The sequence below is a fragment of the Acipenser ruthenus genome, chromosome 4, assembly GCF_902713425.1.
Source record: "Acipenser ruthenus chromosome 4, fAciRut3.2 maternal haplotype, whole genome shotgun sequence".
Lineage (NCBI taxonomy): Eukaryota > Metazoa > Chordata > Actinopteri > Acipenseriformes > Acipenseridae > Acipenser > Acipenser ruthenus.
The window spans coordinates 6,175,372-6,298,251 of NC_081192.1; the positions used below are offsets into that span (position 1 = coordinate 6,175,372).

General features: G+C 38.9%; 3 protein-coding genes, 1 long non-coding RNA gene and 1 pseudogene across 7 annotated transcripts; 3 read left to right on the forward strand and 2 right to left on the reverse strand.

Moving 5' to 3' along the window:
- Positions 1 to 12,612: 12,612 nt before the first annotated feature.
- On the reverse strand, positions 12,613 to 16,305 carry LOC117400705 (biotinidase-like). The gene is given in 5 exon segments (XM_059021162.1): positions 12,613 to 12,761; positions 12,794 to 12,931; positions 13,247 to 13,343; positions 13,559 to 13,897; positions 16,249 to 16,305. Coding segments are annotated over 5 exon segments (780 nt in total).
- A 750-nt stretch (positions 16,306 to 17,055) lies between these two features.
- LOC117399532 (uncharacterized) lies at positions 17,056 to 19,332 on the forward strand. Its single transcript, XR_004544100.2, has 3 exons — positions 17,056 to 17,166; positions 17,312 to 17,435; positions 18,515 to 19,332. It is a non-coding gene; the product is annotated as an uncharacterized LOC117399532 (long non-coding RNA).
- A 4,241-nt stretch (positions 19,333 to 23,573) lies between these two features.
- LOC117400710 (2-hydroxyacyl-CoA lyase 1-like) lies at positions 23,574 to 30,846 on the forward strand (annotated as a pseudogene).
- Positions 30,847 to 43,435: 12,589 nt separating this feature from the next.
- On the forward strand, positions 43,436 to 77,763 carry LOC117400158 (acetylcholinesterase collagenic tail peptide-like). 4 transcript variants are annotated; one of them, XM_033999616.3, is made up of 18 exons: positions 43,436 to 43,772; positions 44,371 to 44,584; positions 50,959 to 51,074; positions 56,116 to 56,202; positions 56,763 to 56,807; positions 58,216 to 58,242; positions 62,684 to 62,764; positions 63,647 to 63,709; positions 65,857 to 65,883; positions 66,609 to 66,653; positions 67,273 to 67,308; positions 67,766 to 67,846; positions 70,207 to 70,303; positions 72,499 to 72,638; positions 73,391 to 73,510; positions 73,780 to 73,906; positions 74,566 to 74,668; positions 76,286 to 77,763. In XM_033999616.3, the coding sequence occupies exons 2-18, from the start codon at positions 44,488 to 44,490 to the stop codon at positions 76,353 to 76,355; spliced, it is 1,362 nt and encodes a 453-aa protein (XP_033855507.2). In that variant the 5' UTR covers positions 43,436 to 43,772; positions 44,371 to 44,487; the 3' UTR covers positions 76,356 to 77,763. The 4 variants fall into 4 exon arrangements, with proteins under 4 accessions (XP_033855507.2, XP_033855510.2, XP_058877642.1 ...); XM_033999619.3 differs by having other exon boundaries at positions 44,374 to 44,584; XM_033999620.3 differs by having other exon boundaries at positions 43,437 to 43,772; positions 62,684 to 62,755.
- A 12,961-nt stretch (positions 77,764 to 90,724) lies between these two features.
- On the reverse strand, positions 90,725 to 120,293 carry LOC117400711 (pleckstrin homology domain-containing family A member 8-like). The gene is made up of 16 exons (XM_059021163.1): positions 120,146 to 120,293; positions 117,535 to 117,608; positions 116,717 to 116,875; positions 116,215 to 116,376; positions 114,891 to 114,931; positions 113,910 to 113,951; positions 113,480 to 113,535; positions 111,502 to 111,595; positions 106,386 to 106,471; positions 104,086 to 104,144; positions 102,907 to 102,959; positions 99,986 to 100,065; positions 96,672 to 96,799; positions 94,750 to 94,846; positions 93,698 to 93,749; positions 90,725 to 91,163 (listed from the first exon to the last, which is right to left on the reverse strand). Exons 1-16 carry the CDS (start codon positions 120,291 to 120,293, stop codon positions 90,725 to 90,727), a joined length of 1,770 nt encoding a protein of 589 aa, XP_058877146.1.
- Between the last annotated feature and the right edge of the window lie 2,587 nt (positions 120,294 to 122,880).

The window sequence follows — 122,880 nt, forward strand, 5'->3', positions numbered from 1 at the left end:
CTCCTTGAAATGACTCAAACCTCAGCTGGAAAGCACATTGAAATGACTCGAACCTCGGCTGGAAAGCTCATTGAAATGACTCCTTGAAATGACTCAAACCTCAGCTGGAAAGCACATTGAAATGACTCGAACCTCAGCTGGAAAGCTCATTGAAATGACTCCTTGAAATGACTCAAACCTCAGCTGGAAAGCTCATTGAAATGACTCGAACCTCGGATGGAAAGCTCATTGAAATGACTCGAACCTCGGCTGGAAAGCTCATTGAAATGACTCCTTGAAATGACTCAAACCTCAGCTGGAAAGCTCATTGAAATGACTCGAACCTCAGCTGGAAAGCTCATTGAAATGACTCGAACCTCGGCTGGAAAGCTCATTGAAATGACTCAAACCTCAGCTGGAAAGCACATTGAAATGACTCGAACCTCGGCTAGAAAGCACATTGAAATGACTCGAACCTCGGCTGGAAAGCACATTGAAATGACTCGAACCTCGGATGGAAAGCTCATTGAAATGACTCGAACCTCAGCTGGAAAGCTCATTGAAATGACTCAAACCTCGGATGGAAAGCTCATTGAAATGACTCCTTGAAATGACTCAAACCTCAGCTGGAAAGCTCATTGAAATGACTCAAACCTCGGATGGAAAGCTCATTGAAATGACTCCTTGAAATGACTCAAACCTCAGCTGGAAAGCACATTGAAATGACTCGAACCTCGGATGGAAAGCTCATTGAAATGACTCGAACCTCAGCTGGAAAGCTCATTGAAATGACTCAAACCTCGGATGGAAAGCTCATTGAAATGACTCCTTGAAATGACTCAAACCTCAGCTGGAAAGCTCATTGAAATGACTCAAACCTCGGATGGAAAGCTCATTGAAATGACTCCTTGAAATGACTCAAACCTCAGCTGGAAAGCTCATTGAAATGACTCAAACCTCGGATGGAAAGCTCATTGAAATGACTCCTTGAAATGACTCAAACCTCAGCTGGAAAGCTCATTGAAATGACTCGAACCTCGGATGGAAAGCTCATTGAAATGACTCGAACCTCAGCTGGAAAGCTCATTGAAATGACTCAAACCTCGGATGGAAAGCTCATTGAAATGACTCCTTGAAATGACTCAAACCTCAGCTGGAAAGCTCATTGAAATGACTCAAACCTCGGATGGAAAGCTCATTGAAATGACTCCTTGAAATGACTCAAACCTCAGCTGGAAAGCACATTGAAATGACTCGAACCTCAGCTGGAAAGCTCATTGAAATGACTCGAACCTCGGATGGAAAGCTCATTGAAATGACTCAAACCTCAGCTGGAAAGCTCATTGAAATGACTCGAACCTCGGATGGAAAGCTCATTGAAATGACTCGAACCTCGGCTGGAAAGCTCATTGAAATGACTCCTTGAAATGACTCAAACCTCAGCTGGAAAGCTCATTGAAATGACTCGAACCTCGGCTGGAAAGCTCATTGAAATGACTCCTTGAAATGACTCAAACCTCAGCTGGAAAGCACATTGAAATGACTCGAACCTCAGCTGGAAAGCACATTGAAATGACTCGAACCTCAGCTGGAAAGCTCATTGAAATGACTCGAACCTCGGATGGAAAGCTCATTGAAATGACTCAAACCTCAGCTGGAAAGCTCATTGAAATGACTCGAACCTCGGATGGAAAGCTCATTGAAATGACTCGAACCTCGGCTGGAAAGCTCATTGAAATGACTCCTTGAAATGACTCAAACCTCAGCTGGAAAGCACATTGAAATGACTCGAACCTCGGATGGAAAGCACATTGAAATGACTCGAACCTCAGCTGGAAAGCTCATTGAAATGACTCGAACCTCAGCTGGAAAGCTCATTGAAATGACTCCTTGAAATGACTCAATCCTCAGCTGGAAAGCACATTGAAATGACTCGAACCTCGGCTGGAAAGCACATTGAAATGACTCAAACCTCAGCTGGAAAGCACATTGAAATGACTCGAACCTCGGCTGGAAAGCTCATTGAAATGACTCGAACCTCGGCTGGAAAGCTCATTGAAATGACTCGAACCTCGGCTGGAAAGCTCATTGAAATGACTCGACCTCAACTGCTCCTCTATTTGCACCAGGATACATTTTCATTCTCACCATCAGTCTATTCAGATACTTTCTTTTCTAATATAAACTGAAGTTCAGAAATAACCTAAGGCCTTTTGAATTGCTGTGGTCGTTTGGATAAGTCACGCGAGCCATGCGTTCTCTTAACTCATTCATTATTTTTATTTCATAGCCTACACAGAAATCCATGCCAGTTCCAAAAAAAAAATCTCTTTGAATACAAAGCATCCTTCGTTGAGACGAATACTTCTTAAGGCAAGACAAAATGTTCTTCATGGTTTGTTTTGTTTTATTTTGTTTTGTAACTAGTACTCTCATTATTCTTTAAATACTAAAGCGTCTGTTTCTAGCCAAAAAATAGGCATGCAGACGCACTTGCTTTGTTGCTATGTCAAATTCTGCAGCACGATTACTGACACCATGTGGTGGAAATAGAACTAAAGCTTAGAAATGCCCTGAATATTAAACCTGAAATCCATTAATAGCTAGTCCCTTTTACTGTACTAAAGATAATTGTCACTTAACAAGCTCACTCTACATTTCAATATACCCGATTCCATGAGAGAGAAATGTAAGAGACATTTAGAATAATCTGTATCTTTTTTTTTTAATAAAATAAGTATTAACTTTATATATTATTTTTTACTTGTAAAATATTTACTATTACTGCTTTTTTCATATACAGATACAGTACAGCACACACTCGCTATAACTGTCTTCATTATAACGAACCTGGCCCCTGGCCCCCAAATAATAATAAAATGATATACGAGTAAATTGTTGGTGCTCATAATGTATAAGAGTAGAAAATACAACATGTCTAAGACTTTTGCACAGCAGTGTATGGATGTATGGATGTATGGATGTATGGATGTATGGATGTATGGATGTATGGATGTATGTAGATAGATTTAAAACACACATTGTCAACATCCGGATCTGTACGCACGGGATGCCACCTTCGCAGTGAAGTCAACTCTTTCGTCTTAATAAAAATCATGCAGGCAGTGATCTGGGGGACAGCACATGCCTTCAAACCAATGAATAATAATTAATCAGGAGATTAATATGTTCTTATATTGGTTTTATAATCATGATGGTACTGTACATAGTCATTACATCTTAAAAACAATAACAAAAAACAACACACCAAAAATAAAACAAACAAACCAACAGAAAACCTTTTGGAACAGCAGCTGTAATGAGGGAGTTCATTATTCTGAGTATACTGTTCCACCTCTTCTCTCTTTTGTAATCAGTGTGGCTATGTTTTCAGTAAACGGACAATGAAGAAATAAATGAGCAATAACCGTCTTAATTTGCTCCTGGAAAGAGGCAGGTAAATCAAATTACCATATTAATAACCATATGAACAAAACACAAATAAAGTTAATTTGCATGGGTGCTTTTAACAGTGACCACACTTAAATGATTCATCCAGACCAGTGCCCTGTATCATGGATTATTCTGGTGTTAGGCTAATTTTTGAACTATTGCATGTTTTACAATAAGGAATTACTAAACATCATCATATCATTTACCAATAGGATTCTGGGATGAAGGAACTGTTTATGGCGCAACTCTGTGCTTTTTCTTTTTTGCCCTCCTACCATTAACAACAGCTTTAGTAAGCATGCTTATTATTTTCACAGGTTTTCTCACCTAGATGTTACTTGATTAGGACAAACACGTCTGAACCTTTTTTGTAGATATAAGTTCTTTGCACAACTGATTCTTTTAGTCTTACTGGAGCCCATATTACAATATAGGGAGAATTACAAGAGCCATCTACCAACGATTAAGTAAATGCACTTAAATTGATTACACATATTTACCTTAGACAAACTGCCTCATTCCCAAAGACAGATCATGTAGGCACACAAGCCTGAAAAAATTCAGTGGAATACAGCTGCTAAACCTATGGATGGCGCAGACAACATGCCAATTTCTCAGCTCAGATAGATTGAATGCAGTTGGACACCAGCTTTTGAAATACCAGTATTAAAAAGGCACTCAGTCTATAAAGACACTGGTCCAGATGGTAAGTTGAGCTTGCAAGCCCTCTTTCTTTCAGTCAATATATATAACAAAATAAATATGTAGGAGAGGCAAGTGCAACATATAAAATAATACAGAATCAGCTCTCAAAGTAAATTAACCAATAGTTCAACAAAAAATTATCATAATATGAATGACCAACAATTTGTAGTTTTATAAAAAAAATACTATTAAATAATATACAATACAGAAGAATAAAGTAAAACAAATGCATAAATAGACTCAATGCCACGATGCCTGAAGGTTTAAATAGAAAAGGAATAGTAGATCGTGACATTACTAACTGTGCCGTAAATGACATCAAACACATTAATAGATTTTGTTTTTTAAAAAAAGTGAGAGTAGTTGCCATGGCAACAAAAGCCTAAAATTACCTCCAATGTTTATTTTCAAACACACTTGACAAAGGTATGTTTAACATACCGAAACGTTGGGAAGTTGGCAAAAACATAACATACACACACACATATATATATATATATATATATATATATATATATATATATATATAAAATAGGAAATCAGGACTTAAATGATGTGTTGCAGTAAGAATATCTCTGTTAAGAAAGGGGAACAAGACTAAAAGGCTAAAATATGCACAAGTACACAGAAATTGGACTATGGAACAATGGTCAAAGGTGCTTTGGACTGTTGATGGATGGACAACGACACCTGTGCCTTCTGCCAGTTCTGTTGTCAATTCCACACTTGTCTCGTTAACGTCGCAGTCATTTTGATCAATTTAAAAGAAATGCCGCGGCGCCAAATTGAAGTAATATGGTATATATGTATGTATGTATGTATGTATGTATATGTGTGTATATAATTATATATATACAGTGCCTTGCATAAGTATTCACCCCCCTTGGACTTTTCCACATTTTGTAGTGTTACAACCTGGAATTAAAATGGATTTAATTAGCATTTTTTGTCACTGATCTACACAAAATAGTCCATAATGTCGAAGTGGGGAAAAAAATCTATGTATTTTTCAAAATTATTTAAAAATAAAAAACTGAAAAGTCTTGATTGCATAAGTATTCACCCCCTTTGCTGTGACACCCCTAAATAAGATCTGGTGCAACCAAATGCCTTCAGAAGTCACATAATTAGTTGAATGGAGTCCACCTGTGTGCAATTAAAGTGTCACATGATCTCAGATTAAATACACCTGTTTCTGGAAGGCCCCAGAGTTTGTTAGAGAGCATATCTAAACAAACGGCATCATGAAGACCAAGCAGCTATCAAAACAAGTCCGGGATAAAGTTCTGGAGAACATCAATCAGGGTTGGGTTATAAAAAAAAATATCCCAAACTTTGAACATCCCCGGGAGCACTGTTAAATCCATTATTAAAAAAATGGAAAGAATTGAACTTTTTGGCCTTAGCGCAAAACGCTATGTGTGACGCAAAGCCAACACTGCTCATCACCCTGAGAACACCATTCCCACGGTGAAGCATGGTGGTGGCAGCATCATGTTATGGGGATGCTTTTCATCGGCAGGGACTGGGAAATCTGGGCAAGATGGATGGAGCCAAATACAGGGAAATTCTAGAGGAAAACCTGTTTCAGTCTGCAAGAGACCTGGGACTGGGGCGGAGGTTCACCTTCCAGCAGGACAATGACCGTAAACACACAGCCAAAGCTACACTGGAGTGGTTTCAAAACAAGAACCTGAATGTCTTAGAATGGCCCAGTCAAAGCCCAGACCTCAATCCGATTGAGAATCTGTGGCAAGACTTGAAAATTGCTGTTCACCAAAGGTCCCCATCCAACTTGACAGAGCTTGAGCAATTTTGCCAAGAAGAATGGGCAAAAATTGCAGGATCCAGATGTGCAAAACTGGTAGAGACTTACCCGAAAAGACTCACAGCTGTAATTGCTACCAAAGGTGCTTCTAACAAGTATTGACTCAGGGGGTTGAAAACGTATGCAACCAACAAATGTCTTTTGTTTTTGTTGAATTAACTTTCGTGTCACAATAAAAAAAAATATTTTGCACCTTCAAAGTGTTAAGTATGTTGTGTAAATCAAATGGTAAAAAGCCCAATTAAATCCATTTTAATTCCAGGTTGTAACACTACAAAATGTGGAAAAGTCCAAGGGGGGTGAATACTTATGCAAGGCACTGTATATATGTATATGTATATGTATGTGTGTATATGTATATGTATGTGTGTATATATATATATATATATATATATATATATATATATATATATATATATACATACAGTATATTAATCAAATAATCAAAATAATAAAAAGACAGCCAAACTTCTAATGTAGTTTTTATTTGACTTGAGATAGGAGTGCAATCCCACCCATCCAATCCCATACCCTATCTCTTCTTGTTCATATCATTCTTATTGTTTGGGCAACATTTCTTACATTGAAAATGTCTGTGTAAACCATTTAACAATAAGAGCTCCCTTGTATTCCAGTAGCATCTGATGAACTGAACATTACCAGTGGCTACACAATTGCCTATACAATTCAAGTATATGGATCCTAATTAATTAATTCATAAACCTGAGTGAAAGATATCAGGATTGTACTAATTCAATTTCAAATGGGCATACATGGATCTGATGTATGACAAAAGCCTAAGAAATGTTGAGATTATTCCTCCTCAGAACATTATACGAATCATGTAAGAGCCAGCAAATCCAATTCCCTGACCACAGAACTGGTGAATCCACTCTATTTATTGACATTTAAAAAATGTAAGGCACATCTAGATATGATTTGCTTCAGACCAATCTCCTCACAGATCTTCCAATGCATCATTGGAAAATATTGCTTGAAATAAAATCATAATCATTTTATTATTATTATTGGAAATATTATTCATTCAAATGCTCTACTGGATTTTAAAGATTGTAGATTCGTGATTTCAGTATTATAGTTAGAAAAGATTTTCTCAAATGTTGATGCAATCCTAATTTTTCTTCTGAATGTAGTTGTTATGTATATCCACATTTTGAGTTCATCATCTGGTTTTAAACAAAGGTACAGCTGACAATCATTGTCGTTTGACAGTGAAATCTAACACTGAAATGACAGGCAATGCGACATCGTGGCAACACATAGATTTAGTGTTTGTGAAGTTAAGGGTGAATGTAGCGCAGTGGATCAGCGTCACATTTAATGTTATGAAACAAACTCCTTCCTTGTCCCTATTTTAAAAAGCCAACTTCTGAGGTCTCAAGTACCATTAAGAAAAAACGTGATGGCCTATTCTGCTTCCACTCAGTTATTTTAAATTAATTATAAAAGCAGGCCAGTAAGTCTGTTAAAAAAATAATTTGCCATTTTACAGAGCTGCTTTTAAATTGTTTATGTTCCTACAGATTGAGGAGGTGATGTAAGTATAGGTGCAGTGCAAATAATTGCAGATGCAAAATTCAAATTGCATTGCAGCCAGGCAATTATTTTGCACTGTGCCCTATGTAAGCTTAAAAGCAATGCAAATTACTCAACATGCACAAATAATGAGCCACAATTATGATAATGAGTATCTCAATGAGTCGGTCTACTTAGCGGCCGCACTTAGGAGTACAGAGAGTATGACATTTGTGGAGCACGAAAACCAAAAAAAATGTCAAAGGAAGGGCAGCAAAGTGTGGAAGCGACATCGTGGGAGAAGTACAGTCGTGGACAAGTACAACGCAGTTAGAAGCAGAAAGGAGGAATTACATCTTTAAATTAAATCTGGAGTTGCTTTAATCAGAAAACATTGCAGCTTAAAGCTTTACAGCTGCGTGTATTTTTCTGATAACAAGCTGAAACTCGGAGCCGCTGATTCAAATCCCGCGGCGTTCTGAGACACGGGGGGAGGGGCGGAGCCCGCAGTACAAACAAACAAAAGGCAGCCAGGCTTCCCAGCGACAGCGTGTGGAAGTGACATTGTGGGAGAAGTACAGTCGTGGACAAGTACAAAGCAGTTAGAAGCAGTTTGAAAGCGGGTTGACAGCTGCAGAAGCTAAACTAAACTTTAAAAAAAAAACAAAAAAAATGGTTTTCAAGCCAGTAATCTGTGACAACTGCATGATGTGGGAAATCCGAGAAAACCCAACAGAGCTCAATCAAGTGTGTGTAAAGTGCCGCACATCCAGGACTTGCTTCAGTGATTAAGCCTGCTAGAAAAGGAGCTGGAGGAAACGAGACAGCAACAGGAGCTTCAGGAGCTGACACACCCACAATTCATGGACCCCTAGCAGACTGAAAGCCACCAGGGAGATGGAAGAGAGTCGAAACAGCTGGGTTCAAATAGGCAGAAGGAGGGAAAAAAAGAAACTTCGTCAAACACAACCACCAGAAATCAAAACATCCAACAAATCTGAGCCACTTCAACATTTAGATGACCAAAACCAACATCAAGAGAATGAAAGAAACAACATCCAGGACCCTATAAACAGTGCTGGCCAGGCAGCAAAAAGAAGGGAGGTCATGATTGTTGGGGACTCCATATTGAGAAACACAGCAAGTTCAGTTCGCAGTTTGGACCCCCTTACTACAACAGTGTGCTGCCTTCCATGAGCCTCTGTCAAGCACATCACTGAGAATGTGGACAGGCTCCTAGAACGAACAGGAGACGACCCGGTAGTAGTCATCCACATCGGTACAAACAACATTGGAAGAGACAGACCAAGATCCCTGCAAAACAAATTCAGAGAGCTAGGAAGGAAATTAAAAGACAAGACCAAAACTGTGGTATTTTCTGGGATACTGCCGGCACCTTTTATTATTATTATTATTATTATTATTATTTATTTCTTAGCAGACGCCCTTATCCAGGGCGACTTACAATTGTTACAAGATATCACATTATACATTATATCACATTATACAGATATCACATTATTTTTTACATACACTTACCCATTTATACAGTTGGGTTTTTACTGGAACAATCTAGGTAAAGTACCTTGCTCAAGGGTACAACAGCAGTGTCCCCCACTGGGGATTGAACCCACAATCCTCCGGTCAAGAGTCCAGAGCCCTAACCACTACTCCACACTGCTGCCCACCTTGCAAAGGACCATATGGACAGCTGGAAATACAAAATCAAAATGCATGGCTGAAATAGTAGTGCACACAGGAAGGCTTCACCTTTCTTGAACATTGGAGCACATTCTACAACAAGGACTATCTATATAGGTGGGACGGACTGCGCTTAAACAGAAAGGTGAAGCCTTCTGGTTTCCTTTCTTGAACATTGGAGCACATTCTACAACAAGGACTATCTATATAGGTGGGACGGACTGCACTTAAACAGAAAGGAAACCAATCAACTCGGAGAAAAGGATCCTTGAGGAGGTCCAGAAGCATCTAAACTAGAAAGGAAGGGGGGAGAAAACAAAAAAACAGAAGGGAGACCACATCTAAACAAGGGCAACAACTCAGGTAAGACAATTATTAAATGCATTTATCTTAATGCTAGAAGTCCCAGAAACAAAATGTTAGAACTTGAAGCTACTGCACTAACAAGTAACTACGATGTGATAGGTGTTACAGAAACTTGGTTGTCTGAGAGTGATGGAGACTAATATAATATTAGTGGGTACACACTGTATAGGAAAGACAGGCAGGACGGAAGAGGCGGAGGAATAGCGCTATACATCAAAAATAGTCTTGAAGCCCAGGTTTTAAATCTGGAAGAAAAAAACAACGAAGAATCAGTATGGGTCAGAATAATGGACAAAAATTCAAAGGGCATAATAATAGGAGCATGCTATAGACCGCCAAATTCAGATACCAAGCAAAATAATCTGTTGTACAATGACATTCGAAATGCGTGTAGAAAAGGAGAAGCCATACTAATGGGGGATTTCAACTTCCCCCATATAAAATGGGAAAACCCAATGGGGGGCACGGCAGACGAAATTGAAATGGTGGAAATGACAAATGACTGCTTCCTAATGCAATTTGTCAAGGCACCGACTAGAGGGGAGGCATGCCTTGATTTAGTCTTTTCAAATAATGAAGACAGAATAACTAAAACAGAGGTCAGAGAGCCATTGGCAAACTCAGACCACAACATGGTCTCATTTGAAATATTTTTTAAAACCCCAAAAGTAATGACTAAAGCTAAGGTTTACAATTTTAGAAAAGCAAACTATGAAGGTATGAAACAGAGACTAACAGAAGTAGATTGGAGTAAAATAGAGAGAACATCCACAGAAAAAGGATGGCTGTTTTTTAAAAATGTAGTACTAGAGGCGCAAAACAATTACATCCCAAAAGTAGACAAATCTAAATCTAAAACAAAATGGTTTAATAGATCAATTAAAAAAAATATTCAGCGAAAAAAGGCACTTTACAGAGCGTTTAAAAGGGACCAAAAACAAAGTACACAGAAAGAGTACTTGGAACTGCAAACACAAGTCAAAAAGGAAGTTAGAAAGGCCAAGAGAGAGATAGAAATCAATGTTGCTAAGGGGGCTAAAACCAATTCCAAAATATTTTTCCAATATTATAACAGCAAGAGAACATTCAAAGAGGAGGTTAAATGTCTAAGAGACACAAATGGCAAAATCATAGATGAAGAAAAAAAAATAGCAAATATATTAAATGATTACTTTTCACAGGTTTTTACAAAGGAGGTCACAGACAACATGCCCCACATGTCGACATGTTCCTATCCAGTTTTAAATAACTTTAGCATAACAGAGGCAGAAATGTTAAAGGGACTAGGAGCTCTTAAAATAAACAAATCCCCTGGGCCAGATGAGATCCTCCCAATAGTACTCAAAGAAATGAAAGAAGTTATTTACAAACCGTTAACCAAGATCATGCTCTTGACACAGGGGTTGTACTGACAGACTGGAGAATTGCAAACGTAATACCGATCCACAAAAAGGGAGACAAAACCGAACCAGGTAACTACAGACCAATAAGCCTGACTTCTATTATATGTAAACTTATGGAAACTATAAGAAGATCCAAAATGGAAAATTACCTATATGGTAACAATATCCTGGGAGCCAGTCAGCATGGTTTTAGGAAAGGGAGATCGTGTCTAACTAACCTGCTTGACTTTTTTGAGGATGCAACATTGAACATGGATAACTGCAAAGCATACGACATGGTTTATTTAGATTTCCAGAAAGCTTTTGACAAAGTCCTGCATAAAAGATTAATTCTCAAACTGAACGCAGCAGGGATTCATGGAAATGCATGCACATGGATTAGGGAGTGGTTAACAGGTAGAAAACAGAAAGTACTGATTAGAGGAGAAACCTCAAAATGGAGTGAGGTAACCAGTGGTGTATCACAGGGATCAGTATTAGGTCCTCTGCTATTCCTAATCTACATTAATGATTTAGATTCAGGTATAGTAAGCAAACTCGTTAAATTTGCAGACGACACAAAAATAGAAGGAGTGGCAAACACTGTTGCAGCAGCAAAGGTCATTCAAAATGATCTAAACAGCATTCAGAATTGGGCAGACACATGGCAAATGAAATTTAATAGAGAAAAGTGTAAAGTATTTAATGCAGGCAATAAAAATGTGCATTATAAATATCATATGGGAGATACTGAAATTGAAGAAGGGAACTATGAAAAAGACCTAGGAGTTTATGTTGACTCAGAAATGTCTTCATCTAGACAATGTGGGGAAGCTATAAAAAAGGCCAACAAGATGCTCGGATATATTGTGAGAAGTGTTGAATTTAAATCAAGGGAAGTAATGTTAAAACTCTACAATGCATTAGTAAGACCTCACCTAGAATATTGTGTTCAGTTCTGGTCACCTCGTTACAAAAAGGATATTGCTGCTCTAGAAAGAGTGCAAAGAAGAGCAACCAGAATTATCCCGGGTTTAAAATTATTATTATTATTATTATTTATTTCTTAGCAGACGCCCTTATCCAGGGCGACTTACAATCGTAAGCAAATACATTTCAAGTGTTACAATACAAGTAATACAATAAGAGCAAGGCATGTTGTGTGCAGACAGGTTAAAAGAATTGAATCTATTCAGTCTTGAACAAAGAAGACTACGCGGTGATCTGATTCAAACATTCAAAATCCTAAAAGGTATAGACAATGTCGAGCCAGGGGACTTCTTTGACCTGAAAAAAGAAACAAGGACCAGGGGTCACAAATGGAGATTAGATAAAGGGGCATTCAGAACAGAAAATAGGAGGCACTTTTTTACACAGAGAATTGTGAGGGTCTGGAACCAACACCCCAGTAATGTTGTTGAAGCTGACACCCTGGGATCCTTCAAGAAGCTGCTTGATGAGATTCTGGGATCAATAAGCTACTAACAACCAAACAAGCAAGATGGGCTGAATGGCCTCCTATCGTTTGTAAACTTTCTTAAGTTCTTAAGTCCTGACAGCAACCAGTGGCCTTGTGCCAATTTTGAGAAATGTGTTGCTATGAGGTAAAAGTTTGTGTTTAATTATATACATCATTGTTTTAATAACCTACAATACATTGAACTATTTTCGCACCAGTTTATGGTCCCTTTCATAAACTCTTCCATACAAAGCAGCAGTTACAAGCCCACCAGACATGCCTTTCTTACTCATGAAGTAGCTGCTTCTGTCCCAGCCCGTGCTGTTTGGAGTGGCAAGCTGCATCTCACTCACTGCGGGAAAATATAAGGGGTAGTAAAGTTACCCTGTAAATGGAGACTGCTTTCAGCCTCTGTGACCAGGGCGCACACCTCCAGGTAATAAGTACCGTGGACTGTGTGCAGCCCATTAAAAGCACCGAGGGAATAGAGCTCACTGGTAGTGTTGGCACATGGATATGTGACTCAGCAGCAGAAATAGCCGTCACATACTGTCAAAGTCACCTTGTGTTTCAACAAGAGGAACAAACGTGTAATTATCATTGTGAAGAGTTCTGTTTGTAAATCTCTCTCCCGACCTGTGAGGGCGCTAAGCAGCGAAGACAGAGTTCTTTTGATGGGCTGGACTGACAGTTCTTTCCCAGGTCGGGGAGTTGGCCAATCTGGAAGAAGACGAGTCTCTGTTGCAAGAACGTAGAAGGTAAACAATGTAGCAGCCGCTGATTGTAAGGCAGCTGCATTCGTTTTCCAAGGGGTCATGCGTGACAGCATAAAATGACTTATGACAAATGCAGTTGCAAATGACTGCTGGATCTGAATAGCAGACAGTACTGGCAGCTGATTCATCCAGGCAGTGGGGTAGAGTAGTGGTTAGGGCTCTGGACTCTTGACTGGAGGGTCGTGGGTTCAATCCCCAGTCAAGGACACTGCTGTTGTACCCTTGAGCAAGGTACTTTACCTAGATTGCTCCAGTAAAAACCCAACTGTATAAATGGGTAATTGTATGTAAAAAATAATGTGATATCTTGCAACAATTGTAAGTCGCCCTGGATAAGGACGTCTGCTAAGAAATAAATAATAATAAAGTAGACAATTTGCTTCACCTTATACTTTTCTATTAAAGTTATGCTAGGCTTGTAAAAGAGTATGTCAAAGCAAGTAAAGATGCTGAACTTCCCAGCCAATGGTGTGTCGAATGTGACATGCTCATATTCTGGTGGGGTATCGAAAGCTGCCTCAAAATACAGGTTTTGTTTGTGATACTTGGCAATCAGTGTCCCGTCATCACGGAAGACCACGTCAGTATTGAAAACGTATCTTCCATCGGGAGGACAATGCGGATCACTGCGGTTACATTCTTGCTGATCCGGCATATTTGCTACCAAGTACATTCTGTTATTTCTTGTCATACAGCTTGGTCGATGCAGAACCTACAAAGTGCTTCCTGCTGGCTGCACACACCACTGGGGTTCATGTTCAGCATGACTCTGTTCATAAACAGCAGCAATGTAATGTCCATTGTCCTCTTGTGAAAAGGCAGTATGACACTACCACAAAACAGCAATGATTACACTATGTAACACAATTTTTGTTCCTGGATAGTAAGTGTTATTTCCTAATTGCTTATGCCTCAAAAGTATAGAGAATGGCTATCATTCCCCACAAACTTTGCTTTTGTGACCAGGACAGTGATATTTTGAAATTTACCTATTTCCAATGAGAAAACGGGCGAATTTGTGTCTTTTCGTTCACATAAAGTCAGAAAAAAACAACATATGAATCCAAATTAACATGTATTTATACTAAAGTAATACAAAAATGACTACAAAAGATTTAGAAGTGAGTAGTTTTTCGAGATTTACGATTATACTGTAAATCACTTTCACGAATCAGCCCCCAAATGTAGTCTCCCATCATGTTCTCGTTATACTGTCCTTGGTAGCGGCGTTCAAAGTCCAGTATATCCTGGTGGAAGCGCTCGCCTTGCTCCTCCGACTACGCTCCCATGTTCTCCTTGAATTTATCAAGATGAGCATCAAGGATATGGACTTTGAGGGACATCCTACAGCCCATTGTGCCGTAGTTCTTCACCAGAGTCTCAACCAGCTCCACATAGTTTTCGGCCTTGTGATTGCCCAGGAAGCCCCGAACCACTGCGACAAAGCTGTTCCAAGCCGCTTTCTCCTTACTAGTGAGCTTCTTGGGGAATTCATTGCACTCCAGGATCTTCTTTATCTGTGGTCCGACGAAGACACCGGCTTTGACCTTTGCCTCAGACAGCTTAGGGAAGAAGTCTTGAAGGTACTTGAAGGCTGCCGACTCCTTATCTAGAGCTCTGACAAATTGTTTCATAAGGCCCAATTTGATGTGCAGTGGTGGCATCAGCACCTTCCAGGGGTCCACCAGTGGCTCCCACTTGACGTTGTTCCTCCCCACAGAGAACTCGGTCCGCTGTGGCCAGTCCCGCCTGTGGTAGTGCGCCTTGGTGTCCCTGTTGTCCCAAAGGCAAAGATAGCAGGGAAACTTGGTAAAACCACCTTGGAGACCCATCAGGAATGCCACCATTTTGAAGTCTCCTATGACCTTGATGCCATCTCAGAAAAATGCAGATATGTATCCACTTAGGCAGCTGGAACTAAACTGAACTGGTGGGCTTAAGGCCCCTGTATTTATACTACTATTTATATTACTGGAAAGTTCTAGAAAGTTCTAGAAGTTACTCCAAGTTTACTCAGCACTGAATCTATCTGGAATGTTCTGGAAGATAGGTAAATTTCAAAATATCACTGTCCTGGTCACAAAAGCAAAGTTTGTGGGGGGTTGTTGGCGAAGATTTAACTGGAAAGGGAGTCTATTGCTTTTTGTGCTTAGATCCTTAAATACCATGCATACTTGTACTGTAGCTAATGAATAGTATGCTAAATGATTTTTGCATAAGTAAAAATAGAAAATAACAAAATGTATACATAATAGTTCAGTATATTAAACAGTTATTTGAAGTGAATATATATATATATATATATATATATATATATATATATATATATATATATATATATATATATATATATATTCTTAATAATGTAGATGTTATGAATTATACCTTTGAAGAATGTTGGACTCAATTTATTGTTCAACTGGTTTATCACCTAACTTGCATAACATCCTTGAGTCTCTGCCAACCACCACCACCACCAATACACAAACAAAACACCATTTACAAGCAGGGCTCTGCCCTGCCACAGATTTTGCTCTTATCAGCCCCTATTTTACTGCACTTAATCCTGTACTTCAGAATACTGTAATCTGCCAAGTTTTTAACCTGTAGTACTTTGTATTTAATCACATCCTGATGTAACTATCACTATTTAATCATATCCTGATGTAACTATCACTATTACCTGCTGTATTATTGAATTGTGGTTTGTCAAACTTGTACTTTACTTGAACAAAAGTTATTGTATTTCTTGCTCTTATTGTATTACTTGTATTGTAACGCTTGAAATGTTTTTGCCTACGATTGTAAGTCGCCCTGGATAAGGGCGTCTGCTAAGAAATAAATAATAATAATAATAATAATAATGCACACCCGTTTCCAGAGTGGCATGGGTTTTGCTGAAAATACTGCAACGTTCATTGTAGTAAGCATTAATGTATTTGTTAAGAAGGGTGACACAAAGCCTGGTGTGGCTCATTGGCAGGTATTTTATGGCAGAAACAAATAAACATGGACAATTGTTTACATCAGTTCTTTGTAAAAAGTCTCCCCCACATACTTAACCTTGTAAATGCAGTTTTCCCCCCCTCTGAATGAAGTGCTGCTGTGCACTCTCCCCATTGTGAATGATCACTTCAGCATTGACATTTTATGGCTAGTGGTGATGGTACATTTAGTTCTAGTGGCATACTGGTACTTTGAAATGCAGCTCTTCTTATTTGAGGGGTTCAGGCAGTGTTGGTATTGTATGGTGAGGTACCCAGTGTGTCTCCTCTTTTATGTTTTAACGGAACCTAGGAAAAAGGAAAACAACGTGCTGTATTTTATGGAGTGAGTGTACAAACATGAGGGTTATTCTTTTAAATCTAAAACACTGCGAATAAAAATGAAAGTGGAATAAGATTTTAGATATGCAATCAAGTGTTCAAAGCTAATTATCACTAAAACACAGCCTGAAATAGTAATTTGAATTGAATGTACTATTAAATACACCAAAATGGGGAACATTATATTGGAAGCAGTAAAAAAAAAATGCCCTGGATTACCCCCCCACACACACACACACTTAAAAAATAAATCTCAATCAAATAGATAAAGCTACTTATTTAGTTATATATAATAAACACCTTAAATAATCAAATAATCCATATTAAAAGCTTTAGTAAACCTGGCTTCTTTGGCAATTTTATTCATAACAAAGTTAAAGGATAACATATACAGTATATACCTTCTTGCTTCATTCAGCTACTACAAATCCTTTTGGTTGTACTCTGCTTTCTGTCATCAACATTCAATAATTGCTAATCCAGTTATTAGTCACAATAGGGGGTTAATTTCTGTGATCATCTCATTGCAATTCAAGAGTGGGATGGCTATTGTAATGCAAGCTATAAATGATGGCTGGGGAGGACACTGAGGAAGATCATTTGTACTGACAGACCTCCGTTTTGTGTCCACATAAGCTTTTCAAACTTCAGTCAGGTAAGACACATACTGCTTCCTGATGAAATGCATGCATCTGCAGTATTAACAGGGTCGATTTGAATATGATTTAATGTGTTTTTACTTATCTTGTTAAACAATCTAAAGATGTATATTTGTGTATTCTTGTTTTGGCATCCTGTAGGATGAAGCATGCTCAGTTTGCAGTAGTCCTTGTGACTATATTACTTATTGCTTGTGTTACACCGGAGCCTGATTCAGGTGAAGAAGAATGGAAATCTCTAGGAAATCCACAGAACAGAAATCTGGTAAGTTATTTCACACTTTCATTTTGGTTAAACTCATTTTATTTTGTTAAATAATACATTTAAATTAAATAGCAGTATATTATCTTGGTGGCTAAAATATATAAATCTAATACTAATCTGGTAATTATTTCTATGATTCTACAGTTTTGTATGCTGAAAATGAATGAACATGAAATAATTTAAAAATGGATTATTCTTGTAATATGTTTCTAATACGTGACTAATCCTATTTTATGTACTACTTGCAGCTTGCATGTTTGTTTGTAGTAAATGTGATGCTTATTAAAAGGGATTTTCTTTTAGATAATGTGCAATTCACATTTGTATTTATTTTTACTGGGAACAAGCATCACAGATTAAACTTCCCTTAACTCCAGTATCAAAATACTGGTGAACCTTAACTGAAGCAACCAGGTATACGCCCGATAGACTTGTCAACATGCCACCTGAATGTCATATGCTGGGCAGTAGTTTTTTTCTTTTACAGATATTTACTGAATTTTAGTTTTTAGTAATTTTCCATTTGTATGTTTACTTCATGAACCTCCTACTGCTATACAATATAAACAGACTACTACTTAAATGCTGAACTTTACATTGTTGTGCAGTTATGTCCTTAACAGGTTAAAATGCACACAAATAAGTATTTGCTTTTAACTCATGTCCTGCATTGAAGATAAAACCTATGCACTTGGAATCCTTTAGGGAAAAGTTAGTTTTAAAAAATACACAAACAAGCTTTGAAGCTTGTATTGTGTGCGAAATACCAGAACAGCATATTAGTCTGCAATTAGACAGCGAGAATGATTCAAAGTAAGAAAAAAATAATTTATGTGTATAATTTGTTGGTGTCTTTTTATCTTTGTTGTATACTAAATATAGCATACTACACAGTTTTAGAAAAGAAAGAAAAAGCCTGTATTGTATTGAGCATCCTGGATCATGCAGAATTGTTTTTTCAGTATCTACACTTTTTCAACCAGTGTATCTGCTGTAGATGGCTTGAAACGGAGCCTTGATTGATTGTCTTACTAAACAAGACCATGATCTCGTGTTTGAACTTTCCGTTCTCTTCGCAGTTCTACAACATTCTCCAGTCCTACTTTAACGGAAGAGGCATTAACTTGGTTGGCATGGGGAGAAAAGGCAAACTGCTCGGCAATCTGGGAGGGAAAATAAGCTCCAACTATGACAGATATCGGCAGAAGCTGGAAGACAACGACAGCTTTTATGTGTGAAAATGTAACTTCATCAATTTCAAACAGTCACTAACTCAGCTGCAATTTCCGTTTTGAAAACCCTTCTTTGCATACTTTCAGGCTTGTTATTTGTAACTACCAAAATGAAAATGTGTTTTAATGTTTGTTTGATTTTTTGTTTTGTGAAAATGTGACTAAAAATATATAGGCTTTTTGACAACTGATAACTAAATATAATATATTTGAATTTGACCAATACCTATAGAATGACACAGCTGGATTTAATTCAGGTCCGGGTTTCACATTCTTCGCGCACATCATGTCATAAGAGGTAAAGTGAAAGTCTGTGTACTGAATTTATGCACTGAAGGGTTACAGCATCTGCTTTTTTTATTTTTATTTGAAGTTGTTCCAATCAAATAATGTGATTCTTTGTGAGTTCTATCAAGCTGTAGACAGAGAGTTTTCAACAATTTCACCATAAAAGGCTAAGTTGGATCTATGCCAATCGCTGTTCTCTGTCAATATATATATATTTTTGTTATCCTGTATACTACCATTAATTCTTGGCCTGACATGTAACATTAGTCAGAATGCAAAATGTTATAATAATAAAATATTTCATCATGAATTCTGACCAGATTTTTCAATGTTGGGTTCTCAATTGCTTTTCAAGATAACAACATTTAGATTACAATCTCGAGGTTCTGGGTTTCAGGTTTTGGTTTTACCTGGTGCAGGTGTGTCTAAACCCAGGTACCATGTTTGAGCCCACTGGGCAGCCAGTCCACTACCACCATTGGCTAAGGGTTAAAAATTATCCTTTTGTGCAGTGCTTTTTTAGTACACTACTTTATGGGCTGTCCTATTCAGTATTGTATTCACAAATACCTACTGCACATGCTCAGTACCATCTCTTTATGGGCTGAAACCCCACAGGAGTGGTTGCTTGTGGAAAACAATGTGGACATCCCTGCCTAAGTTGTCACTGGAGGGAGGCAAACTACAAGCTACTAGTAGAACTGAGCTACATACTAAAATATCAATATACATTTAGTATCATCTACAAAAACCTGTTAATGGTAGAAAGTCAACTTGGGACTTAGAAACATGCGTGTTTTAATTTGATATCACATCTTTATTGAGCTGTTTTACAAACAAAAAAGTCACAACGTGAAATTGGGTTCTATCACTTACTGTACTCTTTTTATATAAAGCTCAGAAGCTTCACATATTAATGAGTCTTTCATTCAATGCTGTGTGAGTGGTGAAAAGTTATGTAAATCACCTACTGTAACCCGACCAATGAGCAGTGAGAATAAGTGCAGCCTGTGATTAAGTGCAGCCTGTGTGCTGCATGTGTTGCTGGGAGTGTAAAATCCATTTTTTCTGAAATAGCAAATATTAAACAGCACTTTTTAGAGCCAAAGAAATGTCCTGGTAGCGTCTTCATTTCCACCGCTAAGACCGATATCGCCTTTCCCCACGCCCGACGGTATACTGAGAAGGAGTTTACCCCTCTGCGAGACGTGTTGCCTCCAGAACCCTGCTTCACGCTGCTTCCAGAGAAGCTCGACCTGAACTCTCTTCTGCTGCAGAGCCAGAACAGACCCTCACCAATGCAACAGCCTCCAGGCCCTCAAAACTACCGTTGTCCCGCACTGAGTCAGCGGTTTGAGCAGACCAACCAAGACCCTCACCTCTGGCTGCCCAAGTTCACCTCAAGACCCTGCTGAAACAGTTCGAGCAGCTGTTAATTGAACACAGCAAGAGCCTGCTGTCTACTACTGCTGCCCCATCACCGGCCCCTACAGCCACCACACCACCGACCCCTGCTACTGCACCGCCGCTTCGGGGACACGCCCTCTCCGGCCCTAAACTGAAGCTTCTCCCCTTCTCCGGGCAGACATTGCTGGAAGCCTTCCTGGCCCAGTTGGCGCTCACAGCCACTGAGCACGGCTGGAACTCGGTCACCAAAGCTGTCAGAGCAGCTGTCTTATCTAACCCGTCTCTCAAAGAGCCGCACTAGAGATACTACTGGATTTGGAACCTGAGGAAAGTGAGTGACTACAGAGTCATTTTAACACTTTGCGGTCCTATGGTCTGACATTGCAATTTTCCCTTTCCGGTCTAATGTCGGACCCTGTCTCTAATCGTTTTTTCTTCAGAAAAAGTCGAGAAAACGATTCAATGGCCGAGTGAGACCGAGAGTAGCCGAAAAAATAAAATAAAAAGGGGACGTATATCATGAATACAGATAGCCCCAACACCACATAGATAACACAGACATAAACAAACAAGATAGCTGTTTCTGTGTACCTTGATGATCTGCTGGTCCACGCCACTACGTTTGAAGAAGCTCTGATCCACCTACGCACTGTCTTACCACGCCTGCAAGCTGCTGGACTCGCAGCTGTGAAAGGGAGGGACACTGGGAAATTAAGTCTTTCTTTTTCACTTCAATGTGCAAGCGCCGCTTTCCTTGATTTCTGATGTAAAAAGGAAGCGCCGGAACTGGAAGACCTGCTGTGAAGTTTTGTATGCTGGGAACTGTTGTATCCGACAGGGATCTGGCAGAGGGAGAATTGAGAGTTAAAAGAGGGTGAGTTTGCGAGTGAGAGGAGAGGAATGAGAGCTATTGTTCACTAAAAGCTAAAAAAATAATAAATACAGCAGTTTCCTACTGCTATGAACTGCAACTGTTGTCTGTCTCATTATATCCTGGAAACCCTGCAGCGCAGCACTACAATATGTAAATAAATCCTGTTCACCAATTTCAACCTCTGTCTCGATCTCCTGCCTGTCACTCAGTAGTGAATGCACGCATCCACGCGGCAGACGGCTGCTCTCACAACCATTAATACCCTGTATCTTTCTAAACAAGGGATTTAGTGGCGCTCCCTAATAAAAGCTGAATCTCAAAACAATAATACTAGAGTACAGTAATTGTTACAGCTGTGTATAATGGTATTTAAAGCAGGATTCATTTATCCGCCTTTTTACATATCCGCCCTTACTCTGGTTTTAATACATCTTTTTTATTAGTGTAATGAGTGTCTTAATAAAGATTTTTAACCGCATACACGCTTGTTTGTTTTGATTACAGTACTGGTAATTGGGGGACATTTTGAATATCAGGTTATTGTGTAGCAGTTTATACTGTCCATCACTTACTGCGGGTGAATCACGTTAACACAAATGTGCCTGTTCTAAGCGGTGGTGACCCCATAAAAATAAACTTTATGGTAGCTCATAAAGAAGTAATGATCAGCCTTAAGTGGGTTCATAGTGGAATGAAATGAAACACCGGAGACAGAGTGCAGTCAAAAGCAGTTATAACTGCTATTTTTATTAATGATTATTAATGCTCTTTCAGCGCTGTCTCTTTTTCTTTTCTGAATCAATCTTAGGACGAGACGGCGACCAGTGGGGGGTAGTTTCACCCTGTATACCACTTCACCAAGATGCTTGAGGACTTCACAGGGACCCACCCATGGGCTGTAGACCCAGACGAGCTCCCCTGGGGTGGCTCTGGTCTTCCGAATCCCCAAGCACCTGCAACTCGAAGTTTCTCCCTTGGTCAGAGTGCAACTCTTGGGGGGCTCCAAACCGGGAGAAGAAACCTTCGATAAGGGCGTCTGCCACCATGCATGCCTCTTGATTTGGTAGGGTTTATGCTTGTGGCCATTTAGAAAAAGAATCCATCACCACCAGTACGTAGCATTTACCTCTGTCAGACACAGGCAGAGGGCCGAGGATGTCTACACCGACCCGTTCCATTGGCGCTTCAACCGGAAACTGCTGCAAAGGCGCACGGGACTGGATGGGAGGACCCTTGCGGGCTGCGCAGTTGTCACAACGGCGGCAGCAGTGGTCCTCCACGTCCCGTCGGCAGCGTAGTGTACAGGGAACCACTAGCTGCCATCTCTCCTCTCTTGACGCTGGTTCCAACCAGCACCGTTCAGGGCCGGATTAAGTTTAATGGGGGCCTGGGGCTGTTATCGTTTTGGGGGCTCCTCTTTGCATTTTAATTTGCTTCCCTTTACTGTTTTACTACCACCACGCTTGATTAACATTAATGCCAAATTATTCAGTCTTAGCTGATCCATATTTTACCTGATTCGATGATTGAATTAGCACCAGTTTTTAAAATGAGCATTCACCTACAGCGTTAGTTACTGGCAGTTCCAAATACAAAATGGGAAATGCAAACTGCAGACTCTTGTCGTAAAATCAAGTTTCCTGGAAATGTGTTGTCCTTAACACTTACGAATATGTACGTGTATAATAGGTTTGTAATAAATATATATGGAGTCAACAAATGTTTAGAAAATAATACAAGGACAGTACACAGCGCTTTCTTATGTAGGAAGGTATCGAGAGCGATGCGACGACTAAAGATGTTGGGTTTGTCACTGTAAGGCCATCTTGCTAAGCGTGCTATGTCGGCAGCCAACGCCCCCAGTTTCTCCCTTGGTGCCCTCTTCCTTCGCAGGAGATGGTCTTGAAGAGCGAGGTATGGTTCGCAGTTGCCGAACCGTCGCTTCAGTGCCGCTAACAGTGCCCCATATTTGGTCCTCTCCTCTGAGCTGAGGTCCAGTAAGATATCGGATGCGGCTCCTTCTAGTGACTGGGCTAGGCAGGTGGCTTTCTTGCGCTCTGTCCAGTTGTGTTCCGCAGCTGATAGCTCAAACTGCGCCAGGAAGGCCTCCAGTGAGGCTGTGCCATTGAACTGGGGTAGTTTCGGTCTCAGACATTGCAGTGAGGAGTCTGTGATACGTGGAATCTCTCTCCTTCCCGGGTTGTCTCGTGTTGAGGATGGAGGTAGTGGTTCCGCTGTAGCGGGTGGTGTCTCACTCCTCATTGAGCTGTCCCGTGCTTCAGTCCTTACCGGGGGGGTGGGCATGGGGGGTGTGGGGGGGTGGTGTTGTGCTGGGCGATGACTCAGGTGGCTCTAAGTGGATTTTTCGTGGAAGAAGGGGGCGCGTACTGTGAAACCATGGATGTGGGTTGACCTGCTTTGACCCAGGTCGAGCGAGACAAAATGCATGGCGGACGTTCATAAGCTGACAAAATAACAAACAGCCACGCCTGCGTGAAAGTTTCAATTCTGCAAGGGACAGCCATATTTGTGTTGATTGAGACACACCATAAGCCAGATTACAGCAGGGATGAAGAAACATGTGCTCTAATCAACATCTGGGCCAACAGTTCAATCCAGAGAAGCTTGGATGGAAGCGTCCATAACAAGCTGCATTGATACACGTATTGTGTACTTGTACTTTTTTTAAAAAGGTCTTCCTCTGTCTATTTGGTTTAGGTTTCACAGTTTATATCAACTGCACACTTAATTATTGTCACTAAGTTTTGTAATTTATAGAATGGCACAAAAATAACCACGCATACTATGTGCTAGATGGACAAATAAATTAATTTTTATAGATTTATATGAATCTTGAGAACTACAAATGTGCCCTTAAAGGTTTACAGAACCCCCCACAGTGTTTACAAGAAATGCATTGCGTTTGCTGTGTCTTGTGTTCTCCAGAGTGCAGCAGTTTTTTTTTTTTTTCAACATAGTCCCGATTGCTTTGATATAAAAAAAAAATCATACATAGGCAAATCAACTAGGGATTTTTTTTTTTTTTTTTTTTTTTTTTACACTTTTACTCCCGAAGGTTCACCAGGAAAAAGATGATGTTTCTTATGACCATTGCAGTGTATCCAGTTCATGCTCTCTCCTGTAACAATGCGGGCACTCTGATTGAAAAAGCGGTGTATTGTGAGAAGGAAGCATGATCAGGATGCATTACAGTCTTTACAGATGATTTTTTTTTCTCCTGGCGAACACTGCCGAGTAAATGTTCAGAAATGTATTGCCCAGTTAATGACACATGATGTGGGATAAAAAAAAAAGGTTTCTTGTAGACTTTGCTGAGTAAAAAAGCTAACTGTAATTAGCTTAATATGCATACTTTTACTCTTCAGTAATACGAACATTTCAAATAATCAGCATCTCTGAATTGCTCAACATATTCAACAGAGCTGTCTACCTGTGTACTGTATTTTAAATTACCATGTCTAAAATTCAAATGCAGTATAAAAAAAATGTTCAATGTCAAATACATGTTTGGGGTCGTTGGTGTTCCTGTAATAGAAGTTGCCATGGCAGCCCAAGCGTCTGGGATTAAGTATGCGTGAATGAGAAATGAACAGTAAACAGTGGGCATGAAAGCATGAAAATGCAGTAGACTCATCCAAAGTACGTTTAAAATACTGTTATAAATTCTAATTCCATTTTTAAAAATTCTGTCTGATTTATTACGCTTTAAATGCTCTTTCACACAAAACCGAGGAAATACTGGAACAGAATATTTAAAGCAGGTTTTGCTGTTAAAATTTAATTATGCTGTGTGTTTGTTTTGAGTGATTAAGGGTAAAACGTTTCGTTAAGTGTTATAATTAACTTGTCTTAAGCAGATACATTTTTCACATTGTCTTAAATGAGCAAATTAATTCGTTTTTATTTTTCCAAAATAGGCTTGCTATGCTGCTTCTGCTGTCGGCTATTTAACCGGAAGGTAGGTGTGTGTTTATCTATAGCAAGCTTTCACAAGACAGTATGCCAACAAATAAATCATGAGTGACATTAATAAAAAACAAAAAGTACTGTATTAATATATCAGATAACATACTAAATTACCACATAATAAGTGTGTACTCAGTACATGAAGGGTTTAACAGAAAAATGAAAACATCTACCACAAGTGTGTTGAGTACGGAAGCATGAAAAAAGACGGACCATATAGACACAGTTTTGTGCGTATCACAGGTGTTGTAAACGTGCTGTCCAGCTGCTGTAGGTGCTATGTAGAGACTGTAAGTATTTTGTCCACAGATCTGGATATGTTTAGTTTGGTACTGTGAGAATCTTTTGTTTTCAGGCCAGGAGTGTTTTGTGTGTCTGGTCCTGGTCTCATTCATGCCTTAGGAGGAATGGCAAATGCTAACATGAATGTAACCCCGTTTTAACGATGCACTATTTTCAGTCAACAGTAGCTTTAATTTGTTCTGTACTTGTAATGCGGACACATGTTTCTGGGGGAAAGATAATGACATTAAATGAACAAATGGTTACTTTTCTTTTTTAAAATCCTGGTTGGTTTGTCAGAAATGCACAGACAGAACGATCTGCTTTTCCACTTTGAAAAATAAATCTCTGTCTTCAATTGATCATAAACAGTTAAAGTCGAGTATAAACATACTGCCTTAAGTGTCAAGCACCATTCTTAATAATAGGCCATGATAATCCAAGGTCAGAAAAGGTAATGGATTTGCAAAATTAAACATGCAGTATAGCCTGCATAACATTTCAAATATGTGATTGCATATTGTTTTAAATATGTGTCGTTTCTGGCTACAGTAGCTGTATTGACACTGGGATATTCAGAAGTGCTGTGGCAGAGACATAACTGTAGAATTAGCCTCAATGGTGCTGTGCAGTTCAATCATTTTTTTAAAAAATATAGTAAAAAACGTCTGTAGGATCTACATCGTGGCCATATTAATTCCTGTCTGTTTTGTTAATGCCTGTTATTGTAAATGTATATGCATTTTATATGATATACTTTTGTGAAGTAACTTGTATTGTGTTTTGTTCTTAGACTCTATAGTAAATTCTCAGCAAGGCCCAGCAGCCTTGAAGCCATTCCATCAGTCATTGAGAAGGTATTTAAGCTGTGAAATTTATAAGCCTCATAATAACTCCTATAAGACTATAATGACTGTAACTGGTGTTACAGTCCCCATTAGCGCTAATCTTACACAACTTTACCTGTCAGGTAACGTAAGACAGTGCTACTGAGGGTCAATGATATCAGCCCGAAATGTACAGTAAGTGGTGGGTTTGAAACAGAAAGCACAGGTTCTTTATTGTATTGCATCAACATAGTTTACACACATTTGGCATTTATATTTAGAGTGATATTGGTATTATGATATGAAATGAGTAATACTGCTGTCTAGTACCCCACATCTGAGCCGGGGTTACCCTGAAACCAAACAGCCACTTTTTATCCTTCCTTCTAGGCAGTAAGAAGCAGCATTTATGGCCGTCCAGTGCACGTTACGTTGACATACCTGGGACATGGTAAACGGCAAAGTGGACAGGTCAAAAGTGAAGTAGGACATTGCTCTTGCATTTGTATTTTCTGCATGTTAATGTACCATGTAAATGTTTCACATACCATATTATTATTATTATTATTATTATTATTATTATTATTATTATTATTATTATTATTTATTTCTTAGCAGACGCCCTTATCCAGGGTGACTTACAATCGTAAGCAAATACATTTCAAGTGTTACAATACAAGTAATACAATAAGAGCAAGAAATACAATAACTTTTGTTCAAGCAAAGTACAAGTGTGACAAACCAAAATTCAATAATACAGCAGATAATAGTGATAGTTACATCAGGATATGATTAAATAGTGATAGTTACATCAGGATGTGATTAAATACAAAGTACTACAGGTTAAACACTTGGCAGATTACAGTATTCTGAAGTACAGGATTAAATGCAGTAAAATAGGGGGCAGATAAGAGCAAAATAAAGCACATTTACATGAAGGGTGATAGTGTCCCAGGATACAAACAAAGGAGTTCTACAGGTGCTCTTTGAAGAGGTGAGTCTTGAGGAGGCGCCGGAATGTGGTCAGGGACTGGGAAGTCCTGACATCTGTAGGAAGGTCATTCCACCACTGCGGAGCAAGGGTGGAGAAGGAGCGGGCTCTGGAGGCAGGGGAGCGTAGCGGAGGTAGAGCTAGTCTTCTAGTGCAGGCGGAGCGGAGAGGTCGAGTGGGGGTGTAGGGAGAGATGAGAGTCTGGAGGTAGCTGGGTGCAGTCTGGTCAAGGCATCTGTAGGCTAGTACAAGAGTCTTGAACTGGATGCGAGCGGTGATCGGGAGCCAGTGGAGCGAGCGGAGTAGTGGAGTAGCGTGAGCGAAGCGAGGCAGAGAGAACACCAGGCGGGCAGCAGAGTTCTGGATGAGCTGGAGCGGACAGGTGGCGGACGCAGGGAGGCCAGCCAGGAGGGAGTTGCAGTAGTCTAGGCAGGAGAGTACCAGGGCCTGGACCAGGAGCTGGGTAGCATAGTTGGTGAAGAAGGGTCGGATTCTTCGGATGTTGCTCAGGAGGAATCGGCAAGTGCGTGCCAGAGTGGAGATGTGCTGGGAATAAGAGAGGCAGGGGTCCAGGGTGATTCCAAGGTTCTTAGCGGAGGAAGAGGGAGAGAGTGTGGTACATTTGTATGAAATAATAGAGACCATAATGTCAATTGATAGCAACAAATCTTGATATATGTTTTAACACACTTTTTAAGCATCCAGTAAACCATATTATTTGTAGTAAACAAAAGATTAGGCCTAACGGCCTTGCCTACATTTTGTTTGCTTTGCAGAGAGGTGCCATGTTGCTTGCCACCTCCAGTGACCGTGGCAGAACCTCAGTCTGTGTCTCGAGCAGTGTCTTTAAAAACAGTCCAAGAGACCTTTCCTTATCATTGGCAAAGGTAGCCCTTAGTTCTCAAGACCTCATTATTCAAGCATTCTTCACCAACCAGTACTGCCACTGTTTGGCAATTAAAGCGGGCGTTTCGATAGAATCTGTCAAAGGTTTTGCATCACCTAGAATTTTATGAACATAACTTAGATTTTTTATTTAACACCATTTAATCAAAGAAGCTACAAAATGATATCTCAAAAGTCTACCAGAAGCCATAATAGTAGTGTGGAGTGGTAGGTAGTAGGAGTGTTTCATGTTAGATTTTGAAATGTCACATTTTTCAATTTTTGTCAGTTTTTCGTTAAGTATATGGACAACTACAAAACAGTATGCACCCATAATTCAATATAGTAACGTAATTTGGCAGGTTTCATTTGACTTTATGAAGCAAACTGTGTTAATTCTATAGGGTGTGGCAAAATGGAAAGTCTGAAAGCAGCTCTGAAATTGTTATTCAAAACATGTGTATTGTAGGTGCTGCTTATTCCCGATCTGAAACTAATATCAGTGATGTAGTTGACCTGTGTGGGCTTCCATTCTTACCGACACCAGTGGGAAAAGGGTTCTGCCAGATACCCATCCGATGTGTGTGGCTGCTGCTCGATCGAGGTTCATATTGAGTGGGGCTTTTATTTATGTCTCGGTATGCTCTGTTATATTTAACTATGACCTTTGCTGTAGTTTTAGAAGATCACAAGGGGACTCTGACTCATTTACACTGAACAGATATAATCCTAGTACCGTAGTTTAACCAGGTTGATTGAATATAAACTTGAGTAGACTTTCCATGCCCATGAAATTGAAATTGTAAATTTTGAATATCTTAGGGTAGTCTGTTAAACTAATCATACTGCAGATAAGAAGTGGTAAGTTTTAGATTCAAGAGCCAGTAACACATATTATTATAATAGCTGTGAAATGATTGGACCTTGCTTTGTTGCTTCCTTTCTTCCCGGATCACTTAATACAAGCGTCAGTACTTTATTTTAAGGAATTATGCACAACTTCAGGTAACTGAGAATGCATGTACAACATTATGAAGGTTAAAATATAATGTCTTTACCCAGGGCTCTACAGCATGCTGATGTGATTCTAATGCTTGGTGCCAGACTAAACTGGATTCTGCATTTTGGTCTCCCACCAAGATTCCATACAGGTCAGCATCACACCTTTTACAGAGTGGTCATTTCCAGACAAAGGATAGCGTTTTGGCAATTGTGGGCTAGACTGTCAAAGCTATTTATTCATATTAGCGCAGTTATTTTCAGAAAAATTACCAAACCAGAAAAACAAGTGTATATTTAAGGTTAGTGTCCTGGATTTAGCAGGTTTTTTTGTTTGTCTAGCAGGTCTAATGTTATGTATTTACATGGCTTTGATTATAAAACTAGTTTATGTAAGTAGCCTTAGGCATTCTGAGTATTTAGAAGTTATTTTGGTGACCACGCATGGTGCAGAAATCGGCTTCAAAGAAATTATTTTAACCCCAAATGCCAGTCGTATGGAAACTAAATGCACTCTGTGTGCAGTTAAGAAAAGACTGAATGAGAATAGAAGGGAGTAGTTTTTCCTGATACTATAATTGCTTACACATCATTTAAACTGTAGTTTAACTGTAGTATTCTACAGTACTTCAAAGTTGAAACATTAGTGTAAATACAAATTTGTATTGTTTTAATTAATGGCCATGTTTTCTGATGACTCAGCACATGACTGTAAACTGTGCCAGTAGACGCTGTAGGCAGGGGGGCTCATTTATCCAAGAAAGGCCTCAAACATGTTTGTTCGTCTTCTGGCATTCGGTTTCATTTACTGTTAAATCAAGAGTGTAATTGCAGTGTTTCTCATAATTACTGTGACATTAAATTTTCAAAGTGGGTTAATAAAAGAATTCAATGGAAAAAGTATTCTGTAATCCCTGGAACACAATAAGTCATTGGAAGCCATTACTGTATGTAAAGCACAAGTTCTGTTATGGATATAAGTCATGTTTTTCATACTAAGGTTGACCTTTGTGCTGAAGAGCTGGGCAATAATGTTAAACCCTGTGTTACATCTCTTTATTTTGTGCTTCTGAATATTTTATAATTCACTAAAAATAATACAGCATGGATAAGAACACGTCAATTAATTAATTTTGAAAAATGCCCTCAAAGCTGCATCTCTGAATTTACTCAATGGATTACTGTAAATATTTATTTTTATTTTTTATATTGCACTTGCATAACTGGGCGTGCTTTCCATTGGTACTAATGTAGACTGTGTCATGGCATTGCCGTAACGAAGTCTCGGATTCAACGATGAGGAACAGCATCCTGCTCAAGAAGCAGGTCACAGAGTGTAGGAGGGATGCAGCATGGCTTTTCATATGGGACCGTTGCACATATAGTGTAATAAACTGCAGCAATAGTCAGCTGTGGCATTTCTGTGTACCACGGTAAAGTGGAAAACAGTACGGTCAGGGAGAATGCTTTTCTAATAGTCCACTTGCATCTAAACACCAATACGAATTGTATTTTATAACTACTTGTTGAAGTCTGTTTTTGTCATGCTTTAGCTTTTGGGGAGCTTCAGGAAAGATCCATGGAAGTATCCTTTTGTCACAGAGTGGTGGGAGATCCTAAAAGACAAAATCTGAAGTAATGAAAGGGCATCACAGGTAATCTTTTGACTAAAATAAAGCTTTATAGCACAGCATTTCTACCACGTCATTGACATTCATCCCACACTGCAGCTGTAAATTCGAAAGTACACAGAAAGTAAGATAAACACAGAAAACGAGATGCTTTGGTGCTTAAAGTACCTTCACAAAAGAGCATGGCATAATATTGTCTGCAACCAATTTCAAATTTTATAAAAATGTGAGTATATAGTGTATTAACCTGCACTACTATGAAGCAGTTATAAAGAGAAACAAGAAACACTGTAGTCACAGAGGGTTTTGTACTCTATGTCCCCACCTACTGGCCACACATCAACATGATCCCAAGTCTGTCTGCTGCAAAACCATAAAAGGCAAAGATGATCCAAACTTATCAAAACCCTACCAAGGCCTTGTTATTGTTGGCTGCCCACTTTGCTGAGGTGATCCTGGGTTTGTGTACAAATCTAAATATGTAGAACATAGATTTTACAATAAAGTCTACCACCTTGGAAAAATTCAACTTGAGAATTTTTTGCAACTCAACAAAGTGGATTGATTGTTGTGCAATCGTGCTGTTCAGTGATGCTTTGCAGTGTTCTTCTTGTTAAAGTATCAATACTGTGAATAACTGCAGGTACAATTTACCAATAATCATTATTGTGGTCAATAACAATGGAGTCTACAGTGGTCTTGATGAGGACACATGGAAAGAGCTGGGAAAAATGGGAGAACTTCCAAAAATGTCTGACAATTCAAGGATTTGGGTAATTCACTTTTGTGTATTCTAATAATATTCTGTTCTGTACTATCTAAATATCTGGTGCATTTGGAATATATTTTAAATATAACTTTATCTGTGAGCCATATATTTATTTTATATGTTGAAAATATATGGTAAGGATATAAATATATTATTCATATATTTTACGTTTCTCATTCATAAAAAATATATTAACTATATTTCCTTTCTGTATGGGATATTTAGATAGAAAACACCAAGTAAGTGCCGGAACCTGGATGTTTAAAAAGTATTCACATTACCAATCTAACCACTAAAAATGAATTGTTATACTACTAATAGTTTGATGGGATTTAGGATTCTTGACAAGCACAGTATTTTTCAATCTAGGGAGCACCATTTTGAACTTTATAGTTGCCATTGCATTAAAAAAAGAAAAGAAAATCTACATAGTTTGATATGCTCTGGGATCATTGACTGGTTAGGATCCTTCTGTTTGAAGCTCATCTCCGGGATCATTGACTGGTTAGGATCCTTCTGTTTGGAGCTCATCTCTGGGATCATTGACTGGTTAGGATCCTTCTGTTTGGAGCTCATCTCTGGGATCATTGACTGGTTAGGATCCTTCTGTTTGGAGCTCATCTCCGGGATCATTGACTGGTTAGGATCCTTCTGTTTGGAGCTCATCTCCGGGATCATTGACTGGTTAGGATCCTTCTGTTTGGAGCTCATCTCCGGGATCATTGACTGGTTAGGATCCTTCTGTTTGGTGCTCATCTCTGGGCCCAGTTCTGCTCCCAGATTGGTCTCCGGACTCTCTAAGCATTGTCATCACACCATGATGACTTGCTCAGAGTGAAACTGAGTTATTGTCCATGCGCTCAAGATCAGAGAACACAGGAATAAAACAGAAGAAAATAATTGTGATGTCATCCTAAAAACAATGTCTTAATCAGTATTGCACTCGAATCTCTTACAGTATGTGCCTCTGCTTGCTATGCATTTCAGAATAACAACAGTACCAAAACATATAGGAGTTGTGACTGGCAGATTTGTTATCTTTTAGTATTGGATTCCCAAGGGACTCCTAACAGTGCTGTGAATCCAGTGTTAGTTGTCACCTTTCATTTACAATGGCAACACTATGATTAGAACTTGGATTGCCTGCAGAGTGTGGGGGTCTCATTACCTCAGTTAACTTAATAAATATTTGACTCCACTATCCACAGCTTAGAACAGATTGTATGTGCCTTCAGATGTGTTATTTGCTAAAATGCTCCACTTTTAGTGAACTTCAGGCATTCTGTAGGTTTGATAGGGAGGAAATCGGTGAAGCAGTTCACAATTCCACGGTAGAATTCTCTTGATGCAGTTTACAATTCCACGGTAGAATTCTCTTAATGCAGTTCACAATTCCACGATAGAATTCTCTTGATGCAATTCACAATTCCACGGCTGGAAGTGATTTAGTACATTGTACCTCGGAGAAAGTGTACATTAGACAGAACATTTTCACAGTTTCAAAAGCCCTTGCAACACTGCCAGTATTAAACTGATGTTTTCTTTAGAGACTGTGGCAAGCTGGCCTGAGCGGTGATGTCAGACCCGGAGGAAACACACACAGCACTGCGAGTGAAATGGTGAATGTGCTTGCTGGTGCCAGTTTATTGTAAAATAAAAGGTTTAAACAAAACAAAACAATCAAAATAAATGGCTCAATGGCCAAACGAACAGACAAACAAATACCATGCTGGTGCTTCCAGCACGTCGTAGCAATTGTTATTGTATTATTATTTTAAAGCTTACTCCCGAATTTCTCTCCACACTGAACACCCAACCACGGGTGAGTGAAACGTGCCTACCCAAAAATACACACAGGGGCGGGGCACTTTGGACACAGATCAGGTCGCACAGTTTATACCAGCAGATCATTAATAAATAGGTCATTATTCTGTGGAGTGTATTATTTATTTATTTATTTATTTATTTATTTATTTATTTATTTATATATTAGCAGACGCCCTTACCCAGGTCGACTTACAGTTGTATACAAAAAATACATATCAAGAATTACACTACAATTAAGAGCAAGACAATAGTAGTTGCACTATATGGAAGTGGTATTTTAAACAAATAGGTAAATAGGTAATGAACATGGCTGTTGTTTTTTTACACAAATGTTTAAAAGCATGAACTAAACAAAAAAAGAGCTAGCGATAGACCTGTGGCTACATTGTATAGAGCTAGCGGTGGACCTGTGGCTACATTGTATAGAGCTAGCGGTGGACCTGTGGCTACATTGTATAGAGCTAGCGGTGGACCTGTGGCTACATTGTATAGAGCTAGCGGTGGACCTGTGGCTACATTGTCTGTGTAGAGCTGGTCTATATTGTCTGTAGGTGGTTTGAGGCATTTCCACTTAAAATATTTGATAAGTACATTAGAAATTGCTTTTCCAACATATGTTATCAGTTTTTCCATGCTTAGAAGTTTACCAGTTAAAAAAAAAAAGCAGAAATATGAAATGTTTTTTTTAAAGCAGCCTATTACGACAGCTAGTAGGGCCTCTTCTGAATTTACAAATAGCTGTTTATTTTGTCCAGTTAGGACCCCTTTTTTCAGTACAGCTTCTAGTGGGGGACGGAAAGGATTAACCTCAAACCTGTGAATGTATTTTTGTTATTTTCAATCTGGCCTGCAGGTGTCACCGTTTGCAATGTCCTCAGAGTTGGAATACTGTATAATATAATATATATATATATATATATATATATATATATATATATATATATATATATATATATATATATATAATTATATAATTATATATAAGCAATAATAGGTTCCTAGAAATTCATTGTGCTGATAATTATTAATCTTGCGCACCTGGACCCCGTGTTGTGGCAGCTGAGGTTGATTCCATCCTCAGGTGTCCAATTATAACTGCATAATACTCAGCTTGTTGTGCCCTAAAGCTTTAGTACTTCGCAAGCACAGCTTGGTTGTTGTATATAAATAGTATGTTATATAAGCATGACCTCAACAAGGTTTTGTTGACTGAGAAATGAATATTGTGTTCCACCTCATCTGAATGTTTTTCTTTATATCCTTTATCTTTGATAATACTGTCATTAGGGTGTAGGACCACTATTGGCAACCAATACGCCAATGATCTGCCAAAGTGGCTAGTCTGGAAAGTACTACATTTGCTCTGAATTTTATATTGAATTCCAATAAACTAATCATCAGCTATAAGCCTTAGCATTTGGGGGAAAGAGATCTCCAAACTCCTAAAAGCTGTAAATTTTACAGATTCAATTTGGAACTTGATTAACTTGAGGGATTGCACAGGATTGGTTAGATGGATAATAATAATTGTCTGAGCTTTTTCCAATCAAGCGACACCTTAAAACAAGACATACTTGGTATTTATACAGTAAAAATGCTGCAAACATTATTTGTTATAATATTTGTACAGTAGAATGCTTTAATGTGATCATAACAACTAAATATTTCAGTTGAGTGACTACCTGTATAGAATTTACATTTGTGATTGCTTTGTTTCAAATGGTAATATGTTTGCTGACAAAATACATTTAAAGTACTAGTGCAAAAAAATTATCTCCCTGTATATTAAAGTAAAAACTGGTGATTTATTTTGCTGCATAAATGTCTGTATTTGTATCTGATCACATTAAATACTTTCAGGTGCACACTGTACCTGTCATGTGACTCCACTGACAACCAATTAAACATGTCTGCTGGCCATTGCGCCAAATTTGCACCTCTGATAGTGGTCACACAGGGCCCTGTCTCTGCTGAAATCTATGATGTCTACAGAGTCTTTATCTAGTACACCAATACTGTTAGATTATACTTAGGGCTTCTGTTTTTCGGGTTTTATTAATTGTATTTTTCGGTGCTTATTATAGCTATTTTCGAGTTTTATGTAAATCATTTTTTTCGGGGCTTTCGTTTTTGATATACTGTATGAAATTTGTGTTTTTGGTTACTTTCCAAAATGCTTGAGCGATTTTTTGTGTCAAAATATGTATAGTAACTCGACAGTACTTGCACACTTAAGTTGTACCTTCTTTCCTTTGCTGTCTTCCACAACGAAATCCCTATGGTCACGGGCACATTCCTCTGGATTTTTTGTGTGTAGGCATTTTTGTACATTTCACTACAATTCTGTTTTAAATCCTCCGTATTTTAACTGTAACACAGCTTTAAATCCTGCTAACAAGCCTCCATCCTGATTGTAATCTCATTTTAAATCTCGCAAGCAGAGTCTCCAATAGAAATGTAGGAATGTGCTGTCACTCAGTAGTTGGGGCGGATTTAAAGTATTTAGAACGAATCAATGATAGATACAAGTCAGGAAGGCGGGACATTGCCCAGCAGCACTGGGAAATGTATTTATTATTATTTTTGTAGTAGGTTTTACTTTTTAATGGGAAAAGGGTAAAGTCAACGTGAATAGATTAACCATTTCCACAGTTTTTCCGGTGTTTTTGGCTGTCCACCGATTCAATTTTTTTTTTGTATGGGGGGTGTTTTATCGTGTTTTATCGGTTAAAACTGAAAATCAGAAGCCCTATTATCTGTGTTTTTTGTTGTTGTTACATAACCTTTATAAATTAAAAGAGTGCCAACACTAAAACATTCCATCTGCCAAATTAAGTTGCAATTTTAAACATTTGCATTGTTGTGCCAAGTTGTGCTTAATTATTGACAGATGCTAATTGTGTGTGTTTTGCATTTTATGACTTTTCAATCATGTTGTGTTTTGTAATGACAGTGGCAGTGTGCGCTGCTGCAGCCCTTCTGGACTGTCCTTTAAACAACATGTGCATGTCTATGACTTGTAAACTAACTTAATAAATGTCTCTGAATGGCTGAGCAGCAGTAAAAATCTCCAAGGACTAGACGTTGTTTCATTTCTATGAACTTCAGTGTTTTGTAGCTCCCTAATGCGTCTTGATTTTTGTTTACCAAGCTGTAGTTAATTCCTAATTCCATAAATGATTTTGGGTTTTCAAAGATTTCAATTTAAAATACTCAGGAGTGCTGCATTCTTAATTGTATCTGCATTTGTTCTCATTCCTTGTATTTCTTCTTTAGGTGTTGTAGTAGTTGTATTTACCATTAACCCTGTACAACAGTAAGTTCAGATCCCAGCCAATTCTCAGTTATGATGCAACAACCTTCAAAAAATGATGTGTTTTACACTGTGTATCTGTTTCTGTTTTTTATGTTATCTCCAAGATTAATTGAATTACGTTCTCTTTGTACTATGTGTATCAAAGAGTTACTTCTAGCATGACAGATAATGGCCATTCATTCTTTATTATGTATGTGTGTTGTGGGGATTATATACAGTAGAGCCTAACATTCGCTTTCTCCAGTTTATGTGTATGTGTTTGGGTAAAATAAATGTATTTTTATTGACACCAATTACTGTAATTATAGAATATTACATGCACCCTCTGAAAAAGTGCAAGACTGAACAGCCTATCAAATACACTATAGTATACACCAAATACTGAATACTGTAACCTAAATTTACTGCACAGCTTGCGTCGTAGTACATGTTGGCAAGGCAGTAAAAATATGTATGTAGTCCAACTATGCCACCTGGTGGTGATGGGCACCAGGACCCAGTGTACATAAATAAAAACATTTGCACAGGTTTGTTTAATTTGTGACATAGGTTAGAGACCAACCTGCCCATAGATAGACACCAGCAATGTAATTAAAACAAAGTTTATTTAAAATTAAAAAAAAAACAATTAAAACACTTGGCAAAAAGGCCACCACCCACCAATTTGCTAGGGTGGAAAGTATCAACATAAAAAGCACCCACTACTGGGCTAGGGCGGAAAGTATCAAAATAAGAGGAAGAATATGACTGGCAGTGTAGAAGCCACGCCCAATGGACTAGCCAAGCTGTCCGCTGCTGGGTTCAGTACTTCTGGAGATGTAGCATTGGCGTGATGGCCTGGTCCAGTAGTTACCAGGGCTCCTGTACTACGCCTTCCAGGGAGAAGCAAAGAAACAAAGCAATGTAAAGACTTTAAAAACAATGGATTACTCGCCATCTCCTCATCCCCCTCTACCAAGCGGATAAAAAAATGACCATCTAAAAACCCACTCAACTAAAATGCCTCTGTAGCAGGGCGGTAGAAAGCCCTGCTGTTTAAATGTATTTGTTTATTTTTAGAACAGGTTTTCCCCCTCCGCCCCTGTGCAGATTATTGTTTTGTGTTTGTTTGTTTTATGATTTATTTGTATTTATGACAGCGAGGCGCCGTGTGTTTTATTTTATTTAGTAGCGTGGATGGGAAGCCCCATCCACAGCAGTTAGTTAATAAACTCGTGCAGATTGTGGCCGAGGGGTAATAGAATAATTACTAGCCAGTTAAACCCCTCAGCCACGATATAAAAACCTGCAGCTCGCTGCACTCCGGGTGGGTGTTAGAGCGGAGAGAGCGAGCGAGAGGAGCGAGAGAAAAACTAAACTAAAAATTAAGTATACAGTAACAGTGAAGGCTACAGCCCAGCCTTACCTGTATTGTTTAATATTTTGTGTTCGAGATTTGTTTCTGTTTGAACCTTTTATTTTGCTCTGTGAGCACAGTCTTTTTGTTAAAACGTTTTATTTATTTTTGCTTAATAAAAACGGCGCCACCGCGTCTGTTATTTTGGAACTGCATACTTGGTGTCAGTATTTTTCCCGTCCCTGCATCTGTCCTGATGTCACCGCCCAGCCATCCTGTCACACGTGGTGTCCTGCGTGGGATCACCAGCGCCTCCTGGACGCAGGCAGAAGAGGATACTGCAGTTTTTTTTTCTCGTTTTTTTTTTGTTTTTTTTTTCTAATGTGTGGAGTGAGGAAGGTTTGTGGAAAAAAGGACAGTGAGGAAGGAGGATGTGAGGAACAACAGCAACAGCAGGCACAAGAGGAGATCAGCTGGGAAGCCCTCCTCCACAGTATAAGTAAGACCTACTGTTGCTGCATCTGTGGGGAGCGGGGGCATTTCCCAGTTAATTGCCCCCTACCAGAAGACTGGGATTACAGCTGCAGGAGAGGAGTCAAGTGGTCGGTTAACTAAATGAGATCTTGTAGCTGACCCTATGGTAGAGCTTCACCTTGCCTGCCCAAACAAACTACAGTTCCCAGCAGCCTTTGCTTCCAGCAGTCCTTCACTTTCTGTGGTCCCCCTTTTCACAGCCCTGTGCTCAGGCTCAGAGAGTGTTAAAATCATGATCTTGGGCAGCTAAATGACTCAGGCTTTCTAGAGCTCCGCACCAGTTACAGGGTACGAGTGCTGCCTTTGATACTGCAGACCATTCCATTCCACTGAATCATCTTGAAAGCACAGTATGACTGTCTGGCTTTGTCCTATCCTGTTTCAAATCTTATATTTCTGATTGGTTCCAGTTTGTCTCTATTGGGGAGGTAAAATCGGCATTATCGGAAGTTGTCTGTGGTGTTCCACAGGGCTCCATTCTAGGTCCCTTGCTGTATTCATTATATATGCTATCGTTAGGTAACATTATCCACAGACACGGAGTGAACTTCCATTGCTATGCTGAAGATACCCAGCTATATATATCCGTAAAACCAGGAAATTCTTCTGCCTGGGTGTTATTAGCTACTTGCCTTACAAACATCAAGCATTGGTTGTCACAGAATTTTCTAATGTTGAATTCAGATAAAACAGAGGTTATGCTAGTGGGATCACAGAACCAACTAAAAGGAAATGTGGGTTTACATTACTCTTTACATTGGCTTCCTGTGCAGTATAGAATTGATTTTAAGATTTTGCTGTTAACTTACAAGGCCCTGAATGGATTAGCACCTAGTTATTTGCAGGAGTTACTGACCCCGTATCTTCCAAACCGCACTCTGAGATCACAGGATGAAGGGCTGCTGGTTATTCTTAGGGTCAACAAAAGCAACACGGGAGGTAGGGCTTTTTCTTGTAGCGCTCCTAAATTATGGAATGCTCTGCCTTCGTTTGTCAGGGAAGTTGTAACTTTGCTGCTTTTGTATTATGTGTATACTGTTATTTAAATTGTCTATCTGTGGCACATGTAGTGTGGCATGCTATACAAATGTATTGTGGTTTCTTTTCTACTATGTACTGTACAGTGCTTTGCGATACCTTTGTAGAAAAAGTACTATATAAATGCAATAAATAATAAAATAAATATATAAATGGCATGGAGGAAATGGTCAATTATGGGAAAAGGGTTCATTATGAAAATGTATGTGACTGTTCTTTCTTTGTCCTTTAAGAACCTGATGTTGCACCATGTGTACAGAGCCTCTCAGTCTGGACCTGTTGTTCTAGGGAAGCACTAACTAGATTATTGTGCTGTTCCATTTTAACTAGATTTTACATTTACAATGTCTACTGTTATCTTCTGTTTCGATCCAAAGGCGCGCCTAAAGGACAAGCGATTGCTGAGGTACTTTCCTGTGTCAAAGTGGGGTGCACTTTTCATAAAAACACTTTCATAAAACAATGTCACAAACTGTTTTAAAACATTATAAAGTGCAGGCAGAAATGACTGATTGATATGGTCCCTGCCTCCCTGTAAAACATAAGCAAATTGATTTTGAGCTTTTTCTGTATCGCTCAGCCAGAATCACATTTACAAAATGCAGCAGTTAAATATTTCACAATAAAAGCAAATAAAAAAAGTCATCGATAGACTGTCTCTGTGGCCTCTGTAGTCTGTTTTATGTAATGAAAGAAGAAAATATGTTCCTGAAAAACTTAATGAAATCTAACCAGTCCTATGCTGTTGATGAACCATTTCCCTAAAAAACATCTTCAGATGAAGAAACTGCTCCACACCCATACACTGCACTACTAAGTACTATATTTGTTATTTCGGGAGTGATGAAGCACAATGTTAGTTCAGGTGCTTCTCCTCGTGGTTGACAGCTGGTAAAAAGCAAGACCTCACATACAGTACAATGCCTGTGTGACAGAGAGCGAATGAATCCTAGTCAACAATCTCCCTCCCGACCTGTGAGGGCACGGTATAACAGAAACGGGGTCCCCCAAACTGGATGATTCGACAGTTCATTCCTGGATCAGTCGGAAGTCGGCCATCCAGAAAGGGGGCGGAGTCACAATACCAGAAGTCATCTCCTTGATGCGTTAGGCGATGTGTCAGTCATGGATTGGAGGATACGTGATTGCACTCGCTACCGAAGGGGGCGTGATTGAAGGTATATCAGGGGATGTGGCCAAGCAATCTATTCCTTTGTTATGGTTATGGAAAGACCTGTAAAGGGCGTACTGTTGTAAAAAGAAACCGTGAGTTTTTGGTGTTTTGTTTTGTCTCTCTTTTAAACTGTCACATTTGCCATTTATAGAAGGCTAAACTCCAGGAGCTGTAGCTAAACAGCCAGCAATTAAACCTGGATTACACTCACCATTATGCATGTATAAACCTGTAAATCACCACTTTCACTAAGAGCACTCACTCTGGACTTGTGACCCTGTTGTGTTTGTGTGTGTCTTGTTTAGTGTATTATTATTTTGGGACCTAACCCCGTGGTTTAACTGAGCAATACACATTGGTGTGTAGAGCCAGGTATTATTATTTAAGAGTTGTGAGCACACGACCCAGCCAAATAAAATAGCTGTTTTTCACTGTGAACTGTCTTGTTTCTGTTATTACTGAGCACTGCATCACCTCTACACCTGCACACTGCAAACCACTTTGCCACAGCCTGACAAAAGGGATGTTTAAAAAAACACAATGAAGTTATTTAAAACCTAATGAAACAGCTGAATTTGGATAATTACTTTCCTTAGATCAAACCCTGCATCTATTTCTCAGTGCTGCGTAATTTGGAACAGTGTGATTTGCTGGGTTATTCCACTGCTAGAGTTGAGTAAATGCAAAATGAGTTAATTCTATAGGGTGATGCAAACCTTTTGGCCAGAACTGTACGAGAGGTGGAAACGATGTGTATTAAATATCATAGTTGCCTGAAATGCTGATGTGATCCCTCCCCGTCTATACAGACGGGACAGAAATGAAATGCGACATGTCAAATACAGAAGATGCTGCGGGTTTAATTTAGTGATTTTGTTAATAATACAGTACATGGGAGGACGTTATTAGAAGGTAAGTTTCTCATGACGTTTGCCATTTGTGGTGTCAACTCAACATTTGTCTATGGGCTAACTGTTCATTGGGCTGATTTATCAAAGCTGCTTGTCCTTGCTTTAATGAAACAGTAGGAGTAGATGATGAGCAGTGTACAGCATCTACTCTTGACATCACACCTGCTGTGTCTGTTCACCTGTGAGCCCTGTGTCTCATGTCCAGGCAGATAAAAGGCAGTCAGATCTTCAGGGGACTTGACACAATGATTCAGGCTTTTTGTGACAGTTGGTGTCACCAGTGGGATGCCATTCTATGTCAGCATATGTTCAGCTTGCTTAAGAAAATACATGTTTACTTGTGCTTTTATGAGTCTAATACTGTACTGTATGTCATTATTAACAAACAAAAAAACATCACTTGCATGGAATAGTGTATGGTCGGGTTTCTTGTTTTTTAAAAAACTAACTACGTTTGGTTTAAGTTGCTTTCCCCCACCTTACTAATGAAAGCTCCCATAAGAATGAAATGTGGTTAATGGAGCTGCTTTTAGAGAGCTGTATGTGTTTCCTATAGTCTGCTAGTGGAGTGCTGCTTTTAGAGAGCTGTATGTGTTTCCTATAGTCTGCTAGTGGAGTGCTGTTTTTAGAGAGCTGTATGTGTTTCCTATAGTCTGCTAGTGGAGTGCTGCTTTTAGAGAGCTGTATGTGTTTCCTATAGTCTGCTAGTGGAGTGCTGTTTTTAGAGAGCTGTATGTGTTTCCTATAGTCTGCTAGTGGAGTGCTGCTTTTAGAGAGCTGTATGTGTTTCCTATAGTCTGCTAGTGGAGTGCTGTTTTTAGAGAGCTGTATGTGTTTCCTATAGTCTGCTAGTGGAGTGCTGCTTTTAGAGAGCTGTATGTGTTTCCTATAGTCTGCTAGTGGAGTGCTGCTTTTAGAGAGCTGTATGTGTTTCCTATAGTCTGCTAGTGGAGTGCTGCTTTTAGAGAGCTGTATGTGTTTCCTATAGTCTGCTAGTGGAGTGCTGCTTTTAGAGAGCTGTATGTGTTTCCTATAGTCTGCTAGTGGAGTGCTGCTTTTAGAGAGCTGTATGTGTTTCCTATAGTCTGCTAGTGGAGTGCTGCTTTTAGAGAGCTGTATGTGTTTCCTATAGTCTGCTAGTGGAGTGCTGTTTTTAGAGAGCTGTATGTGTTTCCTATAGTCTGCTAGTGGAGTGCTGCTTTTAGAGAGCTGTATGTGTTTCCTATAGTCTGCTAGTGGAGTGCTGTTTTTAGAGAGCTGTATGTGTTTCCTATAGTCTGCTAGTGGAGTGCTGTTTTTAGAGAGCTGTATGTGTTTCCTATAGTCTGCTAGTGGAGTGCTGTTTTTAGAGAGCTGTATGTGTTTCCTATAGTCTGCTAGTGGAGTGCTGTTTTTAGAGAGCTGTATGTGTTTCCTATAGTCTGCTAGTGGAGTGCTGTTTTTAGAGAGCTGTATGTGTTTCCTATAGTCTGCTAGTGGAGTGCTGTTTTTAGAGAGCTGTATGTGTTTCCTATAGTCTGCTAGTGGAGTGCTGTTTTTAGAGAGCTGTATGTGTTTCCTATAGTCTGCTAGTGGAGTGCTGTTTTTAGAGAGCTGTATGTGTTTCCTATAGTCTGCTAGTGGAGTGCTGCTTTTAGAGAGCTGTATGTGTTTCCTATAGTCTTCTTTTACACGACAGTTGCTTTCCTTAATATAAAACATCTTCTTTAATTAAAATGTATTATTGTGACTTCCTGAGATTCAGTTTACCCTGTGCTTGTCTTTAGATAATGCAAGCAGGAGTAAGTGAGTGTCAAGGAGACCCATGCTTTAATTGCATTGTCATTCATTCCTGGGTAAAATGGAGGTTCATAAATTCAATGTAAATGCCAGCGCTGATCAATAACTCCTGTCAGTGGAAGAATTTGTGTCCAGCCATGAGCACCGACATCTGCCCTGAGGAGGTTTCATTTGACTGTGTTTCAGAGTCTGAATTAACTGGGAGTCACAGCACAGCACTTGCTTTAACTGGCTTCGCTGAATCTGAAAGGTAAGAAAAGCTTTTATTTGTAGTTTTTACTTTGAATGCAAAGGAAATGCATTAACCTTTTTTCAGCATTAGTGTTTTCCTAGATTATATATATATATATATATATATATATATATATATATATATATATATATATGAATCAATTTTATATATTATATCAGTGTTGTTTTAAATGATTAAATTGCATGACAGCTGAAAAAAGCAGACAACAGTTTAATTATAGTTTGAAAGTGTAGCCCAATAGTACTAATCAACCATTCTATTGGATTATATAAATGTGTCTGTATCTAGAGTAGAATTGATACATGTCATTATATTTTCACTCAATAAAATTTTTATCACACAAAACCATTAAATGGTGATTCTTTTAACATTCAAACTTTTACAGTTTAATCAGATCGTTTTCCTTCACTACATAAGGTGTGGTGCAAATTCATTGCAAAGTCTTTGATCTTTTTTTGTGAATAACACAGCTGATAGTGTCAGTGTCTAATATTCGCTATGGGGGCATCTGATCTGTTGGTTGGTTTAAATATAGCCTGTCTGGTGCAAGGAAAAGATTTAATGGGAAATGGTTGGCATTCCTCTTTCCTAAAAGCAGAGGGATATTGAGAGAGAGAGAGGGGAGAGAGAGAGAGAGAGAAAAGAAGAGAGAGAGAAATCCCAGTCAGATCCAGTGTCCACGAGTTTGAATAGCTGAGTCTCTCCAAGCAGCATGGTCCTCATTGCATTTGGATTGCATTTCCAGCTCCTCTTCAGCTATGTATTATCTCAGTCCTCCTTCATGGACAACATCTTCTCATTTCCAGCAGGTAATGCAGCTCTTCCCTATTGTTCTGTTCTATGTACAGCTCGTCTGTTAGAAAAGCGCACTTGTGGTTATGTGGATTATAGTTCCTAGACTTAATATTTCGGTGCATTGTTGTCCAGGAGCTAAAGTTAGCCTGCTATGGAAACAAGTTGTAGAGGGGGAGGCATGCTTTGTTTTTTGTTTGTTTGTTTTTCTATGCATATTCTTTTCTTTACTATGTGAATGGCTTGTTTTTGTGCATGTTCATTTCTATTTCGGTATGCAGAGAGAGAGAGAGGGATCCAAATGTAAATCTGTTTCTATAAATACCGTCCCTCCCCCTTCTCCCCCCAGTGCTACAGGACTCCAGTCGGATGTTAGGAGAGTAAACATCAGCAGGCTTTGGATATGTCACTAGCAAATATTCAGATGACTTTTATAGTGCAGCACACGGAAACACCTGTAGCAGCAAACACGGACTGCAGAGGAGCAGTTAGTTATGTGTGTTTCATAGCCTTTCATAGACTGTTTCAATGCACTTTATTCATAAACAGATTGTCCCTTCGTGGTTTTAGCATTGGATATCAAAAAGAGATATACCAATCAAACTAATCCTTAGGTTATTATTTTTTTTTTGGTTTAACAAGATTGCTTTAACAAAGCTAAACAGCTTTCAATATGTTGTCTTTTATAATTTGGGGATCATTTTGACCATAGAAAAACAGTAGAAGGTGGAAACACATACACTTTTTGTCCTAGGGACAATTTTTTTCCCTAAGAGACAGAGTATCCCAATGCTACCACTGCAGGAATCATTGAAACAATGCTCTCTGTGGTGTTTCACATCTCATTGAGTTTCCAGTATATTTTTTTATGTCAAGTATGGAAAATGCCATGTACAGATTTAAATGGTGGTGGTTTACATTTTTTAAATGCACTGTATGTCTCATATTATTGCGTTTGTAGATTTGCCATCTAATTTGTCAATGGGAAATAATACTGAGACACATAAATACATAAATTGAACATTACAACCTATACGTGTGTTAACTAGAGTTTCAGTTTACAGTAGTATTTTTTACCAACCAAAAGAAAAAGTGATTTGTTTTAGAATTTCTAATGCTTTTCTAATGCCCTTCTAAGAATTTCTCATTATAATTTACAGTTAGGCCAGCAGCCACAACAAAAAAATTAATTATTTGCAAAGTCCTCATTGATTTTTTAAAAATTATTTTATTATTATTATTCAAATGTATTAATACTCTGTGATGCCACATCTAGGAGTGAACTAAAATAGGCACAGTGAAAATGGGAAGATTCAAATTTACAAGGACATAAAACACTTTAAAATGTTGCACATATACTGTATATAAGCTACCATTATTGTAAGCTTATAACTTGTACATTTGTACTAAAACAACATTTTTAAGTATGGCTGTCAAGCGAATACAAAAATTAATAAATATTAAGAGTCAACATTTTAATCTTATTTGTTCTTGGTTTTAATCACATATTTAATTGATACAATTACTGCATCCATTTCTTTCAAGTTTGCTTTATTATTATTATTATTATTATTATTATTATTATTATTATTATTATTATTATTATTATTATTATTATTATTATTATTATTTTAAAGTTCTGTTTATCACCTATAAGGTCTTACATGGTCTTGGACCTTCTTATCTTCAAGATCTGCTGACCCCATATGTCCCTGGTCGTTCCCTGAGATCGGAAAATGCTACTCTTCTGACAGTCCCTAAAATGTGTTTGAACTCTTGTCAGAGCCAGGGCATTTACTTATTTGTCAAATTCCGTCTTGGAACTTGCTCCAGATTCATATCAGGAATACTAGCACAATTTAATCTTTTAAATCCTGTTTGAAAACGAATTTGTTTGGGTCTGTTTATTTGTAGCTGGATTATATATTAGAGAAGGCTTTTTTTAAAAATGCATTTTGTAAAGCGCCCTGGAATGCTTGCATGAAGAGCACTATATAACTGAAATTTGTATTGTATAATAATAATAATAATAATAATAATAATAATAATAATAATAATAATAATAATAATAATAACTAAAAATTGTCTAAATGAAAAAAGCATTCATTGATGGTTATATTCTGTCAAAACTGACGGGTTTCATTTGTCGTTGTGTTGTTGCTAGCTTTGGTGTATTTTGAGAAATGTGTTTAGCATGCAAGTGGTGCTTCAGATGTAGCCTACGTTTGTGATACTGAAAGTTTCAATTTGACAGTAGATACGTCAGAAAGTTTTATTTTTTTTAAATGAGCTTCCCATTCACAACAAGTCCTTCACTCTGAGTACTTTGTTCCTTAATGCAATTATATGACTAACTTTCTGTGCTAATGCCGACTGCATGCGCTCCATATTATGGTGACGTAGGGAATATTACGGTATGCTAAGAGGATCAAGACAGAAGTTAACTGTGATTAATTGACAGCTCTATTTTTAAGTAAAACTTTTTTTTCCATAAAACTAAACATAAATAACTTTTATAAGGGAATAAAAACACTCCTTTTTAGTCCTGCTGACAATGCACGTCGTTTTCGAAGCTTTTGTTATGAGCAAAATACGAAGTAGTGGTGGATAGCAACTGTTAACCTTTTTCACTGCTCTTATACAGTTTGAATAAAGTTGTTTTTTTAAGGGAAACAAGTCTTATTCATTGCTCCATTACACCAGGGCCATGTATTGTTCTACAAACAAAAATAAATGTACATTCTCTTAACACACAGTATAGCCCTTTCGTGCATGAAATATTGAACATAGCTTAAAAAAGGTAGTTCTGGATACATAATAAATATGTTTTTCATTTAAATTCTTTTCATTCCCCCCCCCCCATGCTTTATATGGCGGGAGAAAGGCATACGGCTCATATGAGGCTCTCATGCATTCAGATCTTCCATATGTCCCCATATAAAGACTAGAAGAGTTTTTATATCCGTCCACATATAAGATCACCATGCATGAAAGGGATAGAGATTACACAGACCAGTAAACAAGAAGACTCCACCACCATATATTTTACATTACAACACATTTAAACAAAATGTTTGAAAACTGTGAGGCATTTCAACATACAACATACAATATACAGCCATTGCCAAAAGTTTTGCATCACCCTATAGAATGACCTAATTTTGCTTCATAAAGTTGAATGAAACCTGCTGAATAATGTTACGTTAACATATTGAATTACACACCGCTTTGTAGTTTTCCATATACTTAACGAAAAACTGACAAAAATGGAAAAATGTGACATTTCAAAATCTACGATGAAATACCGTAGGCTTCTGGTAGTCTTTTGCAATGTAATTTTGTAGTTTCTTTGATTACATGATGTTAAATAAAAGATCTAAATTATGTTCATGTAGTTTGTTTTTAAAATAATGTCCTAGGCGATGCTAAACTTTTGGCCATAGCTGTATGTATGTATGTGTATATACATATACAGTTGTAGTCAAAAGTTTACATACCCCACTGGAAATTTATAATTTCTAGAAATTTCTTGAAAACAACGAATTTTTGAAAAAAAAAATTGTAGCAAAAGTTTTGCTTTTGTGGATGAGGAAAAAGTTATAAGAAATATATATCTACAATTACTGTATTTATTTCAGCAATTTTTTTGCAAAACTCCAAAAATGTTAATTCAAAAGTATTCATACCCTTTGATGCTATGATAGTATTGTCTACAAGGTGCTAGAAATTTCAATATGATAATGCAGAACCTAATTCTAGAAAAGTCTAGAATTAGAGTAGGTGAACATTCTTAGAAAGTATAAAAGGGTTAGGATGATTGCTGATAGGATGATAGGATGATTGGTAAAAAGTAAAGAGCTGTCTGAAGACCTTAGGCAGAAAAAATATTTATTGTCATAAAGCTGGAGAAGGATACAAGAAGATTTCCAAGCATTTGAGTATCCCAATTTCGACTTTTGTTTCTATTATCAAGAAGTACAAGACTCATGGTACTGTCACAACGCTTCCTCATTCTGGAAGAAAGAAGGTTCTTTCACCAAGAACAAGTAGAAGAATTGTGACGAAGGTTAATAAAAATCTGAGACTGACTGCCAAAGATATTCAAAGTGAATTGGCTACAAGTGGGACTGGGGTTTCCATTTCAACCACAGGTCGAGTATTGCATGGTGAAGGTCTCAATGATCGCAGGCCAGGGAAAAAGCCACTCTTAGGAAAACATCACAAGGACAATCGCTTAAAGTTTGCAAAACAGAATTTGAATGATGGGTATGAGTTGTGGTCAAAGGTTTTGTGGAGTGATTAAACAAAAATTGAGCTATTTGGTCACTCTGATAGTTGTTACATTTGGAGAAAGTCTGGTGAGGCGTACAAAGAAAAGAATACCATACCTACTGTCAAGCATGGAGGTGGTAGTATCCTTCTATGGGATTGTTTTTCACAGGAATGGCACAGGAAATTTAGTTCAAATACATGGTAAAATGGATTACATAGCAGACAAAAAGATATTGGCCAATCATCTGAAACCCTCCCCTACAAAATTTAGTTTAAAGCGCAACTGGACGTTCCAACACAACAACGATCCAAAGCACACATCAAAATCTGCCTCAGAATGGATAAAGAAGAATAAAATCAAGGTTCTGGAATGGTAAAATTCCTGATCTAAATCCGATTGAGAATCTTTGGTATGAGTTGAAGAAGGCTGTGCACAAGAGAAGTCCTCGGAATTTGAATGAACTGGAACAATTTTGCGTTGAAGAATCACTAAAGAATCATGCCAAAAGTTCATTGATAAATATCCAAATTGTTTAAAAGAGGTTATTATTGCTAAAGGTGCCTCAACTAGCTATTCATTTCATTTTCCTTGTCAGGGTGTGAATACTTTTGAATTAGCATTTTTGGAGTTTTGCAAAAAAAATTGCTGAAATAAATAATTGTAGACATGTATTTCTTCTTTTCCTCATCCACAAAAGCAAAACTTTTGCTACAAAAGATTTTTCCTATAATTATTTGTTTTCGAGAAATTTCTAGAAATTATATATTTCCATTGGGGTATGTAGACTTTTGAATACAACTGTATATATGTGTAATTTATGAAGGATTTCATCTTTAACACTGTTTATACTGTACCCTTTCCAAATGATCATGAATGAAACGGTAGGACATGAACATTGGTAAGTTGACACCCAGTGGGAAGCCTTTCCTGTTTTCACATTGCAATGGTATCACAATGAAATGAATCAACATACACTGGTAATCCATTGCACTGGCATGGTACAGTAACATATCAGTACCACTGAGACTGCCATTGTATCAGTTCCACTGGGCAATATTCAGATCCAATGTGATGCCATGTGGTCTGCCAATGCTTTCTTCAATGGACTCGTATTATATTAGTCTCGTTGGCATTTACTGACTATTTAAGTATTGAATAAAAATGATCTGGCTATAACCAGGCAAAAGGACCCATACACAAAGGGGGATATATGTAGCTTTGGGCTACTTTGGAGAGCAACAGAGCTGTAAAGTGAAGCACATTTTTCATCAAACTTGGAGGGTGTTATGGTACCTCACCTGCTCTGTTAAATTCTTCATGTTGATTTTCAATGGTATACTTTTTTCAATGAGGAGTTAAATCCCGAAAAGAGAGTAACTATCCATAGAAGTAAAGCATAACAAAAGTGAACATGTGTCTAAGCATGTTGTGTTTAAGGTTAGCTGGAATGATTTAAAAACTGCATACTAACTGCACAATAAGATTAAGTTTGTATATATTACCTAGTAGTTAATTAGAAACTAGAGTCTCTGCTTGGTCTCTGCTTGGAGTTTTAGGAAGGATTTTAATTGATCAGAATCTGTTGGATACAAAGTTTCCATTGTGCCAGTCCTGTAGTAGTACAGCAGGCAGCAGCTGCTGTCACAGGATCACTGCAGGGTGTTGATTGTCAGTCACACTTTGAGCAAAATGTTTTCTTGAAAGTAATATTGAGAAACGGGAGGTATAGGTAGTTATTCTGATAACAAAAAACTTTTTTTTTATAGCACATAATAAACACTTACTAATGTTGTATATGAATGATGCAGTGTTTTTTTGAAACATTGTAAATGATTCCCCTTTCATCCCTTGTGAATTACCATTAATTAGATAGGCATGGATCAGCTTACAATGGAGATAATTCCTTGTCTTTGATTGTCCTACCTTTTTAGCCTGTACAGTAGCCTTTTCTGCAACAACATTCCCATCTCACTGGCCACACTTTTGGCTTGAGTCAAACGCTACGGAGTGAGGATTATGCTACACTTTATGAGATGACAGTACGGATAGCAGATTATTAGCAGATATGACACTTCATTTTTTTAAATGATTATTTTATTATTATTTTATTTTATCTAGCGCTCAAACCTTTGGAACATAAGAAAAGAAGTCCTGGCAATATATGTTGTCTTTTAATGCCTCCACCACCACTATCCCCTCCACCTCCTCCATTGCAGCGAGAACGCAGGAGTCAGGTGAGTAAAACTGCCACTGCTAGTCGCACAGTACTGGCAGTTATGGTTGGTTAAAATGAGAGCAGGGCACGCATGTCGTAAACATGCTTAAGTTTGGATTTTCAGGTCACCTCTCCTTTGAAAAAATGTCTTCTGTGTGTTTGGGTGTTTTTCTGCAGACAAAAGCACATATGGCAAGATAAGTTGAATAGGAATCTATGGGAATCAGGCATTTCAGGAAGTAAAGATTAATATTACTATAAATATAGTATAGTAAGGAGATTTGAAAAGCGCAGGACTCTTATTAGGATACCAACCTTTTTGCAAGGCCTTTGTCATTTTTCTGTAGATACTCCGGTGAAGTCCATTTATCCTGCCAGTCATGCAACAACAATACTTGACTTCTCTTGCAGCAGGAACAGTATTGAGAATCCACCTGAGCCTCACAGTCACTTCTCTGTACTGCATATTATACTGGGGAGCTCTTAATATCTGCTGCACAGGAGTATCTACAGTGTGGTGTCAGAATAAATGGATTTCAGAGTTAAAGTAAAGCCTGGAAAACTAAAAACAATCGTTCAAAGAAATGAGCTGGGAGTTACAAGAAGGTTGTAATGCTATTCGGAGTGGGGAGTTGTCAAGATGTAGTGGGTGGTGCAGTAGAAATGACATCACAACAGCAACAAGAACCCCCTCAAGGGTGCTTTTATTGCACACAACAAAAACAAACCCTGGACCAGCCAGCAATGGTTAGATCCAGGTTAAAATACTTTGTAATAATAAAAAAACTAAAGAAAACTACGGAACAAAACCAGCAATGGTTAAGTTCAGGCAAAGATAAATATAATATACAAGTCCCATACACTTTCAATTTACACAATATTCCTTCAGTGCAGCTGGTGCCAGGGTTATGCAGCATGGCGCAGGGGTCTGTGGCCAATCAGTTTTACATGCAAAGAGTGTAGCTCTGCACTGGGTGTCCCTTTCAGTCTTCACAGTCTGCAAAATGGTAAGGCACAAAACAGGTAGCAAAACAACAAAGGCAATACGATGTAGCTCCAAAAATTCAAGAGCGAGCTTCCCAAAACTGCTTCTCTAAATACTGCCAGGCCCTTCCTTACAATCAGCACTGCACCAAAATCTGCCCAATCGGAGCACACTGCAGTGCTGACCACGAGGAACATGCCCAGCAGAACAGCAGCTTCGGGACCTACCAAGATGGCCGACCTCCGGTCCCTGCTATGCCCGGATGTCAGCACTTCTGGTCAGGAGTGCCCCTATCTTTGAGCGCAGCACCCTCACAGGTCAGGAGGGAGATTTACATCTCTGATTCATTCTCTCTTTGTCACATATCCCACACCTCTCTTCCAAGACATGTTCCTTACCCGCATGATGTTTCACATTGTAATGGAAGGGTTGCAGCGCCAGATACCACCGAGTATCTATGCGTTTGTGCCTCTCATCATGTCTAGCCACTTGAGTGGGGCATGATCAGTGACAAGAGGTAATATCTAAGGGCATGAGTGGCCCATTTAATGGCCAGGCACTCTTTTTCAATTAATGAACATCTGCGCTCCCTGAGAGACATCTTCTGGCTTAGATACATTATTGGATGTTCTACTCCATCTCTTTCTTGGGACAGGACAGCCCCCAGACCAACATCCGAAGTGTCCGACTGGAGGATGAATTCTTTGCTGAAATCTGGGGTGATTAAAGCTGGAACCTGGCAAAGTTTCCTCTTTATTACCTCAAATGCTACCTGACAATGTCCTGTCCGCTTAACAGTATTTGGTGCATTATTTTTAGTGAGATCCACGAGAGGGTCAACGAAGGTGGAGTACTCAGGGATAAATCAGTGGTAATAACCCACTACCCCTAACAAGGATCTTACCTGGGTCTTGGTCTTGGGAAGGGTAGTGCATTCATTAGGAGTCGAGCTTGGGGCCCCTTAGAAGCTGGAGACGGGGCTGGGGTGGTCTTTGGTTCCACCTTGGGACCCGTCAATGGTGCTGGCTGGTCCGGTTGGGAAGAAGGCGACGGGGCTCAGATGGCGGTGGCATTTTCACAGGTTTCGGCCAGGCGAACCGCTTCCTCCAATGTTGTAGGCTCATGCCGTCCAACCCATTCCTGCAGCACAGGGGGAAGAATATACAAAAATTGCTCCACCACAAGTAGCTGAATAATCTGCTCCGTAGACTGCTGGGTTGGGCGCAACCATTATGCCAGCTGGCCTGCCAGGTACTGAGCGGCTACTCGAGTCTGGGTGGCTTTTATTCCCGGAACTGGCACCAAATCATCTCCCTGGAGATGTTCAGGCACTGGAGAATTGCCTGTTTTACTTGGTCATAGTCTAGGGCTGCACTGTCCTCCATCACCCGGTAGGCAGCCTGGGCTTCTCCGACCAGACAGAGGGCGAGCTGGGTAGCCCACCAATCCCGAGGCCATGTGGCTGCCAAAGCTACCCTCTCGAAAGTTACTAGGTAGGCCTCGGGATCATCCTCCTGCGTCATCCTCTGCAGTTTGGGGGGAGGGGGTACCATTGATGGTACCCCTGCTGCATCAGAAGCCGGGGTTGGCGCCGGTCCCCTCTCCCGAACCAGTGCTGCCAGTTGACTGGTACTGAACTTCCCGTGCATCCCTTCTTTTCTCTTCTTTCTCCTGGAGGAGCTTCTGCTCCGCCAGGAACGCAGCAAACTGTTGGGCATCCATTTTAGGGTCCAATCCCACGAAGACACCACGTGTCAGGATGTAGTGGGTGGTGCAATAGAAATAACATCACAACAGCTGCTTTCCAATAATAATAAAAAAACCCTCAAGGGTGTTTTATTGCACACAACAAATAAAAAAATAACAGGACTAGCCAGCAAAAATCAAAAGAAAACTCCTGAACAAAACCAGCAATGGTTAAGTTCAGGGAAAAATAATCCTGTACACTTTCAGTGCAACTGGTGCCAGGGTTATGCAGTGCTGCACAGGGGTCTGTGGCCAATCAGTTTTACATGCAAAGAGTGTAGCTCTGCACTGGGTGTCCCTTTCAGTCCTCACAGTCTGCAGAATGGTAAGGAACAAAAGCAATACTATGCGGCTCCAAAAACTAGAGAGCGAGCTTCTCCAAACTGCTCCCCTAAATACTGCCAGTCCCCTCCCTACAATCAGCACTGCACCAAAATCTGCCCAATTGGAGCACACTGCAGCGCTGACCACGAGGAACATGCCCAGCAGTACAGCAGCTTCGGGACCTACCAAGATGGCCGACCTCCGGTCCCTGCTGTGCCCAGGTGTCAGCACTTCCTGTCAGGAGCGCCCCTATCTTTGAGCGCAGCGCCCTCACAGGTCGGGAGGGAGATTTTCAGCTCCGATTTATTCTCTCCTTGTCACAGGAGTACAGTAAATGTTTTTTCAAAGACCTTGTTATAGTACTGCACATTTAAATCAGCAGGATTTCCCACCTCATCTTGATGCTAGTCTCGTAATATGTATCTGTATATTAGGGCCTTTGCTTAAAGGTTGGTGTTTGGAGATTGAAGAATTTCATTATTATTATTATTATTATTTATTTCTTAGCAGACGCCCTTATCCAGAGCGACTTACAGTTGTTACAAGATATCACATTATTTTTACATACAATTACATAATTTTTTTACCCATTTATACAGTTGGGTTTTTACTGGAGCAATCTAGGTAAAGTACCTTGCTCAAGGGTACAGCAGCAGTGTCCCCCATCTGGGATTGAACCCACGACCCTCCGGTCAAGAGCCCTAACCACTACTCCACACTGTCTGCCAAGAAATAAATAATAATATCTTGCTCGTTTGATTGTTAGTAGCTTATTGATCCCAGAATCTCAAAAGAATTATATATATAACAAAAAGCATGTTATTAAACAAACATTATACACAATGTATAAGTAATGTGATTCTATCATACCGTTTTTATCCTGCACACTTTGGGGAACCCTGTAGATATTGTAGCCATATTGTTGATGTTATACTCAATAGCCATCCACCAGTAACATAAAGATGGACAAGCACTATTTGGTTTAGTATTGTCTAAGGCACTTTCTATGCTTCACTAGCTACAAAAAATCTCTTGTTGCATAAATAGGTGACCACCACTGTGCCATATGAATTGGTGTATCACTAAATTATATTAACTTCAATGTGAAGGTGGAGGGAAATACATCCTGATGTCCCAGCCCTGCGAAGTATAAGAGCTTATTGAAATATTCTAATCAATCAAGGTCAATTCTGCAAAGTGCATTATCAATGCTAAACCACAGTAATAAACAGATGTTATTTAATCTGCAGTGGCTGTTATTCTTCAGCTTTTTAATATTTCACACTGGGGCTTTTCAAATTACTGATATATTTTTGTAAGCACAAAGTGCTGTATTATTTTGTATCTATATACTAAAACACAAGCTTTTACACATAGCTTACTATTTCTGAATTCTAAGAAAAGAGGGTTAGCATGGCACATCCTGTAAAAAAAACCCAAAAAGAAACAGACTAAAGGCTTGATTATTGATACTGACACATAATAGAGCATACATCGTAGTGGTAGATATTCTTGCTTTTGTATCCCAGAAATAGACTAAAACACATCCAAAGAATATCCATTGTATGTGTACAGCAAATGTGTTGTTTCTTGGAAAGAGACCCCATTAGAAAGGAGGTGTGCGTTTTTTGTCTGGAAAACAAGCATATGTAAGACTGAAAGAAACGTGGGGGACAATGCACCAAAATCCAACACTGGTACAATAAGATGGGCCTCGTTTTTGTGCTTAATGCTTTTAAATATATGATCAATCAAGAGTTGATAATGATGATATCAGTCTTATTTAAATAAAGTGTGCAAAGCTTTGTTCCACATACAGTCACTGGTGGTAAGGAGCTGAGTCCGCATCACACCAAGAGCCAATGCATTAGCATGGTCAGTTAAGGTGAAAACTCCTCTTTGGCTTGGATCTGTATGACTTCCTTTGAGATTTCTGTACACTACTCTACGGTATTTCTCTTTGTATCCACACTATTTTTATTGCTTGCTTCCTTTTTTTTTTTAGAATGAAGAAAAGAAAGTAGATGAAGAAAAAAATATGAATATCTGTATGCCAGGTCCTGCAGGGCCCTCTGGGCCAGCTGGACCACAGGTAGGCAGCTTGGGCTCACATCATTACATATGCAGAGTAGCAGAGAAACAGTCAATATTAATCTCAGGGTACAGTGCTTTCAATGAACTGTCACTCATTCCCTGTAGAAGACTCCCCGGAATGCTAGCCTTACTACATTTAGAAGTGCCAGAAATATCCATGTACTGTCCAAAATCCCACAGCAAATAGTTCTCAATAAAGGCAACTGTACTTTCCTCCCACTAAAACAAGTGGACCATGAATCTGTGATTTTAGACCACACTGATAAATTATTTGTTTATTTCGCAGACGCCTTTATCCAAGGCGACTAGGGTGTGTGAACTATGCACCAGCTGCAGAGTCACTTACAACTACGTCTCACTCGAAAGACGGAGCACAAGGAGGTTAAGTGACTTGCTCAGGATCACACAATGAGTCAGTGGCTGAGGTGGGATTTGAACCGGGGACTTTCTGGTTACAAGCCCTTTCTTTAACCACTGGACCACACAGCCTCCTATAAATTAGCAGAAGACAAGTTGCTCTGCCCATGGCTGTGAATTAAAGTGCTTGTGTTATTACAGGGTGTACCAGGACTTCCAGGTGTAATGGGACCAAAGGGGGAGAAAGTAAGTTCCTGTCTTGTTTGATTTTTCCTGTATTGAAATCCTTTAGTTGTGATGATTGGGAGGTTACTCATGCTGGTTCAACAGATACTGCTGCATTTCGTTATAAAACAATGTTTAATATATGCTGGTCGTTCTCACATTAAAGGAACACTTTATACCCACTGAATTTGTAATATCCCATAATATGTATCTATAATCATCATGTATTATTGATTGTTTTCTGATGGATATTTGGAATGTTTTATAAATCGCCATGCTAGTATAAAAATGGAGGCCAATATGAAGCAGTCAGTATGTTAGAGATTTGTCATTGCAAATTGTTTCAATGGGTAGAAATCATACCCTTAGTGGTCATTTTTATATTTGCCTTACTACAGAAATGCCATTTAACTCCCCAAATCTCAAAGAGCACCGAAACAGTAATACATAAAAGATACATGCCATGGGAAAACACAGATCCAAAATAAATACAATACAAATTCAGAGGGTCTGCCACCTTTCATTTCATTCACATGCAACCCACAGTCTCCTGCATATAACTTCCAAAGCCAAAGGGAGGTAAAGATGTTTTCATTACATTTTCATTTACATGCATATTCAATTAATAAACACTTTTCTAGATCAACTCTAGTTGTGGGGCTCATCCCAAACCACAGTGACTGCCTAACTCCACAGTGCTACTCTTAGATGTAGCCCTGCAATTCTGACTGTGGTTAATATGCTGCCGTGAATCTGTAGAAGATAACTACCTAAATCCATTGAGCCCTAGTGAGTTGTGAAGGTCCATTTTTGGTTTTGATCAGACAGCTTGTAAATCTACCTTATCCTCAGACACAGGGTTTACTGGGGCAGGGAATGCCATTCAGGCTGTTTGGAAAGCTACTAACCATACGGCTTAATGATTAGCATACCCGTAGGTCCTTTTACACTGGAAGTTTGTTATGGGGTTGATTCCAGGCTTTGTGATCGTTTGGAAAATTGCCTGAAAGAGGTTAGCCAATCTGAGCCTGCAACTCCCTACAGAAGTGTGAAGAGGCAGGCTTTGCCAGCATTGTCACTCAAACTTATTAAGCAGGGCTCTCAAGCTTTACTTCTAAATCTGCATATTACGTTGGAAAACACAGACAGTTTTCATAAAATTACAGGGAGTTTTCTACGCATATTTAAAAAAAAAAAACTCAATTGGCACCTGTTAGAAGGAAATTCGTTTTTGTATTTATTTAGACAGCAGAATGGCATCAATTTATAACTTTCTTTATAAACTCCTTGAAAGTGTGAGTCTGTTCCAGAAGATCAATACAAATACATTTTGATTTCTAAATACTACAACAAGGGATTATTAAAAAAAAAAAAAGTTTCTATCCACAAATGCCTAAAATAATGCTGCCTCATGGTTTTCTGTTTCTAGGGAGAAATTGGCAGACCTGGATCAAAGGTGAGTATAGGCATTCTTTATTACATTGTCTAAGTAATTGGATTTGCCTTGAATATGTGGCAGCACATTTGTTGGCATTGATGCTATGTTCTTGACTGAAGCAATAATGCATCTACTCAGCAATATGTGATTCTAAGTAATTACAACCTTGAAACAGACTACAGGGACGGTCAGTTCATCTAAACCTAAAGCATCTGGTACAGAAGGCAGGAAGAATAGAGTTCAGCCTCTTCATTCAGCATTCAAGGACGAGGTTCCATTTTAAAAATCGAAACGATGGCAGATTAAAAGGGTAGGGCCCCGTATTGTTTTATAAAATGATACTTAAATACCTTGTTATCCAGTTATGAAAAACGATCTAGTAAAATTATCAGATTTCTAAGGAATCTAGTTCTGTTTAGATAATAAAAAGGTCCCATCTTGTTAACTGAACTAACAGAAGAAACTTGATTTCTTGTTGTTTTAAATGTTGCTCCCAGCTCACTCAATTTAATCGGAATGATAAAGAGCACCATGAGTTAACCTGTAATTAAATATCTGTTCTGTCCAGCTGGTCAGTTCAATCCATTGATAACACTGGTGATACAACGAGCTGGTTTCCAGGCCTCTCAATCCTGTAAACCCCTGGAGGCCTGTGTGTTCAAATCCAATTCAGGTTCCAAGTAATGTCAGCCTAACACCCACATTTCTCAAAATCAGTCAAACTCGCTACAATTTAACAAAAAAACATCCGTCTTGCTTGAGTGAGGCCCAGAACTGAATCGCAAGGTCAGGATTGAAGAGGCTCACCTAGGTCCTGTCAGCAGCCTGCCTGATTGTAAGCAGTGCTATTGCCCCTCACTTTTCATAAGCACCAGATTCACAGTGTATGCTGCCTGCAATGTGTCCAGAGTATTCACAGCACTGCGGTTTCATTTTACTAAGTGCATGTGCAATATCATAAATCATTTATTTCCACGATTACCTCGCCGAGGTCATGAGATATTTTACAGGTCATCATTTAATTAGAAATAGCAGATGACAGGGCCCAGCCGAAATAGATGCATCTTTGTCTCTATTATATTGCGTAGACATTAGTACTGTAGTTCACAGTGTTTATGTTTTTAAAGAGAAGCTATGAAATTCACAAACAGAACTGTGGCTGAACTGTCAGAACAATGATGGCGTTCAATACAAATCTAGATTGTTAGATGATTCAGGATTTAAAGTACAGATTGCACTACTTGTCTGTGAAATGAAAACGTACCAGATATGATATTTTATTAAAATATAAAAAAGCAATATATCCTTTTTTTATATATATATACAGTGGCTCTCAAAAGTATTCACCCCCCTTGGACTTTTCCACATTTTATTGTGTTACAACATGGAATCAAAATGGATTTAATTAGGAGTTTTTGCCACTGATCAACACAAAAAAGTCCATAATGTCAAAGTGAAAAATAAAATCTACAAATTGTTCTAAATTAATTACAAATACAAAACAGAAAATAATTGCTTGCATAAGTATTCATCCCCTTGAGTCAATATTTGGTAGAGGCACCATTGGCAGCAATTACAGCCATGAGTCTATTTGGATAAGTCTCTACCAGCTTTGTACATCTGGACACTGCAATTTTTGCCCATTCTTCTTTGCAAAATTGTTCAAGCTCCATCAAGTTGGATGGGGACCTTTGGTGAACAGCAATTTTCAACTCTTTCCACATATTCTAAATTGGATTGAGGTCTGGGCTTTGACTGGTCCACTCCAGGACATTGACCATTTTGTTTTTAAGCCACTCCAGTGTGGCTTTGGCTGTATGTTTGGGGTCATTGTCCTGCTGGAAGATGAATCTTCTCCCAAGTCCCAGGTCTCTTGCAGACTTCAGCAGGTTTTCCTCTAGAATTTCCCTGTATTTGGCTCCATCCATCTTGCCCTCAATCCTGACCAGTTTCCCAGTCCCTGCCGATGAAAAGCATCCCCATAACATGATGCTGCCACCACCATGCTTCACCGTGGGGATGGTGTTCTCAGGGTGATGAGCAGTGTTGGCTTTGCGCCACACATAGTGTTTTGCGCTAAGGCCAAAAAGTTTAATTTTGGTATCATCAGACCAGAGAACCTTTTTCCACATGTTTGCTGTGTCTGCCACATGCCTTTTGGCAAAATCCAAACGGGATTTGATATGGTTTTTTTTTCAGCAATGGCTTTCTTCTCGCCACTCTTCCATAAAGCCCAGCTTTGTGGTGCGTCCGGGTTATAGTTGTCCCATGGACGGTTTCTCCCATTTCAGCTGTGGATCTCTCCAGCTCCTTCAGAGTTACCATTGGCCTCTTGGTTGCTTCTCTGACTAATGCCCTCCTTGCCTGGTCACTGAGTTTTGGTGGACGGCCTTCTCTAGACAGAGTCGCGGTTGTGCCATATTCTTTCCAATTTTTAATAATGGATTTAACGGTGCTCCAGGGGACATTCAAAGTTTGGGATATTTTTTTATAACCCAACCCTGATTGGTGCTTCTCCAGAACTTTATCCCGGACTTGTTTTGATAGCTCCTTGGTCTTCATGATGCTGTTTGTTTAGATATGCTCTCTAACAAACTCTGGGGCCTTCCAGAAACAGGTGTATTTAATCTGAGATCATGTGACACTTTAATTGCACACAGGTGGACTCCATTCAACTAATTATGTGACTTCTGAAGGCAATTGGTTACACCAGAGCTTATTTAGGGGTGTCACAGCAAAGGGGGTGAATACTTATGCAATCAAGACTTTTCAGTTTTTTATTTGTAAATAATTTTGAAAAATATTTAGACTTTTTTCCCCACTTCGGCATTATGGACTATTTTGTGTAGATTAGTGACAAAAAATCCCAATTAAATCCATTTTAATTCCAGGTTGTAACACTACAAAATGTGGAAAAGTCCAAGGGGGGTAAATACTTATGCAAGGCACTGTATATATATATATATATATATATATATATATATATATACACTGCTGTGCAAAAGTCTTAGACATGTTGCATTTTTCTACTCTGATGCATTATCAGCATCAACAATTTACTCAAAGTCTCCACTAGTATTTTCTACTATTATAACAATCTTGACTTGCATAAAGAAGAAAAAAACATTGAGTGAAATAGCTTGCATCACTCGATTTTCAAGGTGTGGTATCCGAAGCATAATCAACAAGTACAGAGAAACATCATCTGTAATTGACAAACCCAGGACTGGAAGACCCAAAAAACTGTCTAACGAGGATGAGCAATACTTGAAGATAATATCCTTAAGGAATAGAAAGAAGACAAGCATTGAATTGACAACAGAACTGGCAGAAGGCACAGGTGTCGTCCATCCATCAACAGTCCAAAGCACCTTTGACCATTGTTCCATAATCCAATTTCTGTGTTCTTGTGCATATTTTAGCTTGTTAGTCTTGTTCCCCTTTCTTAACAGAGATATTCTTACTACAACACATCCTTTAAGTCCTGATTTCAGGAGTGACCTTCGTACTGTTGATTTGATGGACAATGACACCTGTGCTCCCTTGAGAACGATATGTACAACATATCGAAATGTTGGGCAGCTGGCTCTTTGAGCTAATATATATATATATATATATATATATATATATATATATATATATATATATATATATATATATATATATTAATAGAACCTCCTCCCATAGAAATCCATGATTGGAGAAAACTGGACTGCAACTCCCATTTGAAAATCAATATCCACAGCAATATATTAAAAGTTTAACAGTGAGCAGTTTTACATCGGTGCTTACCCGTTTCGACAATTCTGTCTTCCCCAGAGCATATCAAACAAATGTGTTTGCCTCACCCTATATTCAAACATTCCCTCACTTCTCATTGATTGTACTCTAATAATCAATTATCAAATTAGCTATATATCTGCTAGAAGGAGGAATATAGTTAATCAACTACTACACAGAGAAGCATATTGGATCACAACGTTATAAACACTGGAACCGTATCGACTGAATGAGGAACTCAACCTATGTCCTTTGATTGAATGTGATGAAGCTTGTGGGTGAAAAGACTGATACAGCATATATTAAATTGCTAATTCATCCTAGTTCTGTTAACTATACAGCTTTTAAACAATATGATTTAATTGGCGATCTCTGAATAATATTTAATGTTGTATGAATCTAATTAAAAGTCTATGAAACATGTTAAGTAAGTTTCTTTGTAATTTTATTATAACAGCATTTTGGATTGTATCTTTGATTTGTAGTCTGTCACTGAAAATGATATGGTAAATATACTATCATTTGATCATTTTGCCTGAGGTTATATGGGATTATATAGGATTTTGCAACCTTCACATGGTTATTATAAGCCTGTACTTTGTCTAGTTGTTTATTAAAAAATCCCAATAATTTTTGAAGCAGCAATCCCCCCCCCCCCCCCCCCCTTCTTATGTTGCAGGGAAGAACAGGTCCACCAGGTCTCCCAGGAAAGCAAGGCCCACCAGGGTGGTCAGGACCAAATGGGCCTATGGTCAGTATAGTAAGTTCCTTTTTGTTGGATGTGTGTTTATGTTGCACACAGCCCCACTCTAACAGTTCAACAAGTGGCAAACAGCTCAACACCAATTCAGTCCTTATAAAAATGTGTGTAAAGTTCACCCAAACAGCAACACATTATAACAAGCCCCTGCTGCTCGAATTGTTACATTACGGCATACGCTGATAGCTACAGGTTTGGGACCTTTATACAAATTACCCTGAAAAACGTTATTATTCTAATCCAACACGATGGCTGAGTTTCGACACCCCCAACCTCACAGCCCCCTCCCCACAACAAAAAATAACAGTGACGTCAACTCAATCTATTACCTATAAGCTATTGTGTATAAAGACCTATATAAAAGAGCTGTATGTTTAAAAGTGGATGTCAAGTCTTTCTGTTCACCAAGCTGACATTCCTGTCTTGTAAAGCATGTTTGACCATTTCTGTTCACTGTACTGTGCCAGTAATGTGCTGCGATCTTCGTGGTTGCAGGACGGCACATAAATGCACTGAACTTACTGCTGCTCCACATTTAAAATTCCAGTAACCACAAGAGCACTAAATTGGCGTCCTCATTTTTGCTATCTCAATAAGACACACTTCTCAGTTTCATTCTGGATTGAAGTGTGCTGTGTGATGTACACAACAGAGTGATACCTTTGACATCTCATCTAGCAGAATGCTTCCCTACACATTGTGCTGGGTTAAAATCTCCCCTCATCATATTAATAATGTTTCCCACACTGACACACTGGCCTATTTTATGTCTGATCTAAGAACAGCTGCAAATAATCAATCCCAATTTATTTCCAATGTATTTATTGCATGAAAAATGAAAGGAATCCCCACGGTTGTTTAGTTTTTCTTTCTATATCACAGGGTGAAAAGGGAGATCCAGGGCTAATGGGACTGCCAGGTATAAGAGGACCAATGGGCCCCAAGGTTTGTTAGTTCAGCTGCCGAGCTATAAACACATTCAACACAATTAGAATGCAGCAGGGACAGCTGCAACGCCATTCCAGCTACACCTCTACTGTATATTCAGTACCAGATTTCACAAGACTAGTAATTGTGAACATGGCGATTTTTTGGTATAACTATTCATTAACACACAGACACATACTGCATGGAGAAAACATCATGTGTTTATAGTACGATTTGGACAGATCTGATCGTATGTCAAAAATGATGGCATGAGAGCTACATGTATCGTCTCAGCCAATCAGGTTCTGAGTAGTTAGTGAGGTCATTAACCCAAAGGTAAATGCCCTCCAATGGTAGCTTTAGTTGTAGAATCTTGGAACTCACTTTTAAGTGAGATACATTTCAATCAGCCTGGTTGATCCAGTCTAAAATATAACCTAAAAACATAGTTTAGATCATTTTTTGTTTGTAATAGCCACATAACTCCTTGCAATGGTTATTACCTGTAAATAATAACCTTTGTCTTGGGACACTTAATTGTTGATGTGGTCAGTTATCTTTCACATTAGTGTTACTGATTAGGAAGTAGGGTTGAAAACACAGCAGATTACTTTCCCTAGCTTTCTGCTTTGTTGTACATATTTCTGCAATATCTTTTTCAACATACTCGCAGTTGTATTGGTATTTGTATTAACCTGTTCCCGCCCTTCCAAACCTGTGCCTGAGGTAGGACAGATGAACCAATCAAAATGTTGACCTTTGGGAAAGGAGTCAGGAATCAATGAAATGTTTCTGATTGAACAGGTCGATGATGTGAATTCAGAAGATCCGATGCATAACTGATGTGAAACAATAATAACTGGTCAAAACTGATTTATGACCAGGGATATGTTAATAGAACTCTCAAAACAATTGTAATTAAGTTGAAAACGATATTGCAGAAATACGTACAACAAAGTAAAAAGCTAGTGAAAGTGATGTGTTGTATTTTTAAACCCTACAGCCTGTTTAAATAACTATACTTTAATGTGGTATTTCTCAATGTCATACAATTTAAAAACAGAAGTTAAATCTAGGTTCTCTTCAATAGCAACAGCATCAAGCAGACAGCTTTGTATGTGTCTAAAAAAAGACTTACAGGTACAATATGAACAAGAGTTTATTTTTATAGGAATCACATTTTACTTTAAATGATTTGGTTACAAAGAAGCTGCACAATAAAAATATATGCAGAGATTTAAACAAGACAAGCTTTTTTCTATCAGATCGATATGAATTCAGTTGAGTAGCTCTGCTCTTTTTACTTTGTCAATTGTATTAGCTTTGAAATACACTAGGCTGAGTTATATGCCTGTTTGTTAAATAGAACCACTAGTTTCTTGTGTGGTTTGAGACTGAAGCAAATGATGTTATCCAGTAATGCAACTACAGCTTGGATATGAGAACAACCAAAGCAATGTGTTTTTATGTCTCCATTTAGAATTGAAATCAAATGTGTGAAAGAGGGTTATCAAACTGAATAAAGCCAGATAACAAAGTTACTAAAGAAGATTGCTTTATCTCTTTTCATCATATACAGTGCAGCTATGGCCAAACGTTTTGCATCAGCTATAATTTCAGGATTGATATATATATATATATATATATATATATATATATATATATATATATATATACTGCTGTGCAAAAGTCTTAGACATGTTGCATTTTTCTACTCTGATGCATTGTGAGCATCAACAATTTACTCAAAGCCTCAACTAGTGTTTTCTACTATTATAACAACCTTGATATATATATGAACATAATTTAGATATTTTATTTAACATTATGTAATCAAAGAAACTGCAAAATGATATCGCAAAAGTCAACAGGAAGCCATAATAATAGTGCAGTATTTCATGTTAGATTTCGAAATGCCACATTTTTAAATTTTTGTCAGTTTATTGTTAAGTATATGGAAAACTACAAAGTGGTATGTCATTATATTATATTAACGTAACATTATTCAGCTGGTTTCATTGAACTTCATGAAGCAAAATGTGTTAATTCTACAGGGTAATGTAAAACTTTTGGCTATAGCATAGTGATCAGTTGCTAAAGTAATATAAAATGTGGTGTCATTGGCAGACACTTTTTAGATAATACATATTATTGTCCTTCTGCAGGGTCTGCCTGGATTTAAAGGAGAGAAGGTTAGTAATCATGAGTTCTCATATCTCTAAAGTTATTCTGGGGTGTATTGGCTTTCCTCCTTATGATGCTCCTTGTGCTCATGACTCCTTTCAGCAATGTCTGACCTTTGAACCTGGAAGACTTTAACCCTATAAGCTTCATCACTGGTATTGTCTTTCAGAGAGATGGGTGAGACCCATTTGACATACAGTTTATTAAAAAAGTGCTTTTAATACTCAGGTTTGGATTGCTACGTGTACCTAAGAGTCGGGACCAGGGCAAAAATACATTTGCCATTTGATGTTGTCGACTAATGTGAAGGCTTACTTAAGATGTGTTATAAGAAAAAAAAAACAACAACCATAGTTTACATTTATCGCAATGAATCACAGTGCAATAAATGTGGCTCAATGCTTGGGCATGCCAGGCCACATTTATCAAAACTATATAAATGTAAAATCTGTGATATTTAATTACAGCTGCAGTAAAATGTGGGTCTTCTTACTTCAATGCCCCAACACATTTCTTAAATTCATCTTGTAACCCTTAGTGATTGTATTAGGTTTATAACTGAAATGCCAATCTGTTTGCCGTTTTGACAGCATCCTTTATTAAAGTGAAAGGTAAATCAATCATTCTACAAAATTATTTCCTACAAAAAAAAGTTGTACAACTAGCCATGCCTGAAGATGTGCCCATGCAGAATGCTTGAGTAGGACTGGAATTCCCTCCAAATGTTTTTTAGGGATCGAGAGGAGAAAGAGGGGAATCAGGCTGGAAAGGAGAGAAGGTAAGACTGCCAACAAACACTGGGTATTTTTATAAATATTCTTTGAGTTCTGTGTCAACAGAGAATTAAACACATCTTTTCTGAAGAAAGCTCTAGGGTAAATAGAAGGAATACAATTATTTTATTGATTTGAAACTAGCAAGAAGCTACTCATAACACTAAATGAAATGTCTCTTTGCGTTTGCTCAACATGTGTCCCACAGTCAAATAAACTGATCTTGCCCACTGTCTTGCCTTTCTCTAAAATTAGCCCATTTGCTAAGAAGCCAGGGATCCAGACTTCCTAAATTATCAGCTACTTTGTATAACAGTGTTCTGCTAAGTGGTGGATTAACTATGGTAACACTGTGCCCTACATGACTTGCTTTATATCTGTACTCTACAGAGCCGATCAATCAAACTTCCAGACTAGAGGACAATCCCCTCTCAATGAGAGCCCTGCATTAGCAAGAGCCTCAACACTGTCTAGGAACCCTTCATTATGTACAACACATATACTACTACATACTGCTGGAAAGTTTGATTAAATACCACTATAAAGCAAGAATCGCACAAGTGCCATAGTTTTTAAAACCAATTCTCCCATAAGTAGTGACATGCAATATGTTTTTTCTTCTAGGGCAACATGGGTTATCCTGGTATGCTGGGACAGAAGGTCAGTACATAATTGAGAGATCTCTTTAGTACTAAACAGCAAGATAACATAAATAAAAAAATAAAATTGAGGAGCAGCTTGTTCAAGTTCTAATGATCCATTTTAAACCACACACAGGGTTTATGATGTCCTGTGACAATACAGTACAGCCCAGACCAGCAGTCGAAGACACAAAACACTGAGGCACCAACCAGTGGGACACTGGCTATCATTGTCCTTACTAAAACACTTCCTGTACCCACACGTTAGGAAACCTCTGGCCATGTTGTCAACAACTACCTGCCTGAGCACAGTTCATGGGCCTAATTGCTCATTGATTAAACCACTCTTATAGTTCAGCACCCACATATTCTAATAAAGTTATCAGACCCTTAGATAATATAACGCTTGTTGTTAAATGAATGCAGTAAAGCTGCAGTATGTGACTCTCTGCTTTGCTTCTTGTTGTTTATTAAAGGGAGAAATGGGTCCTAAGGGAGAGCCTGGGATAGTAGGTCACCGCGGTCCGACCGGAAGACCTGGAAAGAGGGGGAAACAAGTAAGAACACACTGCTGTACAGCTTTTTAATATCCCTTACAAGCATGACGTCATTAATGGAGTCCATCTTGAACGTGAATGCATGGACGTTATTTTGGTTTTGACGTGCAATCTCATTTTTGTATTTCTGTAAACAAAATATACTGTCAAGATGCTGTAGAGCCACCGGGTAGAATCTGCAAGTTCAGCACAGGAAGGGTATAGCTTGTTTTTCTGCACTTTTGTTTTGGTGTTTGAGAAGGGCATACATGCAGTATATATACTGAGGTTGCCAAACAGTAAACACTGTAATGTGATGTTGCTAAACAGCAATGCAGGGCTAATAAAGGATATCAGTATATTACAATTAATGACTTAGTAGGAACTATGGCTCAGGTATTTTGAAGTATATTCTTATAAAGGATACTGTCACAGTAGCTATAAATCATGTTGTAATTGTGAATAAGCATCTTTGTTTTTTTTTTTGTTTGTTTTTTGGGGGAAACTTACTAGAGTGTTTTACCATGCAGTCCATGTATGCATGCAGTGTTACAATTCTGCAACTCTGCAAAAATAGTAAAGCCAGATCGTGAATAGCAGCCATTGATACCCATGTAATTGATCTCCTCCTATCGGCTGATGAGTTAATATTACTGCCATCAGCATGTGACCCATACTTGACTCTTGACTACAGATATTGCTGTTTAGTTGAATGGTAAGTCTTTGAACGGTACTGTATTGTTTTTGCCTTTGCCTTTCCATTTAATTCAATGGGCTGAGATGCCAATTCATTACACCCGCTATCATGTTTGGTGAATTTTAGAAGCATCTATTTTCCTGTTCGCTTTCTGAAACAGAAGGCCATGGAAGAACGTAATAACTACAATTAATTATTTTTTCAGTGTACAATGGAAAGTGATATTGTAGCACAGCTGCACATAAATTATTCTTCAGTAGTTTTGTGTTATAGTCCTATTTTTTATTTTAGAAACCTTCTGACAAATACTCTGCCAATTAGTTTGTTAATGTGAAGTAACAAGTCTTACATAAGACACAAGTTACATAAGACACCAATTAAAGCAGTACTTGTTGGTGGTTAACAGACCCAGCCAATGATTTTCCTGCTAAACAAGACAGTTACTACATCAATGAAATGACAGGTCTATCTACTGAAAATATGGAAACATAATCCCACTCTTGAGACAGTTATATATAGTTACTTGCTGCTGGGCAGCAGAATTGCTCGCTGAACAGCATAGTAAAGAGCGAGAGTTGCTATGATAAACAAGACACTTATGGAAATTTAACTTGTCAACTGTTTGTATTCCAACATCAGTAGCTGGCAAACTAATATAATATTGTAATAATAATAATACTCTGCAGAAGGCTGAGGTAAGAAGGTATTGACAGGTGTATTTTAACATGAGCAAATTATTATTATATATTTTTTCTGGTGCACCATTTCAACCCATAGATGTTTCCAACATAAATAAAAGGTGTGCTGAATTGTGGTGCGAGGCGTGGGGCATTCTGGTCTCTCCACTGCTTTACCCCACTCAGACCAGCAAGGTAACTGGCAATATGACATTCTCAGAAGGGGAGGCTACTGTAATTTTAGTATACAATTTAATTTCACTCTTCTGACACATTAGCCTATTTCCTGTGCCCATGTCTGCTTAATGTAACACAGTACAGCCATGTTACTTATGGCACTGAGGATTTAAGCTAATTTAGTCGGGACCCTTCACTTCCTCTTCCATTTTAAGATCTAGCTTAATAATTCTGTAAATGCTTTTCAAGCACCAGTTTTAACCCATTAGATGATTATATTACCAGATTCAAATTTGATTGGTCTTAGATTTTTTTAGGATGCCCTTACTAAAATATAGTACATTTTTGCTGAAATCAGATAACAATATTCCATGATTTCTGTGCTGACACAATTGGAATCTTAAATGCCACTTTCACGGAGTTATACAGTTACATGGAAACATCCCTTTTCCACTGGTGGACTGCCTGTGCGTTGTGGCTCCTGTTTCACACACTGGCACCATGCATTGTGGGAAGGAAAACCAATGCTGAAAGCTTTTATGCTAATTTGCACTTATTTTCCATTTATTTCAGTTCAGGAATATATAAATATATACTCACTGTACCTGACACAAGACTGAGAAGTCTGCTCTCATTATCTTCTGTGAATGTCTAAAGCTGTTGCTCCAAACCCTTATTAGTGGAACAGCATGTGTGTCACACACGAGGAGTTTTTATAGATTAGTGTCTATTAAATAACACAGCCAATGCCCCCTTAAAGCTCATAAACCATGTGGTATGATGTCCTGTTGTCTCTGTTCTGACTGTCTGTCTTGTCTGCTCACCTGCAGGGAGTAAAGGGTAACACTGGTGCTTCAGGACCACTAGGCCCTATGGGTCCTCCTGGTCCTGCTGGGCACCCAGGCCCACCAGGACTTCCTGGAGCAGGTAGGTAAACAGTATATTACAGATCTGCTTGAAGGTGCTTCTATGAAGTGGGCACTGGTTACATCTGAACACCAAGTTTAAGACATTTATTTTAAGTTGTTATTATTAACATTACTGAGCATAAATAACAGAACCATGAATAAATGATTCAGCATTTAACCCTAGTCATATGAGCGACCTTGTATATATGATCTAAACATTGGCAGATCTTAATATCTTTAATTCTGCACTACCCAGCTGGGTTTTCATTATCAATTAATTATTGTATTGTTGCTTACATCATATGAATTAAATTACAATTCCAAAATCGTTACGATGTGACTACATTGCTATCTGTAGAAGTTACAGCGTTACTAGGAAGGTAAAACCAACAGAGACTGCTTCTCCTCATCGCGCTACAGCGCACCCTACCAGCCAGGCACCTTGTGAGCTCAGGCAGACACATGCAGGGCTTAAACCCTTAAACTGATTGATAGAGCAAAGGAAATCCTTACAGAGGTGTGAAACATTATGTCACTGATTAAAATGACAGTTGCCGTCAGGCTCTAGATGACATCAAGTATGGATCATTTTACCCATTAATGAATTACAAGCAAGAACTTACTAAGAAGTCAGGCACTGCCAAACTGTGAATTCACTGCTGCACCAGGATAGCTAAAAAAGCTGAAACAATTTCCACTTCTCCATGTTTACTACCTTTTTACTAGTAGTATGTTGCATGGCATGAGTGCAAATGTTATATTTCTGTTGTGAAGATTTAATGGGCTGATATTTTGACTTTCAAGTCTGGTTTCGCCGAACCCAATAAGTGTTGATCTCAGAGTAACTTACCAAAGGTAAGGTAGTCCAACGTTCTAGACTTTCCAAATTATGTTAGGAAGAAACATTTACAATCCCGTTTTAGTCATTCACCTTTAAAACTGTACAAGTTAGAGTGTAATAATAAAGTTAGAGTGTAATAATAGCCAAGCTTCTAATTCCTGCTGGGATCTGATTCCACACGCTGGTGGCTCTGTCACTGGAGAGTTTATTTGCTTTTTTCAGAACTCATTCTGGAGGGGGAGGGACTCGGAAGTTGAGGTGAAATGTAACGTTTAACAGCTGTTTATAGAAGACTTGCAGCCAAGAAGCTGTAGAAGTCCTTCCTGGCAGGCTGCTTTGGATAGGGCCAACTGATACCACCCAAACATAGCAATACAGGTGGAGAGACTATGGGCTCTATTCAGTGATCTCAACAGAAACATTGCATGCACTGTCAGATTTGTAAAACCTTGCAACACAAAGGGCTTTATTATAATTATCTAGGAATGACGATATTTAGATTAATTGAATACAATAAGGGCCCCATTTTTACCAGTATGTTTGCACTCATTTGAAAACAATATTAAAAGCTTGTATGCCAACTTGCATACTTTTATTTTTTTTATTTCACTTCAGGAATATGAGAACATATATACTCTGTCTATATATATGTACCTGTCAGACAAGTTAATTATTTATTTATTTATTTATTTTTTTTTTTTTTTGAGAATCCATTTATGTGGACTGTGGCGGAGTGTCCCGCCCCTATGTATTATTATTTGTATTTTTGTTTGCGGCGCGGATAAAAGCACCGCGTCTATTATATTTAAAAACCCCGTGAGGATGCATGGCTGATCAGCTACTGATTATTTAACTAGCTGACAGTCATGCATCCTTACCAAACGCGTGCAGACTCTGGCCGAGGGATAATAAGATAATTAACAACTAGTTAATCCCTCGGCCAGAGTATATAAACCTGCAGCTCTCTGCACTCGGGGTTGGGTGTACAGAGGAGAGTACAGGAGAGCGGAGAGAGAAAGAGCGCGAGGAGAATAAGACAGTTAAAAACAATTGCTAAAACGTGCTGGAGTATCCAGCACGACACTTACTTGTTTGTTTGTTTATTCGTTTGGCCCTCGCGCCTTTTTGTTTTGTTGTTTGTTTAAATATTTTATTTTTGTTTTGTTTATTAATAAATACGCTGAGTGCAATAGCATTCAGCTTCACCCGCCCATCCACTGTTTTGGTGTCAGTTACTTCCTGGTCCGTGACGTCATCCACCACCACTGCGAGCCAGACTGCCACAGGACACAAAAGCTTACATAGTTCCTCTTCAAAGCAGCAAATAAATTATTAAAAAAAACATATTTCTTTGCTTATTGTTTTACTCCAAGGGCATGTCAGAGTCGGACCAAAGGGTGACAGAGGATCTCAGGGACGTCCTGGTCAGTGTTTCTGCAACCCGCCAGTGAGCATGATCCACCCCCCCTATGAGGGACCCTCCCCTGGAGCCAACTACCCCAAAGTCCCAGCGGTATGTGTACGACATCCCCATCTAAACCAAGTTTAATGGAGAAAAGTCTGATCTCAGGAGAGTTCTATATCATTCTATTCTTCTCTAAAGGATAGTTTACAAGCACATTCAGACAATGGATATGTTAAATATATGTAGGGCTTCAGGGCTCCCGAGTGGCGCATCCAGTAAAAGCACTTGCGTGGAGTGCAGGATGTTCTCTATAGTCTGGATGTTTCCGGTTCGAGTCCAGGTTATTCCTTTGCTGACTGAGGACGGGAGCTCCCAGGGGGCTGCGCCCAATTGGCCGAGTGCCGTCCGGGGGGAGGGAGGGTTAGGTCGGCCAGGGTGTCCTCAGCTCACCACGCACCAGTGACCCCTGTGGTCTGGCCGGACACCTGCAGGCTTGCCTGTAAGCTGCCCAGGGCTGCGTTGTCGTCCTACGCTGTAGCTCTGGCTTTTGTTGTGGAAGACAGCAAAGGAAAGAAGGTACAATTGTAGTGTGCAAGTACTGTCGAGTTACTATACATACTGTGACAGAAAAAAACGAAAGTAACCGAAAACAATCATTTAATACAATATATAAAAAGCGAAAAAAAAAAAAAAAAACGATTTACATAAAACTCGAAAATAGCTAACTCGAAAAAACAGAAGCCCTAAATATGTGTTACATATATATTAATGTTTTTTAACAATATATTTTCAGTATTTTTCCTTTACATATGGGAGACTGTTAGCTGACACACTACCTTTTTTCTTTTTTGCTGGTTTAGATATTTGTGGTGAATAATCTAGAGGAATTGGAAAGGCTAAACACTGATAATGCGCTGGCATTCAGTAGAGATCAGCAGTCGCTTTATTTCAAGGACACCGAAAAATGGCTTCCAATTCAGGTATTTCGTGAAAATATGTCTTTATAACTGTAATAGGACATTCTATATTGTATACGACCTTTTATCTAAACTGCATGTGAACTGATTAGTATAAACAGAAGCTTGTATAAAGCATTTTATCATTAGATTTAACACTGGTGACATGTAAAGGACAAGTCTGGTTAAATTTTAAAACGTTACATTTAGAATAGCTTTGAGATGGGAGTATTCTTTCGTTGTTATTGATTATAAGTGCAATTCGAATGAACATTGGTCTCTTCTTGTTTCAGTTCTCACCCTTCCAGCGTACTGAGAACCCCCCAGATCCCGAAGGCGTCTGTGGGGATGGCTTAGTTCAGGAGCACAATGGAGAGGACTGTGATGATGGTAACAAGGCCGTTACAGATGGCTGCATCAGTAAGTTACAGGGCTCATGGTCATTACCTGCCCTGTTTATGTGATCAGTCTGATAAAGCAAATTTAACACAAATGCTCACAAACTTGTTCCATTCAAGATTTTAAGTTTCTGCCCACGTTGACAAGACCTCATTTTTCCTTACCTGTTAATTAAAGGCATCTTTACACTGCACTTGTGGTGAATTTTGCAAGCAGTTTATTTATTTATTTATTTATTTATTTTTGCTTGAGGAGTCACGTCCAATGCGACAATAATAGGGGTGGATATTGGGACTGAGGATCTGTATTGCAATATATTGCAATACTGAAGACAATATTGCGATATGTATTGTGATACATATTGAAAATCAATGCTGAATGATGCTGATATTGATTTTATTGCTACCAGAATGAGAACTGAACAGCTATTAATCAAATGTGTGTGCATATTGCAATTTTGCATATTTCAAAAACACTGAATTAGCTATTTAAAATTCTCTAAAAACATTGATTTTAAATTTTGTTTTATTTTTGTTTAATAAAGAAAGAGCGCTTTGGCGACTCACCCTGTAGTACTTTGCTTGCCTGTGTATCTATTTCCTGTCTGGTGACGTCACCGACCCACCCAGCCATCCTGTCACTGTATCGTTTGTATTATTTTGCCTGTTTTTTTTTTTCAGAATGCAAAAATGCTTATTGTGGAGATGGGTATCGATATGATGGAGTAGAAGAATGTGATGGAAAAGACTTTGGTTATCAGACATGCAAATCACATCTTCCTGGGTGGGTACATTTATTATTATTATTATTATTATTATTATTATTATTATTATTATTATTATTATTATTATTATTATTATTATTATCCTTTAGAAATATTGTAGATCAAAATAGGTGCTTCATCACAGTAACAAGTATGTACAACCTTCTGCTGATTAAAAATCTTGAATTAATTATTACATTTTTTAAGCAATGTATCTTACCTCACACAAGTTCCTAAACTTTGACCCATTGGCCACTGGTTATTTTGGCAAATAAAGACTAAACGGCGATTGCATTCTGGCCAGCTTTAATCCAAGATGGACACCTAACACCTAATTGTTTTGAAAGTGTTGTTACCTGTTTTGCTGGTCATGAAAGATGCTGAATTGAGCATTCATAAAGCCTGCCCTGGAAGGACCACACAGTTAGGACAATGAGAGATGAATTAAGTTTCCATGCATCCAGTTCATGGCCTCACTTTTGTGAAGCTGCATGCCAATAGGGCTCAATTGCCAAAATGCCTAAATTGGATAGTAGTTTTGAGATGGAAACGAATGTCCAATAACCAATCATTTATTTTGTGACCTAAGCAGGATTTGAGCTGCACGATCTACACGTCCTTTTTTACTTACAGCTGTAGAAATGTGTACAGCTATGGCCAAAAGTTTTGTATCACCCTATATAAATAACTAATCTTGCTTCATAAAGTCGAATGAAACCTGCTGAATAATGTTACATTACATATTGAATTACATACCACTTTGTAGTTTTCCATATACATGAAAAACTGGAAACAAAGTAGAAAAATGGGACATTTAGAAATCTAACCTGAAATACTGTACTACTATTATGGCTTCCGGTAGACTTGCGATATCATTTTGTAGTTTATTTGATTACATGATGAATAAAAGATCTATATTATGTATGTATGTATGTATGTATGTATGTATGTATGTATGTATGTGTGTGTGTGTATATATATATATATATTAGCTGAAAGAGCCAGCTGCCCAACGTTTCGTTATGTTGTACATTTCTTTCTCAAAGGAGCATGTGTTTGAATCAAAACATTGGAGGTATTTATAGGTGTTTGACGGCATGACAACTACTTGTTATTGTGATGATCCATGGCTAAATCAATGATTTAATCCATGATTTATTCTTACATGATGTAATAGTGTTCTATATATAGTGACATCATTTTTACTTCTATGTTTAAATCTGTATTAATTTTAATTAACATTATTTTATATAAACTTATATTTATATTATCATGCAATGCTGGCTCTGAGGATTAGCCTTGATTTGGCCTCCCCAGCGCTTCAGCATGCACAACTTTTGAATGAATTTATCACTTCACTTCTGCTGTTTGGAGGCTAGTGTTGGCGGCAAATGAAGAAAGGCAGCCACAGAAATTGATTACTTACTTATTTATTCTAAAAAAAAAACAGTAGTGAATAACCCTTTAGACAGATTCAATAGAAACGCCAGCTTCAATTGCCAAACAGCGGCAGTACTTTATTATGTATCAATCCTAAAATTTGAGATGTTGCAACACTTTTGGCCATAGCTGTAGTGTTGCAGGAATTTGACCTGGTGCTGAAGAATATAAATCTTGTTCTTTTTCTTGTTTCCTAGGTCTTATGGAGAACTTAAGTGCACCTCATACTGTTTCATTGACTCCACAAACTGCAAGTTTTTTACATGAAGGAAAAAACAGAAGTGTGGGTTGCATCCCACAGTGTCATGTACACCTGGTGCTATTACCCAATCAAAAAGACTGAGGCAATGCAAAAACAAACAAAAACAAAAACTAAACAAATTCAAACCCTCCGTTCTCTTGCTGCTGAAAGGCGTGTAGCTGATGGGATTTCTATAACCCAAATGTTCGTCCAGAAACACATAGGACCATTGCATTCTGTCTTAATAATTCAACAAAGGATTAATTATGGTTTGCTAGGTAGAACTCTGAGGCTTAGCTGAGCATGCCTGAAGATCCTTTCTTCAATAGGGATGTAACTTTCAAGGTGAAGAAGATGAAAGTGCAGTAGTTGTGATCCTTAAGAAAGACTTGTGTAGATGGAACAACATTACCTCAACTTAGAACTGTTATATAGACCATTCAGGTTTTTTGGGGACTTCAGAACATCAGTAGTCTGGGTGCTGTGTTAATAGAAAAATGTATCCTTTTACTTTAAATGTGAAGTAATATTTATCGCATCTGCATGAAGAATATTCAACCAAGGCAAACGAAGTCGGCGCCTGTTCTTGTGATATTGTACAGTAATAATGCTTTAATCAGGGAGACACATATCAATCTGTTTATCAGTTTATTGGGTGCCAAGATGATAGTTAAAAATACAAGGCTTGACTTCATGAGGGGTTAGGGACATATTCAAACATGCAAACATTCAAATTATGAGAACATTACCAAAGCTGCCAGGCATTGCTAGGGAATTCTCACCTGGAACAGCCATTTTTTTTCAGGGCTAAAATAGTTAGTCTATAACAACCATTTAGATTCAGCCAGATTATTTATCTGAAGATACTATATAATACATGTAAATATTAGCAAATTTATCAGCCATAATAACCAAAGTGCCCAATATGTGGCATAGTTAGTGAAAAGCCACCTAATCAGAGATTCGTACTAGCAGATTTGCAGATTACAATTTGTGAATGAGCTCCTGTGAAAAAAGCCCATGTAAAATCTGTGATTGTCTAATTGTGCACATTTGTATTGACTGCAACATGTACTATATTTACACAGAAGATGAAATAACATATCTAGGAATGCATATGCATATCTTTTTGACCGACATTTGATTCAACAGGATAATAGGAGCCAACAAGTATGCTTGCAATGTGCATGTGCTTCATGCATCAGGGATGGAATTTAAAATGGTTGTTTTCACTTCGTCTACCAGTAACGTGTGTAGGAAAAATAGATCATATTAATGTAAAATGACATGTACAAATGTTTTGTTTTAGTGTTTTGTAAACCGTGGTGTTATGATAGCTCTGCATGTTCATGTTATTGGCATTCAAATGCCAACAGAAATAAAATCAGTTGACATGATATCACTGTGATTTTCTATTAAAAAAAACAAACTAAAAAAACCCCAAAACTTTTTTGTTGTTATATGTAAACCCAGAGAGCTTTAAGGGTCTTCATATTTTGACATTAAAAGCTTGCATCCATTTTTTAGAATCTCCTATAACAGAATATATACTGAGGTACATTGAACTTCTGACACTTGTTTAGATTTAAGATCATCTGGCGCTCTAACCATTTTCTCAATACTAATAAACACATCAGTTCTTTAGTCTGAACTTGATTTCAGCATACTTCCCTTTAAAACAAGTAAGTGTTTTACAATTATTTTTAAAACCAGAAGTGGCCCTGCAAAAGCCAATTCAACATCAAAGTAACAATGAGATAGGAAATGGGTGAGGAAAACCTGCCTCTCCTCTCATTATTACAACACTGAAGAAGGCTACGTGTAGGGACTCTTGTGCAGTTTGGATCTGAAAAACATGGCAGACCCTTCAACCACAATTTTAAACACTCTCTCATAAACTCTAAATCAGTGATCAACATCCTTAAAGCCAATCAATATGTTCAATGTGAATTTTCAAGTTGAAACATTTGGGAAGGGATATTCACACTGTAGCGTTTATTCAGTGCGTTTTTTACACCCAACGTTTCGCTGCTATTTTTCTATTCAGACTTGCTCTTCAAGTATCACAGGCAAGATGGGGGAACGTCTGATTATATCAGTGCAGAATATCTTGTTTTTTATGATAAGCAGAACAAAAAATATCTTGATAAAGAATACAAACATAAATTATGGGAAAATATGATGAAATCAGAAAGTACGCACTATTGGTATGTTAAAATAAACACACTTGTTTTGACTGCAGGTTTTTGTTAAATGTCCGGGTGTAACCATTACATATATTCCACGCACATAGTTGAGATACCCATCCTATTATAGCTGTATGCTGTGGTTGTGAAAGAGTCGCCGGATCTGTGAGAAATAAAAAATAAATAAAAAACACATCAGAATGCATCGTAATGATTGCGTTTGGTAGTCCTGTCTGTACTTCTAGTGTTGTTTAAACAATGTTTTTGTTGCCAATAACATTGTTTGAGATTATTTGTTACCAATACAGTGGCCGATCTGAAAACATGTCACATGCTCCCTTTTTATTGGCACCCCAGGCTCAGGATGCCCATTCACGCCACACACATTTCAAAACTCCTTTGCATGGAGCGTATATCAGGCTTATGTCTTTGTGTGTGATTACGTCACCTACCAGCCCTGCTGCTGCCTCCCCCTGTGCACGCTACAATACCATCTGAAGTAAAATATAGACACCACAGAGATAGCAGGTAGTTTTGTTGGAAATAATATTAACCTTTTAACAACAGCACAGTGTTATGATATATAAAATAAAAAAAGTATGGAGTCAAAACAGATAAATGTTAAGTATAGAGACCCTGCAGAAATAGGGTGGAGGGAAATGTATTTACAGCATTGAAAAAGAACGCAACCAGGAATACACCTCTTGCACATTAAAGTGACACACTGGTTTCACTTACTTACTCTTGCTTAAAGAGCTGACAACTAAGGATAACAAATTCATTAGCAACACTGTTACAGTACTTGAATGGTTGTTCACTTAATATATATATTTTTTACTTGTTTCAGTAACAGACAATAGCTTTAGAACGATTCATGGTGCTATAAACCTATTATATTACTTTATGACACTCACTCACCCAATGCCAAGGTAAAAAAATAAAAAATAAACAAACAAAAAAACATACCAATGAGTTGCAGTAGTTTGGTGCTGACTGGGACCATGGAGTGAGGCGAAAGCAAAGAAGTGGTCTACAGCGCAGGTTCAAAATTCATTGTAGTTATGTAATAAAAATATAGATCATATAAAGTGGTTAAAAGTACAGTATATATTACAGGGGTGGCAAACGAGTTGCATACCAACATTTCCATATGGTCGAGAGCCGCAAGACACATACTGTGAACATGCGAGAGCAAGACATTTTAAATACCGATGTTGTGCAGTACTGTTGTTGTTATCTCTTGATGGACGCAAAATACACAAGAACAAGGGATAGAACATTGCTGAGCCTAAGCAGTTCTGTGTAATATTTTATTGTACTGTAGATCTTACAGAAGACATACAGACATCTGTAGACATACTTTAAATGTAACACTGTGAACGTGTGGGTTGCAGTGCATAAGTGAAAGGGTGATGCAGGTGCTCCAGACAATGACAGACACAGAATTCACGGTTCAAGCTTTTTATTTTCTTTTTCCATTCTCCTTGAATGTGTAAGTAATAAATGCTGGCTCTACCCAACTATGGGTATTGCCAGCGTATAAACCAAGGGGTTGCAGTCCCGAAATAATAATACAAAAACACAAACACACAACACAGATACAGACACGTCTCCGGACAGTGCATGCTCTAGGTGCAGGTGCAGTGCTTGATTCAATACAGGTGCAGTGAAGTCCGGGCTTATGACTGGCTTGAAGCAGCAGCTACCGGATAGGTATAGCAGCCGTCTGGCAAAGATAAACGTGCACAGTTATTGATAACAAAACACTTCACTCACTGTTTCTCCGTCCTCGTTTCCTCTCATTAACCACAACAAACGAACCGATTACGGCGTCATGCCCCCCTAAAGTACCCTCAGCCCCGCCCCCTCCGACAGCTAGTTCAATCACATCTCCTCCAATTCATGACTGAAACTTCGCTCACTGTACTAGGGCGATGCCTCCTGGTACCGTGACCCAGTCCCCTTCCTGAATGGCCGGCTTCTGACTGACCCTGGAATGAACTGCCCAACCATTCAGTATGAGGCACACAGTTCCTGTTGTACAGTGCTCTCACAGGTCGAGATGGAAATTGTTTATTCGGATTCATTCGCTCTCTGTCACATATCCCACCACTCAGAGTGGAGCCGAAGGAACACTTGGCTGAATCTACCTTGCCCATTACACCCCACTCCTGGGAAAAGTAATCCGAATTTTGGTGATCTTTCCCTGCACGGTGTGTCATGAAATACATGAAGGGTTGCACCGCCAGATTCCACCGAGTTATCCGGGCGTTGCTATCCTTCATCGTGCCTAACCATCTGAGTGGGGTGTGGTCAGTGACAAGATTGAATGAATGACCCAAGAGGTAATAGCGTAAGGTGGCCCATTTAATGGCCAGACATTCCTTTTCTATGACGGAGTAGTTGCGCTCCCGAGGGTGCATTTTCTTGCTTATATACAGAATAGGGTGCTCTACTCCGTTGACATGCTGGGACAAGACCGCCCCCAGACCAACATCTGAAGCATCGGTGTAGAGGAGGAATTCCTTATCAAAATCCGGTGTGATTAGGGTGGGGGCTTGGCAGAGTTGTTGCTTAATGGTATCAAAGCCCCCCTGACATTCTCCTGTCCATTTAATTAAATTTGGTGCGCTCTAGGGGGTTGACCACTGTGGTGTAGTCGGGGATGAATCGTCAGTAATAACCGGCCAACCGGTATATGCATCGAACTTGGTAATAGCATTCACCTTGCGGAAATCAACACAGAAGCGGTTGGTGCCGTCCTTTTTGGCGACTATCCCAATTGGACTGCACCACTCGCTCCTGGAAGGCTCAATCACCCCAAGCTCGAGCATCGCCCGTACCTCTTTGCGAACGCCACCTCGTCGACTTCCTGGGATCCGGTACGGTCTCTCTCTAACTGTGATACCTGGGGGAGAGACAATATCATATTCAATAAGACTAGTTCTGCCGAGCATGTCAGAAAAAAACATCTTTGAACTCCTCAATTAACCTGAGCAGATCTCTCTGCTGATCTGGGAGTAACTGTTCCTCCATCGGAATGTTCTGTATGTTAGGGGCCTCTATATAGGGTCCAAAATCATCCTCTACCTCGCCTGGGGCTATAAATAAGCCTTCCCTTGCCTGCCAGGGCTTTAATAAATTGACATGGTAAATTTCCCGTTCGTTGTGGCGATCGGGGTGCCGAATTTCATAATTGACTTTCCCTATAGCCCGAATCACCTCATATGGCCCCTGCCATTTAGCATATAGCTTGGATTCCGATGTGGGAAGAAGCAGCATTACCTTATCTCCTGGTCAAAAGGTCCGAATCAGTTATTATAAAGCAAAATACAATAACTGACATGATTCCACCAAAAACACCACATAAAAACACACATTTTTGTAAGGATTCTTTTTGCCAAGTTCTTCCCTTGAAGATCTGAATGGGTTTAAAAAAAAGATGATTTTTTTTTGTAATGACTGCTGCGTGTGTATTAAACTGTTGAACTTTGTGGATGACAAATGCAGTGCATTTATTTTGAAAGGGATTACAGTACCTGCTCATGATGAGACGTAAGATATAAATATTTGAAAAGTTTAAGTTACCATTATGTCAATCAATTATCTGAATACAGTGTGCCTATTTAAAGATTACTTTAGCAATAAAAAGAGTTTCCTTTACATATTATGATGGTGTATGTCAAACATCTCCGTTGTTTAATATATATTACAGTTTCATTTGTTTCATTCGCAACCATCAACAGTAGAGCAGGATCAGATTGGGATCAGAGCTCAGTTTTAAATTGAGGAATTGCATTATTTTGTTTATTCCTTTGTTCAAAACTAAAAATATTTATTTTCTCCATTTATAAAATGTTCAATGAAGCTCTGATCCCACTCTGATGTTGGTCTGAAGCAAGATCGAAATAGGATCAGATTTTGAGCTGAAACTGAGCTCAAGATAGCTCTAATCCTTGTAGTGCAACCCAATACGTCATAGGATCAAGATCAGAGTCTGGATCCAGGACTGGTTCCGTTTAGTACAACCAGCTTGAGTGTGTTACCCCGCTTATAAAACGGACACAATAATACATAGAAAACAAACAGACACGGTTAAGGTTTTCAACATTTCCAACAATAAATACAACAATAGAATACTATTTTATCCCAGCCGGGATCAAAATAATTAATTGTAGCCCTGTCCAGCTACTTACCTCAAATGCCTGAAGCTAGTTAAAACTAGAGTACACGCGGCCGAGAACGTGCTAGAGCCAAAATGGCTAAAATAACATTAAAACACGCCTAAAAACTTAGCGACTGTAAATATATACTGTATACTGCTTTTAGCGAAAATGATCGAGAAAAACAAGTAATAAGGCACAATAGAGTAGTAATATAAAACTATACTCAGGCTCTCCGTTGCGAGTTTAATATGTTCTGTATTGAGAATGTATTACTCGAACTGTAAGTAGACAAAAATAAGTTCCGCCGTGCATTAAACTATATTTATGAATGGTTGGAAAGGCTAAAATGATGCAGCATTATCTTAAAACTGCATAGTGTTGTACTATAATAATAATAATAATAATAATAATAATAATAATAATAATAATAATACTCTAAAGCACATCTCTAATATTTTCATTATTTTAGCTCTAATACTCTAAAACAGGGCCCTACACATTACAAGTCTGTGTTTTTACATACTGGTCAGCACTAGCCTCCCTATACCTGAGCGCTTATATGTATGATTATAAGGTAGCTTGAATCATTTTGGAGGGCTTGCTTATGGGCCTTAATCATTTTTTTCCTGTGCCACAGATTGTCCAGAAAATTTGTGGGCAATCAAAATAGAGAACACTATTAATAATATTAGTAACATTCTTTCGAACTTGTTACTAAAAAAAAACAAAACTTCATTTCTGTTACAACATTTTACTCCCGGGAGACACTTTCTAAACAGTGCTCCTGCCTTTTAGAAGCAGCTGCAGTTTTTTAGATGTCACCACCCCTTTCTCTGGTTTTTAGATGTCACCACCCCTTTCTCTGGTTTTTAGATGTCACCACCCCTTTCTCTGGTTTTTAGGTGTCACCACCCCTTTCTCTGGTTTTTAGATGTCACCACCCCTTTCTCTGGTTTTTAGGTGTCACCACCCCTTTCTCTGGTTTTTAGGTGTCACCACCCCTTTCTCTGGTTTTTAGGTGTCACCACCCCTTTCTCTGGTTTTTAGGTGTCACCACCCCTTTCTCTGGTTTTTAGGTGTCACCACCCCTTTCTCTGGTTTTTAGGTGTCACCACCCCTTTCTCTGGTTTTTAGGTGTCACCACCCCTTTCTCTGGTTTTTAGGTGTCACCACCCCTTTCTCTGGTTTTTAGGTGTCACCACCCCTTTCTCTGGTTTTTAGGTGTCACCACCCCTTTCTCTGGTTTTTAGGTGTCACCACCCCTTTCTCTGGTTTTTAGATGTCACCACCCCTTTCTCTGGTTTTTAGGTGTCACCACCCCTTTCTCTGGTTTTTAGGTGTCACCACCCCTTTCTCTGGTTTTTAGGTGTCACCACCCCTTTCTCTGGTTTTTAGGTGTCACCACCCCTTTCTCTGGTTTTTAGGTGTCACCACCCTGTTTCACTCGTTGAGGTATGTCTCTCTGTAGATTTGCTATCTCTTTGCACTTCTCGGACACTGTGTATTTTAAAATCGTACAAACAAACAACGAGTCATTAATACAACACCATTAATGCAGTGCTGTAGATAATTACTTACTGCACTGGTAAAGTACTCAGGCAGCTTCCCTCTAGACGCTCCCTGTATTACTGTAAAGTTCAAGAGCATGTCGTCTCCTACAACAGCTGAGTCAGAGCCATGAGCTATTCAATAAGCTCTTCGCATCCGTGACAAGCACACTTTTCTCATTATTCTAGCACACCATGTTTTATGCAAGACATCCATGAGAATCATAGTCCTCTGATTCATTTTGCAAATTTCAAAGGTGTACCACTTTATCTTTTCTATTCCACATACTTTTTCAAGTACATAATAATTACTGTAATATGTTTACCATTTTTTAGAAATCCATTGAATATGGATTCCAATGTTCCAAACAATGAGACGCTCCACTCAAATAAATATCAACCTATATAAGAACTTTTCCAGGAAATTAATTTACCATCCAAGTGTTACATATTACATTAACAAGATGTTGTTGAGAACTACAGAGCTATCAAGATGAATAATCTCTTCAGTCCATTCTTTGAGATAAGAGAGAGTAATGTATGAACACTAGCCTCCAAGATGGTGGAACACTGTAAGGCCTGAAGGCACTACAGTTTCCGTTGCCAAAGCCTCTGAAGCCATATTTCCACAGGCTCACAAAAGCATACATGTTGCCTGGGGCAGTGCTTATGAGTGGACCAAACTACTAATATCTGTCTGACAAATTAAAACACACAGCAATGAGTCGCAGTAGTTTGGCTGTTCAGATATTGTTTTGATGTGACCAGTATGTTCTTCATAATGCTAATTATTGGTTTTCCAATAAGAGCAGCCTCCGCTATGACAAGGTAACATGTATATATATTCATCATATATCCATCCAGCATCTACATTGATCCTGAGAAGCCTCAGTGACACCTCTACCGCGGCCTCCTCAGAGTCCATTTCATTAGGCAGAAGACAGTGACAAATAGGGGTTTTCACTTGCCTCCAATAGGAGGGCCACAGTGCTGGCAACAAAATGAAATGATGGAGGTGAACAGTAAAAACCTCTGTCAGCAGTCCAGCACTAATTTGCTGTGGTCTACCAATCCATTAGGAAAACAGCCTAATCACAGTAATGGCCACAAACAGCCGTAGCAAGCCAATGCTCAGCAGCGAGTGCAAGCAAAACTCCTTGGAAAAGCTGCAAGCCGACAATACTGTTCTGAAGAATAGTTGATTTTTTATTTATAGTTGTGCCTAGATTGAATACTGGCCTTATGCCATGTTTTAATAGGCTGGAGGAAGACAGTCGAATGGTGCATTTTTATTGCATATGCAATTACTAAGTCAGTCAAGCAAATGGAATCCAGCCAGTCCAGCGAATGCAGATGCTGTGTGTAAAGCAGAGCACAGTCTTAACTGCATTACCAGGGAGCACTCCTCTCACAAATTATATTAAGGGCATTTGCTAGCAAAGAAGCAGCTTTGAAAGGCTCACTTATTATTTTTTCTTCAATTACCTTAATTTTCTTTTGGCAGGCCCATATTTTATTTGGAAGGTCCAGCAAAGAAGTTTAATATGCCTATGACATTCATCATATTGAATTATAATATACTGGAGCAGGGATATATGTATATATATATATATATATATATATATATATATATATATATATATATATATATATATATATCCCAGAGTAGGGGGAGGAAAGACAAAAATTGTAGTCCTGGGGGTTTTTAGTACAGGACTGCATCCCCCAAGATGCCATGGGGTTGGAGTTGCGCCAGAAGTGGAATCACCTGGCTCTAATATAATAAGGTACACCTGCCTGGATTAAGCAAGCAGGTATAAAAGCAGGTCACAAGTGTTTGTTATATTGTGTGTTACAAGGGTTTTTCTTGAGCCGGTAAATGGCTTACCCATATATATATATATATATATATATATATATATATATATACAGACGTGCTCAAATTTGTTGGTACCCCTCCACAAAAAACGAAGAATGCACAATTTTCTCTGAAATAACTTGAAACTGACAAAAGTAATTGGCATCCACCATTGTTTATTCCATATTTAATAGAAATCAGACTTTGCTTTTGATTTTTTATTCAACATAATATTGTAAATAAGAAAACAAATGAAAATGGCATGGACAAAAATGGTGGGGCCGCTAACCTAATATTTTGTTGCACAACCTTTAGAGGCAATCCCTGCAATCAAACGTTTTCTGTAGCTCTCAATGAGACTTCTGCACCTGTTAACAGGTAGTTTGGCCCACTCTTCCTGAGCAAACTGCTCCAGCTGTCTCAGGTTTGATGGGTGCCTTCTCCAGACTGCAAGTTTCAGCTCTTTCCATAGATGTTCGATAGGATTCAGATCAGGACTCATAGAAGGCCACTTCAGAATAGTCCAATGTTTTGTTCTTATCCATTCTTGGGTGCTTTTAGCTGTGTGTTTTGGGTCATTATCCTGTTGGAGGACCCATGACCTGCGACTGAGACAGAGCTTTCTGACACTGGGCAGTACGTTTCGCTCCAGAATGCCTTGATAGTCTTGAGATATCATTGTGCCCTGCACAGATTCAAGGCACCCTGTGCCAGGCGCAGCAAAGCAGCTCCAAAACATAACCGAGCCTCCTCCATGTTTCACTGTAGGTATGGTGTTCTTTTCTTTGAAAGCTTCATTTTTTCGTCTGTGAACATAGAGCTGATGTGACTTGCCAAAAAGCTCCAGTTTTGACTCATCTGTCCAAAGGACATTCTCCCAGAAGGATTGTGGCTTGTCAATATGCATTTTAGCAAATTCCAGTCTGGCTTTTTTATGTTTTTCTTTCAAAAGTGGAGTCCTCCTGGGTCTTCTTCCACGGAGCCCACTTTCGCTCAAAAAGCGACAGATGGTGCGATCAGAAACTGACGTACCTTCACCTTGGAGTTCAGCTTGTATCTCTTTGGCAGTTATCCTTGGTTCTTTTTCTACCATTCGTACTATCCTTCTGTTCAATCTGGAGTCGATTTTCCTCTTGCGGCCGCGCCCAGGGAGGTTGGCTACAGTTCCATGGACCTTAAACTTCTTAATAATATTTGCAACTGTTGTCACAGGAACATCAAGCTGCTTGGAGATGGTCTTGTAGCCTTTACCTTTACCATGCTTGTCTATTATTTTCTTTCTGATCTCTTCAGACAACTCTCTCCTTTGCTTTCTCTGGTCCATGTTCAGTGTGGTGCACACAATGATACCAAACAGCACAGTGACTACTTTTCTCCATTTAAATAGGCTGAATGACTGATTACAAGATTGGAGACATGTGTGATACTAATTAAAGAAACTAATTAGTTTGAAATATCACTATAATCCAATTATTTATTATCTTTTCTAAGGGGTACCAACAAATGTGTCCAGGCCATTTTAGAATATCTTTGTAGAATAAGCAATAATTCATCTCTTTTCACAGCTTCTTTGCTTTATTCTATGACATACCAAAGGCATGCAAGTATACATGATAAAATAGCTTTCAATTTCATCACTTTCAGGAGGAATGAAGCATTATTTCAATGAGCTGTAAGGGTACCAACAAATTTGAGCACGTCTGTATATATATTGTGGAAAAGGGTGGTTTATTTTTGCCATGTTTGGGACCTTTCCACTGTCTGATTGTGCATAAAGAAATACTTCCACAACAAAGTAAATTGGAAAACAGGACAGTGCAAGTATGTTTATTTGTTTTCATAAACACAAAAGAAATTAAAACAAAACAAAAAGCCTAACTCTGACAAGGAGTGTTTAAATTACATTTTTCAGGTTCTAACTAAAACCAGACCGCTAAGCTCTTTACTGGTTACAAAACGCATTATATATATATATATATATATATATATATATATATATATATATATATATATATATATATATATATACTCTTTAAAGTATCACTATACCTTTGATACACCACAGGTCTACTCTTAGGCCTTAGCTTAACACAGACACATCATGTAAGCATAGGAAAAACGTTTTTAAAAATGACATTTTTTTATAAGGGAAACCATAACTGATAGCATTTGCCTGCAGCCAAACTGATTTTGTAAGCAATAATATACAGGAGAGTTTTGGCCTTGGATATATACAGTATAGTAAATATGGACTGGAGAGGAGGGCTATAGTAGAAAATGATTGACCCGAAGGAAGACTATTGGTACCGACACAGGTCTATAATGCTTGAAGCTGTAGAGGCATTTAATTTTCCACTATGGCTGAGTCTGCAGTACATATTTAATATATGAATGATGCAAGGTTGGATAGTAAATACGAATAACAGAAATAAATCACAGAAAATGTTTTTGAAGTTCATACCGCATAGTTAGCAAAGTTTTTCTCCATCTCCATCTGGTTGGCTGACTGCTGCATTATCCAGTTTATATCCTGCCCATCATATTTGTTTTCGTCGAGTTGAATTTGTTTGAATTTCAGAAAGTCAGAAAACAACGACAGTGACGTTTTTAATCAGCACTTTAGTGTTTGGAGCATCTTTTTTTGTAGTATGTTTTGTTATTCATTTTCTGTGTTCAAAGGGTGCAGGGGAGAAAGGTGTTGCTTTGAAAAGGGGCGGGACTGACACGTAAGTGAGCCAATCAAATGACAGACAGAGACTACTGACAGGTGGTGTAAGGATCTTAGGGCAATAGTTCAACCTATTTTCCTCCTATGATGACGATTTCCAATCACTGATTCATATATATATATATATATATATATATATATATATATATATATATATATATATATACACACACACACACCACTGTCACAAGCGGACACTAATGCTTGATTCCCTCAGCCTCCCTGTCAATTAGTAAAAACATTTTAAGAAAACTGAACATTTATTTGTTTGTTAAATAATTAAAATTAGACAACGATTCCAGAAGATGCAGTATGGAAAGCTCATGTAAGTAAAAAAAACAATCTAAATCTATTTTAAATTTCAAATATAAGGGTATTCATCATTGCAAATGAATAGTCACTGCAATCACTGAACCTATTTAGTCTTTCATCTACATTTCCATGTGTACACCTGCTCCCCAGCAGCTTTTTGTTTGGGTATTGTGTTTTTGTTTTCTCTTGCGGACGACCACTTTATCTTTTCCCAGCACCAGCTGTAGATTTGTGACGCGCAGTTGAAGGTATACAACAATGTTCATCTTTCCCATACACTTGCCATTCTCTTCCCATACCTTGCCCGTTAGAATAACAGAAATCAAACCTTTTAAAACCATTTTTTGTTTAAATTGAGTTAAACATGCATTCTTGTTAGCACCTATGTTTAAGGGTTCAGAATATATTTTTTTCAGCTGTCACCTGACAGCTGGTGCAGTCCCTCGTAACAGATGTTTAAAAAGGACCACTACAACAAATACTACTTGTGATCATCATCTTGAAAAACAAGCTGCCTGTCGCAAATTAGTTTCTCTTGTAATCTAGTTAAGGTTAGTTCATGTTTACATTCCAAATCTGACCTCATGGTTTATGCACTGTTCTGATATTCTTATTGTCTTTGATCATCTGTCTAATGTCGCCCTGCTGCCCTCTTGTGACACTAAGACAGGCAGACATCCACAGTACAAACAAAACATGCCAAATTGGGTTTTATATGCTGCAAAAGTATGAAACACATACTGAAAGGGCGAATCAGCAAAGGGTGAACAGGGCTAAACAATGAATATGAAATCAAATCGCCAACTTAAATGCAGCGCCAATTACAACATTACTTCGAAGTCACGAGTACTTTCAGTACCTCCTCAGGAGCTGGATGCTCGGGCTCCCACCCTCTTGGGCGCTGGATGCTTGGCCTCCCCCCTCTCGGGCGCTGGATGCTCGGGCTCCCCTTCTTGGGCGCTGGATGCTCGGGCTCCCCCCTCTTGGGCTCTGGATGCTCGGGCTCACCCCCTCTTGGGCGCTGGATGCTCAGCCTCCCCCCTCTTGGGCGCTGGATGCTCAGCCTCCCCCCTCTTGGGCTCTGGATGCTCGGGCTCACCCCCTCTTGGGCGCTGGATGCTCAGCCTCCCCCCTCTTGGGCGCTGGATGCTCGGGCTCCCCTTCTTGGGCGCTGGATGCTCGGGCTCCCCCCTCTCGGGCGCTGGATGCTCAGCCTCCCCCCTCTTGGGCTCTGGATGCTCGGGCTCACCCCCTCTTGGGTGCTGGATGCTCAGCCTCCCCCCTCTTGGGCGCTGGATGCTCAGCCTCCCCCCTCTTGGGCGCTGGATGCTCAGCCTCCCCCCTCTTGGGCTCTGGATGCTCGGGCTCCCCCCTCTCGGGCGCTGGATGCTCAGCCCCCCCTCTCGGGTGCTGGATGCTCAGCCTCCCCCCTCTCGGGTGCTGGATGCTCAGCCTCCCCCCTCTCGGGCGCTGGATGCTCGGGCTCCCCCCCTCTTGGGCGCTGGATGCTCAGCCTCCCCCCTCTCGGGCGCTGGATGCTCGGGCTCCCCCTCTTGGGCGCTGGATGCTCGGGCTCCCCCCTCTCGGGCGCTGGATGCTCAGCCCCCCCTCTCGGGTGCTGGATGCTCAGCCTCCCCCCTCTCGGGTGCTGGATGCTTGGGCTCCCCTCTCTTGGGCTGTGGACGCTCTGGCAGCGCAGTGGCATTGGGTACTCCTGCGGCGGCGCTGAGCACTCCATTCGTGGCAACGGTACTTGGTGCTCTCGACGTGGCAGTAGCACTAGCAGCGGTGATGCCGACATCAGCACGGGGCACTCCAGCAGTGGCGCTGGCACTGGGCACTCCGGTAGTGGCGACGCTGGCGGTGGCGCAGGACATGTTGTGGCCATTGCTGACCACAGCGTGAGGTATTCCAGCCGCTCCTCCTCCTCCTGGAGGGGGCAATTCACTATGAAGTGCCGTCCCTCCTCCTCTTTCACTTTTGGGTGGGCAGCAGCTCTTCCTCCTGGAAGCAGCAGCGTACCACCTTGTGCCCGAACTCCCGGCAGGCAAGGAATTACAAGAATTACAGTACTCAAATTACACAAACACAAATCGCTACAATATATTTCTAAAGAAACAATACTATTGCATTCCTGATTGATCACTTTGTGTTGTAGGCTGGCTTGTGTGGAGAAGTCATACCTGGAAGATGGACACAAAACAGAACAAAACAAGTATCGTGCTAGTCTAAAACTAGCATGCGTACCAATTGTTTTTCTCTTTCTAGTTTCACTTTCTCTTAACCTCCAGACTCTCGTTCCGCCTCCAAACACACTAAGCCCACGTCACCTGTAATCACTCTATTTATACACCTGTGGCTGGAGCCTAGTCATTTATTCAATTCACGGCTCCAGCCACATTCCCACGTGTTTTTACAGGAAGGATTAACTGCCCCCTGTCACCCAGTATTCCACACACACATCCCTGTGCTCATATTCAAATACATACTTTACTCTGCACGTGAAGTGTGCAATCCCTGTGCCTGAATACAAATATACATTTTAAATCACTGTGCTACATAACCCACACTCTGTGCACCAAGGCATACACACCACATACAACATAAAACACAAATACTACGCACAGGGGCAGGGCATCCCGCCACACCTTGCTACAGCAATATAAAGCATCCTGGCTTTCTCCAAACACAGAATATTGTATTTATTATAACTTTATATTCTCAATTGACCATTGAGGCGCTAGGAACCAACGTAGTACAAGAAGCCTGATAATATGCAAACTCAAGCTGTGCAGCAAAATTGCTATGCGTATAAGCAGATTATCTGGAGAGCTGGCCTTGGTTATTACTCTTTTAGTTTTTCTGTGGTGTTTTTAAATAAATGCATTAAAAAAACATAGCAGTGAGTTCTGTCTAGCCACTGAGAATCCCTGATTGCTAAACTGTTCTGATTGGACAATTGGCTGCAAACCAGTTAGAATCTGAAGATGATCACATGACTACAAACTACTGTAAAATGTTACCCATAGCTGCAATCTGATTGGAGGCTACCATTCTTGGTTGTCACTGATTTCTTGTATATCTTGGTATATATTGTAAAAGGCAGACAAACCTGGGGGGTTGGGAGGAGGTGCCGCTTCCTACGAACATGCTTTCACACGCACAGCCAGCCCAGGTTATTAAATTCAGGGTCCCCGTCACACGGACAAAGGGACTGCAGCTAATCTTAGACATGCATTTCGGGCGAGCCCCCCATGGGGATTGATGGACTATGTGGGTGCACTGAGATAATGGGTGGTGGGACGGGAATGCATGCCTGTGATTGGGGGAGCGCGCATGACAGAGCGAAATGGGACGGGTATTTAAGCCTGGCAGAGGGAGGTGGAGAGTGTGAGTTTCGGAGTTGTGTGAGAAAACCGGGTCAGACACACAGAAACTGTTTGTTTTGTGTGTGTTACCTGCCTGTTTGTTAAAGCCTTTTATTTTTTCTGTGTTTGTTATTATTTATTGCATTTGTTTCATTAAACTGCTCGTTCTTTGTGCAATAATAAACAGAGCACTCGAGACCAGATACCTGCCTGGATTGCCTTCTTTACCTCCATGTTACAATATATTTTATTACCAATTTATTTCCTGTTGGAAACTACTTAAATATTTCAATGGGCCCAATTCACACAACTTTAACTTGTGAGATATTTCAAGCATGGTATCAAACTTTTCTACCATTGTTAGATACTTTTACACCAGCCTCAAATATGAAACTGTATTTAATTAAAAAAAAACATTTAAAATCATGGTTTTGGAATTGTGACCAATATACCTTAACTTGGAGAAACAATGATCATTTTGCATGTATTAGGTTGTAGCACTAGCTACATGAATGCAGCATAAGTAATTTGCTGCCTGCTGCTCTTAATTGAGTATCAGAATACCTGGCCAGGTTAAGTTAATTCTATTCAATTGCTAAATAAGTAATTTTGTCCTCGTTTCTAAAGTGGGTCTTTCAGATTCATAAGGTAAAACTTAGGTGAAGCTATATCAATTTACTGGCAGTTTTTGGTAAGGGGTTTATCTCTGCACTGGTCTCTCTTGTTTTAACTGAATGAACTTTTCCTTAATTTCCACATGGAAGTTCTAATTAGAGTCAGGTGTTGCTAATTGCCTTGGCAAAGGGCTTATTGAGCTTGATTTATCATTCTCTAAGTATCTTAATTGGGAGCCCTTTAAATATGGCTATTACTTCCTGGGAAGGGTGTGGTTCCTTTTTCTGGGGTGATTCTTTTTTGGGGTGTGGTTTTTGTGGATGCAGAGTGTTTGGAGGAAAGAACAGGGTTTTTTGAAGAAGGAGGTTGCTGTCTATAAAAGAGAGATCGGGAAGCAATGATCTGTTGGTTGTTAGAAACAGTGTATTTTTTCTAATCTGCCATTTTCCAGTTTGAAAGTAACCAGTTATCTAATCTCCTGCCCAATTGAAACTATCCACATCATTCAAATGGTTTATTTTTTATCCTAAAAGCAACAACGGTGACTAATCCATTTATTATCCAAATCATCACTTTTTGTCTCCTTACCTGGTTGAAACTCCACGCTCTACAGGACCAAGGAAGAACTGGGTGAGATCCCCTGATGGGGAGGAATCGTATCTTTCGCTGCTGGATTATCTGTTTTGTTCTGACTGTTTGGGATTATTATCATTTTGGTTTATTTATCTGGGTTTAACGAGCACCTTGCATAGAAGTCTCATTTTATTTATTGGGGTTTAACGAGCATCTCGCACCGAAGTCTCATTTTTGTTTTGTTGTTTTTTTGTTTTGTGTTTAAAATGTTCTGGCTCAACCTGCATTCTCAATATGGACCTAATATAACAGCTTGGGACTTTTAAAGTATTGGTTGTGGTTGTTTTATGGACATTTTTTTCTATAAGGACTGCCTGATGGACTCTGTGGTAAACACTTTAATCAACATGGGCATGTTAGGCTGTACATTTACTAAAAGCTTGATCTGTTCTATATGATTAGTATTAATGTGGTTTCTGGTAAACCATTTTTGACTGGTCCAAATGCTGTCTGATTAACACCCATGTACACCAAATGTTTGATATCTCTGTCTACAAGTATAATATTCCACACATTTAACATCTGCTATGTGAATTCTGGTGCTGTCTTCTGGTTTAATTTTCTTCCTATTTTCTATGTGTTGTAAACAATCCTGCCTTACCCAGCAATTTCTTGGTTCTGTCGCGCAATCCTACTGCTTTGGAGAGTTTTTATATTGTTCAGGGTAGTTTACTTGTAATTCCGTCACAAAATACTAGTTATTGGACGTTGTTTAAGGATTGGGTTTGTTACAAGGTGGACATGTCTGGAATAGTTTCCTATAGGTCATTGTTTTCCATCACATTGCACTGAGAGACTGAAAACCGCAGACCTAAACAGGCACATTCAACTACTAATGTAGCCCTGCAGAACCAGAACACAATTTGCCATTTAGCGTACAAGTGCTCTATGTGTGATTTTATACTAGCGTGGTCTTTGACCCAGTAATAGGATCAGGGAATATTGAAGTTGTCATTTTTTTCTTCTGTAAATGTGAATGATTATTTTAATGTCCGAGCTCAGGTTACTCTGAGAGGCCCGCAAGAGGGCCGGAGTGCGGATATCCCCGGTCTTCACCACAATCATTTTCAGGGGCTCAGTTGCAGGAAGAAGGCAGGGTACCAGCTGTTAACGGAAACCTAGTGGAAACCGATGACCTATAGGAAACTATGCCAGACATGCCCACTCTCTGAAGAGCACAGATGAACTGACAATATTGGTGGTGCTTGCTAGAAACAGATGCTCAAATATGTTAAGCTCTTGTCCTAGCTTTCCAGACATGGCAGATCAATAAACAACACATCAACAGCTTTTCAGCTACTTCTTTGTGTGCATGAAAGAGAAAGCATGCACCCTCTGGAGTGATGCTAATTAAAAAAGACAGCACTAAAGTCATTCTAATCTAGTGTCTGCATTGTACAACTATGGGGTAATTTCCATAAAGACAACACTGCATGTTTTTTTCCCTGTACATAAACTGATGAAGTCCTGTTGATCAATACCATGAAACACTGAATAAATGATTCTTTTCACTGAAAAGTGTTTTGCTTTGGCAAGAATAAATCTGCTTAGTATTATGGCTTACCTTTTCTTTCATTCTTTTTTTGAGTAGCCTTTTTACACTAACTCCTGAAACTGCAGTTCTTTGTTTCTACCATTAGTACATGTAAAATAAGGGGTCCCATAAACCCCAGCTGTTTTATGATTACACAAAGCACCTGGCTGTGGTTTTCTACAAAATTACCCCTAAAAACAAGTGGTTATTGCAGTCCATGTGCTTATACTGGAGAGGTATGTAGACCTGTGCTTTATCCTGAGATCATACAAATTGATCATATCAACCCCTTAGTCAAGTAATGACATTTAGCTCATTTCTTTATCCGTGCTATGTCATGTTCCTTCAACATGACTTACAAAGCTGTATGTCCAAGATAATGAACATGTCTGCCAATGGGATAAAGATGCCTTTACATTTTACTGCCATCATGTTTACTGTATATCTTAACAAACAGAATTTAAGTTCTTTTAGGTTTAATAAAACTGTAGAAAATGAAATACATAAATATATATTAAGTCATTTGTAGTGTGCCATACAAGTGAACACACATTCAATAATACATTTTAAATAACAGATTATAAAATAAACAGAGCTCAATCTATAATGTATAACAGAATAAATTATTTACACAACTGAATGTCTGTTTGTGTAAAGGTTACATAATCATCCTTAATCTTAACAAAATTAAAAACTAATACCTAACATGATTAGACTAAATCGATGTGTTGAATCTCAAGGAAAACAGACTTATAGGCCAAGATACACATTTTGTAACCTGGCATGCAGTTTTTCAGAGCACATGTTAACAGCATGCCTGGGTATTTATACTTCGCTTAGGATTCCCATTCAAACTGACAACACAGTATTTCCCATTTTCAGACTCCAAACTATTCCTTAACATCGAATGTGTGGTGGAATCCTTGTAATTTTTAATTACACATTCCACAAACTATCAACCTAAATTGAGTCAATTTCTTGGTATATTGTTTTAAGATGAAATCCTGCTAATCTATTTCTGCTATTGCCTTCAGCAATTTTAACTGTCTTTATTGATGTTGTTTTATTCTTACCTATTCAAGCCAATGGATTAAAATGCGTTCAGTCTAAAGTATTTAAACCAGTATAGAGCTAATAACTTTAATATCCCATGAACTAATAACTTAAGGAAGTTGCTGTATTAAGCTTTTACCAGGCAGAGGATTACATTATCTACTGTGGTTTTATTTAAGACAACATACGTTGATGTATACTTGGTTTCATTGTAATTAAAAGTTAAAAGCCACCTTTAGTCAATTGTAACACTGATGGAATGAAATAACAAATACAAAACAAAACTCTCCGCATTTGAAATCCCTGCTGTCTGGTTTTGTTGCATTTCCCCAGTCATCATACCTCATCAGACTCTAGACTGTATTCTTCATACATGGCATCTACTATTGCCAACTGGTGCTCCATGGCTGGCAAGTAAACATCAATGTCCCTGTGCATCCTCTTGGGAAACCCCGCCTTTCTCTGGTCACCTTCATTAAGAGACGAGCGCTACAGCAAAGCCTTCATAGGAAGGAGCAGCCCTCAGTGACAGATGAAAAACAATTTAAACATTCTGGATTGCAAAAAATCTATAATCCTTGAAAAGCATTTCTGAGGTCCTATTACTGCTGGAATAAACCCTTATAACACTATACTGCCACACAGAGATTTCCACTGAAAAGCTGAAGCATATGGTTGCTGCATTCCATACTAAAATAAACTAAGGCGTAGATGTACTAGTGTTGCGTCTGTCGCAATCGTTGCAAACCAGCCGGAAGTGTAGCGTGCAATGTACTAAACAAACGCAACGCTGTTGGCATCATTTTAACGAATGCTTTGCAGCCTCCGTTCTTATCTGCGCTTTAGCCGTAAATGAATATGTAATTCTGGGCGTTCATGCAGAAATTCGCAAAAACAGGGTGGAGATGCAAATGATGGATAAAAAAATATTGTAATGCGATGTACTAACGCTGCAGTCAATTGTGACACTAAAGGCTGGTTCACACTGGTCACACGATTCAGACGGACGCTACAAACGGACGCAGGCTGTAGTTCACACTGAGCGATCTTCTCGCTGCGTTAGTTCATTCTCATTGGTTTAAAAAAGACAACTCTTCTCTGGAGGTTCGCGGAGTCGTGCACACAGCGGCTTTATTGTGTGATTGACAGAAAATGCCACCATTCAGTTTCATGGTAAAAGCACTGACATTCGCTCAGACTTTACTGAGCTGACCCGCTCAATTTAACCATCCCGCTTTCAGTAAACACTGTACGTAGGCTGCTGAGAGACACACATCAAACACGGTTTAAATTCCTGAGTTGTTAGTATTCATTCTGATTATTTATCTGTTTATTTTATGGTACTGTATATGCTTAATTATTAGTTATTTAGACATTTTCTGCTACATCTATACAAGTATAATTTATTTAAAATAATAAACAGTAAATTGTATTTTACTTGTAAAATTCTAAAGGAAAGAGAGAGGCGTATGATTGGTTGAACGCGAGTCACCAATTTGACGCTGAGAAGTTGAAATTTACCAACTCGTCCGCAGCCTCTACGCTTTGAACGCAAGGTGGTCCGTCTGAATCGTATGCCCAGTGTGAACCGGCCTTTACAATTGCATCGATTTGTTAAGAACTTTTGAAAGCATGTTTTAAACAGTCGATTTCACTTATTGTTTTTCTTTTTCTCGAGTTTTGCCAGTTGTGCTCAATGTATTTGAGACGAACACCCAAGTCCCTAATTTTCACTAAAGTCAGGGTGTACTTACAAGCCTTGAAAACACATTTCTATGGCATTTCTGATTTTTCCAGCGTGTTGGGAGCAATATAGACTGCACACATGTGCCCCTAACCCCTCCAGCTCATTCTGAGCATCTGTATAGGACCATGATCTATTGTGTGGTAATTGTCTGGGCACTAAGTAGACCAAGTTAAAAATAATAATTAAAATAAAATAAATACCTTAATTATTTAGTTTCAATTTAAAATAATCTTTTATTCGTATTGTACACCAATGTGTACAATGCAGCAACATGATTTATTTTGTGTTGCCAGTAGGCTAAAGTAAAATGAAAGTGTGCTAGGTGTTCATTTGACTTTACTACTGTACTGTATAGGCCTACTGTACAGATTTATTTTTACATAATGTAATGTGTAGCCTACCCAAAACACATCAGTGTTATTTCAGCGCAATGATTTATATTTAAAATTCAACCATAACTGTAAATGTGTGTGTGATTTTATTGTATTGTTTTTAAACTTGACACCTCCTTATGTCGGACAAACATGTCCGGTTCAGCGAAGGGTTACAGTAGATTATGAAAAGCTTTTTGGGGGTGAAGGTTGGGGCCCCACTATAGATTCTGATGGGATTAAACTGCCCTTCATTTTTTACATATATAACAGTATTTTGACTAGAAGACTCTCAGTTTTCAACCGCTTGTAGGTATTTCACCTGTAACAATTAACACTCAATTGTGGTAAACGTACTGCAGGAGTACTAAAATAAACATTTATAATTACATTTTTAGTCAAAACTTTTGTCATTGAATTTCAGACATTTTTTCGGCCAGTGATTTATAGTGTTTTATAGTTAAGCACTAAACTTCTTGCTGAAAAATTTGGTTTGTAGAGTCTTTGTAAAATGATTTGATATTGTGTAGACGGCATGTGCTTAAATTGCACATACTAGTGGTGCTTGACAGTCCTGAGGTCAGAAGAGACTTTTCAAACTAGTGGGAGAACATAAGTCGACATAATAGACTCACAAACTGATAGTCAATGAATCACACACTTCAATTTCAAAGGAGCAGTAGCAGCAGCAATATAGTAATGTGTTTGTGGGTTTAAAATGTATACTGGTAGTGAACTAACAATGTAAACATTTTAATTGTATTCATCTGTATGAATTAAACAGAAAGGGTGTGGCTTCAAATGGATGGAAAATGCAGTTGTGGGTGCAATCCATTTCATAAAAATGATAATATTAGAACATTAATAAATATAAATAATCCAGGAACTTTTAAAATAAAGTGCACAGACAGCAAAGTATTACAAAACTGCATGTATGTAAATCGAGAACCAGACATTATCAAATACAGGATTATTTGTTTTTTATTATTATTTGTTTATTTAGCAGACGCCTTTATCCAAGGCGACTTACAGAGACTAGGGTGTGTGAACTATGCATCAGCTGCAGAGTCACTTACAACTACGTCTCACCCGAAAGATGTAGTACAAGGAGGTTAATTGACTTGCTCAGGGTCACACAATGAGTCAGTGACCGAGGTGGGATTTGAACTGGGGACCTCCTGATTACAAGCCCTTTTATTTAATCACTGCACCACACAGCCTCCTGTGGCAACCAGTAGTCTATTGGTTGCCACAGATAAAGTTGTTGCTCTATCCCTAGTTCAAATCCCTCCGAATACCAAATGTTGGAGCATGTCTCATGTCATGTCAGTTACAGGGAGTTGTGACCTCTTGTGTGAACCTTTGAATCTATTAATAGCCCTGATGTGACCTGTGACCATATGCTGCAAAGCGTAAAAGTTTGGAGTGGATATTTTTACTCTTTCTTCTGTAGAATAATGTCTAGGAACTGGCATTTAATTCTATGAAAAACACTGCTTTCTAATATTTTCAGTAAAAAAAGGTAAATATGCCTGTACTCGCAACAAAGACTCCTCGCACAACCCAGCCATGGTACCGCCGTAGTGTTTTCCCATAAGCATTATCTAAAAACTCAAATCTGTGCTTGATTCCAAAGCATACACAAACAATACAAGAAGTTATGTACACAATAGAGCAATGCAAATGCTCTTGAGATCTAATCCAGTTACCAGGAGTGGCAGCAAGGCAGCAAGCCAAGAATCCTTGAGACGTGGTCTAATGTAGGATATTATTTAATAATCCCATACCATTATCAAAGTCGTCTTTAGTAGTAAACTTTTAAGAGCAGGTTCAGGTGTGAAAAAAGCAAAGCCTCCACGGGGGGTTTTAATTGAAGGACAATGGCATATCTGATTAAATACTTTGTAAATGTGTGTCATGTCCTGTTTCCACGGTCTGGCGCTCCCGGCTACGGTTGCCCATGGCAACGAAATAGGGCATTTCCACGGCTCGCCCGAGCATCTGAGCGCGGGTCTCTGGTTTTGTATTTTATTTAAACTGGCTACAAAGGAAGTGTGTCATCATGTAGCCAGGAGGCGAGTGTAGTGAAGAAACCGAAGAGAAATCGCTACCATTGTGGCAGATTTTCTTTCATATTGTTGGTAAAGCACATTTGACATTTTTTTATTGTTTTTCTTTAAGCTTTATTGTATTCACCTAATGCAGATAACTTTGTTAAACTGAACAATGTTCATCCGGCTTCGGTGCAGAAGACAAGTCTTCAGTCGCACTGCTTTTTTTACATTTTTATTCATCATAAAACACAACAACAAAACCTGGCTGTTTATTTGGCTGTGCTCTGCTTCTTAACCAAATTCCTTTTTTTATTTGTAATGAGCCTATTTATTTGTTACCACCAGTTTCTTTAAAACAAAACACAATATGATCCCACAATCCCGCAGTGACCTTTGACACACGACAAGAATTACCAAGGTTGGCCAGGTTTGGAAAAAAGTTACGCTCTTTTGATTTCGGCGGCTAGCCGTGGGCAGCCGAAGCCTGTAGTACCAGGCAGTGGAAACAAGGCATTTGTTTAATGGTTTATTTTTACTGGACAACACCTGACCTGACAGTGGTACAGTTACATTGGTAATGACAAGCCCACAAGCTTATCCTTAGCGTAGAGATTGGACGCTGTCAGTTTCAGAATACAACACAAGTTTTTATGTATACTGTATTTTGGTAGGAGGAATTAATTTGCACAGTGGCTATGAATATTTATGAAATTATGAAACACCTACTTGAGAATATATAATATGAATATATATGCAACTTATAAAACAAAAGTACCTTTTAGAATTCAAATACCGAAAAACACTGCAAAAGGTTTAATTCTGATTAATTATTTACCTGGTCACAGTAAACATATGCAGTACAAACACAGATTCAGTGAAGTGACCAGCCTACAGAAAGGAACAGCTGAGTGCCATTTTCATTTGTGATGAATTGACAGTGGACTCAGTACCCGAGGTGGTTCTGTGATGATGATACCTTGTCATACAGTGTAAAGAATGGTTTAGCTTAGACGAGGCATGAGAAAACAATGAGTTTTGATTGTCAATGGCAATAGCACAGGGGTGGATCTGATCATTCATGCTACTCTGGAGAGGGATTCATTAAAAGCCCCACATGTTTACAAAGCACATGCGCCAGGGAGACCTTCACAAACACATTAAATGTGGACTAAAGGAAAAACAATGGCAAGAGGCTCTATTCCCAAATATGATCTTTATAGCCAGAGAAGGAGAGGATGTCAAATTCTATCTTCATGCTAGAAGTAAAAGATTTCCATGTTTCTGGGCATTGATAAGTGAAAGACAGTTCTCCCAAATGTGTGTAAACCCTGGGGACTGCCAAACTAACAGAATCCTGGCAGCTGCTTCTTCCCAGAATCCTACTGGAAAATGTTGCAGGTGGGTTAGAGAGTTCACTTCCAATTATGTGCATTATACAACCAATACCCCAAACAGGGACTGACCGCCAGCCAAAATCCAGAGAGGGAAATTAAACTAGACGAAATGAGTCAGACTGACCTCCACTTCAGAGCTCCTGCAGTGAGATGTGAAAACAGTGGCTTGTCCCGTAGGGTAAAATAAACCATTGGATATCATCGGACTTCTACATAGTGACAGCGAAAACATTTCAAAAATCTGACTCCAGGATTGACACCAGATGATTTAATGAGAAGTGGCCTCAGTTAGATGAAATGAGGTTTTAGGAATGAAAATAACATTTATGAAAATAAAAATAGTTTTAATGCATTGTTATCTGGTGGCTCCAGAACCTAATTGTAAACAATATATATATATATATATATATATATATAATGTGGGCTGCAAGTGGGACTGGGGTTTCCATTTCAACCATTGGTCGAATATTGTATGGTGAAGGTCTCAATGGTCGCAGGCCAAGGAAAAAAGCCACTCTTAGGAAAACATCACAAGGACAATCGCTTAAAGTTTGCAAAACGGTATTTGAATGATGGATATGAGTTCTAGTCAAAAGTTTTGTGGAGTGATGAATCAAAAATCGAGCTATTTGGTCACGCTGATAGTGTTTGGAGAAAGTATGGTGTGGTGTACAAAGAAAAGAACACCATACCTACTGTCAAGCATGAAGGTGGTAATATCCTTCTATGGGGCTGTTTTTCCTAATGGCACAAGAAATGTAGTTCCAATACATGGTAAAATGGATTCCATGGCATACCAAAAGATATTGGACAATCATCTGAAACCCTCCTGTAGCAACAGAAGACATGCCTACACAATGTACCTCCCCTCCAGTATAATCATGCTTGGTGTACCCTGACACTACACAGAAGGCAGCAGTAGCAGAAATGTTGTACTTTTAAAATGTTACCTTTGAAATCTATGGGTTACCTTTTCAACCAAAGAAGTGCTTCTGTGGCCGAGTTCCTAACCTTTCCAGAGTTGTGCAATTCTCTGGATCACCAATGTATTTCTGATTGATTTTCTAATGAGGAAACAAATACAGTGAGGCAGTGACTGGGTTGGATTACATAACCTCCAAATGGCCTCCTCTCGTTTGTAAACTTTTTTATGTCTTTTGAACTAAAGCCTGGGATTTTTAAACTGTGCAGTTACAATGATTTTTCTCCCATTTCAGCTTTGGGTGTGTTAGCAGGCAAATAGTGACCTCTAGTGGCATGCAAAAATCTGTTCTTGCTGAAATGTATTTAACAGGGGTCTCCAACCCTGGTCCTGGAGAGCCCCTATCCAGCAGGTTTTATAGGTGTCTACATCATCAGTGGCTAAAGATCTTGACTAATTAAGCCAATAGTTTGTTCAATTAAGTAACTGAGAGATTGGTTGAAACAAAACCCAGCAGCCACAGTAGCTCTCCAGGACCAGGGGTGGAGACCCCTGTGCTTGAAGGTACACACTACAGAACAGTTGGCACTCACTCCAGTGCATTCTATTTAGAATCTTGAAACAAGCTTTAAAGAAGCAACATAAATCTCAGGCACAAATTTCAAGCATTCCAAAATACAACCTAAAAAAACATCACACAAAAAAATCATTGGTTTGCTCCTCCTCTATTACCTGTAGATAACTGATCTTTTCGTTAAGTGCCCTTGCCAGCTGTTGCTGTATTCACTCACCTAGCAGGTAATGAATGGCCATGGCATCGGGATATTGGTCAAGTACACTCTAAAAGTGGTGCAAAAGTGAACAGCTGCCTCCTCTATACCTGTTATGTCATTTTGAATAGATAACTCTGGATGTTTACTTCCTGCATGCATTTTGATTGTTTCTTGCTTTTGCTCTTTTTATGAATTGCTGGTGCAATCTTTGTCCAGGAATAAAGGCTTAGTTTATCTGGCCATTTCAATTTAACAGCTAGGAAAACACTATCCATTAACAGATGGTGCTGCAATCTAATATAACATGAATAATGTATGGGTCAGAATATATTATCACACAATAATAGGTCTAGTGTTGGTTTTGGGCAGTAATGCATGAGTGGCAAGTGGTTTGTTTTTATATAACGATGCCAACCATGGAACATCATGACGTAGGACCATGGATAAGAATGTATTTTCTGTGCATACCTATGTATGTTCACGATTACTACTTACCTTAATGTTACCTACAAAATCTATTTTAGCAGGAGCAAACACTGTGGGTACAAGCTTATCTAAGGAAAGAAAGTTTCATTTGAATTATTTTTAATTGTATTTTACTTGCAATACCATTAACATTCATTCTACTGATGAGCCATGCATCGGTTTAATAGTTCCACCAGGCACTGTATGGGGACGGTTCTTCAGGTAAATGGTAATCTATGGCACAGTAATGTCTGAGCAGACATCTCTGTTGTAATTCTGCTAAATGTTAAATATACGGTTTTATTTGATTTAAAAAAAAAAAAAGTAATAAAGACCATGCAATAATCAACACCACAGTCTCAATTTACCAAATATTTTATACCCCAGTGTGTATTTGTTCCTATTTATATGAAAGGAAAATCTTTATTTTTTAAGAAATTGCTGAGAAATTCAGAAGCTTAAAAGACTTGCAAGTCGTCCAAAGTTGTTTTGTAACAGTATGCGAGTGCTTTGCTGTAGGGTGATGGCACAAATATCACCCTGGAATAAGCATCTTTGAAGAATTGGGGCCTATATGTTTTAGGATATTAATGCTCAACAGCCAGAACTCCACTGTTTGTCATTCATTTAAGCAATTCAGGTCTCATGATCTTACTTTGTTTCTGCTACTGTACATGCTCTACTCAACAGCGGAGCCAGCTGGGTGGAGGGACTATGAAAAGCTAGCTCCGCCCCTGGCTCTACTCTTACACAGCACTTCTTGCTTTTTGTTTTTACTTTCTTTTAAAATGTGCTTTGCCTCCTTAAGGGTTATTTTTAACTTGTATAAAGACATAAGCACACATTTCATCTGTCTGCAATCATATGTTCACTTTTGCAATGGTGTGCTGTCTTTAATTGTTAAAATAAATACGTAACTTGCAAACAGAAAATAAAGCAAGAATTAAAATCAGTAATACAAGCAAAAGCCAAGACTGTCAGGAAGGGGGTTTAGATTTATTTTTAATGGCATTATTCATTCAAAGAGGAACAAGCTCAGCTTTTACAGCTATAAATAACAACCAGCCAGATGAATCATACATTGAATCCAGTTTCTTAAAGAGATTTCATTAAGCCAGCAAATGACTTTTTTTAGAAGCATAAATAAATCAATGGATTAGAGCAGCACACAACACATGGAATAACTTAACTGAAGGCTGCAAGTGCTTTGCTTTGTAACCAAGCGATAAAATACAACTAAATGTCAACAGCTATACTCAGAAAGGTCCTCTACTAATTATATTCAATTGAGTAATCTCAATTCTCACTTTAGCTTTATGTGCACGTGTCCTTTGAATGAGATGTAAAACCGAGGTCCTATTGTACAGCAGTTGCTGATGGATAGTTCACCCCCTAGTCTCCAAGTTGCTTTGGATAAAAGTGTCTGCTAAATGACTAATTCTTAATGTAAAAATCGGTGGACTTTCAAGGGATGTCTCAGAACATGGTCAATCTGTAGGTACACTGTCTGCAGTATTAGTGTTAAAACTAATTTAGAAGACCGGATTTATTCTGGTTTTTGGGTTTCAGAAAAGACATCTCATACCACATCTCATAGGATTGCAGGTCTTGGTAAAATAGCATCAGGAAAATTACCATAGAACTTACCATAAACACATACTGTGTAAACAAAAAAAATACTCTACAGTATATGAAATACTGTCCCTTTTTCAGACATGCTTCAAGTAAAATATGTAATTATTATTATTTGTTTATTTAGCAGACGCCTTTATCCAAGGCAACGTACAGAGACTACGGTGTGTGAACTATGCATCAGCTGCAGAGTCACTTACAATTACGTCTCACCCAAAAGATGGAGCACAAGGAGATTAAGTGACTTGCTCATGGTCACACAATTTGAACCGGGGACCTTCTGGTTACAAGCCCTTTTCTTTAACCACTGGACCACACAGCCTCCTATGTAATGAACTGTCAGAATACTCAAAGAATTAGAACAGAAAGTCAGTTGTTGGGTAGCCAATGTGAGATACTGTATTCCGTGCTTCTATGTACATGAACCAATCAGAGCAAGACCTCATGTCACATGCACAAGCATGTATTTAATACATTTTGGTTAACCATAAGCCTCTATGTGGACATTAAACAATGTAAAATAGGTTAAGTATAATCATAAAAGATATCAGTAGACATTTAACCAGAAGCATTTCATGCAACCAACATTAAAAGGTATACGAGTTCTTAAATGTGTGCCAGATAAGTAAAAAGCTGCATAACCATTGCATGCAGTGTTAATAAGTGCCCGATATGCAAAGGTTGGACAGCAGTCTTACCTAATACAGGGACTGTTGCATAACAAGATTCCAAAAATGGCTCAGTTGGGATACAACTGCCGTCTTCCAATTTGATATCAGTAAATCTAAAATTCAAGAGATTTGCAAAGAGATAAGAAAATGAGTGTGCTTTCATGCTGTATTTTTAAACGAAACTTTACCACAAATGGAGAGGGGAAAGTATGTGCACATTTTGACTCAATACTAAAATACAAGTATTTAGATAAAGATTTTTTTTTTTGGGGGGGTTGTTACAATCAATCCAAAGTTTGGTTTTTGGAACGATTTAAAGCTTAGATACGATTACTGTAATTTAATAAAACATTTGGTACCCTAAGCTATATTTATCAATAATCTTACCTGCAAAAACAAAAGCACACTTTTGGGAGGAAAAAAATGAATAAATAAACAAAACTACGTTCGAGTCCTATTTTGAAGCAAGAAACAACTCCAATAAGGTTTGGTAAAAAAAAAAAAAAAAAGTACAAGTTTTATCCTCTTAAAAGAATGCTATTCCATATGTACCTTGCTTTTGTAATTGCTTCAAAATAAAACCCTTAGTTTCTGATTAGGAACCGATTAAGATTCTCTGTCCCCCTTATATGCTGTCACGCATGACCCATTGGTAAACAAATGCAGCTGTCTTTACAATCTGCGGCTGCTACATGGTTTCCCTTCCGGGTCAATACGTTCTTGCAACAGAGTCTCGCCTTCTTCCAGACTGACCGACTTCCTGGCCCGGGGAAAGAACTGTCAAGCCAGCCCATCCAAAGAACTCGGTCCTTGCTGCTTAGCGCCCTCACAGTTCGGGAGATTTACAACCAATATTTGTTATTTCTGTCACAGAGCCCTTTCATACTTGTCAGACAGCTGTTCAATACAGTGAACACATATACTGCATATAAACATCTGTTCAATACAGTGATAGATATATATACAGAAATATATTATCTGGAGAAACAGACGTTTTCAATGGCGACAAATGAGGAGGAATACTTTATTCTGTGAATTTCTGTTGGCTGTTGCATTGTCACTGGCATCAGTCAGAGATCAGTAAATTGTACCACCAACCTATCCATGTTTATCAGCCTTTCTGGTCTCAATATGATCGTATTGCACTGTAAGATCAGCGTATTCACAGCAATAGACCAAGTTATACACAGTGAGAGACCAAGCCATTTTATATATATTACCCCCCTTTTGAGATGGTTGATAAAATGACTTTAAAACAGTATCTTTGTTCAAACCTTAACTATGTCTACGCTATTGTGCAGACATAATACATATGTAAAAATTATAATACAAAATATATAAAATATGTAGAAAGACTGTACACAGGCCTATAAACATTTCATACAGGCGCCCCTAACGTTTATTTATAGGCACAAAGCTCCCCTGCATCAGTAACTTTATATATAATAAATTGAAATTCTGTTTATTTTCCATCTCCCTGCCTCCCTTTAAACATTAATAAGCCATCTCTGCATCCTAATTTCTGCTAGAAATGAAGGAGATTTAGCTGATGGAATTGAGATCAGTGTACACTCTGAACTGGCTATTTAATGTGAAAAAGAAAATCTGTCAGGACATCTCTGTTATACTAGTGGGGAAAATTAACAAAAGGCGCAACGATAAACTAACACATTGGAGGCTAAATTAGGCGAGTGCAAGAATGAAATGCAAGTCTGGTCTCACACTGTTGTCTGAAATGGCTCCTCATATGAGAAACGGTATATTTCTGCCTCCTTTCTTTTAATAACTTGGCTCATGTGGACGATGGGTTATGCATTACATCACCATCAGTTGGTTTGGTTTCTGCTGCGTTGTGAATTCTAATGGGATTGGTTTCACATTGCCTGACTGAGGGGGAAACGAATTAGAGTCCCCCTCAATCGAGCCGAGACCACCTTTTCAAGTGACTTAGATGCGAACTGAACTCTACTGCAAATTATCCTCTCCAAATGAACTAGGATTTACACAGAGTGGGATATTCTCATATTTCTAAAACCACATTTTTATCAAAGGTCATGTTACACTGTAGACAGTTTATGACAACTAATTATATGAAAACGCATACTGTTGCAGATATAACTACAGTAAATAACTTTCTAGAAGTTATTTGATTTCATGTTGCATTATGCCAAAAATCAAACACAAACGGTAAACCAAAAAAACAAAACAATTCCGGTTCCTAACTGCTTGCTTATTACCTTTCATATTACTATGTGAAGTGCAGTGTAAATAGCGCATGGGGAGGGAAAATGTAGAATCATAATTACATTAAAAATTAAGAACACACAATGGCAACGAATCACTGAAAGAAAATCCTTCAGTTGCTAGTTTATTTTAAAATTATGGCATGAAACAATTACACACCGGATTAAAATACTTGGATAATGAGGCTTTACAAGACAAGTAACCTGAAAAAAGACAAATGTGCATTCTCAGAGAGGACTAATACCTGAAATGAACTGCAACTAAGCTTGGGATTCTATTGTAATTACAGCAATGCTATCCCTATTGGGGCTTTTTAAAAAAAAAAAAACAATACCAATTAACAAACACTAATAGCGGTGTGCAATGTCAAAAGTCATCATATAATGTCATTAAGTCATCATATTTATCACAGTTGTTATTTGGTACTTAAAGGATTAGCAGCACTACAATTCAAATTTAATCCCAGGGTTAGCAGTTTCTTGATAGTTTTAATACAAATGTATTCCTCTCAGAAAATGTCCATTAAAAGACTATGGTAACAGTTTTCTACTTTTTCGTGTAAGCTAACCTGGCATTTTAAAATGTCTATCTAGAAATAAAGTGCATTGTTTTAAAGGGATACACAACCAACAGTGCTGCATCATAAAGTTAACACTCTTTGGTGTTTATAATTTGTTCTGGTTATAAAAGGTTTTCAAAAAACACAGCACAAAAAACACAAAGGAAATAGAAATCTAACACAGCACACAGGCTAATCAGGCCTGAGCCTGGGTATGGACCTACACACATTTTCTTATGACTTTTATATTATGTTTTTGCTTACGATTGTAAGTCGCCCTGGATAAGGGCGTCTGCTAAGAAATAAATAATATATATATATATATATATATATATATATATATATATATATATATATATATATATATATATATATATATATATATATATATATTATATACAGACGTGCTCAAATTTGTTGGTACCCTTACAGCTCATTGAAATAATGCTGCATTCCTCCTGAAAAGTGATGAAATTAAAAGCTATTTTATCATGTATACTTGCATGATTTTGGTATGTCATAGAATAAAGCAAAGAAGCTGTGAAAAGAGATTAATTATTGCTTATTCTACAAAAGATATTCTAAAATGGCCTGGACACATTTGTTGGTACCCCTTAGAAAAGATAATAAATAATTGGATTATAGTGATATTTCAAACTAATTAGTTTCTTTAATTAGTATCACACATGTCTCCAATCTTGTAATCAGTCATTCAGCCTATTTAAATGGAGAAAAGTAGTCACTGTGCTGTTTGGTATCATTGTGTGCACCACACTGAACATGGACCAGAGAAAGCAAAGGAGAGAGTTGTCTGAGGAGATCAGAAAGAAAATAATAGATGAGCATGGTAAAGGTAAAGGCTACAAGACCATCTCCAAGCAGCTTGATGTTCCTGTGACAACAGTTGCAAATATTATTAAGAAGTTTAAGGTCCATGGAACTGTAGCCACCTCCCTGGGCGCGGCCGCAAGAGGATAATCGACCCCAGATTGAACAGAAGGATAGTGCGAATGGTAGAAAAAGAACCAAGGATAACTGCCAAAGAGATACAAGCTGAACTCCAAGGTGAAGGTACGTCAGTTTGTGATCGCACCATCCGTCGCTTTTTGAGCGAAAGTGGGCTCCATGGAAGAAGACCCAGGAGGACTCCACTTTTGAAAGAAAAACATAAAGCCAGACTGGAATTTGCTAAAATGCATATTGACAAGCCACAATCCTTCTGGGAGAATGTCCTTTGGACAGATGAGTCAAAACTGGAGCTTTTTGGCAAGTCACATCAGCTCTATGTTCACAGACGAAAAAATGAAGCTTTCAAAGAAAAGAACACCATACCTACAGTGAAACATGGAGGAGGCTCGGTTATGTTTTGGGGCTGCTTTGCTGCGCCTGGCACAGGGTGCCTTGAATCTGTGCAGGGCACAATGAAATCTCAAGACTATCAAGGCATTCTGGAGCGAAACGTACTGCCCAGTGCCAGAAAGCTCTGTCTCAGTCGCAGGTCATGGGTCCTCCAACAGGATAATGACCCAAAACACACAGCTAAAAGCACCCAAGAATGGATAAGAACAAAACATTGGACTATTCTGAAGTGGCCTTCTATGAGTCCTGATCTGAATCCTATCGAACATCTATGGAAAGAGCTGAAACTTGCAGTCTGGAGAAGGCACCCATCAAACCTGAGACAGCTGGAGCAGTTTGCTCAGGAAGAGTGGGCCAAACTACCTGTTAACAGGTGCAGAAGTCTCATTGAGAGCTACAGAAAACGTTTGATTGCAGTGATTTCCTCTAAAGGTTGTGCAACAAAATATTAGGTTAGCAGTCCCATCATTTTTGTCCATGCCATTTTCATTTGTTTTCTTATTTACAATATTATGTTGAATAAAAAATCAAAAGCAACGTCTGATTTCTATTAAATATGGAATAAACAATGGTGGATGCCAATTACTTTTGTCAGTTTCAAGTTATTTCAGAGAATTATGCATTCTTCATTTTTTGTGGAGGGGTACCAACAAATTTGAGCACGTCTGTGTATATATATAATATATATATATATATATATATATATATATATATTAGACACACACACACACTACTGCCTTGGCAGCAACTGTTTAATGTGGCTTACTTACAGGGAATTGTACCACCCTGTAAAATAACATCCCATATTCTAACTTCAAATATTAAGGCACAAATTAGAATTATTTTCTGTCAAAGTGTAGGTCAGAGTAACAGAAACATTTAAAAAATAAAAATAAAATAAATAAATAAAAATACTGCTTTTTACAGTTCTAGTCATCAAAAATGAATTGTTTGGGGCCTCTCTGAGGTGGCTCTTCATACCTGTGGCCCATGGTATTAAAGAATGTGTCAACGTTCTCCTCCTCCTCCTCATGTTGCACATCCTGTTGATGAGTGTCACAGTCCTTCACCCAGCCTGTGGCTCCTCAGCACTCACTGCCTCAGACTGCTCTTCTGTCTTCACAACACTGCCCCCTGCTGCTGTGTCGTCACACTCTTCCCAGTCTGTGTGATCCACATTCGCTGAGCTTTCACCTTTCAAGAACCAAAACGAAGACGTGAGACCAATCATATATAAAAATGATACAAAGTGCTCACTTTACTCTTTTTTAACGTTATCATTATTGTGAAAATATTTCTAAAAAAAATTTGAATAAAAAAGCCAATCCCATTTAATATTTGTTTGGCTTTTTTTTATTAAACCGGGCTTGCCTATTTGTTTTACTGATACCATGTTGACAGACAATACACATTTACTCCGAAGCTGTAATTTGGTATTCACTTCTTGACTAATTAATGGAAGATTGCTCCTTATTTCCCTTCAGTATAGGGCACAAGCCCAGAACTTGCAGCATAGTAAAAAAGCATCAGCTTACACATTATAAACTATTAGACTGCTTGTGTCTCTAAAGCTAAAACTGAAACATGAAGAGTCACCAAGTTCTGCTTTTTGATAAAGTATGACACCAAACAATGTAAGAATGTATTAAAGACACCACGAAATGATATCTGAATACAACATTGTGAAACGCTGCACTTTACATACCGTCATGCACACCTCGCATGCTGTCTGCCGCAGGAGATTCATTGTGAAACGCTGCACTTTACATACCGTCATGCACACCTCGCATGCTGTCTGCCGCAGGAGATTCATTGTGAAACGCTGCACTTTACATACCATCATGCACACCTCGCATGCTGTCTGCCGCAGGAGATTCATTGTGAAACGCTGCACTTTACATACCGTCATGCACACCTCGCATGCTGTCTGCCGCAGGAGATTCATTGTGAAACGCTGCACTTTACATACCGTCATGCACACCTCGCATGCTGTCTGCCGCAGGAGATTCATTGTGAAACGCTGCACTTTACATATCATCAAGCACACCTCGCATGCTGTCTGCCGCAGGAGATTCATTGTGAAACGCTGCACTTTACATACCATCATGCACACCTCGCATGCTGTCTGCCGCAGGAGTTCCATTGTGAAACGCTGCACTTTACATACTGTCATGCACACCTCGCATGCTGTCTACTGCAGGAGATTCATTGTGAAACGCTGCACTTTACATACCATCATGCACACCTCGCATGCTGTCTGCCGCAGGAGATTCATTGTGAAACGCTGCACTTTACATACCGTCATGCACACCTCGCATGCTGTCTGCCGCAGGAGATTCATTGTGAAACGCTGCACTTTACATACCGTCATGCACACCTCGCATGCTGTCTGCCGCAGGAGATTCATTGTGAAACGCTGCACTTTACATATCATCAAGCACACCTCGCATGCTGTCTGCCGCAGGAGATTCATTGTGAAACGCTGCACTTTACATACCATCATGCACACCTCGCATGCTGTCTGCCGCAGGAGTTCCATTGTGAAACGCTGCACTTTACATACTGTCATGCACACCTCGCATGCTGTCTACTGCAGGAGATTCATTGTGAAACGCTGCACTTTACATACCGTCATGCACACCTCGCATGCTGTCTGCCGCAGGAGTTCCATTGTGAAACGCTGCACTTTACATACCGTCATGCACACCTCGCATGCTGTCTGCCGCAGGAGATTCATTGTGAAACGCTGCACTTTACATACCGTCATGCACACCTCGCATGCTGTCTGCCGCAGGAGATTCATTGTGAAACGCTGCACTTTACATACTGTCACGCACACCTCGCATGCTGTCTGCCGCAGGAGTTTCATTGTAAAACGCTGCACTTTACATACTGTCATGCACACCTCGCATGCTGTCTACTGCAGGAGATTCATTGTGAAACGCTGCACTTTACATACCGTCATGCACACCTCGCATGCTGTCTGCCGCAGGAGTTCCATTGTGAAACGCTGCACTTTACATACCGTCATGCACACCTTGCATGCTGTCTGCCGCAGGAGATTCATTGTGAAACGCTGCACTTTACATACCGTCATGCACACCTCGCATGCTGTCTGCCGCAGGAGATTCATTGTGAAACGCTGCACTTTACATACTGTCACGCACACCTCGCATGCTGTCTGCCGCAGGAGTTTCATTGTAAAACGCTGCACTTTACATACTGTCATGCACACCTCGCATGCTGTCTGCCGCAGGAGATTCATTGTGAAACGCTGCACTTTACATACTGTCATGCACACCTCGCATGCTGTCTGCCGCAGGAGTTTCAGCCTCAGTTGGTGGTTCTAGTTCGCTTTGCTTCTCTTGTTCTTCTGGGCTTAGTTTTACTAATGGTGCTTCTTTCGACAGTTGTCATTCAACTCTTTATTTCTAAAAGAAAAGAAGATTCACATCAGGGATATTCTGTGTATGCGGAGATATGCAAGAACCAGCCTGGGTGGTCCAAGACCTCCCCAAACCTTCTAAGGCAATAGTCCCTCTCATAAAAGCAATTGGAGTATAAAACTAGAACTGTACCTGACATCTTCGAATTGTGTCTGACTTTGTTCCTAAACATCCCCAATAGAGAGACCAATTTTGAATTCAAGATGCCGAATTTGCAGTCCAACAGAAGGGGTGCCTTACATTCCCAAATTAAGAATATTTATACAAATGCCAAAGACGTTTATAATGCAATGCAGTACATTTGTTCTTTAAGACCTGAGGAAAGTCCTCATTGTGAATCTGTTACATGCACATCGTTTGACTGAAAACAATATACAAGGAGATTAGAAAGTAAGTTTACCACATGGGATATGGTGTGTTAATGTGGTAAACTTACTTTCTAATCACTCTGTACTTACCTTTATCTGCATTCTGAGCTTTTTCCAAGCAATTTATCATTCTATTTGCCCCCAAACTTACATTTTGATATAACATTTCCATGAGTTATTTCCCCTGAAAACAAACACACATAATTAGTAATAACGGGTCAATAATATGCACGGCCACCTCTGACAGCTATGTGTTTTGTGGAGCAATACAACGATTACTTTCTTAATTTCTTCATGGAAGTTGTATTGAGGGTTGGAAACCTGTGGCTAAGCCTGTCCTCAGTACTTTTTTGAAGTTTTGGATACAGAAGCACATGTCAAATCCACGTGCTTCCCCTAAATATAAAGTATTTGTCACTACAAGAATCATTTTGATTTTTATCACAAACAAACACAACAGCAACAATTGTGATCACATTGCAGTTGCCTGTACTACAGCCTGCCAATACAGAAGACTTCCGTCTCCTAATTTATCACATATCAGGTACTCTCTTACCTTTCTGTGATGCTGTGGCTAGATGGGTTGCAATATTTGACCTATAAAAAAGAGATAAAACACAGTTGAATACTTTTTATATATATATATATATATATATATGGGCAGCTGGCTCTTTGAGCTAATATATATATATATATATATATATATATATATATATATATATATATATATATATATATATATATATATATATATATATATATATATAATTTATATTGTGACCATAGACGTGGGCTGGTCACGAATGGTAAATATGTGGGTCCTAGCATATTATGGTATACAGGACCGGGGCACTGGAAAGTGCCGGATTGAGCAGGGAAAGACTACATCTCCCAAGAGACAATGCGGGAGTTGTAGTTAATAGGGCCTACAAAAATGGCAGCCACCAAAGAAACTACAAGGGCCAGGGGTACAAGGGTTTAATTGAAATGTAAACCAGCACAGCTGCAGGTGGTTAAGATGTGTTAGTTTTGTAAGTGGCTGGACTGATTTACAATAAAAGGAAATTATCTCCTTTGTTCAGGGTTGAGCTGGGGGAGGCTTATGGTGGTTGCGGTTAGACTTTGTGGAGAAAGGAGAAATTAAGGAAAAGACAAAGAAATACTTAGCTACCCAGTGGATAAGATAGATAAAGGGGGGGGGGGAGAGAGTCAGATCTCCAAACTGAGATAGATATTGTTTAGTTTAGTTTTGTTTGGTATAAATAAATATACAGGCACCGTACTGTTTTATTTCATTTCTGTGGTCCTGTGATTCTGTCTTACACCAAAGAAGACAGTGAAGACGGTCCTGCAAGTGACAGACTTACCCCGGTGTGTCACAATATATATATATATATATATATATATATATATATATATATATATATATATATATATATAAAAATCATGAATTACTCATTTGTTTTTCACAATTATTTTTTCACTGAAGTTTAATGGCAATGAAAAAAGGGTTCTGCAAGTACATTTGCATATCAAAGATGATACACGTTTTTAGTTTTTTTTCCCCTCGAGAACACAACCCAAATACGAGCTACACACTGTCTTGAAATAGGATCGTGTAGAGTTAGAAATGCTGAAGGAAAACATACTACTTTGGTTCTTTATTTCTGAAATCAAGTGTTTAATGAATTAATAAAGAACATAAATAATGTGGTAAGCAATGCGGTACCACCTATCAATCTGCGACTATAGATTTATAAATTCTCAACCAACAAACTTTATTGTTTTGCATGTAAAGTGTTGATTTCTTTGTACTAAACCACACCTAGCGTGCCTCCTGAAGCTTGTATGAAGACAGGAACTCTCCACTTGCATGTTACCTTGTCTGGTTTGATAGCTGCCACAGGTGGAGAGCTTGGGGGTGTCTGGAGCAGTAGCTCAGAGTTAAAGGTTTTGCTTGCAATCTGCATACATTCTTCTAGCGTCTTCAGAAAAGTGCCACAGGTAGACTTCACAAGGGTCCCCGTTCCAGTGTTCTCCTGCTGTTTAAAAAGAAAGATACACCCTAGCTAGATTTACAGTAAACATGTGGGATAATTGGTAGAATGGCATCCTTTGCTTTTCAGCATTACAGTACTGGAACAAAGAGACACTGGAAGGCAGGGGGGGCGGGGGGTTGTGCCTTCGATGACGGGCAACGATGGGGGTGGGTCAAGGCACTGATAGCATGATCAGAAACATCGACACAGCTGAAGATTGTATTGTATTGAGCTGAAGATTAAACAGGGGGGGGGGGGGGATCTGAAGTGCTAAAATTGTCAGGAACTGTAAAACACCCAATCAGAATTGAGTTATCCACTCACTTCCACGTCGGTGTCAAACACAGATACTGCAGGCGGAGAACTCTCTTTTGATTTTATGAACTTGTTGAAGAAGATCACAGTAGAACCGCAGTTCAGACATCTTGGTTTTCAGTGCCTCTGTGTTTTCATGCAGCTCTAAGTGAAGGTAGAAAAACATGTCATTTGATCTTCCCATTGGCTAGAACATGAGGCTCCATTCACAAAACGTGAAGGACTGTTTTAGGGATTGTTTCTGTTGTTTAAAGCCCATTTTAATGAATTAAATTGAGGTTGTAATTCACTAAAAACATGTTCACGTTTTGAAAGGGTTAGAAGTTTGTTCTCATTTTCCAAAGCATCATTTAATCTAAAACAATGCTCCGTCATTCTGCATTGCACACCGAAAGTCATTTTTAAATGAAGACAAATATTAAACCTACCTGTTTTTCCCTATTACTACTATTTACTTTTTTTCCCCTCATCATTTTAGTTTTGTTATATTGACAACATTTTAGTGGAAATACCTAGCTCTCCTCATTTTACCACTGACACACACAAGTTACTGAACCTTCTTCCATACTGTACCGTTTGTGTTACAAACAACTCAAAACCAGATCTGCAACACAAGGTAAAGTAATGGCCCAGAGGAATTTGCGGTTTATCATTCACAGTGGAAATCAGTCAAGTCAGAACACAAGAGCACTCATTGAAACTGATATTACCTCAAATCCCAGATGAACCGCGCACTGCTACCCTAGTATGATGTAATGAAATGCACTGCAAAGACTAATACAGGCCCAGGCTTTCTTTATGCAACTGATAAATCCCATTAGTGGCTCTTGATAAAGACAGTAGAACCTTTATTGCTTTCAGGTAGAAATACTGCTCTCCTGGAATAATCAGGTCCATCCGCGTATTGTCTGAGGAATGGACTGCAAAAGAAAGAAATGTACTTACATGATATGTATGACAGACAGACAGACACACACACTGTATTTAACTATATGTTGAAGTAACATGAGAAAACATTACTGGTAAATAATTGTAGGTAAGCTTTGCAGTCCAATCCACAAACCAAACAGAAACTGCCTGAAAATGTCTCCAAGTGACTTTGACAGGTTCCTCGTCTTACACTGCACACATTATCATTTTTTAAGATTATAGGGGATTTACAACACAAGCAGAAATAAAGGTCTTTGTTTTTCAAGAGAATATGCAATTGCAGTTAAACTCAGTACCTGCTGAGATAATGGGGCTGAGGTAAGTATAGTCGCAGTGCAAATAACTGCAGATGCAAAATTCAAATTGCATTGCAAGGGGATTATTTTGCACTGCGCCCTATGTAAGTGTAAGAGCAATGCAAATTACTCTACACACACAAATAATGATCCTTACGGCTGAGGTCACTCAACATAAAACAGAGTTGTTTGGAAAAGCCTCAGCCTACATCAGGTATGCAAGTATCCTTAGGAAATGATATGTATTGGCCTGCCCTTTTTAGCATGACATACAGAAATTTGCCTAGCACTCTGGAAAAGGTGGATTGGGATATCTCTCCAGACATTCCAACTGTGGTCTGAAAGGAACCAGAGGCTAAGTGCAGGGAACACAGCACTTTCACATGTGCAGGGATAGCGGTCATTAGATTGACGCTGGGGTCTAGCTCAGCCCTCAATTCAGCTATTAGGTCTAGGATGACCTGTGGAGTGTGATGATAACATTTTAGCACCACATCCTCCGGCATCCCAAACAAAGTGACCCTGGGATTGAATATGCAGGGTCTTCTTCATCTTGGTCTTCTTCGTCTTGCCCTTCTCCTCCGAACGTGTTCCTGCCTCTCCTCAACAAGAGCCAAGTGTTGCCACATCAGGAAGTGTATCACAGCAGCCATCCTGAAGCCAATGACAGGTCTCTGCAGGTGTGTGCTTTTATACAGCTCTTAGTTACTCTCTTCTACAATGCTTTGCACCTTTTAAGAAGAGGTGTAGTTTTCGGAGGGTCAGCAATTGCCTAAGAGCAAGGCAAAATCCTTACATCACATTATAATGTTTGCACCCGCTTAGTATCCAGATCCTGCCCAGAAATCAGTAGTTAAATGTTTTTGCTGTCGAATGTTCTGTAAGATTGTAAGGTTTTATATTAATTGTGACAATTTTACAAACTCTTTAAATGGCAAAGAAGGGATAAATCATTAAATCATTCACTCCCTCTCTCTCTCAGGGGAGCCTGGGTTGTTTTTCCATTGCAGAGCCAAGCCGTGCTACTGACATCACATACAACAAAAGACAGTTGTTATTAATTATTGTTATTAATTAACTCAGTTTGCCAAAAGATGCATCTTGTATCATAAGAACATAAGAAAGTTTACAAATGAGAGGAGGCCATTCAACCCATCTTGCTCATTTGATTGTCAGTAGCTTATTGATCCCAGAATCTCATCAAGCAGCTTCTTGAAGGATCCCAGGGTGTCAGCTTCAACAACATATGTCAGCTTCAACAACATACATCCCGTACCTGTACCGTACCGAGCCCTAGCGGGCCGGATGCTCCAGTGGAGAAGCACCCGTACCGAGCCGAGCCGAGCCCTCGCGGGCTGGATGCTCCTGTGGAGAAGCACCCGCACCCGTACCGTACTGAGCCCTCACGGCCGGATGCTCCAGTGGAGAAGCACCCGTACCGTACCGTACCGAGCCGAGCCCTAGCGGGCCGGATGCTCCAGTGGAGAAGCACCCGTACCTGTACCGTACCGAGCCGAGCCCTCGTGGGCTGGATGCTCCAGTGGAGAAGCACCCGTACCTGTACCGTACCGAGCCGAGCCCTCGCGGGCTGGATGCTCCGGTGGAGAAGCACCCGCACCCGTACCGTACTGAGCCCTCACGGGCCGGATGCTCCAGTGGAGAAGGGGTATAAAAGAGACAAGATAACAAACTGTCTTTTCATGATTTTCAAAGAACAGTTGTGACCTCAGGTGGAGGACCCTTGTTTATGCAGGAGTTGCTTTGCAAATTAAAATGCCGATTTTGATCACAGTTAAGTCAGCTGAAGCTGGTTCTGATCTACAAAGATTTAGACTAAAAGTGTCATCCATGGCGTGACTCCAAGAAAGGGGGGCTGGTTTTGTTCTGTATATAACCTCTGTAAACTTGTATTTCGGACTCACTCTCACTCAATGTTTTTCCATCGATACAGTCCTGTAGGATTTGACCTGCAGTATTGTTTGTTCAAGACTGTGCCTACAGCTTGCATGTGATCGCATCCTGTACAGTCTTTGGATTTGTTTTGTTCCTGAATTAAACTGTTTTGATTGAAGATTTCCTGAAGACTGACTTGTTATTTTTAAGAAATAAACTAACCTTACAGACTGTTGCATACTATACAATGCAAATGCAAACCATGCAGACGTTGCAAAAGGTAGTCACCCAGATCCATATTCATAAGTCCTCTTTATGATAAACTTGCTCTTCCTTACCTTGTATTTCACACACTGACATTTTAATACTCCCTTTGCACCCTTTCCAAGCATCTTCTTGGGAATCGTAATATGATAAAGTTCCTCCCACCAGTACAAACCAGCGAGGCTGCCAGCCTGAAACAACAAACAAAAATGCACCCGCCATGTAAAGAGCGAGTCAGCACACTCTGCATGTATTATTTCACCAATAAACACCTGCAGTTCTTTCTGGTGCCTTTATAAATAGCACTGTCAGATTACAGTAGGTGATAAAGGACAATCATTGTGGAAAAGAAACTGACAATGCTCATGAAGGTTAAGCGGGGCAATTCATCGATAAATATGTAGTACTGTATCAGTACAATGGAGGTATCCATAACCAGTTAGCAACTTTACTATATCTTACTGGGAATTTCAGCAATGACCAGCATTGGTTTATCCTGGTCTAAGATGGTAGTGATTGTCATGCTGATTGAAGAAAAGAAAAGGTTCATTAAGAGCCTCTTAACTGTAAAGTTAGTTCACACTCATGTATGCAAACTGTGTTGGGGATTTAACTATACATATAAATTGTAAGGTGATTAAAAGTTATCATCTAATTTACCATTATATGTCACAAAACCCCCCAGTATTATTTAGCTGCAATGTCATCTGCACAGAATTCCATGTTAAATTGCCAGTTCAATAATTAAAAGCTATTGCATCAGTCCTTCTGAGACCTACTACAATACCTGCATGTCACAATTAGCTTTTCATAAATATGCAGATTTCTGAGGTTAAATCTTAGTTTGACTCTAGATTGTATAACAGTTGTGTACAGAATGCATTTTTGAGTTCACACTTAAATGTGTGGTTGTAAGTGATTGAAAAAAACGTCACATTTTCACACTGGACTACAGTATCTTTTGGACACATTTGACCTGCCTAAACCCCAAATGCAAGGATGTGCCATACATTCCTTAAAAGGAGCATTCTTACATCCTTACATTCCTTAAAGGATAATTTTATACAGTACTTGACAAATTTAATTGATAAATGACTCAACCTTTAAAACATATAATTTTTCTTTATTTTATTTAAAGTAATTATTCCAATATGACCAAGATAATAAATTATTTTCAGTTTTGTAAATAAAACAACAGACAACAAACAACTGGAAAATATGTAAGCAATAACGCATCACAGGGAGTACGGTAATTATGAATATCCCGACACCCTGGTGCGTTGTGGTTAAAAAACACTTTGTGAATAATAACTGTGTATTAAATAAGGGAAAGTACAAATAAATAAGTTCAGTTTAAAATAAATACTTCTTATTGTGCAGAGACAATACATGGGGGCATTAGGGCCATGTGGAAGCTACGGGAGTCAGGGTTGGCAAATTAATTAATTATTCAATTTAATGTCTTGACAATTTAACGATGTGATTGATCAGCATTTAAAAACTCAGTGTTTGTGAGTGTTGGACGAGGGAGAACGTGAGGAGTTTGGTTGGTGACTGGTGACTGGTGACTGGTGACTGGTGACTGGTGACTGGTGACTGGTGACTGGTGACTGGTGACTGAGCGGAATAAATTATTTGTTATTTGGTTTACTGGTAAACGAACACTGAAACAGGTATTTGGATTTCGACTTTGGATTGTGAATTGGTTTTGATGACGAGGGAACAGGCTTAGCCTGCCTCGTATACAGATAGTATCAACACCTGTTTAGATAGGGCCCGAGAACGGGTTAGGCTTTTGTTTTGTTTCTATTTATTTTGTGTATTGTAAATAATAAACACACGCTACGGCGTTTCACCGCATTCTGGCTGTGAAGTCTGTGTTTAAAGAAGAAAAGATCTGTGACTGGAAAGCAATCCATCACACTCTCTCTCTCTCTCTCTCTCTCTCTCTCTCTCTCTCTCTCTCTCTCTCTCTCTCTCTATATATATATATATAATTTAAATATCATTCCACAATGAAAAGCAGTCCTACAAGAATTTTTTTATTTATTCTATTTTTGTCATTTAAATTAGACACAAAGAACATTGCTGACCCTAGTGTTGCTGAAATGATTGGCACATACTACAAGAGAGGCAGGGACCAGTTCAAATCATTCATGGGGGGCTACAAAGTGAAGACAGATGGTCTTTCTATCAGGCAATTAGGAAGAATAAGATCGCCTTCTTCAAACATGCACCAGTTACCAGAAATTCCAAGATGAAGGTATTGAAGGAAGACAGTCACCTGATCGCTCGGCTTTTCATCTCATGCCCGAGCAGACCATGTGACTTGCACAAATTCTTCCAGTATGAGAACAAGCCAGTCCCTGCCTCTCTCAGGGACAATGGGAAGCTCCATATATGTCAAAAGTCTCAGCTCAATACTTGAAGCTGAAGTGACGATGCCAGACACTGAACCAGAGGCACATGCTATCATCATAGATGGTTCAGCACTGGTGAATATCCTGCCACCACGTACATCTAAGACATCTGATGACTACGCCAGAGAAGATGTACTTCCCAGGTAAGAATCATACTGCACCAAGTACAAGAGAACTGATATTGTGTTTGATGTGTACCGGCAGTCCAGTCTTAAGTCTGAAGCAAGGTCCAAACAGGGAAAGGATATCAGGAGGAGGGTGACTGGAACGAGCAGAACCCCACACTGCAGTTATACCTCCTTAAAACATATTGTAGTGATCTCGGTTAACGTAGGCTGGCGCATCACACAGTGCTAGACAATCCACACACAGGCGTTGGGCGGGCACCA

Excerpts from the sequence above, each read along its gene's own strand:
- LOC117400158 (XM_033999616.3), top strand. The coding sequence starts at position 44,488 with ATGGTCCTCATTGCATTTGGATTGCATTTCCAGCTCCTCTTCAGCTAT. Across the intron at positions 63,710-65,856 it reads GAGGACCAATGGGCCCCAAG|GGTCTGCCTGGATTTAAAGG; the intron begins GTTTGTTAGTTC and ends GTCCTTCTGCAG. Across the intron at positions 67,847-70,206 it reads CTGGAAAGAGGGGGAAACAA|GGAGTAAAGGGTAACACTGG; the intron begins GTAAGAACACAC and ends GCTCACCTGCAG.
- LOC117400711 (XM_059021163.1), bottom strand. The coding sequence starts at position 120,293 with ATGGCGGGTGCATTTTTGTTTGTTGTTTCAGGCTGGCAGCCTCGCTGG. Across the intron at positions 111,596-113,479 it reads CATGCGAGGTGTGCATGACG|GCTGGGTGAAGGACTGTGAC; the intron begins GTATGTAAAGTG and ends GAGGAGCCACAG. Across the intron at positions 106,472-111,501 it reads TTTAATACCATGGGCCACAG|ATTTACTGATATCAAATTGG; the intron begins GTATGAAGAGCC and ends CTTGAATTTTAG.